Here is a 127,255-nt window from a genome sequence, read left to right as displayed (position 1 = left end):
TCTTTCTTTCTTTCTTTCTTTCTTTCTTTCTTTCTTTCTTTCTTTCTTTCTTTCTTTCTTTCTTTCTCTCTCTCTCTTTCTCTCTTTCCTTCTTTCCTTCTTTCCTTCTTTCTTTCTTTCTTTTTGAGACAAAGTCTTGCTCTGTCACCCAGGTTGGAGTGCAGTGTCGCGATCTCAGCTCACCGAAACCTCCGCCCCCTGGGTTCAAGCAATTCTCCTGCCTCAGCCTCCCGAGCTGGGACTACAGGTGCCTGCCACCATGCCCAACAACTTTTTTTTTTTTTTTTTTTGTATTTTTAGTAGATACGGGGTTTCACCATGTTGGCCAGGCTGGTCTCGAACTCCTGACCTCAAGTGATCCACCCACCTTAGCCTCCCAAAGTGCTGGGATTACAGGCATGAGCCACTGTGCCCGACCACAACATTTTCATTGTTTAAAATTGCCTAAGAGCCAACTGGTAAGAAAAAACCAGTCAACATTTCCTACAATTAATTCACATATTGATAACATCTGTTCACTTTTACAGATTTCCATTTTTTTTTTTCTTGCTCTGCCACCCAGGCTGGAGTGCAGTGGCACAATCACAGCTCACTTCAGCCTCAGCCTCCTGTGCTCAAGATCTTCCCACCTCAGCATCCTGATAGCTGGGACTACAGGCGTGTGCCACCATGTCTGGCTATTTTTTTTTTCTTTTTTTTTGTAGATAGGGGATCTCACTATGTTGCCCAGGCTGGTCTTGAACTCCTGTGCTCAAGTGATTCTCCTGCCTCGGCCTCCCAAAGCTCTGGGATTACAGGCATGAGCCAACACACCCAACATACGAGTCAAAACAAAAAAAATTTTTTTTAAAGCAGCCACTTTCTTCTCTAAGTTACTTAATATTCTTTTCAGTCAGAGATGCTACTTTGTCTATCAATACTTCCATTTTCTTTCTCTCTCTCTTTCTTCTTTTGTTTTTCCCTTCCTTTTTTTTTTTCTTTTTCTTTTCTTGAGACGGGAGTCTCGCTCTGTCACCCAGGCTGGAGTGCAATGGTGCCATCTCGGCTCACTGCAACCCCTGCCATCAGGGTTCAAATGATTTTCCTGCCTCAGCCTCCTGAGTAGCTGGGATTATGGGCATGTGCCACCATGCCTGGCTAATTATTGTATTTTTAGTAGAGATGGGGTTTCACCATGTTGGCCAGGCTGGTCTTGAATTCCTGGCCTCAAGTAATCTGCCGGCCTCAGCCTCACAAAGTGCTGGGATTACAGAGTCACTGTGCCCTGCCACTTCCGTTTTCTATTGAGCATTTTTCTCATGTTTAGAGAGCTTTAATAGATTTCCTTCAAAAAGAAAAACCCAAAACCTTCAGTTGAATGATCAATTTTTATGGCTTATTCCTGAAAAGACCAAAAGCTTATTGTTGTCGTGCTTTTGTTTTTTTGTGTTTGGAGATGGCATGTCGCTCTGTTGCCCAAGCTGGAGTGCAGTGGCGTGATCTCGACTCACTGAAACCTCTGTCTCCCGGGTTCAAGGGATCCTCCTGCCTCAGCCTTCAAGTAGCTGGGATTACAGGCGCCTGCCACTACACCTGGCTAATTTTTGTATTTTTAGTAGAGATGGGGTTTTGTCATGTTGAGCAGGCTGGTCTCAAATTCTTGACCTCAAGTGATCCACCCACCTTGGCCTCCCAAAGTGGTGGGATTACAGGCGTGAGCCACTGCAGATGGCCTGAGACGAGGTTTTGCTATGTTGCTCAGGTTGATCTTGAACTCCTGCGCTCAAGTGATTCTACCATCTCTGCCTCCAAAATTGCTGGGATTATAGGTGTGAGCCACCACGTCTGGCAGGGCCATAATCTTTCAACCTTTCTCTTTTTTTAATCTTTTTTTAAAGGGAGAGAGAGAAGTACAATATATGGAAAACAACAACAACAACACATATCCAAATAGCTCCAGTTAACAGTGTCATTTTATCGTCACTTTTTTGTTGCTTTTATGACTATTTATTTATGTGTTTTTTGCTTGTTTGTTTGTTTGTTTGAGATGGAGTCTTGCTCTGTCGCCCAGGCTGGAGTGCAGTGGCGTGATCTCGGCTCACTGCAACCTCTGCCTCTGGGTTCAAGAGATTCTCCCACCTCAACCTCCCGAGTAGCTGGGCTTATAGGCACCCACCACCACGCCTAGCCAATTCTTGTATTTTTGGTAGAGACGGGTTTCACTGTGTTGGCCAGGCTGGTCAACACTTATGTATTCATTGTCTCTTAATGTCAAATGACTATATATATATTTTCTACTCAATATAATTCATAAATTCACACAACATGACTATATTCTAAGTCTCAGAGCATGGCATTATTTTTTGGATGTACACACAAAATTTATGCCTCCAGCAATCAATCCCAATCCCAGTTTTTCAACAGTTTATGATTTTCTGTGCATCTCACAGGTTGCTACAGTATTCTCACTTTAAATTCCTAGTATTTTGTTTCTGAAAATTCACACATTTGGCATTGAGGAGCAAGGAAGAGAATGTGAAGAGAATATCACAACATGAAAAGAGGAATGGTGCGCCATGATTCCAGATTAATGCAAAGAGCAGTCAACCAGCAAAGTCCGCAGGAACAAGCCTTTGGGGTCCACTTCTGCCCTCGGACGAGTTCATCTGACTTTTGTTGTGCTCACTGAGACAGAACTCAGCTCTCTCTTTATTACCCTCCACTGTGTTCACTTCTACCCAAATCTGACATATATTGTACTTCATGGTAATACAACCTCTCTATACAGAGCTTTTATCCATTTGGAGTCTATGGCACAGGCTGGAGGCAGGAGGACAGATAATGAACAGAAAGAATCTCTCCACCTGGGCCCCCTGAGTCCAAAGGTTTCAGGCTTATTTTTGTAAACTGAATCCAGTCTTATACAGAGCAGATTTATATTTCCACATTCTGATAAGAAAGACAAAAAGAAACAGAATTAACTTTCTGATCTCCATCAGGAGACACATGGTAATTAATTCATTAATCTCAGCATTCTCCTTCCCTGGTTTATATAGTCAGAGAGGAATGATTTGTAAGACTACACTTTGGCTCTAAACTCACAACAAGTATGGGTTATGATCAGCTGAGAAATTGTTCTTCTCCCTCTACAATGATGACAAATGAGTCATTTAGAATTTTAAAGGCGAGGACATTTTCTAGAGGATTTTTGGGTCTGGGTTTTTGCTTGCTCTATATTAAAAGAGCCTTATGGCGACTCCCAGGAAGTAGTATCAACAAGAGATACTCTGTATGATATGTTACCCCAAACTTTCCTCTTTAGTTCCAAGAACCATAATGAAGATTAATCATTGTCATCATGGGTATGCAACCATGCAGTCATACAGGGCCCAGCACAGGCTTTTTGGAACATGAAACCCTGTCTCTACTAAAAATACAAAATTAGCTGGGGGTGGTGGCAGGTGCCTGTAATCCTAGTTACTCGGGAGGCTGAGGCAGGAGAATTGCTTGAGCCCGGGAGACAGAGGTTGCAGTGAGCCGAGATGGTGCCACTGCACTCCAGCCTGCACGACAGAGCAAGACTCTGTCTCAAAAATAAATAAATAATATAAATAAATAAATAAAATAAAATAGCTCCGCTCCCCCACATTTTTTCTCATTCCATCTGCCACAAACCAAAGTGATCACTGATCTAGTTTTTGTTACTCTAAATTAGTACACATTTCCTAGAATTGTAGATATATGAAATGAAACAGCATATTCTGTTTTGGGGGGTGGAAGGGTCTGACTTCTGTTACTGAGCATAATTATTTGAGATTATCCATGCAATATTCCATTGCATGAATTTACAATAGCTTGCTTATCTCTTCATCTATTAACAGATATTTGGGTTGTTTTCATTTATGGGTTAACAAATAAACATCCATGTGAAATATATGAACATTCATGTAAAAATCTTTGCACAGAATTATGCATTCAATTATCTTGAGTAAATACCTAGGAATAGAATAGCTGTATCCTATGATGGGTGTATATTTAACTTTTTAAGGAACTGGTAAATTGTTTTCCAAAATGATTGTACGTACCATTTTACATTCCCACCAACCTTGTATGAGAGTTTCAGTTCCTTTACATCCTTGTCAACACTTGGTTTATCTTTTACATTTTAGACATTTTAGGGAGTGTGTAGTAATATTGCATTATGGTTTAAATTTGCATTTTTCTAATGACTAATGATGTTGAGTACTTCTTATTGTGCTTATTTGTCATCTATGTATCTTCTTTGGTGAATTTTTTGTTGAAAATTTTGCTCATTTAAAAATTGTGTTATTTTCTAAATTATTGAGTTTTAAGAGTACTTTATATATTCTGGATACAGACATATGCTCTGAAACTATTTTCTGCCAGTCTGTAGCTTTTTTTTTTTTTCTTAATAGTGTCTTTCAATGAGCAGAAGTTTATTTAATTTTGATGAAATACAATTGAACAATCTATTTTATGAATTGTGCTTTTGACATCACCTCTAAGAAATCTTGCAAAGCCAAGGTCACAAAAACTTTCCCCTGTTTCCTTCTAAGAGTTTTATAGTTTGGTTTCTACATTTAGGTCTATGATCTGAATTATTATTATTGCTTAGAGATGGGATCTTACTATGTTGCCTAGGCTGGAGTGCAGTGCCTATTCACAGGCATGATCATAATGCAAGATAGCTTCAAACTCCTGAGCTCAAGCCATCCTCCTGCCTCAGACTCCCAAGTAGCTGGGAATATAGGCACCTGTCACCATGCCTGGCCTTGAGTTAGTTTACATATGTTGCAAAATTTGGATTGAAGTTCATTTTTTTTACATATGGATATCCAGTTGTTCCAGATGAAAAGACTGTCATTTCTCCACTAAATTGTTTTGGCAGTTTATTTGAAAATTAGTTGCTCATAGGAGTGTGTATCTGTTTCTGGACTCTTTTTTTTTTTTAGACAGTGTCTTGATCAGTTGTCCAGGCTGGAGTGCAGTGGCATGATTTAAGCTCACTGCAACCTCCGCTCACTGCCTCCTCCTCCCAGGCTCAAGCAATCCTACTTTCTCAGTTTCATGAGTAGCTGGGACTGAAGGCATGTGCCACCATGTCTGGCTAATTCTTGTAGCTTTTGGTAGAGACATGGTTTTGCCATATTGCCCAGGCTGATCTCGAACTTCTGGGCTCAAGTGATTCACCTGCCTTGGCCTCCCATAGTACTGGTATTACAGGCATGAGCCACCGCGCCTGGCCTAGACTGTTGGTTCTGTTCTATTAATTTATCTACTGTTATTCCAATACCCTCGGTATATTGATTACTTGAGTTTTTAATAATAATTCTTGAAATCTGATAGTGTTAGTCCTCCAATGTTGTTTTCTTTTTCAAAGTTGTTTTGAATACTCTAGGACTTTTGAATTTCCATATCAATTTTGGAATCAGCTTGTTGATTTCTACAACAATGCAAGCTAGGATTTTGATTGGATTGCGTTGAATCTAGAGATCATTTTGAGAGAATTGATATCTTAACAGTATTGAATTTCTGATTTATGAGCAAGGTGTCTCTCTCCATTTACTTAGGTCTTTAATTTCTCTCACTGTTTTGTAGGTTTCAGTGTATAAGGTTTTCCTATCTTTTGTTAGGTTTGTTCCTAATAATTTCATGTTTTTTAGGCCATTGCAAATAATATTGTTTTTTATGTTCAATTTCTGATTATTTATTGCTAGTCTATAGACATACAGTTAATACTTGTACGTTTATCTTGTGTCCCACAAACTCAGTAAACTCATTGGTTCTAGTAAGGTTTTTATAGGTTTCATCAGATTTTCTACATGAGTTGTTATTAGTTTTTTACTACCTTATTTTATTGAATTGATAAGGTATACTAGAGCATACCATTAAAAAACCCTACAACTAACTCATATTTACTTAGGTCTTTTAAAATTTCTCTCCTGTCATTAGAAAAAAAGATAGCTTTATTCCTTCTTTTCCTGTTACGAATATTTTTTCCCCTTGCACTGCCTAGAATCTTCATCACTGAAAGTGAGCATCTTTGTCTTGTTCCTGATTTTAGGAACAAAAATTTCAAATTTTCACAAATAAGTGTGATGGTACCTGTAGGATTTCATGAATGGACTACTGGGAAAGAGCTCATATGAGTTATTTTAGTTTTTTTATGGATGCTCCAGTGTACACTATCAATTCAGTAAAATAAATCAGTGAACAACAAATAATCTGTGGTTGGTTTAATCTGTGGTTGGTTGAATCCCCAGTTGCAGAACTCATAGATACAGAGGACCAACTGGATCTCCATCGTCAAGGACATGGAGGGCAGAGGTGAGGTCAGCTGGACTTCCTGGGGCCACTGGGGACTTGGGGAACTTTCCTATCTTACAAGAGGCTTGTAAAACATACCAATCAGGAACTTTCCAGTCTTACAAGAGGTTTGTAAAATGCACCAATCAGCACTCCGTAAAATGCACCAATCAGTGCTCTACAAAATGCACCAGTCAGTGCTCTGTAAAACGCATCCATCAGTGCTCTGTAAAATGCACCAGTCAGCAGGATTCTAAAAGTAGCCAATCATGGGGATGATTGAAAAAGGGGCATTCTGATAGGACAGAAACAGAACATGGGAGGGGACAAATAAGGGAATAAAAGCAGGCCACTTCAGCCAGCAGCTGCAACCTGCTGGGGTTGCTTTCCACGCTGTGGAAAGTTTGTTCTTTTGCTCTTCACAATAAACCTTGCTACCGCTCACGTGTTGGGTCCGCGCCATCTTTTAAGAGCTGTAACGCTCACCTTTAAGAGCTGTGACACTCATCGCGAAGGTCCCCGGCTTCATTCTTGAAGTCAGCGAGACCATGAACCCACCGGCAGGAACCAACTGCGGACACACAGCTACCTCCTTCATTGCATGTCGTACAGTGTCACCTTATAGGGGATATCATATACATCTCTTAAAACTCAGCCTCAAAAAGTCCCTAGTAGAAAACAGTGGGCACAGAACATTAATAGGCACTTGAGAGAAGAAACACAATTGATCAAGAAACACAAATACAGGCTCAACCTTACTAAAAGCAAAAATAAAGTACCATTTTTTTTTTATCAGAGTATGACAACGAAAAAGGTTGGTAATATCCGACATATGGGAGCATATTAATTACAATATTTCCGCACTACTGTAACAGAGAACAAATAAGAAAGTGGCTTAAAAACAATGCTCATTTCTCTTCTTTTTAATACTGCCATTGTGACTAGTCCAGATCAATTTGGACAGTTTTGCAAGCGGGTAACTTGCCCTGGGCCCCATGACTGAGTGCCCCTTCCTTTACAGGCTTTGTGCTCTGTATCAGGCAGTCCTCCAGGGGTGACCTGGCTGCCTCCTTCTAGGGCTTTGGAGACTTTTGCTACACAATGCCAACGGGCTCTATCAATTGATGGTCCTATCTTACCTCTGATCGTGTGGCCACATCGTGTCCTCCCAGGCCGGCCTCAAGTCGTGCCAAGAAGGGACAGACATTTCTTGTGTGAACGGGGCTGCCACTCTGACTTTGCCCATGGGCCCCTGGTTTATCCTTCTTTCTCCTGGCAGTATGTGTAAGGTAGCGGGGTGGTCAACAGTGATTATGGCTTAAAGAGCTCAAGAGAAGGCGCTGTTGGAAAATGTGTTGTTCCACCTTTATGTGATAAAATTTCAAATGGCAAATTTAACATGACTAGAAAATGAATTAGGGTTCATATCTTCCTGCATACTCTGGTTAAGACTTGCATTTGTCTTTATCATCAATGAAGCACGGTAACAATCTTTGCCAGTGTCATTGGAAGTCACTGTATGATGCACAGTCAGGAGTAATAAGGTAACCAGCATTAAATAATTAGCACTAGGGAACTGCATAGCCAAGATAACCTGTATTGTTTCAACACAAACAAATTCCCAAGAGCTATGGCATTTAAAGTAGTAACAGTGTTGCTTCTTTTTTCTCAGGGTGGGATATTAGCCAGAAAGGATGCATTGAGAATTCATGGACCTGAGCAGGAAAATATGGTGCACTTATTGAACAATAAGCAAATATGTAAGTACTTCTCTACTTATTATTCTAAAGCTTCATCAATAAATCACTATACTTTACAGGGGCCAATGAATGCTGTACTATATTTTAAAATTAAATTGTTTACTTTGAAATAAAAAAATGAGGATTTTTAAAAGACCAGGAAGAATTATACCCAAGTTAAATTGTGTCTGAGTGTTTGTTTCATATGAGAGTTTGTTTCTTTTCATATGTTCTATAATGTGGTCACATTAAATTAGAAAATAACTTGGCCATGGTCAATTAGCCGGGTGTGGTGGCACATGCCTGTAATCTCAGCTACTTGGGAGGCTGAGGCAGGAGAATCCCTTGAACTCGGGAGGCAGAGGTTGCAGTGAGCTGAGATCACGCCATTGCACTCCAGCCTGGGCAAAAAGAGCAAAACACCGTCTCAATAATAATAATAATAATAAATTCTCTTTGAATGCAAATCTCATACTCTTTTATTAAAAAAAAGGTAATATAAGGTACATCTTTCAAAAGATACAAAAAGGCATATATGGTGAAAAATAAATCTTCCTCTTAGCCTGTTCTTCAGTCACCTAGTTCCTTTTCCCAGAGGCAATCACTGTTAGTTTCTTTGAATCTTTGAAGAGATGGAAAATCTATCTCTGTGTGTGTTTGTGTGTGTGTGTAAATTTTCTTTTTAAAGGAAAACGATTTAAAAAATACATACACACACAGTTCTGTACTTTGCTAATTTGATTAATATGGTTTGGATCTGATCCTATCAGTCCATAAAGAACATACTCTTTAATAATTGTATTTTATTAAATGGGTATATGCAATATAATTTATTAACTAGCTCTCAACCTATTGTTATTTCAACAATGTTGAAATTAATATTCTCACACATAGGTCTGGAAATATCTGTGAGTTAAAATAGGAAATATGTAAGTGGATTTGCTAGATCAAAGGGGATAGTCACTTAAAATACATTGCAAAACTGCTCACTAGAGACGTTGTAGCAATTTTACACCAACAGTGCATGTGTATCTCTCACTACAAGTTAGCCAACTTCTGGAATCTTGCCATTCCCTATGCTCTTTTCAGTGTAGAACACTGCCTGCCTCTGAGTCTCAGTTCCAGCATCATATGCTAGGTTTGTGACTTTGGACAAGTCAATTTAATCTCTCTGAACCATCTTCCTTAATGGAAAGGAATATCCATTTTCTTTTCTTTTCTTTTCTTTTTCTTTCTTTCTTTCTTTCTTTTTTTTTTTTTGAGACGGAGTTTCACTCTTATTGCCCAGGCTGGAGTGCAGCGGTGTGATCTTGGCTCACCACAAACTCCACCTCCTGGGTTGAAGTGATTCTCCTGCCTCAGCCTCCCGAGTAGCTGGGATTACAGGCATGCGCCACCATGCCCGGCTAATTTTGTATTTTTAGTAGAGATGAGGTTTCTCCATGTTGGTCAGGCTGGTCTTGAACTCCCGACGTCAGGTGATCCACCCGCCTCGGCCTCCCAAAGTGCTGGGATTACAGGCATGAGTCACCGCGCCCAGCCAGAATATCCATTTTCTAAAGCTCCTATAAAAAATTAAAGGAGATATGCTAAAGGCCAACCATTACACAAATGAGAGGCAGAATCAATTTTTTTTTTTTTTTTTTGAGACGGAGCCTCGCTCTTCGCCCAGGCTGGAGTGCTGTGGCGCGATCTTGGTTCACTGCAAGCTCCGCCTCCCGGGTTCATGCCATTCTCATGCCTCAGCCTCCCGAGTAGCTGGAACTACAGGCGCCCGCCACCACGTCCGGCTAATTTTTTGTATTTTTAGTAGAGACGGGGTTTCACCGTTTTAGCCAGGGTGGTTTCTGTCTCCTGACCTCGTGATCCGCCCGCCTCGGCCTCCGAAAGTGCTGGGATTACAGGAGTGAGCCACAGCACCCAGCCAAATCAATATTTTTATATATTCTACGTATAAATGTTAGGTGTGAAAGTGATCATGGTTTTTGCCATTACTAAAAACCGCAATTGCTTTTGCACCAACGTAACAGCCCTTGTACTTTTCCTCCACTTCTGTTCTTATCAGGGCAACAGTTCTGGCTTTATTATTCATCTACTTGCTTTTTGTTTCTTTCTCACACACTCAGTCCCTCTGCCCCTAAATCCGAAGATCAAATAAATGAATCTTACTGAAGTTTGATTTGTGCTATCTGCCACTTAAAAAACAAAATAAAAACAAAACTTTGCCAGGTGTGGTGGCTCACACCTGTAATCCCAGCACTTTGGGAGGGCGAGCCAGATCACTTGAAGTCAGGAGTTCAAGACCAGCCTAACCAACATGGCAAAACACTGTCTCTACTAAAAATACAGAAATTAGCGGAGCAGGCCAGGAGCAGTGGCTCACACCTGTAATACCAGCACTTTGGGAGGCCGAGGCAGGCGGATCACCTGAGGTCAGACGTTCAAGATCAGCCTGGTCAACATGGTAAAACCCCATCTCTACCAAAAATACAAAAATTAGCCGGGCGTAGTGGCATGCGCCTGTAATCCCAGCTACTCAGGAAGCTGAGGCAGGAGAATTGCTTGAACCCAGGAGGCAGAGGTTGCAGTGAGCTGAGAATGCGCCATTGCACTCCAGCCTGGGTGACAGAAACAGACTTAGTCAAAAAAAAAAAAAAAAAAAAAAAAAAGAAAGAAAGAAATTAGCCAGGCGTGGTGGCAGGCGCCTGTTATCCCAGCTACTTGAGAGGCTGAGGCAGGAGAATCGCTTGAACCCAGGAGGTGGAGGTTGCAGTGAGTCAAGATTTTATCACTGCACTCCAGCCTGGGCAACAGAGCAATTCCTCTCAAAAACAAAAAACAAAACAAAACTCTAAAGCTAAGAGGAAATTCTGTACCTTGTCCTCCATTACCTAGCCCCACCCTAGGGGCTACTTACCTTCCTAAGTATTATTATTATTTTTTTACTACTGCCTTTAGCCATTGTTATAAAACCATTAAAATATTCCAGCATAAGCAGCATGATATTACACACTAGGTTAAATTACTAGTGCAGTCAGTTGCCCTAATTAGTAGTTCATGTAAAGCCCATACTAGAGTGGTAGCTATCATAAGTGCTGCTAATATTGATTAATAGCACACAGCAGGTTTGTTAATTAGCACCATAAATATCAGAAATTGGTTTTTTATTAAATTGATAGTTGTAATAAGCATGAAGAATGTTAAAAATGGGTTCTGAGAAATTAAATGTTTTCAAGATATGTATTAATAGAGTGGTTAAAATGTTCAGACAGTCCCCATTATTTCATGATCTGGGTTTAAGAATCCAGGAAGGCCAATATCCCCCACATCCTTAGGGATGATTTCCAAAGCCTAAACACCCGAGAGTCCTACGATCAGACAATAGGTCTAAGGATTTCTAGTTGTTTCAGGCTCATTTAAAGGAGGCTGAGGTGGGCGGATCACGAGGTCAGGAGAGCGAGACCATCCTGGCAAACATGGTGAAACCCCCTCTCTATTAAAAAATTACAAAAAATTAGCTGGGCATTGTGGCACGCGCCTGTAATCTCAGCAACTCAGGAGGCTGGGGCAGGAGAATCACTTGAACCTGGGAGGCAGAGGTTGCAGTGAGCCAAGATCGTACCATTGCACTCCAGCCTGGGCAACAAGAGCGAAACTCCGTCTAAAAAATAAATAAATAAATAAATAAATAAATAAAAATTAAATTAAATTTAAAAAATAAAATTAAATTTAAAAAATAATAATAATAAAATAAAAAAATGAAGGATAACCAGCCTCAGGAATGTCATCACATTTGGTATAAGTGAACCTTTCATGTGTGATCAAATTACCCCAAATGATAAAGAGCTAGAACTCTACCATGCTTACAAAACAAGTTATAATGAACAGTTTTGTGCTTGCTTGTAATAGATGTTTAACAAATGTCTGTATGCGTCACAGAATTTGACCTAAGACTTACTTTTATTGTAACCTGCTAACATGGTTGTGGAGAAATAGCTAATTCTCATCTGCATTAGACTTGGTTAGTCTTTTACCAACAAAACCCTGAGTTGCCCATGACCAAATTGTCTGATCAGTTGACTGTTTATTTTTTAACCTTTCTACTTCCTATAAAGCACCCTATGACAGCCTGCCTGCATGCTGTTTCCCTCTTTCACTGCGAATACCCACATTCTATAACTTCAGGAAGTCTTCTAGATGCCAGGTAGATCCCAATCCCTCTCAATTCCAGTAGTGTTCAATCTGTTACTTACAGCACTTTGAAATTTGTCTTGTATCTTTGTGATCCACTTTATAGCACTTGCTAGATTTTCTTCAGAGTGGAATAACATGCAGACCATATTTTTCATTCCTCAAACTATGTAGTATAGTGCTTTGCTTACCGTACAGATAAATAAGGATTAAATGAATAATGGAATATGCTCAAATCATTGTCAGTGTTGGGAGAAAGAGCTACATTACTTCATTCTTTCACGCTACAGTTACTGAGTCCTTACTATGTGCTCAGCATTTTTCTAGGCTCTGGGCTGGAAGCAATCAACACAACCAAGTCTCTGCCTTCAGAGAACTTATATTTTAATGGAGAAGACAAAATATATCATGGTAGGTAGTGACAAAGGTTATGAAGAAAAAGAATGCATAATAAGACAGTCGAGTGGGGCAGGCGTGCTACTTCAGATGGGGCAGACAGGGTTAATAAGTAGGAACCTTGAAGGCTGTGATGACTCGATTTTTATGTGTGATGGAAAAGCTACCAGGTCCTTGCTTTGAATACATTCTCAGTAGGCCACAGGGTAACTACTTATTTCTTAGGTCTTGTGGCAGACTCCTGAGTGTCCTCCAATATTCACCCTCCCCGTATTAACAGGGTGGCTGGACTTTATGTATACACACAGCCATACAGCTACAGGTGACATATTCAATTCTCTCTTGCAGCTAGCTCAGGCTATGTAGCTAAGTTCTGGACAAGAGCAAAAGTAATGTGTGCCTCTTGCAGATCATGCTCTTAAAAGAAGTGATCACAGTCTCCCCTCGTCCCTCTTTTTTTTTTTTTTAAGAGACATGGTCTTGTCATCTTGCTCAGGCTGGTCTTGAATTCCTGGCCTCGTGATCCTCCTACCTCAGCCTCCAGAATAGCTGGGATTACAGGCATGAGCTACAGTGCCAGCTCTTTATTCCTTTAGATGGTCTGGATAGAGATATGCTGGCAAGAACTAAAGCAGCCATCTTGGACTATGAGAGGGAACACACAGGTTCCTGAGGAGAGCAGAGCAACCAACAGAAGTTGAGAGAGGAGTCGGCCTATCAGCCCCAGCATGCTTATGCTCTGTTAAGAATAAACTTCTATCTTGTATACATTATATTTTGGTCTCTGTCACAGTAGAAGAAATCTGTACCCTGATTTGGGGGCATATTGGAGAAGCAGTACCTTACCCACAAGGAAGTTAATTACAAAAGTAGGGACTGCTTATGTAATAATTCCAACAACTCAAAAAGCCAAGGTAGTTTGACATTTGATAGCAAGGCATGATGGCATTTTCTAAGACAAAAAAAAAATCCGTTGGACCTGGTTCTTCAGTCTCACCTCTGCCATTTACCAACAGTAAGAACTTGAGGCCGGGTGTGGTGACTCAGGCTTGTAATCTCAGTACTTTGGGAGACTGAGGCAGGAGAATAGCTTGAGGCCAGGAGTTTGAGGCTAGCCTGGGCAACCAAAGCAATAAACAGTCTTAAAGAGAAAGAATAAAAAAAGAACTTGAAAGACTAAACATTGTTAAGTCCCTTTTTCTCCATCAACAGTACAGAGTTGTTATATATGACAATGTAGATTTAAATACTTATAAAGAAAAAAAAAATCTCCTTTAGGGGCCAGGTGTAGTGGCTCACGCCTGTAATCCTGGCACTTTGGGAAGCCGAGGCAGGCAGATCACCTGAGGTCAGGAGTTCAAGACCAGCATGGCAAACATAGTGAAACCTCGTCTCTACTAAAAATACAAAAATTTAGCTGGGCATGGTGGTGTACACCTGTAATCCCAGCTACTTGGGAAGCTGAGGTAGGAGAACTGCTTGAACCCAGGAGGAGGTTGCAGTGAACCGAGATTGCACCATTGCACTCCAGCTTGGGCAACAAGAGCAAGACTCTGTCTCAGACAAACAAAAAACTTTTCAAATAACTTCTTTCCATGATTTCTGACTGAAAAGACGGGGATGGCCTAAATCACTCAGAAGGTCCCTCCTAAATCTAACAACTAATCTCTGATGGCACAGAATTTCACAATGTCAGATATCACTGGGACTAAAATTCTAGGCTGGGTGCAGTGGCTCACACCTGTAATCCCAGCACTTTGGGAGGCTGAGAGAGGATTGCTTGAGGCTGGTTTGAGACAAGCCTCGGCAATATACCAAGACCTCATCTCTTTTTTAGAAGAAATTCTAAATATGAAAGGAATGTAAAATTTACCATTCTATCATAACATTAATTGGGCAGCTTGTCCCAAATCTTTCCTTCACTGGAATTCTTTTAAACCACTTCTTAAATTTGGCAGAAATGGTCAAGTGACCCTCTTGACACCCTGTCACCTCAACCTTCACTCTAAATGGATGGCCCTGAATGCCAAGAGCGTGTAACATTCTCCTCAGACAAAAGGAAATGGAAGTTTACTAACAAAAGCATGGTCAGACAGGTAAGGTACTATTTGTGGAAGGAGAACATCTTTCAGGTGTTTCTGACCTACCTAAAAATAACTAACCTATGTTGCAGCCTCTCTGATAAAGGCAGGGCCAGGGCCAGAGCTGTTTTTAGGGTGCCCTCAGCTTCACCAAGTCCTCCTAGCAGAGCTTAGAATGAAGCTAACCAGAGGAGCCCTGCTCTCTCTCTTTGGGATTATACAAAGCCGGCTTTTTTGAAAATATCTGAATCTTCCAGCCAATCACCAGTTATTTATTTTGCAGCAATAAACAGTTATAATTCAACATTAAAAAATAAATAAAATCCCCCATACCTAAGCTTTTCGGTGAAAATAAAAAGCCCAAATTGTCAACATAGTCAAATCTCCCAAATGTGCAAATTCTATTAATTATAAATTTTCCAAGGCATGTATCAATATAAAATAATGAGATGGAATGTCTTTAAAGAAGCTCATTTGACTAAATTCTATTTGAATTTAACAAGGTAACAAGATCTATAAAAACACAGACTCTTTGAGCACTCTCCAGTGCTCAAAGTCTGTAGGTATCGGCATCCTTTGAACTATTTATCAATAGACTACAAAATAGTTAATCTCTACATTCACTTTATTTAGAATTCTCAGACCTAGGTGTATAAAATTCACAGTACATTTTTCTAGGTTTAAAATATGAGAAGATACATAAACATTAGTTATGTACTCACTATAACACTATGTGCCCCAATAGGCCCCGATCTCATTTGCTCCTCTCAACAACTCTGTGAATTAGGTATGATTCTCATTTCACCAATGATGAGACTAGACTGTCAAGTAACTTGTAAGTGAAAAAGTCTGCCTGACTAAAAAATATATTTCAAAAAGATTACTTTATATAGTAGCTTAATGTAAGGAGTAATAAGTGAAAATTGGCTATTGGGCATGTTAGTAAACTTAGTATTTAAACCTAAAAACAGCTAACCTATGTTGCAGCCTCTCTGATGAATACTTGGCCCTGTAACTTGACTTCTTTACATTGTTTAAACCTTTTTTTCATGAGTGTTTATTGCTTCTATTAGATTGTGATTTCATTGCAGGCAGACAAGGGACTAAAATTTCTACCCTTTTGAACACTAATAGACTGCTGAACACTATTTTGTAAATGTGGGTTACTCAACAGACTTTTTTTAGTAAATCTGAAAACCAAAATGACTCTTAATAAGGTTCAGAGTATAAAAAATAGTTCTCACTTAAAATAACATACACCAAAAGAATATGAAAATATTGATTTATTACCAACAAAGTAGGATTTCCCACAAAGTTTTTTTCAATTACACACACACGCACACACAGCAGCAGAATGAAATTACATTTTTCACATGTAAAGGTTTATACCCCAAAGAAAATAGGCCTGTGTCCAAGAGACAATTAGAAAGCAAGAAGTCTTTTCTTTTACTTTGAATATGGAAAACCTTTTAACAGAGACTCTTCCAAGGCAAACCAATGAAGGTTCAGGCATAGAAAATGGTTGTCACCTTAAGGTTTTTAAATACCAGTGTATTCACCAAATCAAGTTTTTACTAGAAGGTTTTACAATTTTTATGTAATTAAAAATCAACTTTTGGCCAGGTGCAGTGGCTCACGCCTATAATCCCAGCACTTTGGGAGGCCGAAGTGGGTGGATCACGAGGTCAGGAGTTCGAGACCAGCCTGGCCAATATACTGAAACCCCGTCTCTACTAAAAGTATAAAAAATTAGCCGAGTGTGGTGGCACGTGTCTGTTGTCCTAGTTACTCGGGAGGCTGAGGCAGGAGAATCGCTTGAACCCAGGAGGCGGAGGTTGCAGTGAGCTGAGATCACGTCACTGCACTCCAGCCTGGGCAACGGAGCGAGACTCCATCTCAAAACAAACAAACAAACAAACAAAAAACAACTTTTGCAGAAAATAAAGTTTTAAGTGGCTGAGACTATGTGCTAGACTTACTACCGTTTAATATGCTAAAATGATACATAATTTATTCTTCACAGCTCAAAATTCAATGTAAAGCCAAATATTAATTTTGCCCCGTAGAGAAATTAAATGTTTACAAACAAAGTATGGAACAGTTGTTGGTCTATGTAAATTGAAATGTAACTGACCATTTTATTTTCAAGCATGCTTAATCTTGACGCTTCTTTTTCACATTGATACTCATTTTGCAGAAATAAGATGACTGGCACTAATTTAGACAATAAACAAACTACACCAAGCACATTTTAGTAAAGATATTTTGGTGGAAAGCAAAGTAATTAACAATGAAAACATTTGGTAATATCCATTTACTAATATGTTACCAAGTTCTTCAATGTTTACATGGTTGCTCATATTACTAAAAATGTCATTTTAAAATATTTTCATACTTCATGCACTGGAGCTAAAGAAGGGAAGGCTCTTTTAAAATTTTTATAAAAAAGAAAACACCTTTTGAAGAGAAAATGTCTAAGTGAGAGGACATAAACTTATGGTTCACCATTTTTTGACCTAATAAGATTATAAATTTCAATGGCTACTTAAGAATATACAAAACCCAAACTGAAAGCAATTCTTCAATTTATTCAGGCAAACAAGTCAAAAAAAATAATTTTGTCATTACTGGCACAGATCCAATCCACTGTTCAAAGACATGACCGTGGACTGTCTATTTTCTTATAAGATTTATTTTTTAAAAGAAGAGAATTTGTTTGGCTCTACTAATTAGTATAACTTCAACAAACGATTTTCCCATTTAATTCTTTTGCGCTGAAAGAAAACAGTTTAAACTAGATTTTCTATGATAATGGGTACATCAACATTGTAAGAAAGGCCCTATAAGCTTAAGTTCTAAAAACATTATGGTTTTAAAGAAATCAATGCTTTTCTGTCACTCTTTACATAACACTGAGAAATTTCAAATATAAATTGTAGAAACCAGTATATGAAATTTTAAGAAAAATCTTACTAAAAATAATTATAAAAATGCTTTTAGAAATTTAAGATGTAAAATACAATTGACTTTAAATAAAATAAAAAAAAGCAACCCCTGCCCCCACACTTTACAAGGTTATTCTTTAAAAATGCTTGTCACCTAAGTTTATTCTCTGTCAAAATTTTGGTTGTATTTTGCATCATCTAGTGGCCACCTTGTAGCATTTCAAAGCAGTTCTACTACGATTTTTGAACCCCAGTGTTTTTTTTCCCCTTGAAATACCAATAAAATTATAGCATCAAGTTTCATAAAACTTTCTTTTAAAGGCCCATAAAATTCCATTTCCTACTGGAGATAAGGTAATCTTTTTTAATAGGAAGAAAGGAATAGATCTGTCATAAATTATTACTATACATTAGACATTTTCATATCAATTTTTAAAAATTAAATATAACACTGGGAGAAACTAGGACTTACGCTCTAGAGTCATCTTTAGGCTCTAAAAGTAATTAAAGTTACTCTGCAATTAAAGCTCAGGGCTACCATATAAGTAACTTCTTGTGATTAACCCCTCTTCCACTGTACCTTTGATTTGTAATATTAAGTACCTTTTAACATGAGAACTCAATGACTCATGGTCAGAATGCCAAGGACTCAAGTTCAACCAAGACTGAAGAAGACTTAACTTTTACTACCAGATGATATTTTGGAAAGGTCATTAAGGTTTCCATTATCAACCTATTTGTATTTAAAAGCAGGTTTCCAAAAGTAACTGCTTTTCGTTTTAATCAATCTCCTAACTTTTATTCAGTTGAGCCATACTTATAAACAGAATTTAACAAAAAAATTCCCAAGTTCCCTCTCTTTACTTTTATTAAGAAGGTTGAGTGAATGTAATACGGCGCCGCCGCCTTTGGAAAGCCTTTAAATTCCATCTGTTTGGTTCCAGCATATGAGGGCCATTGTAGACAAACAAAACTGTCATCTTTTCAGAATAAGGAAGATTTTGCAGGAGCTGTAAGTATTAAAACAAATTGTCATATAAGCTACATACTGAGAAGTATAGTTTTCCAACCTTACATGTGTACAGTCAAATGTATGATTTTATTTGTAATATTAATAAAACTTTTTTTCCCCACTCTGTTGCCCAGGCCAGAGTACAGAGGTGCAATCTCAGCTCGCTGCAACCTCCACCACCCAGATTCAAGAGATTCTCATGCCTCATAGCCAGCCTCCAGAGTAGCTGGAATTACAGGCACGCACCACCTGGCCCAGCTAGTTTTTTGTATTTTTACTAGAGACGGGGTTTCACCATGTTGGCCAGGCTGGTCTCGAACTCCTGACCTCAGGTGATCCATCCGCCTTGGCCTCCCAAAGTACTGGGATGACAAGTGTGAGCCACTACGCCCAGTCAATAAGAGCCTTAAGAAGCTCTTAAACACCTCAATATAAACCTTGCCAGACTGTAATCCTTACCTAAATTAGCATACCTGTAGCCTGGCCTAAAGAACAATCAAAATAAGGAATAATTGAGCCCTCTAGATTCACAAGATAACTGGGATTATTCAACTTCCTTGGCAGACCTTGGAAAAGAGTATGTCCTCCATAATTTTCCTAGGGTAGATACTTTTACTTTTTATTTATAAACACCTCTCAAGCAACTTCTTTGATAGCCTGGTATCCTGAAAAGTGTGTAAGAGGGACATTTGTAGGCTAAGGTATTTGGCAGGCAGTAGGGTATTAACAGATGTGACTATTCCACAAGACTATCTGTGAAAAAAAGAATACAGATGACACTATTTAATAAAAATCTGAATGTAGGATGGGTAAAAACAATTTTTTTCTTTTTTTTTGGGTAGGGGGGGAACAAGGTCTCATTCTGTCACCCAGGCTGCAGTGCAGTGGTGTGATCTCAGCTCACTGAAACCTCCGCCTCCTAGGCTCAAGTGATCTTCGTGCCTGAGCCTCCCAAGTAGCTGGGGCTACAGGTGCATGCTGCCATGTCCAGCTAATTTTTGCATTTTTTTTTTGGTAGAGATGGGGTTTTGCCATGCTGCCCAGGCTGGTCTTGAACTCCTGGGCTCAAGCGATCCACCTGCCTTGGCCTCAAAAAGTAGTGGGATTACAGGTGTGAGCCACTGCACGTGGCCAAAATTTTTCATGAATACTTACAAAGGAAAAAATCTGATTATATTAATAAACACATCTTTGAATATATATGCTTTTTAATTTACTCACAACACTAGATTTAACAAAAGAAAATTTCCCATTGTAATGGTTCTAGATTATGAAAAATTATCTACAAACATAATTCTGTTTTTATGAGAATTAACCTGTGAGCAGAAGATGTTGGGATACTTAAACTTCCCCTGGGCCAGCATAGTGTTAGTGGCAAATAAAGAGGAAGGGCAGTATATGACAAGAGAGGCTTTTTTGGGAAAATGAAGAACCAGAGTCTTAGCAGTTGTATTCCCCAGTCATCTTTTAGTGCTGAAAGAGTACCTTTTCTAGAAGAGGAATGAGAAAATCTCAATTTTAGAACATAATAATATGTCTCCTACACGTCTTCCTCTGATTAAGCATGACATTGGAACTTGTCCCTTTAATAATGTAGATATTACTGTTAACCTTTTAAATTCCTTTTTTGGGAGTGTTCCTGCTAATATGAACATATTGGGACAAAAACTATATGATTAAGTCACAGGGAATTTCCGAGTATATGACCACTTTTAGGTTACTTTTTACCTACCTTTGGTGTTATGAAAAAGTATTGAGATGTATTTTCTTTACAGGCAGTATTTACAACCATTTCAAACACTCTCCGTTCATTGATTGGGTCCATTCCCTAAACAATGGCAATAATAATGATTATATTTATTTCTATTATAGGATATAAGTAGATCCAAATAACAGAACAATCACCATACCTGATTGATTTCATCAACTACTCTGAATGGACATCTATTTAGCTCCTGGAGTGCCATCAAGTATAACATGGTAGAAACACTTCTTTCACCTCCACTTTGATGATGAGGAGTTAATTCATGTAGTTGAGTACTACTGCGAAATTTGACTCTAATTCGAATTCCGTATTTATCATAATCTTCCTATAAAACATTTAAAAAGTTGATGAAAAATGAGTTTCCTCTGGTAATGTCATTCTATTATTTGAAAATGGATTGAATTAACTAAGAGTAAAGAATTCAATATTTAGTGACACTAGTTTATATAACAATAAATATATATGTATTTTTAAAAATAATATTAAGCAAACAGTTACCATCTAAAAGCTCTAAGGGTTTTCAAGGATCTATTTAGATAAGGAAAATATTCAGATTAAATTAACATTTTCCTCCTCTATACCATTCTATTCAAGTTTACTAGGCTTCCCCAAGAGTTTTTAGAAATTACTGAGTGAGGAACTCTGTCCTGGAAAGGCACTATCTATTCTAGTTCCAAAGTGCTAGGTTCTTAAACTGCAGGTGAAAGCAATTAGAATGTAATGGAGTGCTATGCTCTCTTGTGCTAGAGAAGTGGCTGTGTATGATAACTGCAGAGGGCCAAGAATCCCCCTAACTTCTTCAGTTGGTTAAGAAGGAAAAAACAAGGTAGGAATTACACATATACTTTGAAAACTTAAGTCATACATACACACAATACTCAGCAAAAAGCAAGCCTGGCACATAATAGGTGCTCAATAAATATTTGTTGTAATGAGTACATTAGTGTTTTATAAACGTTGCCAAAACTGAGGATGCTCTAAGTTTTATTTACTATTCTTATTGATGGCATTTCTATGTCAGGTTCAGATTTACCTTAAAAATGAGGTATATAACTTACTAATTAGTCTGGGTGCGGTGGCTCATGCCTGTAATTCCAGCAATTTGGGAGGCCGATGGGGGTGGATCACTTGAGGTCAGGAGTTTGAGACCAGCCTGGCCAACATGAGAAAACCCCGTCTCTACTAAAAATACAAAAATCAGCCGGGCGTGGTGGCGGGCGTCTGTAATCCCAGCTACTTAGGAGTCTGAGGCAGAAGAATAGCTTGAACCCAGGAGGTGGAGGTTGCAGTGAGCCAAGATCGTGCCACTGCACTCCAGTCTGGGTGACACAGCGAGACTTTGTCTCAAAAAAACCAAAACAAAAAACATGAAACTTACTAATTAAAGGTTACCTATTAATTGAATAGAGCTTTAAGGTCTAAGATAGTACTGACCAAGAGAAAGATACAATGCAATCCACATATGTAATTTTCAATTTTCTAGTAGTTACTTTTGTTTTGAGACAGAATCTCTGTCTCACTCTGTTGCCCAGGCTGGTCTCAAATGCCTGAATTCAAGTGATCCTCCTGCCTTGGCCTCCCAAAGTGGGAATAGGCACAAGCCACAGCACCTGGCCTTTGCCTGTCTTAACGAAAAATTAATTTTAGCCCAAATTGCAATGCATAAAGTTATAGCACAAGAAATTAGTAGCAAATTTCCCAGTATTTTCATTCTCATGAATTCTTAAATTCTTTTTTTTTTTGAGACGTCTGGTTTTGTTGCCCAGGCTGGAGTGCAGTGGCACCATTTTGGCTCACTGGAACCTCCACCTTCCAGGCTCAAGCCATCCCTGCACTTCAGCCTCCAAAGTAGCTGGGACCACAGGTGCATACCACCACACCCAGCTAATTTTTGTATTTTTATAGAGATGGGGTTTTGCCATGTTGCCCAGGCTGGTCTCAAACCCTTCAGCTCAAGCTATCTGCCTGCCTCGGCCTCACAAAGTGCTGGGATTACAGGCGTGAGCCACCACACCCAACCATGAATTCTTAAATTATTAAAAAAAGACACTGATATATACTATATTTCAAACTAATCTGTTTATGAGTCTTCTAACTCCAGTTGTGGTAGCTTTATAAAGTAACATATTTATTCAATACAACTGAATAACCATTACTCAGATTGTATAAAAAGAGTTACAAGGTATTAGTTACTAATTCCAAACATCACCCCCCACCAAAAAAAGTGACCCTAATAGAATCCCATAGGTGATTTTCTCCTTTCTTTCAACATTTTGGTAAACAAAACTTTTCACAGATATAACTCTAAAGTAAATAAATAATTTATATGTACTTTAAGCATATAATTAAAATTACTTGCCAGAAATATATTTCAAATGCAATTTTACCTCATTTTCTGTATGGAGATCAACTTCACCAGCACACTGCATGGAACTAAAAAAATTGCTGAATTTTTCATTAATTTTTTCTACCAGCTCTTTTAAAGGATTAAGCCACCTTTCTTTTACCTACAAATAAACACAATATAAAAACATAATTTAAAAGCAGTATTACTATATTGTGACACAAAATTTCACGTAAATTTTATATCAGTATCAGTCTGGGCATAACACACTTCTCTTAAGCATGTCATCTCATTTTCCATTATTCTACATTCCCATTTCATTAATAATCACATGATAAAAAGTAAAAATTAAAAACTAAAAAAATTACCTGTGAAATGTTTTCCCTGTATTGATCTAGTTCAACTTTCTTTCCCTTTAGTTCCTCAGTTAACTGCTCTATTTCTTCTTCTCTTTTTGTATACTCCTGAACAATCTGGCAGGGGGAAAAAAAAACTTCTTTAAGATAAATCTACCAAAGTATAAAAGTATATACAATTTTGCATTGATTAAAACATTAACTGAAAATGGCAATTGTGCTGCATTGTTTGTATGCAAATAATTTATGTTCTTATTACATACTGAAAGTGACATTTTTTATCCTTGAAAAACTAGACATTGCAGTATTTCAGGTTAGCCCGACTATTCTTTTTATAAAGAAAAGGCACAGAACATTGTGTTCCTTAGGAAGAATCTATTTAAAATTCTAATAGATTCAGAATCTGGCATTTAAAGTACATTGTTCCTGCTGTCTAGCTTATCATTACCAAGAGCTCTAGTACAGAGTGGGAGGCAAGTACTGGAGGGAACTCTGTGTGTGTATGTGTGTGTATGGGGAGGGTGGTGGTGGTGGTGGCTGGATGCAGAATGGGAGTAGAGAAACAGGCATACTGTAGGATTCAGTCCCGTGAAGCAGGAAGCTCTTGATCTTTCTTCAGTTAATAAAGCATCAATTTCATCCAATGTGTTTGGAAGGTCTTGGAAAACCTAAAGAAAAAAATTGCCCATCATTATAGATACAATGAAAACGGTTCCATTCAAATAGTTAAAAGAAAAATAATCTGCTGAATAAGTTATCTACTATCTGTTCAACAGCATGCTGGTACACAAGGATACAAAGGAATAATAAACAGGGTCATTTGCCTTCGAAAGTTTGTATTTTAAAGAAAATAAAATGTATGTACTGGATAACACCTTAAGGCAACGTATTGATGTTGAGTATTCAAACAAGCAGTACATATCTTATAGGCTAGGGAATTTAGAGAAAAGAAGTATCAGTTCATGCTATAGGAGAGTTAAGAGAATCCAAAGGCCTAGAATTCATCTCTGGGCCTTAAAGCAAATGGCTAGGGAGGAGCAAGGCAGAGGGAAGACAGCAGCTTGGGAAAAAAGAATGAGTACTGCATACCATGGGGAGTGAGGAGTTGTGTCCATTTGGAATGGTGGGTACTTGCTGAATTGGTAGAATGGGTCCAGAATATGTGGGGCATTGAAAGAGAGCAAGAAGTTAGAACTTTATACTGCACTTATGAAGAACTAAAAAAGCATCCTTAGTATCTAATTACTTTGACAGTTGAATTTCACCACGGTACTATCTTCTGAGTCCATGCCATGGGGACAAATTAGAACAGACACTTTTTTTTTTGAGGGGAGGCAAACAATTACATTGTTTGGCTTAGCACGACCTGCAAAGGCTGTATACTACATGGTACAAAATGAATCCTGAAACCCTGAAAAAGATCTTGACATATTAATCTAATATCTTCAGCTTATTATTTTAACCTCTTAGAAAGCAGTTCAACTTCTATAGACCTTCAAATATTCCTTTGTTGAATCTCTGACATACTCACTGAGATTTAAGCTCATGTGTCCAACATTTATTTACTCGATATCCTCACTTGACTCTAACAGGCATCTTAAATTTAAGATGGTGAAACAGAATCTGGATTTCACCCACCTTACCTACCACTTCAAGCAACCCTGTTTCTCCTTCAATCTTCTCCATTCCAGTAAATAGCACCGTAATTTGTTCGGGTGAAAAATTTAGGGGTTCTCTCTCTTATCCTTCATGTCAAATCCATCAGCAAGTCTTGCTGGCTCTGTCACTAAAAGATATCTAAGATCTGTCAACTTCTCCCTCTCTCTCTTCAGTGCTATCACCCTAATTCATGCCATTATATATCTCTTGCGTGGTCCAAAGAAATGACCTTCTAAATGGTTTCATTGCTTCCATTCTTGTATCCCTACTTTATCCTCCATCTAGAAGAACAGAAGTTAGAGTGCTCTTTCATAAAAGTAGTAATGTCACTTTTCTGTTTAAGATCCTCCACTGGAGTCCATCCCAAAAGAATACAACCTTAATTCCTTGTATGGTCTACAAGCCCTACATAATCTTGGCCTCTGCCTTCTTCTCTGCTTGGATAATTTTTAACCCCAATGAGATTCCTTTTATTCTGAAACGTCCCAAACATACTTCTGTTCTGGGCTTTGTCTAAGTTGTTTTCTCTGTCTGGAGTACTTTTCCCTCACATCTTCACTTGACTGATCTGTTCTCTTCATTCAGGACTGTTATAAAATGGTATCTTTTCAAAGGAGGCTTCCCTGACCAAGTTCCCATCCATGTCACTCCATCTCCTCACCCTGTTTTATTTTTCTTAGCATTTCTTGTTATCTGACATTATCTGATTTTTGATTTGTGTTTTCATCTACCTAATCTTCCAGACTAGAATATAAGTTTCAGCTGAGAAGGAAGTATGTCTGTCTTGTTCAATGCTTGCCATATAGGAGGTAATTAATACATTTTAATGATTAATCATCTTCTAATTTTGATTCAAAAACAGTATGACTTATCAAGAACAGTATCATGCTTTTTCTGAAAGAAAAAATTAGTACAGATTGTACTTATATTTATTTTATAACAACACAATGTATTCTGAAGATATTCTACTGTTTTTAGAAACAAGCTTCTCAATTTGTTTTAAAGATATCTACTGAGTTCCTAGTATGTATCCAAATAGTCGAATCCATTCTCTGTGATTCTGTGTCTGATATCATAAAATAAATCAGTTGAGGATTTGAAAATTATAATCCATTAATTTTTTTCCAGTTGTTTATATCTTTAGTAGTCATTTCATTATCTATTGAAATAGATAACATTTGAAATTAAGAATTTTAAAAAGACACACCAATACGAGATATTTTAAAATTTATTTTATAATTTCATTTTGACATTATTCTGAATAGGTATGCAGGCAAAGTATCATCCCCACTTGTACAGAGGTATGTAAATTAACAGTGGGATGTGACTAAAGGGCAGCATCTCCTAATTTTACTGAGTGGTATGTCAGCATAAAACATATAATGGAAGTAAGACCTCTTTTTTCCTTTTCTTATTGGCAGATGTTAGTCCTAAATATTCAGCTCCCATTGAACCCTAATTAAACACCCCAATTTCCGGGGAAACATTTTCATTTTCCCTTTATTTTTAAAATGTCCTATTTGTTATTTCTGATATACCAATTACTGGCACAATGTTTCCATGAAAAACTGTATGTTCCAACTGTACCCATTAAAAGGCATTTGTATTGGAAGAATAAATGTTATAGTACCAATAACATTGATCTGTTAAGCAACATTATTTTATATATCTATTCAGTTTAAAAATGTGGAAAAACTCCCTATTTTTTATGACACATCATATTTTTCATGGCCTGTTACAATGCTTAAGATCCTATAATCTTAAAAATATGTTAAATATGGCAATTGTAGCATTATATACTTTTTATACTTACTGTCTGGTATTCTTGAGGAAGAGTCTGCTCTGCACCCAGGTTACATACTTGCCTAGCTCTCTTCATAAGTTCCTTGCATTTCTGCAATAATCTCTGTCTGTTTTCATCCAACTCAATGAAATGTTGCTATTAAAAAAATTTATTTCGAAAATTTGAATGTTACTGTTAAAGCAGAGGGCTGTTTTATTAAACTACCACATATTAAATACATTGTTGAATTCTGATTATAATGATAATCAAATTATCTGAAACCGTATCTCAAATAATGACTCTTTTTATTATAAAGGTTAAATTTGAACTTTAAAATACATCAGCACATCAATAACCTGGCATTTCTCTAATCCATAAGAGGTGTAAAATTTAAATTTTACTGCCTTTTTCTGAAAGTTTAGCTTAGCTCCAGGTAATTTTATTTATTTATTTATTTACTTACTTATTTTTTTTTGAGACAGTCTTGCTCTGTCACCCAGACTGGAGTGCAGTGACGTGATCTCAGTTCACTGCAACCTCCGCCTCCCAGATTCAAGGGATTATCACGTCCCAGCCTCCCGAGCAGCTGAGATTACAGATGTGCACCACCATGCCTGGCTAATTTTTGTGTTTTTAGTAGAGACAAGGTTTCACCATGTTGGCCAGGCTGGTCTCCAACTCCTGGCCTCAAGTGATCCATCCGCCTTGGCCTCTCAAAAGTGCTGGGATTACAGGAGTGAGCCACACAGGCCTGGTCATGTAATTATATTATAATCAGATTTGAGTTACACAGTACACAGGCTTCATATCAGAAAACTCAGCACTCAAATGTAGTTAGGACCTTTAAATCGTGCTTGATAGTGTTCCAAGTACCTTCCATGTGGTTATTTATTCATGGACCTATTCATTCCTTCACCAAATAATTACCGAGAACCTATTAAATGCCAGTATTATAATCTGCATTGGTCACAGAAAGGTGAATAAGGAGAAAGAGACACAGGATCATTATCATAACAGAAACAGGTACTCTTTACTGAATGCTTATGTGCTAGGCCCTTGGCTAGGTGCTTCGCATACATTATTCCCTTTATTTCTCACAAGCATAGCACAGTAATATTATCCTCATTTAGTGCATTAAAAAAAAAAAGAGAGAGACTGAAAGGAATTAAGTAACTTGCCCAAGCCCACACATTTAGAGACTGTCATGATTCAGATCCCTGTCTGCTTACAGGACACATGCTGTTTTCATTACAGCATGGCACCTCTCAGCAGGAGCAGATTGGACAGAGTATGTATGTAGGGAAGGTCAGAGTGGTCACAGAAGCTATGACAACTTAACAGCCTTAAATGACAAGAAATAAGTAACAGCAGCAGATGACCATTCCAAGGATAGGTGATTATGAATTTTAAGGCATATGAGCCTCAAACACCTGCTTATTTTAAGAAACAAGTAATCTAATGTGGTTGGAGGAGAGGAATTTGTAAGGATGTAAAAGATCAGAGTTGGTAAAATGGACAAGGGCCAGACTGCAAGAATTTCACATGTAATAGGGAAGGTATCTCATCTACTAAATGTCTTCTATAGGTCAAGCACTGTTACAACCACTATCCTGTTAATTGTTCTAATCCCAATTATGATCTTAAAGAAAAGTGTTATCTCTATTTGTAGAGGTGGCTCAGACACATTAAGAAACTTGCCCAAGGTTACAGAACTAGCAGATTTCTGAGAAATAAAACAGGTCTGGTTTGCTCTTTTCACTAACCCTCAAACTCTGGTTGGCACAAAAAACACTTGGGGGTGGGGGATCTGGAATGGCCTAAGCACATTCCAGATCTATTTGATTAATATCTCTGGGGCTGAGGTCTGGACACCTGTATTATTAAGGGGGCCTTCAGGTGACTTTTATGCACACGTGTTTGATAGCAAATAAACTAAACCAAGACAATAGTTATGAAAAGTAAAAGGATATATACTGGACCAAACTGAAAATACAAGCAATCCTTTATACTAACCACTTAGTACTATGGTTTTCTTGAATAAATTCCTCAGTCCCTATAGCTTGAGAGAAATAAAAGAAAATGTTAAAGACTCCCAATCACCCTTACTCTGCTAAGGACCATTGTACTCAGGCAAATGCAAAACAAGAAACAGCTGGATACAAACTAAATACTCCTAATTTCTTCTATTCCTGATTCTTGTTCCTCTGGACTTTGCTAAAAATAAAGTATTAGAACATTATGGAAAAGAAATATCAATGAGTTGATAATTTGAAGCTCTGGACTTAGATAAAACCTCATTTAATAGTTTCTGTTTGGTGGCATATGTGCAATAAAATATTTATATGAGAAAATATTCTTTCTATACATACGTGTTTGTGACACAGATCTTCATATAGCACCTGTTTTGCTTTTTGTTTTTAAAACCACAATTCTTGCTGAGCTTTTTAAGAGTGGAAGTGGGAAGGCATATATAATTATATCAGATAATGCTGTAAAGTCAGACTTGTGAAAAGGCTTTATCTACATTTCTGCTTAGAGTCTAGCCTTTAATAGTTAATAGAGAATAGAAAATACTCCATAGGTTTAAGATATAAGAGAATAAGTGAAATGTACAAAATATCCCCCACTAACATCTCAAAAAAGATTACTTTGTAGTTATATATCCTAGAAAAAATTTGTGTTATCTTTTTTTCTCAAATTCTTTTTGTGAAAGTTCATTTGTCATGGAAATTGTACAGAAATACCTCGACATTAAATAAGAAAAAGCTTTTCGAAGAAGGCCCTCTTGTGGAAGAAGTAAGAATTATTCACAGAATTTCTTATGAAAACTATATATATTAAAACTGTTATTTTAGTAACAGTTCATTACAGTAAGAATCAAATAAAATGAAAACCATTTTCTATATGAGTAAAATTAAGTCACAGGTATCATCAACTTTTACTAAAACATTAGCTGTAAATTAACACACTTCTTCCTTTAATAAAATTTCATTCCAATTTAGTTGATTTCAAATTCAAATGCTAACCATTTGTTTCAGTTACCAGAAAGAATACACATTTAAAAATATAAAAATCATTCATTTTTTTAAAAAGTCAACTTTAAATTTTAATACTTGAAATTTAGAAAATAATAATCTTAACTTTTAATACACAAGACCATAAATTCTACTTACACTAATTTAATCATAAACAATAAAATAATGGGAATACTACTATTTCCTTGTAAAATGTTTTCTTCAAAATTATACACATCTAAGTAAAAAAAAAAAATGTCTCCTCTGAAATTCAGTTCTTTTTTGAGGGAGTGGCAAGCAGGTAGCCTGAAGAGAGGTCATATGAAAAGCACCGAACTCCTAAATTTGGTATTAGTATAAGCAAATAAATGTAACAACTTTCCATTTTTATAACTAACATTAATTCTGATGTAAATCTGTACTTTTAAAGGAAACACTGGCTTCATGCTAAGCACCACACTAGGCAACTTGATGTATATTATTAAACTGAGTATCATAATATCCCTCCAAATTAGATAGGTATCATACTCATGGCTGCAGATAATGATTAAGCTTGGCGTGGTCAGGAAACCTGCCCACGGTAAAAAACAAAATAACAGAAATTTTTACCAATCTCTGTGTGTGGATTTACAGACAGCTTACTAACTTGTCCTAAAAATAGTCCATAAGTTAGTGACATTACCAAAGAGAGGCTTCCAACCATTTGCCTTTCTCAGGGGATGTTTTATAGGTCTGTTGCCCTATTTATCTTCCAAAAATCTGAGAAAGTATCAAACTCCATGGTGGTTAGTTACCTCTAAGTCCCCTCATGAATACAATCTCTACTGAAATTTTGTCAATCTTCTTTTGTGAATTTATTTTCATGACAGAAAAAAGGACAAAACCAAATGGTAGCAATAGTTCCTCAGAGCAACCTGCCATGCGTTCAAAGGGACAAGTAGGAAAAAAAATTTCTCTTTGGTTCAAATGAAGCTGCATAGCAGGAACAGATAAGACAGATAAAATCATGTGCAGATAAACAGCAGCAAACACGTGAAGAAAACAAGAGTAGGTAAAAGAGAAAGTGAACTACCATACACGTATTCTACTACATACTTTTAGTCATCATTCTTGACTCTTTCAAATGTGTGGCAAATGACTAGGATCAGACAGCAACAAACATGTATTAAGTATGCACAACAAGAAATGAAAGAACCTTACAAAAGGGCTGGTAAAGTATTTATAAATGAGAAGCATTTAACAGTTTATTTTTTATTTTTTTAGAGATACGGTCTTACAATGTTGCCCAGGCTGGACTTGAACTCCTGGACTCAAGTGATCCTCCTATCTCAGCCTCTGAAGTAGTCGGGACTATAGGTACACTCAGATCATTTAAGAACTTTCAAATCAACATATGAATAAGAAAAACAGAGTGGTATAAAATATTGCTGAGGAAATGCAAAATAAAGTCAGAGGTAGTGTTAAGTAAGGTTACTTATGTATGTCAAGGAAGAGTTCTGGTTTTAAAAGCAGCAATGGACTCAGAATGACAAAGGTGAACAAACGATACAGGAAAGACACAGAGGTTATGAACAATGGTAGGAACACTGGAACAGCCAACCAAGGTAAAAAAGGCTAGAAGTTGGAAGTAGACATTAGAAGACTACTGTAAAGCTTTGGATCATGTATAACATAAAGCTGTAGATTTCTGCAGCAGAATATAAAAATGAGTACAATTTTTTTTCCCAGTAGTTAAATGAGTACAAAATTAGTAAAAAGTGAGGCCACAGCTATTAGGACTTAATGCCTAGACAGGGCAGTAGCCGTGATAGTTAGAAAGAGGTGAATTAGGAATGTGGTAATGGCTAAATTGGGCAAAGGACAAGGAAAAGGATCAAGAACAAAAAGAATCAAAATGTGCTAAGTTTCTCCAGTTAACTTTAAAATTATGCAAATGGCTGGGTATGGTGGCACATGCCAGTACTTTGGGAGGCTGAGGTGGGAAGATTGCTTGAGGTTAGGAGTTTGAGACCAGCCAGGGCAACATAGTGAGAACTATCTCTACAAATAAAAAATAATTAGCCAGGTGTGTGGAATGCACCTGTAGTCCTAGATACCTGGAAAGGCTGAGGCAGGAGGACTGCTTGAGCCCAGGATTTCCAGGCTGCAGCAAGCTGTTGACCGTGCCACCGCACTTCAGCCTGGGTGAGAGAGTAAGACCCTGTTCTCAAGGAAACAAAACAAAACAGCAAATGTGTTGAGAAATTACACATCATTAAAATATAATCAAAATAATACATAATAAGTTATGTTGGCTATTTGTGCTTTCTGAATACCCAAAATGCATTCAACTACAGGAATTTTAACTTTAACTTTGAAAGTGGCTGTCTTTGTTAAAAAAAAAAAATTAGTAATTCACTGATTAAAAACAAAACCCCCTCCCCAAAAAACTTTCCTACTTTCCAGAAACGCAGCAGTCAGCTCTACTCAAAACAGTATTTCTTGGCCAGGTGTGGTGGCTCACACCTGTAATCCCAGCACTTTGGGAAGCCGAGGTGGGTGGATCATTTGATGTCAGGAGTTTGAGGCCAGGCATGGTGAAACACCATCTCTATTAAAAATGCAAACATTAGCCGATTAGCTGGGTGTGGTGGTGCACGCCTGTAGTCCCAGCTACTTGGGAGGCTGAAGCAGGTGAATCACCTGAACCCAGGGGACCGAGGTTGCAGTGAGCTGAGATTGTGCTACTGCACTCCAGCCTGAGCGACAGAGTGAGATTGTCTCCAAAAAAAAAAAAACCCAAACACAGTATTTATCCTATTTACTAACAAAATGGATCAGAGGAGAACACCATGCCAATCTGTACTAATCTCTATCCATTTATAAGGGCTATTGGAAGAGTATCTCTCACTGTGTCAAGAGTGGGTTAAAGTTTAGGAGCGTACTTACTCCAAAGCCATTGATTTCATACTTCTGTAAATATGACACAAACAAATCATTTTCTTCTCGTTAATACTGATGTAAGAGTAAAACTTCAGGCACCAGAATCAAATATTGTATTGTTGATACGGTTTGGCTGTGTCCCCACCCAAATTTCATCTTGAATTCTCACGTGTTGTGGGAGGGACCTGGTGGGAGGCAACTGAATCATGGGGGCAGGTCCTTCCCATGCTGTTTTCATGACAGTAAGTCTCATGAGATCTGATGGTTCTATAAGGGGGAGCTTCCCTGTACAAGCTCTGTCTTTGCCTGCCACCATCCATGTAAGATGTGACTTGCTCCTCCTTGTCTTCCACCATGATTGTGAAGCCTCCCCAGCCATATGGAACTGTAAGTCCATTAAACCTCCTTCTTTTGTAAACTGCCCAGTCTCAGGTATGTCTTTACCAGCAGCATGAAAACGGACTAATACAACTGTGTTATTGGATTTAAAGCTATACATATTAATAGTATCTGCCTGATGGGTCAACTTCTTCATGAAACCTCTTTTATAACAACATTTCCTATATGGAACCACCACATTCATAAGCTCAATCAATGAAGTAACTTCAGCATGGACTCTACAATTACTTACCAATAGAACAGATGAATAAGCAGCATATGACATTCCCCACATGCCCAGGAAATAAGCCCTGATGAGGCTCTCCTCTGGTAGCTAGTTCATTTTCTTCACTCCCCATTCCCATTTGGGACTTACCTTTGATTGCTTTTTGCTGGACACCGACTACCTATTTAGAATACTACTGCTATTCATTCTGCTATGCTTTCCTTCCTTTGTTCTTGGTGAAGGTGGGGAGTGCGGGAGAGGACTCTCCTGTCTTTCACATCTGTGGCTTTTGCCCAGTCCTAGCATATCAAACCTAATCTTCAGCTTTGTTTGGTTATGTGTGTTTGTGCCTGCATACTCCTAGTTGCTTATCTGCTAGCAAAATTGCTTTTCTTAAGTCAAAGGGTCTGAAGAGGTTGGCTTCAGAATCAAGTTGCTACTTTACTCTGATTTAATCTTTCCATTCACCTGTGCAGTCCTATGTCTACATTTCCTAAAATCTACCCTCTATGGATGCTTTCCACAAAAAGCCACCCCTATATAATTCACATTTATGTAACAAATACATTTATTACATTTAAATTAAGTGTACAGTGAATCACGTACATAACCCTGCCGAAGAGTGCCAGACTCTGGGGAAGTAGAATAGATGGGGAAGGGTAAAAAGAGACTCTGAATACATGAATAGGTTTAAAAATCTACAACAAATATGGCAAGGGTTAACATTTGTTAAAGAGGGGTAGTGGACACATGGATGTTATGTTACTCTTCATATTCTTGTATATGTTTAAAATGACATAATAAAAATACTAATAAAAAGACAAGTGAAATAAATGATAAAACTCTAACTTAATTTTTTTTGTAACTCATTTCAAGTTTTCCTCCCTAACTTTTGGGGTGTAACCAAGGAATCATAAACTGCAATATTTAAAGGAGACAACTTGATGAATTCTGACAAATATATACATCTGTAAAGCTATTACCATCAAGATAATAAACATACCTATCACCCTCAAAAGCTTTGAAATTACATAGTGCAGGCTCTCTTTTGGTCTGGTTTCTTCCACTCAGCTTCACTGAGATTCATTCATGTGTGTATCAGTAATTCATTTCTTTTTGTGGCAGAGTAATATTCCACATACCATAATTTGTTTAATCATTCAGGTGTTGCTGGGCATTAACCTCCATTTTTGTTGTTGTTTCTTTGTTTTGAGATAGGGTCTTGTTCTACTGCCTAGGCTAGATCACAGTTCACTGCAGCCTCAACCTCCCAGGCTCAAGTGATTCTCTAACCTCAGCCTCCCGAGTAGCTGGGACTACAGGCATTCACAATCATGCCAGGCAAATTTTTAATTTTTTGTAGAAACAGAGTCTTGCTATGTTGCCCAGGCTGGTCTCAAACTCCTGGGCATGATTCTCCTGCCTTGGCCTCCTAAAGTGCTGGGATTATAGGTATGAGCCACTGCACCCGGTCTTATTTCCAGTTTTTAGCTATTACAAAGACAGCTGTTATATATTAGAGTACCAGTCTTTCATAGACATATCCTTTCATTTCATATGTCAGGTATATATTTAGCCCTTAAACTCCCAAATGATTTTCCACAGTGATTATATACATTTTAAATTCCCACCAGCAGTGTATGACAGTTCCAGCTGCTCCAAATTCTCAGCAATTTAGTATGATCAGTCTTTAAAAATTTTAGCGATTCTAGTGAGTTTATGGTGTAACTCATGCCTTTAATATAAACTTCCCTACTGACTAATAAGGTTGGGCATACTTTTTCTTTTCTACCTGAGACCAGTAAAGTCAGGCTGGGAATCTTTCACGTGCTTATTTACTATTCATATACTTCCTTTAGTATGGTGAAGTTCTTTGCCCATTTTTTGACTGGGTTGGTCTTCTTTGTATTGATAGTTGAAATTATTTTTATAGCATCCATCAGGGGTCAGCAAACTTTAAATGCCAATAAGGAAATTAGGCTTTGAGAGCCACATGAGGGCCATATAAAGTCTCTTGTCACATTACACACACACACGCTCTTTCTTTCTCTCTCTAGGCTTTGAGAGCCACATGAGGGCCATATAAAGTCTCTGTCACATTACACACACACACGCTCTTTCTTTCTCTCTCTCTCAAACATATGAAAACTATTCTTAGCTCACAGGGACTTTACAAAAACAAGACCTTGGGCTAGATTTGGCCCACAGGCATAGTCCTCTTGGTCTACACACAAGTCCTCTGTGAGGTGTATTGCAAATATATTCTCCCAGTTTGTAGCTTGCCTTTTTGTAACAGCATCTATGGAAAAGCAGAAGTTGTTCATTTTGATGAATGCAATGATTCTTTTTCTCTTATAATTTGTGCTCTTTCTATTTTATCCGAGAAATCCTTGCCAAAACCAAGGTCATTAAGATTTTCTCTTACATTTTCTTCAAGAAATTTTATAATTTTAGCTCTCACATTTAAGTCTGTGACTCATTTGTATATGATACGAGGTAAAGGTATGGTTAATTTTTTACATATGACTATGCAATTGTTCCAGCACTACTTGTTACAAAGATTACTCTTTCCCCATTGAAATCCCTGGGCATCTTTCTCAAAAAGACAAAAAAAAACCAAAAAAACAACTGACCATAAATACGTGGATGTATTTCTAGATTCTCTATTCTGTTCCATTGATCCATATATATCTACTTTAATACAGATACAATGTCTTGATTGTTGTAACGTCATAATAAATTTTAAAATTAGTGGGAGTCCTGCAACTTATTTTTCAAAGTTGTTTTTGCTCTTCTAAGTCTATTGCATTTTAGAATAAGTCAATTTCTATAATCTGGCTGGGAATTTTATTGAATTTATAGATTTGGAAGAGAGATGACATTTTAAGAAATCCTGAATTTTTGATTCACAATGTATTTAGTTTCTCTCAGAAAAGTTTTCTCTCATCAAAGTTTCGTAGTTTTCAGGATGCAAGTCTTGTAAATATATACCTAGTATTTTTTTCCTTTTTGGGACAGCATCTTACTCTGTCACACAGGCTGGAGTGCAGTGACATGATCTTGGCTCACTGCAACCTCTGCCTTCTGGGTTCAAGTGATCCTCCTGTATTAGCCTCCCGAGTCGCTGGGATTACAGGCGTGTGCCACCATGCCCAGCTAATTTTTGTATTTTTAGTAAAGATGGGGTTTCGCCATGTTGGCCAGGCTGGTCTCGAACTCCTGACCTCTGATTATCTGGCCATCTCGGCCTCCCAAAGCCTTTCTTTTTAATGACAGGGTTTCACTCCCTTGTCCAGGCTGAAGTGCAGTGGTGAAATCACAGCTTGTGGCAGCCTTGACCTTCCGAGCTCAAGTCATCCTCCAGTCTCGGCCTCTCAAAGTGCTAGAATTATAGGTTTGAGCCACCATGCCCAGTCAGGTATTTCATTTTTGATGCTATTGTAAATAGTACTGTTTAAAATTGCAATTGCCAATTGTTCATTGTAGGTGGGGCCACAATGAACTTCTATATATTGAACTTATCTCCTACAATCTTCCTAATGTTCACTGATGGTTCTAGCAGCATTTTTGTAGATTCCTTAAGATTTTCCACAGAGATGATCATGTTTGGAGGTTTTTTTTTTTTTTTTAAACATTTAATACATTTAATTTTTCTAGCCTTACTGCACTGACTAGAACTTCCAGTACAATGTGGACTAGAAGTGGTGAGAGTGGGCATTTTCCTCATCCCCAATCGTAAGGGGACAGTTTACAGTTTTCCACTAAGATTGATATGAGCTGTTGGTTTCCAGATATCCTTTATCAGAATGATGAAGTCTCCTTCAATTGCTAGCTGCAAAAAGTTTTTATAACGAAGGGATGCTGAATTTTGACATTTTTTCTGTATATATTGAAATGATCTAGTTTTTCAGTTTCAGTCTGTTAATATGGTGAATTATATTGATGAATATCCCAATATTAAACCAACCTTATATATCTGAGATAAAACTTAATTGGTTACAATGTATTACTTTTTATATATTGTTGGATCTGACCTGCCAATATTTTATTAAGAATTTTCAGGTCTATGTTTATGATAGGTATTAGTCTTTAGTTCTCCTATCTTTAGTATCAGGTAATGCTGGCCTCATATAATGCTTCAAGAAGTATTCCCTCCTCTTCACCTTCTGGAAAATCTTAAGTAGAACTGGTATTAATCTTTTTTTTTTGAGACAGGGTCTTATTCTGTCACCCAGGTTGAAGTACAGCAGTCCAATCATATCTTAGTGCAGCCTTGACCTCCCAGGCTCAAGTGAGCCTCCCACCTCAGCCTCCTGAGTAGCTACTGAGATTACAGGTGCATTCCATCATGCCTGGATAATTTTTGTATTTTTTGTAGAGACAAGGTTTTGCCACATTGCCCAGATTGGTCTTGAATTCTTGACTCAAAGGTTCCACCTGCCTCGGCCTCCCAAAGTGCTGAGATTACAGTGTCAGCCATTACACCCAGCTGGGATTAATTCTTTTACAAATGCTTGGTAGAATTCACCAGTGAAGATTTTGGGACTGAAGTTCTCTTTGCGGTAAAGATTTTAATAAGAAATTCAATTTTTAAAATAAATATAAAGTTAGTGTAGTTACCTATTATCTTCTTGAGTGACCTTTGGTAGTTTTGTGTCTTTTAAGAAATGTGTCCATTTCATCAAAGTTGTCAAATTTATTGGCATAAGGTTTTTAATCATATTCCCTTAATATCCTTTAATGTCTATAGGATCTGTAGTGCTATTCTGTCACGCTCCTTGCATTGTGGTGTGGAAAGTCTTTCCAAGCAGTAAGATGAGGCAATCATAGAGCTCACTTTGCTTTTTACCCCTTCTCTCAAGGATCACTGTCCTGTGCTGCCTGTTGTCCAATGTCTGAAAACCTCTATTTGACATAGTTTGCCACATCTTTTAGTGGTTTCAAGTGAGACAGGAAATATGGTTCCTGTTACTTCATCACCACCAAGAATGGAGGCTTTACTTTTTGTAATGAAAAATTTCAAACACATACAAAAGTAGAGAGAATGGTATAAACCTTCACATACCTATTATCCAGCTTCAACAATTATCAACTCATAACCAATATTGTTTCATGTATACTCCCGTCCTAAATGGCCCTCTCTCTGGAATATTTTGAAGCAATCCCAGACAGCCTATCATTTCCTTCATAAATATTGTGGCAATATATCTTTAAAAGACAAAGACTTTAAAAAAAAAACCCCATAACCATAATACTACTATCAAACCTAAAAATATTATCAATAAATTCTATTATCAAGTACTGAGTCAGTATTAAAATCTCCCTGTTTTTTTCTACCTTTTAAAAGTAGTTGATTTGTTTAAATCAGAATCAAAATAAGGTGTACCCATTATATTTGGTTAATACATTTCTTAAGTCCTTTTAAACTTTTAGGTTTCCCCTTCCATTTTTCCTTGAAATATATTTCAGAAACTGTACTGCCCAATAAAATAGAAACTAGTCACGTGTGGCTATAAAGCACTAAAATGTGGCTAAATCGACTGAGAAACTGAATTTTAAATTTGAATTTAAATTTAAAATTAAAAACTGATACTTGTTCCTAGCTATTGGAAAATGGAACAGCTTGGGTATGTGAACCTAACTTTTTCAACTATCAGTTTTAGAAAATCAAAATATAGATCAAGTATTTTTGATGAAAATTTACTGACTTGAGATGTGTTTTAAGTATAAAGTATTTTGAAGACAATATGAGATACAAAATAGCTTATTAGTAAATTTTCAATATTGCTTATAAGTTGAAATGACAATATTTTGGATATACTGTGTAAAATATATTATTGTAATTCATTTAACCCATTTCTTTTTGCTTTGTAAAATCTGGCTACTACAAAGTTACATGCAGGCTGGGTGCGGTGGCTCATGCCTATAAATCCAGGCTTTGGGAGGCTGAGGTGGGTGGATAACCCGAGGTCAGGAGTTTGAAACCAGCCTGGCCAACATAGTGAAACACCATCTCTACCAAATATACAAAAAATTGGCAGGGCATGGTGGTACGCCTGTAGTCCCAGCTACTTGGGAGGCTGAGGCAGGAAAATCGCCTGAACCCAGAAGGTGGACGTTGCAGTGAGCCGAGACTGCACTCCAGCCTGGGCGACAGAGTGAAGATTCTGTCTCCAAAAAAAAAAAAAAGTTACATGTAGAGTTTACACTGTATTTCTATTGAAGAGTGCTGAAGTAAATATTTGCCCTACAGAGTTCCTTATATTCTAGGTTTTGCTGACTGTATTCCTCAGTGTCATCTAATATATTTCTTGCTCTCCTGTATTTATTGTAACCTGGTAGTTTTAGACCAGTGGTTCTGAACCAGAGGTACTTTTGCTCCCCAGGGGGCAAATGTCTGGAGACATTTTTGATTGTAACAACTGGGGTGAGGGGTGTGTGTGTGTGTGTACTACTGACATCTAACAGGCAGAGGCTAGGGATGCTGCTAAACATTCTAAAAAGCACAAAAAATTTATCCACTCTAAAATGTCAATAATGCTGAGATGAGAAACCCTGTTTTAGCGACTTACACTGCAATTTGATTTTTTTCATAAGACTATTTGATATGGTTTGGCTCTGTGTCCCAATCCAAATCTCATGTCAAACCATAATCCTCAATGTTGGGGGAGGAATCTAGTGGGAGGTGATTAGCTCATGAGGGTGGATTTCCTCCTTGCTGATCTCATGATATTGAGTTCTCACAAGATCTGGTTGTTTAAAAGTGTGCAGCACTTTCCCCATTCACTCTCTCTCACCGTCATGGTAAGACACGCTTGATTCCTCTTCACCTTCCCTATGATTTTAAGTTTCCTGAGGCCTCCCAGCCATGCATCTTGTACAGCCTGAAAAACTGTGATTCAAATAAACCTTTTCTTTATAAATTACCCAGTCTCAGGTAGTTCCTTATAGAAGTGTGAGAATGTACTAATACAGAAAATTGATACAAGAGAAGTGGGGCACTGCTATAAAGATATCTGAAAATGTGGAAACAACTTTGGAACTGGGTAATAAGCAGAGGCTGGAACAGTTTGGAAGTCTCAGAAGACAGGAGGATGAGGGAAAGTTTGGAACCTCAAAACTTGTTGAGTGGTTGTGACCAAAATGCTGACAAGGATATGGACAGTGAAGTCCATGTTGAGGTGGTATAAGATGGAGATGAGGAACTTACTGGAAACTGGAGTAAAGGGCACTCTTGCTATGTTTTTGCAAAGAGACTGGCAGCACTGTGCCCCTGCTCAAGAGATCTGTGGAACTCTGAACTTGAGAGATGATTTAGGGCATCCGGTGGAAGAAATTTCTAAGCAGCAAAGCACTCAAGATGTGGCCTGGCTGCTTCTAACAGCCTATGGTCATTTGCATAAACAAAAACGACCTGAAACTAGAACTTTAAAAGGAAAGCAGAGCATGAAAGTTTGGAAAACTTGCAGCCCAACCATGCAGTAGAAAAGAAAAACCCATTTCCTGGGGAAGGAATTCAAGGCTGCAGAAACTTGCGTTAAGTAAATTAGAGCCAAATGTTAATGGCCAAGACAATGAGGAAAATGCCTCCAGGGCATGTCAGAAGCAGCCCCTCCCATCACAGGCCTGGCGGTCTAGGAAGGAAAACTTGTTTCCTGGGCCAGGTCCAGGGCTCTGCTGCTCTGTACAGCCCTGGGGCGTGCTGCCCTACATCCTAGCCACTCCAGGTGTGGCTAAAAGGGGCCAAGATACAGCTCAGGCCATTACTTCAGGGGGTGCAAGCCCCAAGCCTTGGCAGTTTCCACAAGGTGTTGGTCCTGTGGGTGTGTAGAAGGCAAGAGTTGAGGTTTGGAGGAGACACTACTTAGGTTTCAAAGGATGTATGGAAATGCCTGGATGTCCAGGCAGAAGTCTGCTGCAGGGGCAAAGCCCTCATGGAGAACCTCTACTAGGGCAGTGTGGAAAAGAAATGAGGGGTTAGAGCCCCCACACAGAGTCCCCACTGGGACACTGCCTAGTGGAGCTGTGAGAAGAGGGCCATTGTCCTCCAGACCCCAGAATAGTAGATCCACTGACAGCTTGCACCACATGCCTGGAAAAGTTGCATGCATTCAATGTCAGCCCATGAAAGCAGCTGTGGGGGATGTACCCTGCACAGCCACAGGGGTGGAGCTGCCCAAAGACTTGGGAGTCCATTCCTTGCATCAGTGTGGCCTTGATGTGAGACATGGAGTCAAAGGAGATTTTTTTGGGGCATTAAGACTTACATGTTTGCCCTGCAGGGTTTCAGACATGTGTGGGGCCCGTAGCTCCTTCGTTTTGGCTGATTTCTCCCTTTTTGAAAGTGGGTATTTACCTAATGCCTGTGCCCCCATTATATCTTAGAAGCAACTAGCTTGTTTTTGATTTTACAGGTTCATAGATGGAAGGGGCTTGCCTTGTCTCTGATAAAACTTGTACTTAGACTTTTGAGTTAATGCTAGAATGAGTTAAGACTTTGGGGGACTGCTGGGAGGGCATGACTGTGTTCTGAAATGTGAAAAGGACACGAGATTTGGGAAGGGCAAGGGGCAGAATGATATGGTTGGCTCTGTGTTCCCGGCCAAATCACATGTTGAATTGTAATTCCCAATGTTGAGGGAGGATCTTGGTGGGAGGTGATTGGATAATGGAGGCGGATTTCCCCTGTAGTTCTTGTGATAGTGAGTTCTCACAAGATCCAGTTGTTTAAAAGTGTGTAACATTTCCCCCTCTTCCTCTGCCATGGTAAGATGTGCTTGCTTCCCCTTCACCTTACACCATGATTGTTAAGTGTCCTGAGGCCTCCCAGCCACGCTTCCTATACAGCCTGTGGAACTGAGTCAACTAAACCTCTTCATAAACTACCCAGTCTCAGGTAGTTCTTTTTAGCAGTGTGAGAAGAGATACCCTATTCCATATTGGTGGTGTGTCCTTTCATTAGGATACACATAAATATCTGGTTATCTTTTTGTGATGCTGGAAACTAATGTAATCTGATTCATTAGCAGCTGCAAAGTAGTAACAGCCTAATTCCTTTCTTGTTTATAAATTACTTCTTTAAAGAGAAATTTCTCATCATTTATTTATTTTCAGGATAAATGCAAAATTCTCTAACCATTTTTCAAATTCACGAGTCAGTTCCCAAGTATCCTCCCAAGTGACCAATATTATTTTATTTTAGCATCATTATATAAACTTGTACATTTAGACATTTTTTATAAGTTTCCATCTATTATCTCTTCATGTATGGTGGGTAAAAGATTCTTCATGTAGGCTCCTGGGTCCTGTTGATAACCAAGTCATCTGTGATAATTTCTTTGATTTTTGTTATGACAAGATGATCATGGTTAATCTTATATAAACATTTCTTCTCCTGGACCTGAAATCAGCCATTTTTCCAATGGGCCACTTTAGTGAAAAATAGTATTGAGAGGTCATAATCTAGGTCTTTTTAGTAGACAAAGCTAGGAAATGTTTGTTTTTTTGAGAAAACACATTGAGTTCATTCTGATATTTACATTCAAATTAAAAGCTTTAAGGTTTTATTACTTTTCTTCTTCTATATCTGAATCCCTTTTCTCTTATGCTAAAAACAGTAATTACATTAACGTAACTACTTATTTGTTTTACTCTATATTTTCAGAATAACATTACAAATATTAACATTATGATTACTGAAAACAGTACATGATTTTTTTTTGCAATTTTTTTTTTTTGCCCTTAGAATCATTACAGTGTTTTATAGTCATTTGGAATAACTTTTCTCTGTTAGGCTATGTCGCTAACAAAACAAAGTTAGATGCATTTGTTTCACTGTGCTTTTACTAAGCCTGTCTTTTTGGAAAATTTCATTTAGTTTTGTTGGCAGATGGTTCCAAAGTGGAAAAAATATAAGATCTATTTAGATGAGTGTAGCTTTTAACCTTGTCATTTCCCACCCCCAGTTAAAAAAAAAAAAAAAAAGATTCTGGTTTATCACTGTAGTTTTTAAATAAGCCAACATAAAGGCATAGTAATCACTTTCCCTGATCCTTTCTTTGATAGTAACATACTATAAAGTTTTCTCTCCTTTCTTTTTTAGACCTAAGAATATATATATATCACTCCATAGTGGCATATTGAGATATTTAAGCTTTTTAAAATTTATATTTCCATTTGCCTGGTATACCTTTGCTCCTCCATTTACTTAAGTTTTCATGAGGTATAATTTACATACCATAAAATTCGCTCATTTGAAGTGTACAATTCAATGACTGTTAGTAAATTTACAGAGCTAGGTAAACACCACCACAGTCCAACTTCACATTTCCATCACCCGAAAAGATCCCTTGCACCCATTCATCCTTTTATTTTAAAGCTTTCTCAAACTCTTTTAGATGTAACTCCCACATTCTGCACAATGTTGGAATTTACTTCCAAAAAATATTTTCATAGGTGAATTATATCCATTTGCATTTAATAATATGACTGATGTTTGGCTTAGCTCTGCCACTGTTTTATGTTGTATTTGTTTTTATGTCTCTTACATCTGTAAATAAAATATCTAGTTTTTAGTTATGTGATCTTTTTGCCCTGCCAGTCTCTTGTCTTTGTATATTTTTTTGGTATTTAGGAAGGCTTTTATTTTTATTTCAAAGGTTATTATCATGCAAATATCTTACATAATATCCTTATGTCCTTAATAATTTTGGGGGATACTATCTATTGGCTCCCCACTATAAATAATTTTGAAATTCTCCCTTATCTTCCTCTCCCAAAACATCTAATTTGAAGCAATAACTTTTTATTTCCTGAAAATATCTATAGGACAATCAGTAAATATATTCTATTTTACTTGCATTATTTCCTTTCTTACATTTTCAGAGAAATGTGCTTTAGTTACACTGTCAGACTTATAACCATAGAATAGATATTTTATGATCTCCTTTATCATGTAGCTCTAGTTCTCTTCAGTAAGGAGTTTTGTTCTGCAAAGGAGTTTCAGTTAGTTTGAGAGTTCACAAGGCTAGATCACCCCAGCACTATCCAGCCTTTCTGAAGTCTATAAAGTTGCCTCCCAGTTTTAGTTGCTCTCAAATTGGTCTCTAAGCGTTCTACAACTAATAGGACCTTTAGATATGATCAAGATGCTGGCAATCTGATATTTAGATTCTCTGAGCCCTCCCTTGCTGATACTATGCTAGTCTTGATGCTGCTGCTGATTTATTTTACCCACTTGTATTCTGGAGTTCACAGGTGTTGTATAATAAAGAATTTGACTGGGCTTTGTTGCTGGTTCCTCTAAAGTTCTTGGAATTGAGCAACAGGAAAGTCTGTAATATTCATGAGCCCCTTGGATCACTCCTGAGTTAATGCTAAGAATAAGACTCAGGATGAGGGTAGAAAATGCCACAAAGATCAACTGCATGATTTGAGCAATACACATGTCTTTGAGCCACATGATTTCAGCCCAACTTCCCAAACTCCAGGGAAGAGGGCTGATGATCAAGCTCAATCACATGGCCAATGATTCAATCAACCTTGTCTACCTAATGAAACCCCAATGAGAAAACTGAGTACTGAAGCTTCGTAGAGCCTCCTGGTTGATGAATCAGGAGATGTGTGAGGAGGGTGATGCACCCTAATTGCACAAGAAAAGACTAAAGAAACTTTCGAGTTTAGGAACCTCCAAGATGTTGGTTGCCCTGTGTCTCTTAATTTTGCTAGTCCTGATTGTATCTTTTATAATAAAATTATAATCATTAAGAAGTGTTTTCTTGAATTCTGAGTTGTTTTATCAAATTACTGAATCTGAGTGGGGGTCATAGGAACTCCTGAATTTGTAGCTAGTTGGTCAGAAATACAAATGACCTGGGGACCCCTAAACTTGAAGATGGTGTCTGAAGTAAGGGAACCGTGCCCCTATGGTATACAGTTTGATAGTGACTCAGGATGGTTAGTGTCAGAATAGTACTGCAGTACACCCGTATGGATACCTTGAAACTTAGTTTTGTTATACGTGTTGTCCATAGGTTTGCTGTTACATTATTCTAGTTGCTCTTCTATTTTTGGGAAGGGATTCTGGAGATTCAAAAACTATGCCACTGTCACTACCATCTTATTGCCAGTTCTCCTTTAGGTTTTAAGTTAATGTGGTATATCACATGTTCTCCCTTCCACCCAGTATTTCTGTGTTTATCATTTCACAGTCAGATATTAACAAAAGATTAAATTGCTGAAGTTACTCAACCAGTCTTAAGTATTTTAAGTATTGCTTCCTCATCAACATGATGCATTAAATTTGTAAGTTAAATAGAATAAAACAACAAACTATATATTGCTAGTGATGACACATGATACATATTTTCAAACTAGTCTGAGGTTAGAACCTCAAAATAAAAAGTAAAGGCAAACATTTTACCTCTGTAAGACGGAGTTGTGAAGATGCGGCCATATAATCTGATTCTAATTTGTTTTTCTCAGAGATCACTGTAGTATTTTGGAGAATTAAATCTACTTTTTGTATATGCAAAGAAGTACAAATCTAGGAACAAAAACCCCTAAGAGTTAATTTTTATGTTACCTATGTTTTAGAAATAAAAAATAGTTTTGTAAAACAAAATTATAAACCATGAAAAAATAATTTTCCTATTGTGCCTGACATCTCTCTCAAACAGTTCTTATAACAATTTTTTAGAAAGTATTTTCCTTTGTTTTTAAGGGAGTCATCTGGAATAAACACATTTAGCTTAATGAGTGCTTTTATCCTATTTATTACCTCTAAAGAAAATGTCAAGCAACTAAGCAAGCTGAAACTGATCTCTTGCTTATATAACCAAAATGTCAAAAACCTTAATCAAAACCTTCCCTCCCTCTAAAGGTTTTACTATCTTATCTACCCGCTATTTTCTGTAAAAAAATGACTAAAATTAAAACAATACCTTACCTTTATTAGGTTTGTTAATTCAGTAACAAGTTTTGCTTTTTGAACATTTATTTCTTTGATTTTGGTACTTGCTTTTCGCTCTTCCTCTTCAAGGTTGCAAGTATCCTGTTCCATCAGTTTTAAACTGTATGACACATATAATGATGAAGAAATCAGGGTTAAACACAAGCATTGAGCCCAAATTCTTCGGTCTCCCGCAGTTTTCTGGGATATATTTAGCAATACTTTTCAGATATATGAACTGCTAGTTCCTAGATTAAACAATCATTTTGTGTGATCAGTCAGGATTAAAAAATATCTGTTGAGATATATTATGTGCCCCAGCATAGTCCAGGTAATGCCTGTGTTAATTATTTAGGATCTGGAGTCAGAAAGATGGCTTTGTTGCCTCTTTGCCATTCACTAATGAGCAGTTTAACTCTGGACAAGTTACTCTTCTGAGCCTCAGTTTCCTCATCTATAAATTATAGATAATAACAGTACTTCCTCCATAGGGCTGTGGTGAAGCTTAAAAAGGTACTACATTGTTTCCTTACGTATGGGGGGGGTAACACATATAACACACTAAATATAGTGCCTGGCCCATAACTGATCAATCAATACAGGTTGTTTCTGTTGCTATTAATATTGTTTACAAAACAGTCACTTCCCTTAAGGAGCGTAAGTGGGGAGAGTCAATAGCTAAAAAACAGAAACAAAAAATAAAACACAACACAATAATCCTAAAAGTTAATAGTATGCTCTCAATTTTAAGATGAAGAAACTAAGCCTCAGGTAAGTGAATTGCCTAAAATCAGATATTAAGTGTTAAGATGTGTTTGGTACCAAAGTCCATGTTCTTTCCACTACATCATGTTGCCTCCAAGGGAAAAGAACAAAGGATGGAAGCAATAATAAATAAGTTCAGTGGGTGCTGTAGAGAGTGGCCAGAATGGTACAAGGAAGGGTATGTTGGGGGAGGGGAGGGAGAAAAGTTGGAATGGGTAGAGCGAAACAAGATTTTGAATAATCATAAAAGTTTGCCTAAAGGAGAGTAGTGTTTAATTAAATTTCATGTAGTAACTGTAGAAAGCCATAATAATTTTTTTTTTTTTTTTTGAGATAGGAGTCTTACTCTGTTGCCTAGGCTGGAGTGCAGTGGCACAATCTCAGCTCACTGCAACTTCCACTTCCCAGCTCAAGTAATTCTCCTGCCTCAGCCTTCCAAGTAACTGGGATCACAGGCGCCCACCACCATGCCTGGATAATTTTTATATTTTTAGTAGAGACAGGGTTTTACCATGTTGGCCAGGCTGGTCTCAAACTCCTGACCTCAAGTGATCCACCCGCCTGGGCCTCCCAAAGTGCTGGGATTACAGGCGTGAGCCACAGCACCCGGCCTCATAATGAATATTCTTGAATGTGGTAGGAACATGGAAAGAAAATATATTTTACAACAGTCTTTTGGATGAATTAAATAGAGAAGTGACCAGTCAGGCAGAGTCCACTAACTAGATCACCACTGCAGTAGTCCAAAGTGAATAGAAGTAGGAGATAGTAGGCTAGTAACAGGTATGAAAAGTCATCTCACTGTGAAAAATCAACATTACTTTATGAGGAGAAAGTTTAGTTTTAGACAATGGGTTCAATACAGCAGTTGCACAGTAAAAGTTGAACATTTTGCAGAAGATTGAATAGGAATGAAGGAAAGGGTTAAAAGTTTAAAAAAAAAAGGTTTAAAGTTGAAAAAAATTCTGGGAAGCTAGACTAAATAGATACATCTTGCTTTAAACAACCAAGGCACATTACCAATTTTAAAAATAGAAGTTAATGGGCAATTGTTTGCTTTAAAAAAAAACATAAACAAAGAACAAATCTTCCTAATACATTTCAAATATGATTCAATTTTTAACTGTGTTTAGGAATACAAACTATATTAAGTCAAAGTAAACATACCTTATTCAAGATGAGCTGTTACTTATTATTAAAGATTATGTCACTAATATCTACCTTTAGTCTATAGACAAGAAGTCAGAACAACAACAAAAAGCTGTGGGCTGTGTTATGGTAGGATATGGAAAAAACCTTGAAACTGGAAACCATGTGCCTTTTCCCCAGACTTGATACCCTAATAGCTTTTATCCTACCTTATATATTCTGGTTTCTACAAAAGATCTAAAAGTTACAATCGTTCTGAGAATGGGTGACTGGGCTTTCACAACAAGCCAGTAGTTTTCCATTTAGAAAAGACTTTTGGCTGGATGTGGTGGCTCATGCCTGTAATCCTAGCACTTTGGGAGGCTGAGGTAGGAGGACTGATTGAGGTCTGGTGTTCGAGACCAGCCCCAGCAACATAGCAAGACCCCATCTCTACAAATAAGCTGGGCATAGTGGTGCACACCTGTGGTCCCAGCTACTCAGGAGGCTGAGGCGTGAGGATTGCTTGAGCCCGAGTTCAAAGCTGCAGTGAGCTGTGATCATGCCACTGCACTCCAGCCTGGGTAGCAGAGCAAGACCCTGTCCCCCCAAAAAAAAAGACATTCGACAATACTATATTCATATTCTGCACAGAATTCTGTGACCCATTAAGGCCAAGCAGACATAATTCTAATTGTCACAAGGAAGACTGCAACTAAATGAGATAAACCCTCAGGTGTCAAATCTATTCTGTAAAAATCAATATAACCTCTTTCCCTATTACTCTGTTTCAGAACGAGAGAGAAAATAGCCAATTTGACAATTTTTCTGCCTACACCTTCCCCTCCCCTCTCCTACCATTCAGAACTCAATGGACATAGTGTTTTGGATAATCATGTAGGGCGGTGGTTCTCAAAGTGTGGTCCACAGACTCCTGGGGATACCTGAAACTATTTCAGGAGTCTGTGAGTTAAAAACTGTTTTCATGGTAATAACAGGGCATCATTTGCCTTTCTCACCATGCTGACATTTGCACTGATGGTGTAAAAGCAATGGAGAGTAAAAATGCTAGTGCTTTAGAATAAAGGTAAGTCTACCAAAACTAGTGCACCAAAGTATACTAGTTCTTAGATTCTTCACTGCCATGCACTTGAAATTTTTAAAAATGCCAAATTCCCTTAATATCCTTGATGAAGCAGTAAAATTCATAAATTTTATTAAACCTCAAAATCTCAAGTACATATATTTTTAATATTCAATGTCATGACATAGGACGTACATAATATAGTTATCCCCTAGTATCCATCAGAGATTGGTTTCAGGACTCCATAAGGATTCCAAAATCCACAGATGCTTAAGTTCCTTATATAAAATGATGTAGTATTTGCATATGGCCTATGCACACCCTCCCATATATTTTATATTATCTCTAGATTACTTATAATACCTAATACAACATAAATGCTATGTAAATAGTTGTTATATTGTATTGCTTAAGGAAAAATGACAAGAAAAAAGTCTGTACATGTTCCATACAGACATAACCATCCATTTTTGTCACCCTGAATATTTTTCTTTCTTCCCTCCTCCCTGCCCTGCCTAAAGAGATGAGGTCTTGCCATGTTGCCCAGGCTGGTCTCAAACTCCTGGACTCAAGTGATCCTTCCGCCTTGGCCTCACAAAGTGTTGGGATTGTAAGTACGAGACACTGCACCTGGCCTTCTGAATATTTTTGATCTGTGGTTGGTTGAATCCACGGATGTTGAACCCACGAATATAGAGGGCAGGCTGTACTTATTACACATCTGTAGAATATTCAAAAGTATAAATGTTGTTTCAAGGAAAAGCACTTGTGTGATTAAGTTTGGAGTTATACTAGACACTTTTTTCATGGAATACCATTTTTACTTAAAAAAATGACAAACTATAATTGTTTGGACTTGGCTATTTGGTCATTTTTCTTTTTCCAAAAAGGAATAAAGGGAGCTTGTCATTTCAAGGAAAATAACTGACATTTGTTGCCAATGATAAAGTTCATTTGAAATATCTATGTGACTTGATGAACCAGTATTTTCCAAATGACCAATGCATGCTATAACTAAATCATTCATGAGTAAAAGCGCCATCTAAAGTGCAATGGATTTTAATGTAACAGAGTACGCAAGATCACTGATATGGTTTCAGACTCTACACTGCAATTAAACTTTAATAAACTACACTTTGGCAAGTTTTGATGTAGTATTAAAGAAGAATATCCACAATTATCTGAAGTCTAAAATACTCCTCCCTTTTCCAACTGCATATTTATGGGAAGCCGGATTTCCTTCACATACTTCAACTCAAACATTTCACTACAAACTCAATACAGAATTAAGTAGGGAAAAACCTACTGACTTCAACTAAAGAAATCTGCAAAAATGTTAAACAATGCCACTCTTCTCACTAAATGTATTTTGTCTGGAAAACAGTTATTTTTAATACATTTTTATGTTAACATATAATGGGCTTGTCATTTTTAAAATAAATTACTGTCCCATCTCTACCTAAAAAAATAAATTAATGAATATTTTAAACATTCTCAGTTTTAATTTCTAATATGGTAAATATCAATAAATACAATCCAGGTAAACAAAACCTCTTCAAGGTCCTCATTAATTTTTAAGCATATAAAGGAGTTCAGAGACTGGAATAACAGATCAAAGAACAGAAGAACTTGTAACACTCAACATTCATCTCCTTTTGCCCTATGGACTAAAATTGTATTTTATGTAGTAAGATTAAAGATTAAATTACTACAAAGCGTGCTTGTGGAAATGGTGTTGTTATTACAGTATATAATTAATATTCTCCCATACAGTAATTTGTGCCTCCCCCCGAACAGGCTAAAAGATACCTTCCTAGTTTGGAACTGATTTTCTGTTCCAGTTGTCTTTTCTTGGTTTTTCTCTCAAGAAGCTCCTTCTTCTTTTGTCTAAGTTCATTGTCTTTGTGCTCCAGATGTTTGCTTGTTTCACGTAAGGCAATCAACCTTGAATCCACTGCTTGCAATTTTCTACTAATTTCCTATAAAATATTTAAAAATTGTTAACATATTTAAAAACCCGTTCCAGTGAAAGTATTAGAAATCCAGTTAATATTTTCTAATATTTGGATCAAATTAACCAACCTTTAGCTGTTCTTCTAAGTGTCTTCTTTGCTCTAGGTCCACAGTGACAGTGAGAAACTGGGCTACTTTTAGAGATGTGTTACTAGAAATAATTTTGTTTGAATAAAAAGAAGTTTTCACCACATACTTTTCTTCTGCTGTATAAATTTGTTTTAATCGGGTTTCTTGTATTACCTATAATGTAAAAACAACAATTAGTGCACATCTAATATAAATTATATGTTTTAAAGTACTAAATAATTAGAAATACAGACCAACTGAATTTTGGAGGATCAAAATACAGTAGATATACCTTTTTTTTTTTTTTTGAGACAGGGTCTTGTTCTGTCACCCAGGCTGGAATGCAGTGGCACGATCTCAGCTTACTTCAGCCTCAACCTCCCAGGCTCAAGTGATCCTCCCACCTCAGTCTCCTGAGTAGCTGGGACTAGAGGCATGTGCCACCACGCCCGGTTAATTAAAAAAAATTTTTGTAGAAATGGAGTTTTTCCATGCTTCCTATGGGGGCTGGTCTTGAATTCCTGCCTCTGAGATTCTCCCGCCTTGGTCTTCCAAAGTGCCGGGATTACAGGTGTGAGCCACTGAGTGTAGCAATTTTTTTTTAACCTATCCAACAAAATTTCAAACAAGGTGGCCCATACAACTAGCAAAGTCAGCTATACTTCTACGCCACTATATGACTCTCCCAAGTAGTTTTGGAGCTTTGTTACATCTAAAGAAGAGATACCAGGAGAGAAGGGTGCTCAGTACATTTAACTATGCTATCTTGGGTAAGTCATTTACTCTCCCCTCCTCTCAGTTATACTGTTCGAAGATACATAATCTTATGTTTAGTTCCTGTGTATTTGAGAATAATCATCAAATGAAACATTTTTCATAGATTTCAAAGCCTTTTCTTATTTTAAAAGTTTTTTTAGAACTTTTCTCTCAAGAATTTATACATGGATTTCATAAACTAAAATATATTATAAATACCATAAGCATACCATTAGTTGATCTATTTCTGTATATTTATAGAGTAGGCTGCTGCAATGCAGAGCATTTTTAGAGGTTGTTTCCAATCTCTAAAAACCTTTAGATACTATTGTAATACTACTGTGGCTTGTTTCCTTCCAGAAGTTTATAGTCTAAGTGAAGAGGTAAGACATATTTAAGCACACTAGGTCAACAGGCGTAAATCCTAACTCCCGACTAATCTGAAATAAAGGGATAGACTGGATGACTTTAGCATATCGAAGTCTCCTAAAAATGAGTTTTAAACTGGATTTGAACTGACAGAGTTAGTGAAGGAAGGGCACTTCCCATAAAAGTGACATCTCAAGCTGAATAAGTCAGCAGACAATTTAACCAAAGGGAGAATCTTAGAAATTAATGAGAGAACAATTCCATAAATAGGGTATACTGTTAGAGAACGTAAAATGTTAAGAGTTAATAATAAAGGAAAACATAAAGAATATATTTTTATTATATTCTGAGGAAGAGATACAGCCATTATTGCCATTATCTAGCCATTATTGTCTCAAACAGAAGGACTGCGGATATCAAGGTAGTAAATTTCCTCAATAAAGGTTTTCATCTTCTGAAAGATAGCTAAGATAATCTTTACTAGGTGCTTGAAACACTTTCTAACTTGGTTTTCTTGTACATACACATGTCTGAAAAGTATATCATCATAAATTATATACAACATAGAACTGAGGCATTGGGACAATAAGGTATTTGATGTGTTTGAGAATTTAAAAAATATAGTATATAACACCAAAGTGATTAAGATTAATGAAAACACCTGAAAAAGAAATGGGAAGAAAAGAATTTCACTTTTAATATAAATAATATGAATTCCAAAGCTATTTCTCTAGTACAAACAGCAGTGTCAAAGCTCCGTAGGTGACTTAAAATGTTAAAAGTAAAAGTACACGAAAATAACTCAACTTGAAGCAATGTTCAAAAAGGAAAATAAATTTCCAAAAAAAGTAATTGCTCCTTTCTGCCCCAAAGTGAAGTTTAAAAGTCCTTATCAACCTTTTTATTGTCTCTCTGCGTTAGTAAAAAAGTCCTACTAATCTTACTTTCAGAGAGAGCCCCACCTACCTTTAAAACTTTGACAAAAATTGGTTTGGTCTATGCATATGGTCTTGTCCTCTTTTCTAAACCTCAGTGAATTAATAAAAAAAAGTAGTATACTCACACAGAAACTTCTACTTTTGGTTTTCACAAATGATTACCATAATACGATACAATTCTAACCAAAGGCAGGCAACTTACTGTAAGTGACTTGTTTTTGCGAAATGAGTTGGTAATGAGCTCTCATTTTTCTATCTTCTGTTAATGAAGTATAGACAGCCCCCAAATGAATCATCTTAGGAATATTTATATACTGGTTGTTAGAAATTTAAAACATATTTTTTAATAAATTCAATATTATAAGTAGTAGTCAGGTCTATAATTGGTTATTAGATGCTTATAAGCAGTATTAATACAGCAACTTGGTATTAATATTGGAAAAACCTGTTCCAGGAGAGATTTCCTTTCTGTTTCTGCCTGTGATAAAAGTGCATGGGGTTTGGAGTCACAGAGATTGCTTTAAAGAATAAAATTCCAAACAGTACTAGCAGAATACAGAAACTAGGAGTTTCTGTGGCTGTATGTACTAGTCAAACAAATCCTATGAGTGGTCATTCATACGTGAGATAATCTTAATTATAAGTTTTAAGAAAAGGAAGGTTGACCAAAAACAGTTTTATACCCCAGTCTGCCATTCTAAAGTATAATTTGTCTTAAAAATAATCTCACATATAATAATTTAAAAGACTAAACTACTAATACAATGCTTTAACATAGGTTTACCAAGCAAGGCAGAATCAGGTTAGTGTACCAGGTATCTCTTTTCAGGTTTTAACTTTACTGAATTACCCTAAATGTATTAACTATTTATTCTAGTTAACTCCTCATCACTCCTCTCATAATGTATTAGTTAACAGTCAATGTTTTATGTCATATGGAAAATAATACAAAGATAATTTTTGCATGATTAAAACAACAGACTTACTTAAATTCTGAAACATTTTGCTTGCCTTTAGCTAAGAAGTTTTAACAAAACTACATTTTTGGTACATGATTCACTACTTCCTTACCCGTTCAATTCTTTCTCTGGTCTTTTCAGTTCCTACAGGAACTTCGTGAATATGATACTGACAGCAAAGGTAACTCATTACAGGATCAGGTGCATCAAATAATTCTCTCAAATAAGAGAAAAATCCGTATTGTCTGAAAGGAAAAGTATTGATTAGATTTTTCTTCTTAAAATATCATTAAAAGAACTGAGAGTTGATAAACCACCAAAAAACAATAAGTAAAACACACATTATTTCAACAATGACACAGGAAAAGTCTTTTTTCTTTTTTTTATATTTTAAAAATCACTTATGACTTGTTCACTTACCAGAAAAGCTTAAGCTTTTTATGATTACAAACTACTCTTTTTAAATTTCTTCCATTATGTTTAGAATGCTTATTTATATTCCAAGTTAAGATATTTACTTATAATTATTTTATAATTAAAATTTTTTACATTTAGTCCTTTTGGAAATTATTTCTGCATTATGAAGTGATAATTTATCATTTCAGTTTTCCCAATAACTAACCAACTACTTTAGCATCTTTTATTAAATAGTTTAGTATTGTTCTGCAAATTTGAAACATCATATCGCATCACACTCGCTGTGTGCTAACTATATCATGGTCTTATGCCTAAATTTTTCCTTATATTTGACTTAAGAGATCTTAAAAAGAAATAATACAGCTTGTAATAGCTTATTTATGTAACAATAAATGTTGAATAATTCAATATTTAAATAAATCTTAATATTTTCAAGACTTACTTAAGTTCATTTAAAGATCTTGAAGGTGCTTTGTCTGCATACGAACTCTTGGGAGCAATAACAGCATTTACTCTTAATTTTTTGTTGTCACGAACCTGAATATAGGGAAAAGAAAATATTATTTTAATTACCATATATTCTCTACTGAAACGATTTATAGTTACTATATTCCTACTGACATTTGTAGGATGGATAAGAAACTCAAACATGGCATATTAGATGTTAGTATAAATTTTTTACTGTGATAATACTATAGTTATGTGTTTTTATAAAAAGAGTCCACTTCTTTTAGAGATACATACCAAAATATTTACAGGTGAAATAGAATGTCTGGGACTTACTTCAAAATAATATAGAAGGGAGATAGTTATGCTTACATTATTGGCAGATTATCTTGTATTGGACTAACTTTTCTACAAACAATGATTGTAGACTCTGGCCAAAATCCTAAAAACAATTATTTTAAGGCACTGGAGATGGACAAAAGAAAGAAGTTGGAAAGGAGTTGATATCTGAAAGAACAGCACTAGGTGAGATTTGTGTTTATGTGGCTTGTGGCTTGGGGGCATTCCCCAATCTGGAGCATCAGGAGTGGGGAAAGAATTCCGGTAGAAAGCTGCAGTCTTTCTGGCTGGAGGGATCATAGGATGGAAGGATGGAGTTTGGGGTGACTAGAACGACTGTAAACTGAGAGGGTAAATTCTTGGAAGAAGGGAGCTGCAAAGTGAGAAGCCTCAAAATCTGCCTATAAACGCCCATCGATTTTAAATCTTTGGCTGCCCCATGAACTATGAGTGCAAAAATTCCAGGGGATTGGAGGAAAGCAATAAGTGGAAGGCTAAAACTAAAACAACAACGACAACAACAACAACAACAACAACCACCATCTCCACTGACCGGAGATTTCAGTTGCTGTCCATTGTTTGACAGACAGAGTTTGGAGTTTAAATCCAGCTAAGTTAACTGCCTTCTAGTCTCTTTGGAAGAAGACAATTGAATCCAGTCTCTACAGTGTTATTACCTATGATTCCAGAATATAATAAAAAATTACTGGCTGGGCACAGTAGCTCACACCTGTAACCCCAGCACTTTGGCAGACCGAGGTGGGCAGATCAACTGAGGTCAGGAGTTCAAGATCAGCCTGACCAACACGGTGAAACCCCGTCTCTACTGAAAATATAAAAAAATTAGCTGGGTGTGGTATGGGGCACCTGTAATCTCAGCGACTTGGGAGGGTGAGGCAGGAGAATTGCTTGAACCCAGGAGGCGGCGGTTGCAGTGAGCCGAGATCACGCCATTGCACTCCAGCCTGGGCAACAAGAGCGAAACTCTGTCTCAAAACAAAAACAAAAACAAAAAACCCAACTACTAAGCATAAGAATAAAATGCCACCATAGTCAAGAGAAAAAGCAACTAAGAGGAACTGATTCCACAAAGACCTAGATGTTAGAACTAGCAAAGAAGTTTAACGTAGCTATTTTATATATATATATATACATGTTCAAGAAAACTATGGTTTATTATCATCAACAGGCGGAGAATCTCAGCAGACAGAATAAAGAGAATTAAATGAAAATTCTAGAACTAAAATATGCAGTAGCTGAAATGAAAAATTCACTGATGGGTTTACTGATGAAAGATCCTAAAACATTAAAAAGATAATATCATGAAAAACTAATATCATGAATAACTTAGATGAATTGGAAAAAAATCCTTAAAAACACAATTTGCCAAATTTAAAGCAAGATAAAAAAAAAAAAAGCTGAAATAGCCTTTACATGTATTAGAGAAACTCAATTTGCTATAAAAATTCTAATGTAGAAAAAGTCTATACTAAGATGTTTTCACTGATAAATTTGATAAAACAGTTAAGGAAGCAATAATACCAAGACTCTGCAGAAAACAGAAGGATGAAACACTTCCCAAGTCATTTTATGATACCAACATAACTCTTATGCCAAACTCTTGACAAAAACATTACAAAAAAGTCTATAAACCAATATCCCTCAGGAATACAAAAGCAAAAATCCTTTGTAAAATACTGGTAAACAGAATCCAGCAATGTATGAACAGTATACATGACCAAGTGGAGTTTATGCCAGGAATGCCAGACTGATGTAACAGTCAAAAATCAACCAATCTAATTTATCATACTAACAAAATAAAATGTAAAAGCCATCTGATCATCTTAGCAGATGCAGGAAACCATCTGACAAAACTTGACATCCATTTATGATAAAAATTCTCAGTAAAACAGGTAGACAAGGGAACTTTCTCAATCTAACAAAGAGCATTTGTGGAAAATCTACAGCAAACCTCATACCTAATGATGAAATATTAAATGCTTTCCTCCTAAGTCTGGAAACACGTAAGGGTGTCCAATCTTGTCATTTGATATAGTTTGGCTCTGTGTTCCCATCCAAATCTCATTCCAAAGTACAATCCCACATGCTGAGGGAGGGACCTGGTGGGAGGTGATTGGATCATGGGGGCAGTTTCCCCCACGCTGTTCTCATGATAGTCAGTTCTCACACAATCTGATGGTTTAAAAGTCTGTTGCAGTTCCCTGCCCACACTCTCTCTCCTGCTGCCAGGTAAGATGTGCCTTACTTCTTCGCTTTCCGCCATGATTGTAAGCTTCCTGAGGCCTCCTCAACCATGCAGAACTGTGAGTCAATTAAACCTCTTTTGTTTATAAATTATCCAGTCTCAGGCAGTTATTTTTTTTTTTTATTTTTATTTTTTTTGAGATAGTGTCTTCGCTCTGTCACCCAGGCTGCACTGCAGTAGCACAATCTCAGCTCGCTGCAACCTCTGCCTCCCAGGTTCAAGTGATTCTCCTGTCTCAGCCTCTTGCATAGCTGGGATTACAGGTGTCCGCACCATGCCCGGCTAATACAAGCAGTTCTTTGTAGCAGTGTGAAAATGGACTAATACATCATTTCTCCTCAACACTGTCCTGGAGGTATGAGTAAATGTAATAATGCACAATAAAGAAATAAAAGATTGGGAAAAAAAAGTAAAATGACCTATGTGCAAAAGACAGGACTTTCTACACAGAAAGTCCTATGGACTCTACAAAGCAACCATAGGCATACCTCATTTTATTGTGCTTTGCTTTACTGACCTTCAAAGATATTGCGTTAAAAAACATTTTTTTTTTGGCTGGTCCAATGGTAGTGGGTTATCAGAAGTTATTAACATAGTGTCATTAAAGTTGGTATACAACCCCCCACTACTAAATTTGACTCGTTTAAAAACAACTTTTTTTTAACACATTCAAGGTTTGCAGCAACCCTACGTCAAAAAAAGTCTATAGTGCCATTTTTCCAATAGGATGTGCTCATCTTGTTGTGTCTCTGTGTCATATTCTGGTAATTCTCCCAACTTTTTTATTACTGTTGTATGTGTTATATAGTGATCTATGATCTTTGATACTGTCATTGTAACTGGAATGCCACATACCACACCTAGGTAAGACAGTGAACTTAATCGATAAATGATGTGTATGTTCTGATTGTTCCAATGACCATCTGTTCTCCAGTCCCTCTCCCTCTCCTTGGGTCTCCCTATTCCCTGACACACATTTCCCTGACTGAAATCAGACCAATTAATAACCCTACAATGGCCTCTAAGTGTTCAAGGGAAAAGAAGAGTCACATGTCTCTCACTTTAAATCAAAAGCTAAAAATAAAGCTTACTGAGGAAGGCATGACAAAAGCTGAGCTAGGCTGAAAGCTAGCCAAGATGTGAATGCAAAGGAAGAGTTCTTGAAGGAAATTAGAAGTGCTACTCCAGTGTACACACAAAAAAGAAAGCAAACTTGCCTTATTGCAGATCTGAAGAAAGTTTTAGTGGTCTGAATAGATGATCAAAGCAGTCACAACATCCCTTTAAGCCAAATCCTAATCCAGAGCAAGCCTGAACTCTTTTCAATTATTTGATGGCTGAAAGAGGTGAGAGAAGAAAAGCTTGAAGCTAGCAGAGGTTGGTTCATGACGTTTAAGGGAAGAAGCCATTTCCATAACATAAAAGTGTAAGCTGAAACAGCAAATGCTGATGTAGAAGCTGCAGCAAGTTATCCAGAAGATCTAGCTAAGATCACTGATGAAGGTGGCTACACTAAATGACAGATTTTCAATATAGAACCAACAGCCTTCTATTGGAAGGGAATGCCATCTAGGACTTTTATAACTAGAGAAAAGAAATCAATGACTGGATTCAAAACTTCAAAGGAAAGCTGACTCTTGCGAGGGATGAATACATCTACTGACTTTTAAGTTGAAGCCAATGCTTATTTAACCATTCCAAAAAATCCTAGGGCCCATTAGAATTATGCTAAATCTACTCTCCCTGTGCTCTATAAGTTGAACAACAAAGCCTGGATGACAGCACATCTATTTACAGCATGGTTTACTGAGTATTTTAAGCCCACTGTTGAGACCTACTCCTCAGAAAAAAAAGACGCCTGTCCAAATATTACTGATCACTGACAATGTACCTAGTCACCCAAGAGGTCTGATGGAGATGTACATGTAGATTAATGTTGTTTTCATGTCTGCCAACACAACATCCAATCTGCAGCCCATGGATCAAGGAGTAATTATGACTTTCAAGTCTTATTAAGAAACACATTTCACAAGGCTACTTATGGCTGCCACAGATAATGACTCCTCTGATGGATCTGGGCAAAGTAAACAAAAAGCCTTCTAAAAAAGATTCATTGGCCGGGTGCGGTGGCTCACACCTGTAATCCCAGCACTTTGGGAGGCTGAGGTGGGCAGATCACCTGAAGTCAGGAGTTTGAGACCAGCCTGACCAACATGACAAAACCCCATCTCTACTAAAAAATGCAAAAATCAGCTGGGCGTGGTGGCACATACCTGCAATCCCAGCTACTCAGGAAGCTAAGGCAGAATTGCTTGTACCCAGGAGGTGGAGGTGCAGGTGCAGTGAGCCAAGATTGTGCCACTGCACTCTAGCCTGGGCAACAGAGCAAGACCCTGTCTCCAAAAAAAAAAAAAAAAAAAATCATCATTCTAGATGCCATTAAGAACATGTTTGATTCATGGGAGGAGGTCTCAAGATATCAACATTAACAGAAGTTTGAAAGAAACTGATTCCAGCCTTCAGGGATGACTCTGAGAGGTTCAAGACTTCTTTGGAAGAAGTAACAGCAGATGTGGTGGAAATAGCAAGAGAACTAGAATTAGAAGTGAAGCCCAAAGATGTAACTGAATTGCTGCAATCTCAGGATAAAACTTGAATGGAGAAGGAGTAGCTTCTTATGGATGAGCAAAGAAAATGGTTTTTTGAGATGGAAAGTACTTCTGGTGAAGATGCTGGGAACACTGTTGAAATTACAACAAATGATTTAGAATATGTCATAAATTTAGGTGATAAAGTACAGGCAGGGTTTGAAAGGATCAACTCCAATTTTGAAAGAAATTCTAGGCTGGGCGCGGTGGCTCATGCCTGTAATTCCAGCACTTTGGGAGGTCATTCCACTCTAGTCTGCGTGACAGAGGAAGACCCTGTCTCAAAAAAAAAAAAAAAAAAAAGGAAAAAGAAATTCTGCTATAGGTAAAATTGCTATCGCATGCTACAGAGAGATCTTTTGTGAAAGGAAGAGTTGATCAATGTGGTAAACTTTATTGTTACCTTATTTAAGAAAATGCCACTGCCACTCCAACCTTCAGCAACCACCACCTTAATCAGTCAGCAGCTATCAATATGGAAGCAAAATCCTCCACTACCAACAAGATTAAACTCACTGAAGGCTCAGATGATTGTTAATATTTTTTAGCAAGAAAGTGTTTTTAAAGTATGTACATTTTATAGACATAATGCTATTCACACTTAATAGACATAAATAGTATAAACATAACTTTTATATATACTGGGAAGCCAAAAAGTTTGTTATGACTTGCTTTACAGCAATATTTGCTTTATAAATCTGTTATATCTCTTGTATGTCTGTACTAGAATTTAATGTAAATTCAATAGTGTCACAGGATATAAGGTCAATGTTTAAAAAAATCGATATGTCTACGTACTAGCAATGTACAATTAGAAAATGCATTTTAGAAACCCATTTATGTGTTAAAAAATGTATTTTAAAATTAGACAGTGAAATACACATTTAACAAGAGATGTGTAAAACCTATACAATGAAAAAGAAAAAATGTTGAGAGACATTAATAGAGGCATGGTGGGATGGAGGAATTTCATGGTAGCACAGATTAGCAATTCTTGAACTATTTTCAGAGGATTCTAGGCTTGAACAAATTACTAAATATATTGACGGTACGGGGAGCTATGTTTTTCACTAATACAGAAGAGAATTACAAATATGCAAAGGAGAAAGACTAGAAGGTACTCCAAAGTTGGACTGCAAGCAGTAGCGTGAATTCATGGTGCACATATGGTATCTAGTCTCTAGATAAATATGGAAATAAATATAGACATAAGGGTTTGCATGTTAGGACTTAGAAGCAATGAGATACCAGCAGCAATGAAAACACCTAGTATCCAGAGCTCGGTGTCTAAAAGAAAATAGGATTTTTGGTTAAAGGACTGATTATAAGGCCCAAAAGGATACATTCAAGATGCGCCTGTAACATCTTACTATGGCAAAAAGAAAGAAATGCTCAAAATACAATGGTAACATATCAAAATGACACAGGAGTCAACCTGAAAATGGTCTCACTGGCCAAATATGGGGCAATTTGAGCATTAAAATAGTAATGAATTGGCTGGGTGTGGTGGTTCACATCTGTAATTCCAGCACTTTGGGAGGCCGAGGCAGGCGGATCACTTGAGGTCAGGAGTTCAAGACCAGCCTGGACAACATGGCGAAACCCCGTTTCCACTAAAAATATAAAGAATTAGCTGGGCATGGTGGTGGATACCTGTAATCCCAGCTACTCAAGATGCTGAGGCAGGATAATTGCTTGAACCTGGGAAGCAGAAGTTGGAGTGAGCCAAGAGCATGCCATTGCACTCCAGCCTGGGCAACAAGAGCAAAACTCCGTCTCAAAAAAAAAAAAAGTAATGAATTAAAATATGTAAAACAATTCTATGAATCTATACTGATACAACAAACAAATAAATGGAAGAGAAGAAAAAGTTCTTTCTTATAGGTAGAATGCTAACTAATAAACACAGAAGGAATGACAGCGCTAGAATCACTAATGGCTCTTAAACCTACTAGGTAGGATTTCATGAGGAACAGAATATCTGCAATCTCAAAGTATCTCCACACAAACAATTACAAAGGGAAAAAATAGTGCACACCACCCTACCCGGTTAATTTTTGTATTTGTAACAGAGATGGGATTTCAACACATTGGCCAGGCTGGTCTCGAACTCCTGACCTCAAGTGATCTGTCTGCCTTGGCTTCCTAAAGTGCTGGGATTAGAGGCATAAGCCAACACACCAGGCCTATTATTTATTTTTAACTTTGTAATGATGTATTTCCTTTTAGAAGATTTTGTTTGAGTAACAAACAGTGAGGTGACTGAAAGAAAAACAAGAAATAAAACTATAGATAGTACTCAGATTTGGCAAAATTTACGTTGCACATAATAATATGTAGAAATGGCAAAAATCGTGAAGATGATTTGTAATTTACTGAAGGATGAGAAATGGTACTGTAGTATATACAATTACAGGAGAAGGTCATATAGAATAAATTTCACAATTTAAAATACACACACAAATTATAGGAGAAAGTTCTGATTCTATCTGATAAGCAGCTATGGAAAACTGTTACAATACAAGAAAAAAGAATCCAGGTCAAATGATCAGGAATCTATATTGTATCATCAACATATGGTTTAAATCCTTAGTGCAGAGGCAGAATGAGTTTTTGACACAAGGAGAAGTAACAGGCTAAGCGGGCCATTTGCAAAACAGAGATCATTTAATTACATCTGACTGCATGCACTTTACAATGTATCATGTCTTAAAAGACATGCAACCCAAGCAACTTGACTTCTCCACTGAGCTCTTTCATCAGATTGATAAATCACTGGTTAGGCTTAAACACCTCTAACATACACAAATTTTTAACTTTTTGGAGTCTACTTTATAATTTTATACAGCCAACCTTTTTATCCAGTCACCTTTATGTTCACATACCTTGCCACTCCCAAACCAGAAGTAGGGTAATATGATAAAAGCCAAAGCAAGTCAAGACTCTTTCCAAGCACTTGTGTACCAGAGAAACACAGGACCACTTGAGCTGATTCAGAATCCTCTCCTCACTTAGACCAATTAACAAAATTGTTTAAACAACATATACAAAAAAAATCTAAACTTAACTTTTCTTTATAAGCCTTTTAAAGAAACAAAAGACATGCAAAAGGAGTAGGAAGTCTTACAGACAACATATAGCTAACCATATATATATAAGAATGTCATATATAGCTAACAATATATTATACTACATGTTATGTGGATTATATAACACAATAATAAGAGTTAATAACTACTGCTATAAGTACCTTTACATTTATTAACTGACTTAATCCTTACAACCATCTCTTGAAGTAGATAATGTTACCCTTCATTTTATAGACAAGAAAACTGAGGCATAAAACATTTAGGCAATTTGCCCAATCCCAGAATTAGAAGCAATCCCAGAATTCAAATCCTGGTAGCCCAGCTACGAAGTATACATTCTTAACTACTAAGCCGTAATTACTGTCTTTCAGTGGCTTACATTTTTGGTCAGTGGCCTTTCTCTAGACAGATACAGGGTTCTCATTCTTTTTAAAGAAGTTTTATTTATATTAATAAGCAACATTGTACTGATTTTCCTTTCAAAGTAAAACTAAGTTCATTACAATACATTTTCAAAAAAAGGATATCCAAGACCAAAGGTCCATTATGTTTTGTTTTCTTAAAACATGATAGGGCTGGGCGTGGTGGCTCACGCCTGTAATCCCAGCACTTTGGGAGGCCGAGGCGGGCGGATCACAAGGTCAGGAGATCGAGACCACGGTGAAACCCCGTCTCTACTAAAAATACAAAAAATTAGCCGGGCGCGGTGGCAGGCGCCTGTAGTCCCAGCTACTCAGGAGGCTGAGGCAGGAGAATGGCATGAACCCAGGAGGCGGAGCTTGCAGTGAGCCGAGATCGCGCCACTGCACTCCAGCCTGGGCGACAGAGCGAGACTCCGTCTCAAAAGAAAAAAAAAAAAAAAAAAACATGATAGAATTACTCTTCACATTAATTTCAAATGATAATTTCAAAATGTTACAGATGGAATATTATGGGATGGTTTCCTTTTATAAAGCAAATCAATTGACCCACAATGCCATAAATAGGAAAGAAATTAGCAAAACTGATTTTGCATGAGAGGGAACTGGTGGTAAAATTAGCTATCACATTTTGCTCTAGTGAAGTTAAAACTTCAGTGCTGAAAGATAAGAGTCAAGTGAATCAAAGTGTTATGTTGGTTAGTACTTGCCTCTTTGAGGAAAACCTCCATATCTTCTTGACTTTCAAATACAAAGGCTCTTAAGTCATTTGATGGAATATGATTTTCAATATATTTGGCATTTTTATTATCTTTCATATTGATCTAAACAAACAAACAAAAGGTCAAATTTCATGAAACCCAACTGATTATTAAAACATGTTTATATTAAAATTGGATTTAATTAGATTGTAATACTTGAGAAAAGAGAAGATAAAAAAAAGAAGTTGGAATCAAAGAGTTATTTTAAAACATCTAATCCATTACTCAGAAACAATTAACACAGTACATGGTTAAACAAAGGCCAAGATTTGAACAGTGCATATTGATTTTGATACTATCTAAGAAATAACTTTAGTTCCTTTCTAGTCAACACATTGAAAATATTTCAAACAGTCTTAGATTGTGACTTGAGTGTAAACATTTCTTATCCTTCCCTACACTTTTCATATTTTCTTAATCAAGAGAACTTCATAGATGGAATAACTGATAGGTACAAAAACAAAAAGAACTTTAAACTTTATAAAACTAATGGGGAAAAAAAAAAAACCTTGCTATGATTTATTAGTAACTATTACTGCCCTCAAGAGAAACTTGCAGTTTATATCACCGTAACATAATCTTATTGATCTATTTTACTTTTTCCTTCATTTTTTAATTTTTTTGAGACAGAGTCTCTCTCTGTCACCAAGGCTGGAATGCAATGGCATGATCTCAGCTCACTGAAACCTCTCCCTCCCGGGTTCAAGCAATTCCCGTGCCTTAGCCTCCCGAGTAGCTGGGACTACAGGCATCTGTCACCATGCCCAGCTAATTTTTGTATTTTTAGTAGAGACAGGGTTTAATCATGTTGGCCAGGCTGGTCTCAAACTCCTGACCTCAAGTGATTGGCATGCCTTGGCCTCCCAAAGTGCTGGAATTACAGGCGTGAGCCACCGTGCCCGACCTATTGATCTATTTTAAAAACATCAACTGGGTCAGGCGTGGTAGCACTGATAACCCCAACACTTTGGGAGGCCAAGACAGGAGGATAACTAACACTGGAAGCCAGAGTTTGAGACCAGCCCAGGAAACAAAGTGAGACCCTGTCTCTAAAAAAATTAAAAAAAAAAAAAAAAAAAAAAAAAAAAAAAAATTAGCCAGGTGTGATGGCTCTACCTGAGAGGCTGAGGTGGGAAGATCGCATAAGCCCAGGAGTGTGAGGTATGATGGTGACACTGCACTCCATCCTGGGCGACAGAGGGAAACTGTCTCTAAAAGGTAAAATAAAAGTAAAAATGTGAATTAGACAATTCTGCATGTGAGGCTCAATGCTATGGAAGACACTAAGATAGGTTAGGGAAAAAGCTACTTCTGGAAGTACATAATCTATTATTTATTGCAGATGAATAAGTATGTCAAAAGCAGAGCATGATAAAACTCCCATTAAGAGAAGCATATAAATATAAAAAGTACTATCTATGGAATTTTAGAGATCAATTATTTCCAAAACATGGAAATCAGCTTTCTTGAAAAAATAATAAAAGGGAGGTATTTATGTACTATAATCTATTACAAAGCAAACTAGCTAAGAGTTTGGGCTCTGAGGTCAGACAGATGTCCTTTCAAATCATATGCTTGATCTTGCTCAAGTACTACCTAAATCTCAAAAACTTTCATTACTTTCATCTGTAAGATGGACATAGTAAAACAGTTTACACCTCATAGAACTAAATATGGATTAAGAGATAACATAATTAAAATAATAGTACAGTGCTTGTCACATAAATGTTGGCCAATAGTGCTATTTTAAGTTATACAATATCAATCAGTATAGAAAAATGAGAAAACAGATACACACAAAAGTTAAAACCACATGAAAACCATCATCCAGGCATAAACACTAAAACAACGAGCCTATTGTTTCACAATTTCAGGCGGGGGGCAGGAGGTACTAAATTACTTTATTGGAAGAAATGACACAAATAAAAGAAAATGTATGTGGGTGTTTACGATAACTTATAGAAAGGGTAAAAGTAACCCCAAAATGACCACAGAAAGTAATCTTTAAAAAAAAAAAATAGACAAGCCAGTCTAGGACTTAGCTCTCATGATCACATTCTCCCAGATTATATTGTTTTTTTTCTATTTTATTTTGAGACAGGGTCTCACTCTGTGTTGCCCAGGCTGAGTGCAGTGGTGTGATCACAGCTCATTGCAGCCTCGACCTCCCAGGCTCTAGCAATCCTCTCACCTCAGCCTCCTGAGTTGCTAGGACTATAGGTGCATGCCACCACGCCCAGCTAATTTTTATTTTTGTAGAGACAGGGTCTCACTATGTTGCCTAGGCTGGTATCAAACTCTTGGACTCAAGTGGTCCTCCTGCCTCAGCCTCCCAAAATGCTGGAATTATAGGCATGAGCCAACGCTTCTGGCCCCAAGGTGTATTTATTAGAAATATTCTGCCACATCAGATTCCAAGGCCCCCAGCTTATATAAACTGGTTTACATGGCAATTCAATTCTTTGATGGAATTTACCTGCTAAGGAAGACTCAAGGAAGTCACACAAGTAGGGGTCATTTTGGTCACTGGCCAGTTTGTGTGGTTCCAGTAGTGACTTACTTACACTTTTTTCCAATGTAATACACAGTCTATTGCATTCACAGTTTGGAGGTTTCCCTGATATCCTTAAGGAAGATTTATTTATTTGTTTGTTTATTTATTTTTATAAGATGGAGTCTCACCCTTTCACCCAGGCTGGTGTGCAGTGGCGCGATCTTGGGTAACTGCAACCTCCGCCTCCTGGGTTCAAGCTATTCTCCTGCCTCGGCCTCCCAAGTAGCTGGGACTACAGGCACATGCCACCATGCCCAGCTAATTTTTATATTTTCTTTTTTCTTGAGACGGAGTCTAGCTGTCACCAGCCTGGATTGCAGTGGCGTGATCTCAGCTCACTGCAACCTCCAACTCCTTGGTTCAAGTGATTCTCCTGCCTCAGTCTCCCGAGTAGCTGGGATTACAGGCATGCACCACCATGCCCTACTAATTTTTGGATTTTTAGCAGAGATGGGGTTTCACCATGTTGGCCAGGATGGTCTCGATCTTCTGACCTCGTGATCCGCCCCTTCAGTCTCTCAAAGTGCTGGGATTATAGGCGTGAGCCACCGTGCCCGACCTATTTTTATATTTTCAGTAGAGATGAGGTTTCACCATGTTAGCCAGGCTGGTCTTGAACTCCTGACCTTAGGTGATCCGCTCACCTCGGCCTCCCAAAGTGCTGGATTACAGGCATGAGCCATCGTGCCCGGCCCTTAAGGAAGATTTAGACACCTTGTTGGCTCTGCAGGTTCCAGTTTCTCTGCAGGTTCCAGTTTCTTGGGATGTTCCCTCTCTTCATGAGTTCAGTGAATAAAGTATTTGTCAAAGTTCTCCAAAGAATTTCACAGTCATATCATCACAGCCAAAGTAGCAAGATACAGATAGGTAGATATAGGAGACGCAGCACTCTGTGACGCAGCACTCTGTGATGGTAGTTGATGGCAGCTTTCTGCTTTATGATTTTTTAAACAAAATTTTTCCATACATCCTATTCCATAACCTATTTTATGATCTACTAACATGTCACAAATTTATTTTTATATTAGTAAAAAGAGACCTACAGCAACATTTTAAGGGCTGCATAGTATTCCATTATAAGGATATAAAGTAATTTATTTAATCAGTATCTTCATAAATTTTCTTTTTTTGCTTCATCATTTTGCTATGATAACCACTACTGTGAGGAGTTCATATGGAAATCTTTGTACACTTCTCCAATTCTAGATTGCAATTGTCAAAAATAAATCATAGAAATAGACTGCTAAATAACCATTTATACGACTAAAATTTTAAGTTTGCATATGCTCACTTGTGTATGATGGTAGTGGCATTTCAACTAGACCTAGAAAGGTGAGTAAACTGTATGGAAGATATGAATGTAGGAAGGTGGCAGGAAAGGTGAAAGGTTAGTTTGAAAAGGGTAAAAAGCAGAATATATCTCTTTATCTCAAAGATTCGAACGTAATTTAAAATGGAAATATATGCCAGCTAGTAATCTGACTTGGTGATATATGCTACTATTAGAAAATCAAATGACAAGAAGAGACAAATCTAATACAGTTCTGAAGTATTATTTTGACACTGGCATTTTAGTAAAAATGTTAACAATTACACCTGCATTATAACTTTCATAAGGGTCAAAATATTTTTTCTTACACTTTCTTTCAATCCTCATCAGACTAATCAAATGTCTGCTATTTTATGTCTGCATCTAAAATAGAAATTATCTTCTTGATCTAGCAAAAATATTCTAATATTCTAATAATACGTGAATAAGAGAGTGTTACGAATATTAACTTTGCTAATTTAAGATATGGTAAAAAATTGAAAACTATATAAAATGATTTTTAATAAAGTATAATACAAACATGAGTTACAGAGAATAGAATTTTTCAAGAATCCTGAAAGGATGTATTCTTTTCTAACGAAAAAAAATTATCTAGCAAAAATAATCCTTATGTAATCTTAGGATAAGCTTTAAGTTTGCTCTAACATATCATTATCAAAGAATGTTAGTTTTTTACTATTTCATCTTTTTATGTGTGCAAAACTTACTATTTTAAAGAGTCTGGATGGCAATCATCTTAGTAAATCCATGGTCACACTTCACTAGATGATTTATTAAATAGAGCTTCACCTATTCTTGATGACGCACAATCATCAATAAAAGCTATCAAATAGTTTATGATGTCGATAAAGTACTGGTTTCATTTTTGAAATCCTAAGAACGCCCTTTCTTTGTAGCAGGTGATTTTCTTGCCTATCCTCTTAGATTTCTTCCTTTAATCAACATATTTACAGCAGCTTTCTACCTCTTCAGCAGGTTTTAATCTAATCCCTACTATAATCTAATAACAAGTGCCTAAAGGAACCAGCTAACCATACTAATTTTCTACATGATTCTAGGTCAATAAGTTGCTGGTTTTATACCTCTTTCTAGAAAAAAGCACAGGTTTTATGACAGTTATTACCCTCATTAATCAGGGAACCTTTAAAAAGCTCATGGATGGATTCAGCAGTATGCCAGATGCCACAAGTCAGATCAGGTAAAACCAGGGTAATATTGGGACTAAATATCTTAAAACAAAAATCTATAATGATTACAATAATAAAACAAATACCACCAAGATGAACAAAGTTTCTTACCGTGAGCATTATGGGCTCACAGACTCTTTGTTTAAATTTGTCTCTGTTACTTCTTAGCCATAAAACAGCATCATACGTATCACGGAATCTCTGTCTTAGCTTATCTTCCTTCTGATTCATAAGATTGTCAAAACGTACAATATGATCGTCCACACCTAAAATTGTAAAACAAAATAAAGTCTTGTTTCTCTGAAAATTTTAATTAGTGGAATAATCTAATAATAATACAAAAGAATACCCTAGATCTAAAGGTTACAAACACCATTCAGCAAGTACTTCATATAGTGGAAAAGATGTGACCTGAACAAATCGTTCTATAATGTCCAAAAACCTGAGAAAACACAAAATCCTGAAACTATCAAATATAAAAAACAGGTAACCTACAAAAACAAACAAACCAACCCACAAGGAAAACACTACATTTCCTATCAAAAGACAAATAGCAATAGACCCTCAAAATTCTGGAAGAAAAATTAATATTTTCATTCTAGAACTGTATATACAACACAACTAAAAAAGGGGGGATGATGAAATAAGAGTATTTTAAAGGGTGAAAAGACTCTGAATTCCCAAATATGTCTTCTTAGAAGGTTACCTGAAAATGTACTCCAACAAAATAAGGCCATGATGTAAGAAAATGAGACATGGAATTCAGGAATAGGTTTATAACACAGAAAAGGCATGAGAGAAATTACAAATGATAAGCATGCAGGCCTCAAGATCAACCAGTTTAAATGCAAGGAGAAGGACAGAAGGCTACAGAACTCAAGAGAATGCCTGATAAGACAGCTTTTTTTCCCCTCTTCCATTTAAGAAAATGCTGAAGCAAATTAAAAAAAAAAAAATTAAAAGCTTTTTAAAAGCTATCAATGAAGGGAAATTTAATTATAACACACTACTTGGTTCAACCATGAGCAAGTTTAATAAACAATACTTAGTATTTCTAAACTTCTAGAATTAACCCATAAATAAAGCACATAAAACACTAAATGTTTTCGGCCTTGAAAATATAAAAACCGGAGTATAAATGAGATAATTTGGAACGTGAGAAGGGAGGGAAGTAAGAAGCCAGGATGGGAGGGAGTACGTATAGCTTATGAAGTGTGGATTGAAGCAATACTGACCATTGTTAAATGACCAAAAAAAGATACGTATATTATTTATAATAATAAAAATCATTATTAATAATCCCATTTGAAGAATTGTAATAGAGATGTTTTATAAGGTAAAATCTACATCTAGAGTAAATACAAAAAGATAGTGTCTAAAGTTGATTAATCAAGCAATAGTGAAATAAGAACATGACATATATGGAAGGACTACTAGAAAAAATCTGCTTAAAGAGTTAAAAGTGCTTACTCTTGATTGGCTTTGGAGGTAAAAAAAAAAAAAAAAGGGGCTGTGCCACCCTTCTAATCCTTCTAGTTCTTTTTTTTTTTTGTTGGCCATACACATCTAATACTTTGATAAACATATAAAAATGTTTTTTTTTAAACTGATCTTAGTCATATATATTGAGCAGACAGAATATAAAATCCCTATCCAAATACCACAGATCTATTCACATGGTCTACAAAAAAGAAAACCAAAGATGAAATTGGACAGGTTTCAAGGAACTAAGCTAACAGAAGGTTACGAAGGCTAGAATAAAGAGCTTAAATTTGATATGAGTAATACTGAGTGACTCTGTAAAGAAAATAAAGCTAGGCACTTATAGAGAATTAAATCAACTGCCATAATCTGACAGAAGACAGTGGTCAGCTATCATGGCAAATTACAGTATATGATAGATACAGGTAATTAAGGTATGAAGCTGGAAGAACTGAGTTGAGCTTCCTCAAGAAGGCAACTTGAACATTTTATAGAAAATAATTACCAGCGAAAGAAGAAAGCCCATCAACAGAGATATATCTACATTTTATAAACATTTCATTCTAACTTTATGAAAACTTACTCTTTTTCTCCTTCTCTAGAGTTTCCCTCTCTCTTCGCTTATCAATTATCTCGCTTTCACATAATGCCTTTTCATCCTGAATCCGTCTCAGATCATTTGTAATGGCATCAATCTGGGGCTGAAGATTCTCGCAGTTTTCCGTGGTCTTTAGTTCATTTTGCAAATCCTCTATCATTTTGCGGGTATTACTTATTCTCCTCTGTCGGTCAAGCTCTTCATTTTGCTTTACTGTTAAAGCCTGCTGAATTTCCTCAATCTAATAAAACAAAAGTACGTTAGTACTTGAGACTGTTTTTCTCTTGGTTTATAAGACTTTTGTAGTAATATAGCTTTTAAAATGCAAACAATCTAACATAGGTGTTTTCCTCACTAAAATGTGTCCTGTGAGAATTAGACTAGCACATTACCAGTTCTACCAGACTACCTGTATCTTTGTTTTACACATTCACTAATATATCTCAAATACTTCAAGTGGTGCTCAGTATATAATCAGCACTCATTAAATATTTCCTAAATAAAAAAAATATTTTAAAAGCCCAACGGATTTCTAAGTATTTACAGTAAGTACATACTACCTGCCGTAAGACCAAAATTAAAACAGTCATGTGGCATATGTGATACAGTTTCCATAAATAATAAAAATGATAATAAAGATTACAAGTCACCCCATTACAGGTTGAATATCCCTAATCCAAAAATCCCAAACCCAAAATTCTCCAAAATCTGAAATTTTTTTATGCTGACATGACACCACAAATTACCGAGAACACATTATTTTTTCACTATATTAGTTGTATGTCAGTTTTTACTGTTAAGCATTTATGTGTGAATAAGTATTTAAAAATGATTGTTTATGAGTAGCATATAAATACAGAGGCAGGAATGACGGTGATGCCATCAACCACAGATCATCCACATGGGTGGCTGAAACAGCGATACCTTTATTTCCTGATGGTTCAACATACACAAACTTTGGTTCATACACAAAATTAGTAAAAACATCATTCAAAATTACCTTCAGGCTATGTGTATAAGGTATATGTGAAATATAAATGAATTTTGTGTTTAGACTTGGGTCGTATTCTCATGATACCTCATTATGTATATGCAAACATTCCAAAATCTGAAAAAATCTGAAATCCAAACACTTCTGGTCCCAAGTATTTTGGATAAGAGATACTCAACCTGTAATTTGAAACAGAAATAAACTATTTTCTTCCAATGGAAATATTTTCTACCAATACTTCAGACTAATATTGTGACATTTTAATCATCAACCTATGTGTTTAGATTCCTTCACTTATATTCAGGGTAAATTATATTTTTAAAACCAGCTACGTAAGTTGCCACTTGATGTCAGTGAAATTTTTATCAAAACCATGGTCTACCTAAGACAGAGTAAAGATTTTCTTTAAGATTCACACATATAAACAAATATACACGTATACACCCAATTTACATTTTACAACTAGAATTTTGCATTAAAATAGATAAATTTAACACATTACGTAATCTGTTTTAGCCGGCTTTATTTCCAAGCCAGATTTACTCCCTTTCCTTCCTCATTATAAAAGTTATAATGCATTCACTACTGAAAATACAGAGACTTACAACAAATAAAAATAACTTAAAATCTTAATGTCCTTACACTTTTTTTTGAGACACAGTCTCACTCTATCGCCCAGGCTGGAGTGCAGTGGTGTGATCTCGGTTCACTGCAACCTGGGTTCAAGCGATTCTTGTGCCTCAGCCTCCCGAGTAGCTCGGACCACAGGCATGTGCAGCCACCATGCCCGGTTAATTTTTGTATTTTAATAGAGCCGGGTTTTCTCCATGTTGGCCAGCTGGTGATCCGCCTGCCTCGGTAAACTTTTACATTTTAATGCCTCCTTATATCTGCCTGTAGAATATATATTCTTTTTACTAAATGGCATCACTAAAAATGTATTGAGAGCAATTTTCCATTATCCCTCATGTACTTGCAAAATAAAATTCTAACATCTTGTGCATGATGTGATACGGATATATCACGTTTTATCCCATCTCCTATTGAAATGCGGGTATTGATTTTTCCTTTCTAAAAATTTAGCTTTGGCAGTAACAAAATGCACATATTCCCAAATCCTCTCTCCTATAACCAAACATACAGAAGCAAAAGAAAATATATCTGAAAAAATTAAGATACATTCATGTTTGTCACTGAACATTAACAATGTTCAATGTGCCTAAAAGTAGGTAACAGGAAATTCAAGGGATTCAGGAAAATAAATGGGTATGTCACAGATGACAATATAGAATTAAGAATCACTAAACACTAAAGACGATACAGAATTAAGAATTACTAACAAATAGAACCTCTGCAATCTCAGCAAAACAGGGACCACCAAACTACTGAAAATCACTGGCCTACCATATAAAGTCGTACCAAGAGAAGGTCTTTGTCTGATAATGACCTGAAAAACTGAAAAGCAGCCCAATGATCCCTTACCTTTCAGTTAAGTTTTCTGAACACTACCTCATTTGTCACCTTCATCCAAGAAACTACCATGACTAATCACATTAGTTCGACTCTGACTAATATCCATGTTTAGCTCAGGTACAGTAAGTCTAAACCTCTTAGATCACCTACTTTCACTAGGATACTGTCTCCATACTGCTCTATATCCGCAATTTCTCTGAATGTTCCCTCTTCTTTTTTTTTTTTTTTTTTTTTTTTGAGAGTGTCGCTCTGTTGCCTAGGCTGGAGTGCAGTGGCGCGATCTCAGCTCACTGCAAGCTCCGCCTCCTGGGTTCACACCATTCTTCTGCCTCAGCCTCCCGAGTAGCTGGGACTACAGGCGCCTGCCACCACGCCCGGCTAATTTTTTGTATTTTTTTTTAGTAAAGATGGGGTTTCACTGTGTTGGCCAGGATGGTCTTGATCTTCTGACCTCGTGACCCGCCCACCTCAGCCTTCCAAAGTGCTGGGATTACAGGCGTGAGCCACCATGCCCAGCCTGAATGTTCCCTCTTCTTGTTCTAAAGGAAACTTGGCTATTTCTGGAAAACATCTGTTCTCCCCAGAGCCCCCTCAAGTGGTGACCTTGTCCTGCCATAAACCATTATTTCAGGACACAGAGCTGGGGAAGGGGTCCTCATTAATCCCCACTGTACTCCTTCCTCCTTTAATTGATACCCACGTTGGTTCCTCTGAACACCAGGGGGTCAGACTTGGTCACCCATTACCCCTTTGCTATGTTAACTACCTCCCTGAAAATCCTCCCCAACCTTATCCATTCAGGGGCGACTTTGGTACCTGATTCACTGTCTTCCTCTCTCCATGATTATGCCTGTCATCATGTGACTTAAACATGTATAGAAAATCAATCTAACTCTTTGGACTCTGTGTTCCCTTACTTCTTCAACTTCAATCATCTTTTCCCTAACCTTTCTTCAGCCACCTGTCTACTGAACTAAGGAGGGTTATGTTCTAGATCATAAAGCCCTCCAAATCATACCACTTCTGAAAAATGTATTTCCATAATTCTATTCTTTGGTCACTACTTCCTTTTCTTCCATTTTACTTACTCTGGTATTCCTACTCTATCTTTTGACCCCCACGAGGTTGTGCAATCCATTAACCCCACTACCTTGTTACATTTGTTTTCCTTAATCAGCTGAGGTTCCACAATGCAACACTATAACCACTCCCTTGCAAAGATCCCTTGACCTTTCTTGTCACACTGGCCAGGAAAAAGCCCAGTTCCAATTAAACCTATCTATATTATATACCTTCTAACGATCTATATCTAAGCAACCAAACTAATGAAAGAAACCCTCAAAAACTGGTCTCACTTTAAATCTATGGCCACAAAACTTAAACGGACACTCAAAACTATCAGATAAACTTATTACACTTCTTTAACAAACTTGTGCTCTCTTTCTGAGATGAGTTAATACCTTTTGCTCCTTTAATCCTTTATTGCTGCCTTCCTTCTACTCACTCAGCTAATGACCTTGCCTCATATTCATTCCATTAATAGAAGTTATAATGAGAGTACTCCCTCCTTCTCTTGCTTTTAAATCTATCACTTTACCTACATCCTTACTCATTGTTTTACTTTGTACAATGTAAGGAGACTCCATTTAGCTACCTAAATCTAACCCCTCCAAGGCTATTCCAGAGAAATGTCTGGCTACTCCAGAGAAATGTTTCTCAAATTACACCGTAAGAAGGTGTAATTTTTCATGGAGGACCGTTAAAAACAAAAATTCCAAGCCATCACAAGTCAACTTTTATTAATTACAATTAATTTACAAAAATTCTGGAAAAGTTTGGCAATTCCTTAAAAAACTGAATGCACACCTATGATATTCTACTCCTAGGAAACTATCCAAGAGAAATAAAAGCATATGACCATACAAAAAGTGGTAGAAGAATATCGATGGCAGATCTACCGGTAGTAGCTCCAAACTAGAAATGATCTAAATGTCTAATACCAGGTTACTGAATAAACAAATTGTGTCATCTCAAGAAAAATGAAAAGAAAAAAGAAAAATACAATAAACTGAATGAAAATAAAAATATCACATATCAAAATTTGTGGGGCACAGCTAATGCAGTGATAACAGGAAAATGTATAACACTAAGTGTATACATAAAAGCATCAAATCAATAATCTATGCTTCCACCTCAAGAACCTATAAAAAATGAGCCCATCTACATCAGGCAGAAGGGGAATCATAAAGATAAGAACAGATATCAATGAAACAGAAAACAGAGAAAAATCAATAAAACCAACAGCTGCCTCCTCGAAAAAAATCAATACAATTAGCAAACCTTTGGCAAGATTAACTAAAAAAAGACTTGGGGGGTGGGGGAGGGGGGGGAATTGCCAGTATCAGGAATGACATAGGGTTATCACTACAGATTCTACACATATCAAAGGATAAGAGAATTTATGCATACATAAATTTGACAACTTAGACAAAAGGACTAATTCACCTAATATGAAATAGATTATTTGACTAGTCTAATAGCTATTAAGGAAGTTGAAAACAAAATTTTGAAACTCCCTCCAAGAAGAAATCTCTATGCCCAGAGAATTTCAGTTGAGAATTACACAAAATGTTTAAAGTATATAAACATCAATTCTATACAATCTCTTTCAGAGAGTAGAAAAGGAAAGATCACTTCCCAACTCATTTTATGAAGCTAGTTATTATCCTAATATCAAAGCAGACAGAGAATACAAACACTACAAAACAGTATCACTCATGACTACAGATGCAAAAATCCTTTAACACAGAATTCAGCAATATGTAAAAAGAATTATACGCTTATAAACCACAACCAAGTGGGGTTTATTTGAGGGATGCAATATTGATTTGGTAGTCAAAAATCAATCAATATAATCCATCACTTATTAACCACCTAAAAACTTATACTATCATATCAATAGATGCAGAAAAGCATTTGACAAAATTGAACATGCACTCAACATAAAAATTCCCAGAAACACAGGAATATGTGTAAGAATTTCCTGAATCTGACAGAGCACATATATATATATATTTTAAAACCTGCTATTATTACATACTGAATAATGAAAAACTGAATGCTTTCCTCCTACGATCAAGAATAAGGTGAAGATTTCGGTGCTCACCACTCTTATTTGAGTGCTGAAGTTGTAGCCAATGCAATAAGGCAAGAAAACTAAATGCATACAAAACAGAAAGAAAGAAAGTTGTCCCGATTTGTAGCTGACATGACTGCCTATGTAGAAACTGCCAAAATATCTACCAAAGAAGAAAAAAAAGAAACTAAGTCAGAGGTATGAATCTAACAAAACACACAGAGGACTTGTTGCTAAAACCACATAATGCTAATGAAAGAAATCAAAAATCTAAATAAATAGAAACATACCATGTTCATAGATCAGAAGATTCAACATAGTAAAGATTTCAATTCTTCCCAAACGTTAATGAAATTCCTATTAAAATCCCAGCCACATTTTTCTGTAGATACAGAAAAGATTTGGATATCATCAGGAATGAAGTAAGGAACTCCAGAAATCTTCTCCTCCATAAAAGTGATGAGAACACTGACAAAAATTGTCAAAATTAACTCTTTCAGGACTCTGGAATTTAACCAAACGCTTGTAACAATCTGGGAAGCCTTTATTCAAGAAAAATGGCTGAATCTCAGTTAAAAACAGCAAGCTCTGTAGAATTTTGAACTTGCTTCATTCCTAAATCCCTTGTTCCATTCATGTGGTATCCCTGAAAAGCAACAGCCCACAATCATAGTGAAAACCTGCAGTCTAGTGTTGTGGGAAGTCAGGCACCCCGAATGGAGGGACCAGCTGAAGCCATGGCAGAAGAACACAAATTGTGAAGATTTCATGGACAGTTATTAGCTCCCCAAATTAATACTTTTATAATTTCTTACACCTGTCTTTACTGCAATCTCTGAACATAAATTATGAAGATTTCATGGACATTTATCACTTCCCCAGTCAACACCCTTGTGATTTCCTGTCTTTAATCTCTTAATCCCATCATCTTCGTAAACTGAGGAGGACGTATGTGGCCTCAGGACCCTGTGATGATTGCATTAACTGCACAAATTGTTTGTAGAGCATGTGTGCGTGAACAATATGAAATCTGGGCACCCTGAAAAAGGAACAGGATAACAGCAATGTTCAGGGAACAAGGGAGATAGCCTTGGACTTTGACTGCCGGTGAGCCGGGCGTAACAGAGCCATATTTCTCTTCTTTCAAAAGCAAATAGGAGAAACATCGCTGAATTCTTTTTCTCAGCAAGGAACATCCCTGAGAAAGAGAATGCATCCCTGAGGGTAGGCCTATGAATGGCCCCCGTGGGGGCAGCCATCTTTTACAATTGAAGCCGAAGAGATGAAATAAGCCTCAGTCTCCTGTAGCGCTCCCAGGCTTATTAGGATGAGGAAATTCCCGCCTAATAAATTTTGGTCAGACAGGTTGTCTGCTCTTAAACCCTGTCTCCTGATAAAATGTTATCAATGACTATGTGTGCCCAAAACTTCATTAGCAATTTTAATTTCACCCCCTCCTGTGGTCCTGTGATCTTGCCCTGCCTCCATTTGCTTTGTGATACTTTATTACCTTGTGACGCATGTGATCTCTGTGACCCACACCCTATTTGTGCACTCCCTCCCCTTTTGAAAATCGCTAATAAAAACTTGCTGGTTTTATGGCTCAGGGAGTATCAAGGAACCTGCCGACACGTGATGTCTTCCCTGGACACCCAGCTTTAAAATTTCTCTCTTTTGTACTCTTTCCCTTTATTTCTCAGACCAGCCAATGTTTAGGGAAATAGAAAAGAACCCATGTTGAATATCGGGGGTGGGGTTCCCCGATAGTCTAGCAACCACTGGAGAGATATGAACAGGTCTGGAGCTCCTTTATAAGGCCAAAAAATGCAACTACTTTTGCACCAACCTAATAAATCCTCATTCTCAGAGAAATGTTATTATCTGATCTACCTGGCAGTTTCCTGAGAAAACTTACTTGTATAAGGCTTGTCTGTATCTGACCTGATTCACAGCTCACCATTACAAAACAGCCTTTTCCTTGGATGCATTTGTCAAAAACAATCAGAAGCAACTGTTTAACAACACAGCTGCGTGAAGCAGCTAACAGTTACAGCAAACAATAAGCTAACCAAAAATCTTAAAAGAAGAGGCTGGGGAATGAGTTTCTCCCCAAACCATATGAGGTTTTGGAAGCTCCTGGGATTCTAGAAGGTCATGTCCATTAGCAGGACTGTGTGCATGCCCAGGGCTATATACATGATCCAGAAACGCCTGAGAAGACCCTAAGTTCTCATCTCTGTTTCACTCTGAGGTTGTGTGCAAATAGGAAGCGAAGGTTGAGACAGAGTTAACCAAAGTTTTCAACAATCTTAGGAGCATTTATTCAAGAAAAATGATTGAATCTCAGTAAAGTGCAAATAGTGCCTGGCTGAATGTTGAACGCATGACCCAACATACACACAGAGATCCTCAACAAAGACTGGGAAACATATGGGTTCCAGGCATTTAAGGGAATACAGATTCAGTCATTAGCTAACCACTAAACTAACCTAGTAGTGACTTCAGTAGCCACAAATGACCAAGAATAAGAACTTTAAAGAACTAGCAAAGTCACTAAACAAACAAACACCAACAACATATTCAAAGAAACAGCAACAACATCAAGCCCTGGGTAGGGGAATGGGACTGATTTCCAGAGTTGCTAGAGTATGTGACTTAAACTGTTCAGTTTCAACAAAAACTTGTAACACATTCAAATAAAGGAGAAAAGTATGGCCCATACTCAGGAAAAAAGCAGCCAATAGAAAAAGTCCCTGGGGAAGTACAGAAATGGACTTATAAGACAAAGGGGCTTTAACCCTTTTTTCGCTTGCCCTGAGAATACTTGCCGGCAGTGCTTACTTTCACATTGAAAATTAGTCAGATTTCCTTAGGTCTCAGAGTGTGTTTATGTAAAATTAAATGAATGCTGGCAGTGAGCTGCATGTACTTTTTTTCTAAATAGGAAAAGGATTAAAACAGCTATTTTAAATATGTTCAATGAACTAAAAGAAACCATATCAAAAAAAACTAAAGGAAGAGAACAATATCTCACTGAATATGGAGTATCAATAAAAGCACAGAAATTATAAAAAAGAGTCAACTAGAAAAATGTAGATTTGAAAAATGCAGAAACTGAAATGAAAGATTAACAGAGGGTCTTAACAGCAAATCCAAACAGGCAGAAGAAAGAATAAGTGAATTTGAAGACAGGTTGATTGAGATTATCCAGCTTGAGGGACAGGAAGAAAAAAGAATCAAGAAAAACAAACAGAGGGCCGGGTGTGGTGGCTCAAGCCTGCAATCCCAGCACTTTTGGAGGCCGAGGTGGGTGGATCACCTGAGGTTAGGAGGTTTGAGACCAGCCTGGTCAACATGGTGAAACCCTGTCTCTACTAAAAATACAAAAAATTAGCTGGGTGTGATGGTGGGAGCCTATAATCCCAGCTACTCACGAGGCTGAGGTAGGATAATCGCTTGAATCTGGGAGGCGGAGGCTGCAGTGAGCCAAGGTCGTGCCATTGCACTCCAGCCTGGGCAACAAGAATTAAAGTCCATCTCAGAAAAAAAAAAATTAACAGTCTCTGAGATTTGTGGGATACCATCAAGCATATCAAAATATGTAAGTCTCAAAAAAGAAAAGAGACAGAAAGAATATATGAAGAAATACTGAAAAGTGACTTCTTAACTTTGATGAAAAACATTAATCTGCACATTTAAGAAGCTCAATGAATTCCAAACAGGATAAACTCAAGGAGACTCCCATCTAGAAATAAGATTAGCCATTGAAAAACAAACAAAGAGAAAACTTTAAAAGCAAGAAAAAAGTGACTCATCATGTACCAGGATCCTCAATAAGATTAACAACTGACTTATCAGAAACCATGGAGGCCAGAAGGCAGTGGGACGACATATTCAAAGTGCTGGAAAAAAAAAAAAATCCAAGAATTCTATATCCAGCAAAATTATCCTTCAAAAACAAACAAAAACTTAAGACATCCCTAGATAAACAAAAAAACAATTTGTCACTAGCAGACCTCCCCTACAAGAAATACTAAAAGGCATCTTTAAGGCTGAAATGAAAGGACCCTAGACAGTACTCTGAATCTACACAAAGAAATCAAGAGAACCAGTAAAAGTAATTAAATAGATAAATGTAAAATACAACATAAATGTAGTTTGCTGTTTATAACTTTTTTTTTTCCTTCCTATCCAATATAAAAGAACTGTTGTGGTGTAAATATATATATTTAGTCTTTGTTCCTAGGTTCCTGGCACAGAGTTCTTAAAACCCTTGGAATTTTCTGAGTGACAGGAGTGTCTTTTATTATTCATAACAAGACCCTTTCTGCAATATCTGATTTTATGCTAATGAGGACTAAAAAATCATGGTCCAACTATCTACTGTTTATAGGAGGCACATTTTAGATGCAAAGACACATATAGGCATAAAGTAAAAGGATGGAACTTTAGTCAAAAGAGAACTCTTTATTTCTCCTTTCCTAGCAAGCCAGAGGGAGTATAATACAAAAGCAACACGATCAAATAAACCAACAAAACATATTATTAAATCTAAACACAGGTTGATTATCCTTTATCCAAAATGCTTGGGACCAGACGTGGTTTGGATTTCAAATCTTTTAAGACCTTTGAATATCTGCATTATACTTACAGGTTCAGCTTCCCTAATCCAGAAATCCAAAATGCTTTAAAGCACATTTCCTTTCAGTATCATGTCAACACACTCAAAACAGTTTTGGGTTTTGGAGCATTTTTAGATTTCATATTAGAGATACCCAACATGTAAATACCGGCAATAAAAAAAAATAACATTTTAAATAACCACAAGTCAAATTTCTGATGATACTGACATGGGAGTGCAGAAAGAGAAAATATAAGCTTGCTAATTTTTTTTTCTTAATTAGGTGGGAGAATAAAGATACTGATGAACTCTTTTGTTAGAAATGTGTCACTTAAAATTTTAAGATAATCACTAGAATAGGACTAAATGGAACTTTCCACCTATAGAATAAAAAATAGAATGAGAAAACCTTGGTTAACAAAAACAGAAAATATAAAGAGAAGAGGAATCAAGTAAAAAGTATAAGTAGTAGAAAACAAAACAGTAAATGTGAACTGTTTAAACTTCTTCATCTGTTTAAACTCCTTAATTTCCCATCAAATTGAAAAAAATTTCAACACAAACCCAGTATTATTTACAGCACATAAAGCAAAACATGGTATAGAAATAAAAACAAAATAAGAAAGCTTTAAAATCTAGGAAGCAAAAACTGATATAATTACAGAAAAAACAGACAAATCTATACTCATAGAAGGAGATACTGACGCCTTAAAAATAACTAAATCAGGCGAGGTGCGGTGGCTCACACTTGTCATTCTAGCACTTTGGGAGGCCAAGGCAGGTGGATCACTTGAGGTCAGGTGTTTGAGACCAGCCTGGCCAATATGATGAAACTCTGTCTCTATTAAAAATACAAAAATTAGCCAGGCGTGGTGGTGTATGCCTGTAGTCTCAGCTACTTGGGAGGTTCAGGCAGGAGAATCGCTTGAACCTGGCAGGCGGAAGCTGCAGTGAGCCGAGACTGTGCCACTGCACTCCAGCCTTGGAGACAGAGCAAGACTCCATCTCATAACAATAACAACAGCAACAACAACAAAAACTAAATCAAGGAGGTTAACAAAAAAGTAGAACATATGAGTATACATAATTATAGTAAGCCTATTCTAATGTATGTATGTATGTGGGTGTACACATATCTCCACACCTGAAGACAGAATGCACATTGTTTTCGAAGAATAGGTACAAAAATCAAATATACAATAAAAGCCAAAAAAAGTCTTAAAAAATTCTTTAAAAAAGTTGTAAGGCCACATTTACTGACCATAAAGCAGTATAAGAACTCGACATTTTTTTAAAAGCCTAAAAAATTCCATATCCATGGAAATTAAAACAATAAGAACTGCTAGGTAACCTCAAATGAATGAAAATATTCAAATAAAAACTATAATATCTTAAACTGAAACGAAGAGCCTTCTCATCAATACATGTGAGATGTAGCCAAATGACGCCCAGAAAAAAATTTATATCCTACAATGCCTTTATTAAAAATTAGGAAAGATGAAAAATAAAAGAAACATGCTTTTTACAATTCAAGAACGTTAAAAAATACTCAAAGCAGAAAAAATGAATTAAGAAAGAGGAAATTATTAGTCAACAAAAAATAAAGTTGATTTAAAAAAAAAATTGGTTGAAAAGACTTATCAAAGTGACAAGTCCTGGCAAATATGATAAGGGAAAAAAATGGATACACAAATATCAGTGACAGGAAGAGAAGGAATATAAACGACTGAAACTGATCCAAGGAGTAGTAAATTATATGCCAGGTCTGCACAAGCCTGAAAACAAAACCAATTAAGAATCGAACAAAAAATAAAATTATAGGCCAATCTCACAAAGTTCAAAAAATCCTAAATACAAAATTTCATAGTTGAATACAGCAATATATTAAAACATCAATTAAAATTTATGACAGGAATGCAAGGGAAGTTCAACATGAGGCAATCTACCAACCTTGTATTTGTGTCTGGGGATACAGGATGAGTTTTATGTATTTTTCTGCCTAACTCTAATAAAATAATAGGAATGGAGTAAAAATGGAGTAAAAAGGGATCCATCCCATCAGGACAAAAGAAAGGGAAGAGAGATCAGTAAATGGAAAGTTTAATAAATACTTAGAAGATGAAAAACAAATAACTAATTTAGTAGTATATTATATTATAGGAACCATAGTGTAAAGGGTGAGTGAAAAAGAAAGGGATGTGAAGAACTGATTATTCCTTCTAAAAAATAAAAACAAATAAAAACCCCAGAGATTCTTAGGACTAGGAAATGCCAAGTACAAACAACATCACATAGAATGCAATTATCTATATCCTCCTTCTTATCCCAATACCCTTACCCCAACATACACAACCCTAAGCATATAACACTGACAACCAAGCTGTTTCTGTGAACATCTGCGATTAATTCTTTGGAGAAATTAAGTGAGCCACCTGGGACTTAAAGGGATAGAAAAAGCGGTGAGGCTGAAAACTAGGAGATTAACATAATGCTTCAACTACCAGAAATGCCTGAAGTTACATGTCTATCCCCAAGGCAGGTAATTTCAAAATTTAGTCTCAGAATGGTCCTGAAGAATACAAACACATATATATTTGGGCACCTGTTAGCAAAAGTGCCCACTTTCTTACCTAATATCCTAACATAATTTTGTCATCAGGCCCACCCACGCATAAAAAATTTGTAATCAGCCTTTCAATGCCTTACCCTTAACTATAAAGAGAACCAAAGGCTCCCAGATAAACAAGGAAAGACTCCAGGAAGAAAGCAAGAAACCAAATAAGAAAAGAAACAAAAATCTACCAAGAGAAAACAATATTATAAAGGAAAAAAAACTTTAAAAACTTTTCATTTATATTCTCAGATTGAGAAGCTGCATATATCAAAAACAACAGGATACTACAAATTAAAACAAGATATTTCCTTAGCAATAATTTACCTGCAGTAGGTTAAAGTTTTACGTGTCTTCATTTCTAGAAATTGAAGCTATAAACCAAGATTATATCAAAACAGAATAAAACTCAACAATAAAAATATAATAAAAAGTTCCAGCCAGGGGCAGTGGCTCGTGCCTGTAATCCCAGCACTTTGGGAAGCTGAGGCAGGTGGATAGCTTGAGCTCAGGAGTTCAAGGCCAGCCTGGGCAACACGGCAAAAACTCATCTCTACAAAAATTCAAAAAAGTACCTGGGTGTGGTGGCATGCACCTGTGGTCCCAGCTACTCAGGAGGCTGAGGTGGGGGGATTATTTGAGCCTGGAAGACAGAGGCTGCAGTGAGCCAAGATCACACCACTGTACTCCAACCTGGGTAACAGAGACCCTGTCTCAAAAAACAAAAACAAAAACAAAACAAAACAAAACTAAACTAAAAAAAAGACGAAAAGTTCCACAGTTTAAGTATACTTTGTCTCATTAATTTCAATCATGCATAAAGGTACATATGCATTTTCTACATAAATGTCATCACTGATTTTTCAAAATAAAAGGTCTATTTCTGTGTTTAAAAAAAAAATAATAAATCCCCTTAGAGCTTAATTTTTGCTATTAAAGTAACCAAATCCACCATTATCCTATTAAAAAAGTACAGCCACTCAGCTACAAAGATTGTAAGGCACAGCTACTAGCAGCTTTGAGAAATTATTCACAATTGTCCTCTGAGCAACTACTATACTTCCAAATCTTACTTTCCCTCAGATTAAGAAATAGAGAATGCAGAGGATCTTGGCCATTCCCCAACAAGAATCTGTCCCATCATCCGTATTTGAAAACAAAAGTTAGAACAAATTTTAATGTAATAAAAATTTTAGTAGTATGAAACCTTACATGTTTATCTTTCCTTTCTATAACATCTTGCTTCTGTTTGCATTTTTGAGATGCCTCCTTAATATCTGTTGCCTGTAAAATTAAACCAGAGGAGGAGGGACAGTTAGTTAAAAACTCATGCAAGCAAATTATATGGCCCTGTCCATTCAAATAGAGTTAACCCAGAACAATTTATTTCAAGCAAAATGCATAATTATCAACAAAATACCAACAGTTATTTGCAAGTTTATAAAAGGTTATTCCTAATGATATTAATAAACAGTTGCAGTAATACGCATGCATGTTTTTCTCTTTACATTTACCTTCCTGTCTTATTTCATCTGATCCTAAAAACAACCCTACAGGATAATCAGGACAAATATTACTGACTGGTAGGTATCAAAAGAGGCCAAGTAACCTGTATACATAGCTAAAAAATGGAAACTAATTATAAAAAATCAGGTCTGATTTCAAATATAGAGTTCTATCATACCACATGTTACCTCCTTGATATTTTTCATTAACACATAAAACACATACATGACATATTATAGACACATTATACATCATTAACACATATAATATGTAATTCAAACACAGTAGAGAATAGGGCTATACAGAAAAGAATTAACATTATAGGCTAAGACTACTACTCTTGGAAAGGCTTGTTTGCAAGGTCGGTCCTTTGTTGTTGTCTGGCAACTTGGATTTTGGGAGTGTTTCTACCATTTCCTAACTGATAAGAGTGGCTCACTGTGCACGTTTCTACAAACAATGTGGTCGATGTAGAACATCTGCTTTCCTTCTTGCATTCTGGAAGTTGAGTACGTGCTGCTAGAATGCCTAGTTGCCCAACGCACATAAAAACCTTGGGTGCCGAGTCTGTAATGCACTTCCCCTGTAGACAGGACTTTAAAAGTGTTGCCACAATTTGATGATGGAAGAATTAAGCACATGCTGTGTGAATTCTCTGGGGGAGGACCCCTGGAAGCTTGTGCCTGGTTTCTTCCAGACTTTGTTCTCAGGGCATTTTCCCTTTACTGACTGTTTTGCATCCTTTTGCTGTAATAAATCTTGGCTGTGAGTTCTCCTAGGAAATCCCATCTCTGGTGGATCTCTTATGCCAAGAGACAATAGTTTCTTCCCATAGAGGAACACTAATTTTCTGATGCTAGTAACACTGATGTATGTATGCTTAAATCATACATGCTCATCATGTAAGATAAAGATTACTATTACTGTCCTCACCTGACTGAGGAGAATAAAACTCAGAGAGACTAAACGATTTGCTGAAGGTCAGACAGCTGAGTGAGGATTTAAAATACAGGTCTGTGTGACCCAAAAGGCTATGCCCTGTCCATAACACTTTATCACCTGCCTGGAATTACAAAAAAAAAAAAAAAATTACAAGTGTTGGAAAAAATTTTCTGCTGGAACAGAGCGAGCAAGAAGAAGAATAGCATGCGTATTAAACAAAATTAACCATTGTGTTCCTGTTGCAAGGCTATGGGTGCTAATAACTACTTTTACTAGAGACTGACATAAGGTACCACTTCAGAATCCAGGATCACTTCTTTAGGAAAATAATTCTGAAACATCTTAGGCCATGCAGATTTTCACATAAATAAATTAGGCTCATGGATGTTTGACAATGAGCCTAATATAACAATAGCTGGGCTTCTGTTATAAATAGACCAAAGAAAGGGTTAAATATGTTTCCTTAATTAAGAGATTTGAAATTTATTATGTACATATTTTCCACTACAAAAGGAGTTTTGCAGTAACAGAAAATTCAAGAACCAAAAAAAAAAGCAATTACAAATTCACAACTTAACTACAATCAACCATCATTAACATAACAATGACTGCCAACTATTAGTTTCATATCCTTGAGGAAGTCGTGTTATCACTGGTATTCAGTATCTTTAACAATAAAATGAGGGGACTTGTCTAGATAATATCTACAACTCCTTTTCCCCCTAACATTTAAAATGACCAATAGCAACTCTCTTTCAGAATCAGACCTGATCAAATCAGTCCTAAAACCTTTATCTGATCTTAGTAACTGTTTAATTTTCTGGACTTGAGTGCAATAATTTTAACTCACTTTAACCTGTATTAGAATTAAGATATAGTGGAGCTTTTCTGACATGATAGCAGCAAAGTCAAAACTGTTGATTCATTTCCTCTGTTACAAAGTTTACTTTATATTCCTAGATATGGCCTTTCTCACTCAGTAAGCACTGCTCAACATAGTATCTGGTACAATCTAGCTCAAGAAGTCATTTTTCTGACTTTCAGTAGCCTAAAAAGAGAAAGTACAATCACATCTCGAAATCAAAGAGTTCCACATAACTTCTTTTTTACAAACAAAAGATAAAACTTATATTAGTCAAACCTGTATAAATGGCAATCTTAAATTCAGTAACAAAAAACCTGGAGTAGCATATTCACGTGAGAAGAAAACACAATCTTCAAAAATAGAGAAGATGCCTAAAAAAAAAATACTGCTAAGTTTGTAACACACTCTCTCCTAAATGATCTTTCAATAGCAGAAATCATGTTTCACACAATTTTTTCCCAATAGCACTGCCAGACTAAGATTCACCCTTTATGATCACTGACACCCATGTTCAAGCACAGTGACCAACATCGAGGTATACAGTCCACAAAGATTGTGAATGGTTTTCTGGTTTCATAGAATTAACCTATATATAGCATAAATTCCACTGGTCTAATTACAAATAATTCTACATACTTGAGCCAACTGACAATTGATATCAGAAATTCTTTTTTTTATTTTTAAATTTTTATCATATATATTTTTTGAGATAGGGCCTCGCTCTATCACCCACACTGGAGAGCAGTGACAAGATCTCAGCTCACTGCAACCTCTGCCTCATAGGCACAAGTGATCCTCCTGTTTCAGCCTCACGAGTAGCAGGGACTTATAGGCTTGCACCACCATGCCTGGACTAACTTTTTTGTATTTTTCATAGAGACAGGATTTCACCATGTTGGTCAAGCTGGTCTTGAACTCCTGAGCTCAAATGATCTGCCCACCTCAGCCTCCCAAAATGCTGGGATTAGCATAAGCCACTGTGCCCAGCCACATCAGAACTTCTTAAGCAGGGGTCAATATCTTGACTTCAGTGCATCCATGAATCTCCAAAATCTCACGCACAATTTTGGATCTGCCTATATTGCTTTATTTCAGAAGCAGGAATGTAAACAATTCTCAAATAATCTCTAACTTCAAAATCCACCAAAGGTTTCTAGAAGCCATAGTCATAAAAAATATCTATTCTTTTAAAATACAGGGTATTATTCTATACCTATTCCAAAAACATCAGATTTTCTATATTGCCTTCCTTCAAAAGGGTGTATAATTACAAAGCAGATATATAACATATTCACAAAAAAAGCTCAGTGTTTCCAGGAATACCACTATGAATCCTTTTGTAACTAAAAAAAAAAAAAAAATCTTATTTCACTTTTCTCTCTTTATATGTTGGAAGTCCTATAAAGCAGCAACACTTCAATAGTAATGAATATGTCCTTGAAAGTCCTATGGTGGCAGAATTCCTGGTTAAAAAACTTAAGAAATGAGAGATACAAGAAACCCTTGAAAATATTTTCAAACACCTGCAAAATATTTTTATATTTGCTAAACTAAAATTCAGATAACCCAAAACGGAACCCAAAAAGTACCTTTTCTTTGATTCGAGCCTCCAAATTGTGACGCTCCTTTTCCATTTCTTCAATTCGACGTGTTATAGGAATCTGCCCTTCTTTAAGTTTTCTGACCTCTTCCTTCACTCGGTCACGAACTAGTTTTACTTCTTCATATTCCTGACGAACATTTTCATATTCCTTGCAAATAATTCAACAAACAGAAGTTAATGCCCTAGCTTAAACTAACACATATACTCAAAATCAAGATACAGGCAGAAACCAAATCTAAGAAAAGACTGTTTTGATATCAAAACAGGTTTATTAATGTAAAATTTGTCCTCTGGGACAACTTCAGAAATAGTAAATACCAATGTAATGATTTAATAACAGTGTTGATAATCACTAAGCGTTTATGTCTATCACTAGTTCAGATTCTCAGATGTCCACCCTGTTCTCTGAAACATATCCTAATGGCTATGAAAATGCAACTTACCTCTAATCTGTCAATAAAGAAGAGATACAGGGATGTATAAAGAAGTAAAAGAAACTCAAGTATAAAAGATAAAAATGAAAAAAAAAAAGAAAGAACAAAATGAAAATGGGTCAAAAGAAAAACAAAAAGCAGCATGTAGGTGAAAGTGATGCCTGTCATGTCATAGGAGTATTTGTTAAAAAAAAAATAACTGGCACACTAAGACAACATTATATAAGAGTGAATGGGATGATGGTAAGGAAAGAAAAAATAAACATACGAGTAAATAAAAAAAGAAGAAAAATGAAAAACGCAAATCAATCTTAGAAAAAATAAGGAAAATCAAAAGACAAAGTGAGAGAAGCAGTAATAATGGACACAGGATAAATGAAATTTAGAAAAACCAAAGAAAGTAAAATTTAAGAATCATGAGATGATGGAATAGGGTAGGGAGAAGGGGGAAGACAGAATAAGAATGCCACAAATATAGCCATATATTTTTTCAAGCAAGTAACAATTATTTCCATTCTAACCTTGGAACAAACACCACAAAACTTTCTTACCTATTTTGTTCTACCAATTATAAAGTAATGCAATGAGGGAATTGAATCTTTAACCCGAACTGTAGTCTTAATAAAATACACATTACACAGTGATTAGAAATAACAGATTAGCTTCAGAAAAATTATAAAACATATGAGTAGAAGATTACAGTTAAGACACATCAGCCACATCTGTAACTGAGGCTGATATTAGTGGCAAACCCCAAGTAAATTCTCAGTTACCTGACTGAGGACACCCAAAGATTTAATTTTCTGATCATTAACATCTATAAAAAAACAATCAAAGAACTAGCCCTTGAGGACTAAAATCTGGAGGAATTAAGAGCACTGTGTTAATTATTATTTATTAAACAATAAAAATGAGCACACAGCTAATGTAATAAACTAGTAAAAGAAAGCCTGGCGTGGTAGCTCATGCCTGCAATCCCAGTACTTTGGGAGGTGGAGTGAGGCAGATCACCTGAGGTAAGGAGCTCAAGACCAGCCTGGCCAACATGGTGAGACCCTGTCTCTACCAAAAATACAAAAAAAAAAACTTAGCCAGGTGTGGTGGCACATACCTATAATCCCAACTACTGGGAGGCTGAGGCAGGATAACTGCTTGAACCCAGGAGGTAGAGGGTGCAGCGAGCCGAGATCGCACCACTGTACCCCAGCATGGGAGAAAGAGCAAGACTCTGTCTCAAAAAAAAGACATGGCTGAGCAGTTTCAAGATGGCCGAATAGGAACCACTCCAGGCTACAGCTCTCAGCGTGAGTGACACAGAAGATAGGTGATTTCGACATTTCCAACTGAGGTACCAGGTTCATCTCACTGGGGCGTGTCAGACAGTGGGTGCCAGACAGTGGGTGCAGGTCACTGAGCGAGAGCTGAAGCAGGGCGAGGCATCGCCTCACCCAGGAAGCACAAGGGGTAAGGGAATTCCCTTTCCTAGCCAACGGAAAATGTGACACATAGCACCTGGAAAATCAGGTCACTCCCACCCTAATACTGTGCTTTTCCAAGGGTCTTAGCAAAAGGCACACCAGGAGATTATATCCCGCGCATGGCTCAAAAGGTCCCACACCCACGGGGCCTCCCTCATGGCTAGCACAGTAGTCTGAGATCTAACTGCAAAGCACCAGCGAGGCTGGGGGAGGGGCGCCCGCCATTGCTGAGGCTTGGGTAGGTAAACAAAGCAGCCAGGAAGTTCAAACTGGGTGGAGCCCACCACAGATCAAGGAGGCCTGCATGCCTCTGTAGACTCCACCTCTGGGGACAGGGCATAGCCAAACAAAAGGTAGCAGAAACCTCTGCAGATATAAATCTCCCTGTCTCACAGCTTAGAAGAGTAGTGGTTCTTCCAGCATGGAGTTTGAGATCTGAAAATGGACAGACTGCCTCCTCAAGTGGGTCCCTGACCCCTGAGTAGCCTAACCAGAAGGCACCCCCCAGTAGGGGCAGACACCTCACAAGGCCGGGTACCCCTGTAAGACGAAGCTTCCAGAGGAACGATCAGCAGTAACATTTGCTGTTCAGCAATATTCACTCTTCTGCTGCCTCTGCTGCTGATACCCAGGCAAACATGGTCTGGAGTGGACCTCGAGTAAACTCCAACAGACCTGCAGCTGAGGGTCCTGACTGTTAGACGGAAAACTAACAAACAGAAAGGACATCCACACCAAAACCCCATCTGTACGTCACCATCATCAAAAACCAAAGGTAGATAAAACCACAAAGATGGGGGAAAAACAGAGCAGAAACCTGAAAATTCTAAAAATCAGAGCATCTCTCCCCCTTCAAAGGAACGCAGCTCCTCACCAGAAATGGAACAGAGCTGGATGGAGAATGACTTTGACGAGTTGAGAGAAGAAGGCTTCAGAAGATCAAAGTTATCTGAGTTAAAGGAAGAAGTTCGAACCCATCGCAAAGAAGCTAAAAACCTTGAAAAAAGATTAGACGAATGGCTAACTAGAATAACCAATGTAGAGAAGTCCTTAAAAGACCTGATAGAGCTGAAAACCATGGCACGAGAACTACATGACAAATGCACAAGCTTCAGTAACCGATTCAATCAAGTGGAAGAAAGGGTATCAGGGACTGAAGATCAAATTAATGAAATAAAGCGAGAAGAGAAGTTTAGAGCAAAAAGAGTAAAAAGAAACAAAGTCTCCAAGAAATATGGGACTATGTGAAAAGACCAAATCTACGTCTGATTGGTGTACCTGAAAGTGACGGACAGAATGGAAACAAGTTGGAAAATACTCTGCAGGATATTATCCAGGAGGACTTACCCAACCTAGCAAGGAAGGTCAACATTCAAATTCAGGAAATACAGAGAATGCCACAAAGATACTCCTGGAGAAGAGCAACTTCAAAACACATAATTGTCAGATTTGAAATGAAGTTGAAATGAAGGAAAAAATGTTAAGGTCAGCCAGAGAGAAAGGTCAGGTTACCCACAAAGGGAAGCCCATCAGACTTACAGTGAATCTCTCTGCAGAAACTCGACAAGCCAGAAGAGAGTGGGGGCCAATTTCAACATTCTTAAAGAAAATAATTTCACTCCAGAATTTCATATCCAGCCAAACTAAGCTTCACAAGTGAAGGAGAAATAAAATCCTTTACAGACAAGCAAATGCTGAGAGATTTTGTCATCACCAGGCCTGCTCACAAGAGCTCCTGAAGGAAGCACTAAACATGGAAAGGAACAACCAGTACCAGTCACTGCAAAAACATGCCAAAATGTAAAGACCATCGATGCTAGGAAGAAACTGCTCCAACTAACGAGCAAAATAATCAGCTAACGTCATAATTACAGGATCAAATTCAAACTTAACAATATTAACCTTAAATGTAAATGGGCTAAATGGTCCAATTAAAAGACACAGACTGGCAAATTGGATAAAGAGTCAAGACCCATCAGTTTGCTGTATTCAGGAGACCCATCTCACATGCAGAGACACACATAGGCTCAAAATAAAGGGATAGAGGAAGATCTACCAAGCAAATGAAAAACAAAAAAAGGCAGGGGTTGCAATCCTAGTCTCTGATAAAACAGACTTTAAATCAACAAAAATCAAGAGACAAGTCATTACATAATGGTAAAGGGATCAATTCAACAAGAAGAGCTAACTATCCTAAATATATATGCACCCAATACAGGAGCACCCAGATTCATAAAGCAAGTCCTTAGAGACTTACAAAGAGACTGAGACTCTGCCACAAGAATAACAGGAGATTTTAACACCCCACTGTCAACATTAGATCAACGAGACAGAAAATTAACAAAGATATCCAGGAATTGAACTCAGCTCTGCACCAAGCGCACCTAATAGACATCTACAGAACTCTCCACCCCAAAATCAACAGAATATACATTCTTCTCAGCAACACATCGCACTTATTCCAAAATTGACCACATAGTTGGAAGTAAAGCACTCCTCAGCTGATGTAAAAGAACAGAAATTGTAACAAATTGTCTCTTAGACCACAGTGCAATCAAACTAGAACTCAGGATTAAGAAACTCACTCAAAACCGCACAACTACACGGAAACTAAACAACCTGCTCCTGAATGACTCCTGGGTACATGACGAAATGAAGGCAGAAATAAAGATGTTCTTTGAAACCAATGAGAACAAAGATACAACATACCAGAATCTCTGGGACACATTTAAAGCAGTGTGTAGAGGGGAATTTATAGCACTAAATGCCCACAAGAGAAAGCGGGAAAGATCTAAAATTGACACCCTAACGTCACAATTACAAGAACTAGAGAAGCAAGAGAATACACATTTAAAAGCTAGCAGAAGGCAAGAAATAACTAAGATCAGAGCAGAACTGAAGGAGGTAGAGACACAAAAAACCCTTCAAAAAATCAATGAATCCAGGAGCTGGCTTTTTGAACAGATCAAGAAAACTGACAGACCGCTAGCAAGACTAATAAAGAAGAACAGAGAGAAGAATCAAACAGATGCAATAAAAAATGATAAAGGGAATATCACCACCGACCTCACAGAAATACAAACTACCGTCAGAGAATACTATAAACACCTCTATGCAAATAAACTACAAAACCTAGAAGAGATCTCATTGTTCAGTTCCCACCTATGAGTGAGAACATGCGGTGTTTGGTTTTCTGTTCTTGTGATAGTTTGCTAAGAATGATGGTTTCCAGCTGCATCCATGTCCCTACAAAGGACACAAACTCATCCTTTTCTATGGCTGCGTAGTATTCCATGGTGTATATGTGCCACATTTTCTTAATCCAGTCTGTCACTGATGGACATTTGGGTTGATTCCAAGTCTTTGCTATTGTGAATAGTGCCGCAATAAACATACGTGTGCATGTGTCTTTATAGCAGCATGATTTACAATCCTTTGGGTATATACCCAGCAATGGGATGGCTGGGTCATATGGTACATCTAGTTCTAGATCTTTGAGGAATCGCCATACTGTTTTCCATAATGGTTGAACTAGTTTACAATCCCACCAACAGTGTAAAAGTGTTCCTATTTCTCCACATCCTCTCCAGCACCTGTTGTTTCCTGACTTTTTAATGGTGGGTGCTGACGAGTTGATGGGTGCAGCACACCAACATGGCACAAGTATACATATGTAACAAACCTGCACGTTATGCACATGTACCCTAGAACTTAAAGTATAATAATAATAATAAATTAAAAAAAAAAAAAAAGAAAACCTAGAAGAAATGGATAAATTCCTGGACACATACACTCTCCCAAGAGTAAACCAGGAAGAAATTGAATCCCTGAATAGACCAATAACAGGCTCTGAAATTGAGGCAATAATTTATAGCCTACCAACCAAAAAAAGTTCAGGAGCAGACGGATTCACAGCCAAATTCTACCAGAACTACAAGCAAGATCTGGTACCATTCCTTCTGAAATTATTCCAATCAATAGAAAAAGAGGGAATCCTCCCTAACTCATTTTCTGAGGCCAGCATCATCCTGATACCAAAGCCTGGCAGAGACGCAACAATAAAAGAGCATTTTAGACCAACATCCCTGATGAATGTTGATGCAAAAATCCTCAATAAAATACTGGCAAACCGAATCCAGCAGTACATCAAAAAACTTATCCACCATGATCAAGTGGGCTTCATCCCTGGGATACAAGGCTGGTTCAACACACGCAAATCAATAAACATAATCCAGCATATAAACAGAACCAAAGACAAAAAACCACATGATTATCTCAATAGATGGAGAAAAGGCCTTTGACAAAATTCAACAGTCCTTCATGCTAACAACTCTCAATAAATTCAGTATTGATGGAACGTATCTCAAAATAATAGGAGCTATTTATGACAAACCCACAGCCAGTATCACACTGAATGGGCAAAACCTGGAAGCATTCCCTTTGAAAACTGGCACAATACAGGGATGCCCTTTCTCATCACTCCTATTCAACATAGTATTTGAAGTTCTGGCCAGGGCAATCAGGCAGGAGAAAGAAATAAAGGGTATTCAATTAGGAAAAGAGGAAGTCAAATTGTCCCTGTTTGCAGATGACATGATTGTATATTTAGAAAACCCCATTGTCTCAGCCCAAAATCTCCTTAAGCTGGTAAGGAACTTCAGCAAAGTCTCAGGATACAAAATCAATGTGCAAAAGTCACTAGCATTCTTATACACCACTAACAGACAAACAGAGAGCCAAATCAGGAGTGAACTCCCATTCACAACTGCTTCAAAGAGAATAAAATACTTAGGAATCCAACTTACAAGGGATGTGAAGGACCTCTTCAAGGAGAACTACAAACCACTGCTCAATGAAATAAAAGAGGACACAAATAGAAGAACATTCCATGCTCATGGATAGGAAGAATCAATATCATGAAAATGGCCATATTGCCCAAAGTAATTTATAGATTCAATGCCATTCCCATTAAGTTACCAATGACTTTCCTCAGAGTTGGAAAAAACTACTTTAAAGTTCATATGGAACCAAAATAGAGCCCCGAATTGCCAAGACAATCCTAAGCCAAAAGAACAAAGCTGGAGGCATCACACTACCTGACTTCAAACTATACTACAAAACCCCAGTAACCAAAACAGCATGGTACCGGTACCAAAACAGAGATATAGACCAATGGAACAGAACAGAGGCCTCAGAAATAATACCACACATCTACAACCATCTGATCTTTGACAGACCTGACAAAAAAAAGAAATGGGGAAAGGATTCCCTATTTAATAAATGGTGCTGGGAAAACTGGCTAGCCATATGTAGAAAGCTAAAACTGGATCCCTTCCTTACATCTTATATAAAAATTAATTCAAGATGGATTAGAGACTTAAATGTTAATCCTAAAACCATAAAAGCCCTAGAAGAAAGCCTAGGCAATACCATTCAGGACATAGGCATAGGCAAGGACTTCATGTCTAAAACACCAAAAGCAATGGCAACAAAAGCCAAAATTGACAAATGGGATCTAATTAAACTAAAGAGCTTCTGCACAGCAAAAGAAACTACCATCAGAGTGAACAGGCAATCTACAGAATGGCAGAAAATTTTTGCAATCTACTCATCTGACAAAGGGCTGATATCCAGAACCTACAAAGAAGTCAAACAAATTTACAAGAAAAAAAATACAACTCCATCAAAAAGTGGGCAAAGGATATGAACAGACAATTCTCAAAAGAAGACATTTTTGCAGACAACAGACACATGAAAAAAATGCTCATCCTCCCTCGCCATCAGAGAAATGCAAATCAAAACCACAATGAGATACCATCTCACACCAGTTAGAGTGGCGATCATTAAAAAGTCAGGAAATAACAGATGCTGGAGAGGATGTGGAGAAATAGGAACACTTTTACACTGTTAGTGGGACTGTAAACTAGTTCAACCATCGTGGAAGACAGTGTGGCGATTTCTCAAGGATCTAGAACCAGAAATACCATTTGACCCAGCCATCCCATTACTGGATATATACCCAAAGGATTATAAATTATGCTGCTATAAAGACACATGCACACGTATGTTTATTGTGGCACTATTCACAACAGCAAAGACTTGGAACCAACCCAAATGTCCATCAATGACAGACTGGATTAAGAAAATGTGGCAAATATACACCATTGAATACTATGCAGCCATAAAAAAGGAGTCCTTTGTGGGGACATGGATGCAGCTGGAAACCATCATTCTCAGCAAACTATTGCAAGAACAGAAAACCAAACACCGCATGTTCTCACTCGTGGGTGGGAATTGAACAATGAGAACACCTGGACACAGGAAGGGAGACATCACACACTGGGGTTTGTCATTGGGTCGGGGGAGGGGGAAGGGGGGAGGGATCGCATTAGGAGATATACCTAATGTAAATGAGTTAATGGGTGCAGCACACCAACATGGCACATGTATACATATGTAACAAACCTGCAGGTTGTGCACATGTACCCTAGAACTTAAAGTATAATAAAAAATTAAGAAAAAAAAGGACATGAATTTTATTGCGTATAACATATAAAGCCAAAAATGGAAAAGAAGCACCTAACTTGAATACACAGTAACTAATACTGTCATCATAATTACTCTGCTACTTAAAGAAACACCTATTTTTCCTCCAGAAATTATGACTCACCACCCACGGCCTTTTTGCTTCAAGCATCTCAATTAAATCTAAATGTCGCTTTCGTTCGTAGAACCTCTCCACATCTTGTTTATATCTTTCATTCCTCTGAACCATTTTCTGTAGATATTCAGTTTTCTCTTTGCATGAGGTCTACAATAAATATATGTTGAACAATCAGTTTAACAGAAAAATGACAACAGGTCACATCTTCTAACAATGAAAAATAAACAACGATAGCAAAATTTCACAATAAAGAATTCACAGGAGTTCTTAAGAACTATGTAGACTCCAGGTTGGGCAACAGTGAGATCCCGTCTCAACAAAACCCCTAAAACCTGTGTAAAAGCAACATTCCCACCCAAGTTCTGGTCTAGGGTCTACAATTTATTAGTCCTAACTGTAATGAAGCCCTGCCACATCTGAGCCCGGGCTCTTCTTCTCCAAATATCTGCTGCATCCACTTGAAGGGTAGAAGCAATTCACTTAATATAGATGAAAGCTAAACAAAAGCTGTAAAAGTGATATACAAATGAAGAGTAGTATTACTAGGATTAGTATGTTAAATGAACACTCATGACTGAAAGGTCTTAGAAATGAGATGAAAGAAAGCTAAGAATTAGCCTTTATGTTGTGAATTAATAAATACAAAGATGTACTCAGAACCTAGAATATATGCTTGTATGCTTGTCTTCTTTCAGAGGATAGTCGAGAGTGTAGGTGAGTGTTTCAAGTGAAAGTATTTGATTGTTTGACATAGAGAAAGGTAAAAGAACAGAATATCTGAAGATAAAATAACTATATAAAGCTCATAACAACTCCTTTGATTATTCACTTTGAATAAGTATAATAAAAACATGTTTTTCCTTGTCTGGTGGACAAAGGCAAAAAATAACATTTAATTACAGTAAAATATATATTATTAAGTACAGAAAGTCATACTTTGAGAGAAAGCAATTGGTTACAAGATTTCTATGCTTATTTCCTGGGTGACACAGCTAACCTCTGTGACACAATGTGCCTATATAATGAACCTACACATGTATCCCTGAACCTAAAATTAAAAAAAAAAACAAAAAAACCCCAACAGATTTCCTTTTTCTTTTTTTTGAGACGGAGTTTTGCTCTTGTCGCCCAGGCTGGAGTGTAATGGTGTTCTCAGCTCACTCCAACCTCCGTCTCCCAGGTTCAAATGATTCTCCTGCCTCAGCCTCCCAAGTAGCTGGGATTACAGATTACAGGCTCCCACCAGCACGCCCGGCTAATTTTTGTTTTTTAGTAGAGACAGGGTTTCACCATGTTGGCCAGGCTGGTCTCGAACTCCTGACCTCAGGTGATCTACCTGCCTTGGCCTCCTAAAGTACTAGGATGACAGGTGTGAGCCACCACACCCAGCCAGATTTCCTTTTTTTTGAGACAGGGTCTCGCTCTGTCACCCAGGCTGGAATGCACTGGTGCAATCACAGCTCACTGCAACCTTGACCTCCTTGGCTCAAGCAATCCTCCCACCTTAGCCTCCCAAGTGCTGAAAGTACAGGCATGCGCCACCATGCCTGGCTAACTTTTGTTATTTCTTTTCATGTAGAGACAGGGTCTCCCTGTTGCCCAGGCTGGTCTCGAACTCCTGAACTCAAGCGATTCTCCTGCCTCAGTCTCCCAAAGTACTGGGATTGCAGGTCTGAGCCACCACACCCAGACTAATAATTTCTTATTATGAAAATTTACTGTATTTATTTTAGTTGCTGGGATGTAGAAAAAAGATACATTAAATAAAACACCTTTATGAAGGATATGCTATAAAAGTACATTTTTATGTTTATTAATGGTGAAAATAACCAACAACATTCCAACTAAATGTGTAATTCTCTTCCAAAGTCTACCTTCAGATGACTGAAAAAAATACATGAGAGAACTGGTTCAACAAAAGTGCCATATTAAGGGGCACATGGTATCTCTTCTATTACTGAAAGCCTTACACAGTGTCTGACACATAGTAGGTGTTTAATAGATACTGAATGAATGAAAGAATACTGTAACTTCCTGAGATAATTTTTTTAATAATACTGTTATTGGTTCCTTAAAAATTCAATTAATAATATGTATTTGCTGAAATAGTCAACCTTTTCAAACTTCATATTATCAGATCCATTCTCACTCTGTCACTTGAACTGATATTAGCAGTATAATTCTAAGTGAAAATAAATCAAATACGAATTGACTCAATGAATCAATACTACTACTCTCTCTCCCATGTTTTGAGATACAGAAATCAATAAGAAACAATACAAATGAGCTGCCTATTTTAAAGTACCTCGAGCTGTTTTTCTTTCTCCCTGAAGTTTTTGAGTTCACAGTGATATCTGTGCATTTCTGGGGGACCAATTGACTTTTCAGTGGCTTCGAGGAGTTCAATTTTGCTGAGTTTAGCAAATTCTCCAACTTTGTCCTAGAGCACAAAAATTAAATATTAGCAACTATCATTCATTTACAAATATCTTCAAAATGTATTTCACCCAATGCTTACACTTGTCAAGGTGAAACTCATTAAAAAAAACCTTTGAGATATAAACCTTCTGTGCATTATTCTTTAGAATAATGAAGATAAACTTAGGGTATAAATTGTTATCTTTTTGACCATCTTTAAAAATTTTCTGCACCAATATTTCAAGGTTGAAATGTTTACATATGTATAATAAAAGTTTGGGAATAAAAGAACACATAGTCTGAAGATGAAAATGATCACTGTTTATTACATATCAGTTGAAATGTTAGAGGGTTAGGCCAGGTGCGGTGGCTCAAGCCTGTAATCCCAGCACTTTGGGAGGCCGAGACGGGCGGATCACGAGGTCAGGAGATCGAGACCATCCTGGCTAACACGGTGAAACCCCATCTCTACTAAAAAAATACAAAAAAACTAGCCGGGCGAGGTGGCGGGCGCCTGTAGTCCCAGCTACTCGGGAGGCTGAGGCAGGAGAATGGCGTGAACCTGGGAGGCGGAGCTTGCAGTGAGCTGAGATCTGGCCACTGCACTCCAGCCTGGGTGACAGAGCAAGACTCCGTCTCAAAAAAAAAAAGAAATGTTAGAGGGTTTAAAAAGAAAAAAAAGGCAATTTCAAACATCTACTTCCGGAGATAATCTGACACCAGCTGATAAATGTTAAAATAAATAAAAAACTTTTTAATGTTTAAGTTTTATTTAATTTGCACATTATGAAATCATCATTGTGTTTCTAAAGAAAAATGAAATTAATCAATAAGTACTAGTTAACTAGTTAATGCTGTCACTAGACAGCATTCAAAGTCAAATTTAAGAGGTAATATGACTAACATTTCACATATATTGTCAGCATTTTTTATTTTTAATAAACAAACTATAACATGATTTTAGAAGGTATACTTACAGGAGTTTTATATCAAATATTTTGTAAACTCAAATATATCAAATATTATATATGTATAACGTCTACAAACAAAAACATTGACTAAAAAGTTGTTCATTAACATTTTAAGAGTCTACAAATAGAAGCACATAGTTATCTGAGCTACTCTCTGAACTCAAAAAATAATACTTTATTTCAAAATACTCTAATTTAGACTTTTTTTAACTAATTGAAATTTTCCAAATTACTACAAATTAATAACATTATACTCTAAGTGATGAAATGCTACCTTTACGAAGAACTATAAGAGTGCTATGTTCAATTTAAATAATATCCCTTCTATGGCATAGAAAGGAAACACTATATACAAAATTTTCCCATCTTTACATTTATTTCTGTCATACCTGAGGGAGAAACTGGCAAAGATTCCCCACTTGAATATTTAAGGCTGCAACTTGCTCTTCCACTACTTTCTGGGTTGTAGACTTTTTGTTGATGAACCAAAACGACTGATTTTTTGCCACATCAATCTCACGGGTGATTACAAGATTTCCAGAAGCTCTGAACCTAATTAAAAAATAATTTAAGAATCTTTATATTCAAAATATATACATTAGTTTAGAGATAAAATTTCAGAAATTCTCTTGCACCAAAGGTGCCAGATAGAATTATTATTATGATTTTTATTCCTTTTGATACTTTGGCCACTTCCAAGAAGGAAACTTCGGCATTTTATTAGTCATAATACCATAATTGACCACATCAGTTACTTACTCAACATTCAAAATTATTTAAACTGTTAAAATTAAAGCAAATGTGAACACTAATTCATAAACACCACTAGAGGAGTCACATATGTGGAGCTGTTTATCCTTTAATTATTATGCTATTCTTTAATCACATGTGTTGACTGCAATTCAAAATGTGTTAGTATATTAAAGGGTAGAGCAGTTAAATCTTGAAACTCCCCATGCTCAGAAAACGTATGAATGAAAACTGACTCTTAGGCATTTCCAGAAATAAAAACTACCCATACAGGTAGTCCATGGATTCCTCACCACGCACTCCACTCTGAATTCAGAGAGGATTACCTCACATGGATATAAAGGAACATTACGCAATATAGAATCTGAAAGAAGGCTATTTACTTATTTCTTGCTTTTAGAAGTACTACTGCTCCACACCTCCCATCTATTCATCTTCTTCACTGGGATTCAGCAGCATGTGGTAGAAAGATAAATTATTGGTATCCAATCGCTAAATGACAATAATAACTTATAAATGTTGTATATATAGATTACATTGTAATCAGACCACTTGAAACAGTAAGATTGTAGGACTTTAAAGGAAGTAGTTTTAAACTTTCATTTCCAGCAGAATGACTAATAAAGTACCCTTACTGATCCTCCTGCTGTAAACAACTAAAAATAGTAAAATATTAAAATATCTTCATAAATCAATTTGTCAGTTAGCATGAAAGTAAGGAATTCTGGCTAACATCCTAGTATAGGTGAAAGCTCAGAGTGGAAAAATAAAATTGGCTTTCATCTTGAAGGCATTCGCCCAATCAAGTCATCTTGAGGATTCACTTTCATGATCTGCTGGTAGAGGACAAAAAATAGACAAAGCCCACAGCTATCCAAGGTGGAGAGTCCAATAGAAAGCCATACCTAAGCGATACACCCTTGCTGTAAGGGTAAACTAGAAATACTTCATTGCTACCACCACAAGCTGAAAATTCTGTACACTGTGATTCTGAATTGAAAGTATTCAATGGTCTCTGGCAGAAGTTAATAATTTACTCTGCCGGAATCTATGTTATCTTAAAATAATTAACACAGATAAAGTTCTAAGAGTAGTTCAACTACAAACACACACACAAGAAAACAAAGTATCAAGAACACTAGCAGAAATAACATAATGCAGAATCATAAATGAAAAATTTGAAAGATATTTGGATGACTAAGAAAGCATAATATGTCTAATAAGAATTCTAGGACAGGAGACAGAGAATGGGTCAATGGCAATATTAAAAGAGATAATAAATAAGAACTTTCAAAAACTGATGAAAGACACCAAACCATAGGTTTAAGAGTGTCATTAAAACCAAGAAAAGTAAATAAAAAATAAACCCACACCTAAATATATATGAAACTAAAACACTTAAAAAAAAGAAATGAGTTTACAAGCATCTCAGAAAAAGAGAATGATTACTATCAAATAAACTAAGATCAGATTCACATCAGAAGACAACAATGAGAAAAAGAGAATGATTGCTATCAAATAAACTGAGATTAGTTAGATTCACATCAGAAGACAACAATGGGGCCAGATGTGGTGGCTCACGCCTGTAATCTCAGTATTCTGGAAGGCCAAGGTGGGAGGATCACTTGAGCCTAGGAGTTCAAGAGCTGTCTGAGCAACACAGTGAGTGAGACCCCATTCTCTACAAAAAATAGTAATAAAAAAAGCCGGGCATGGTGGTGAGAGCCTGTAGGCTGAGGCAGGAGGATCACTTGAACCAGGGAGGTGTCAAACATGCAGTTAAGTCATGATCATGACAGGGTGAGACCCTGTCACCAAAACAAAAACAAAAACAAGAAGACAACAATGATATTATACTATACTGTGAATATGAGAAAAGAGACCTGTCAATATAGAATGTTATATCCATGAAACACATCTTTCAAGATTTAGAGCAAAATAGTATCATTTTCAGATTAAAAACTGAGTGTTCCAAAAGAAAACTCTCATAAAAGAAAACTTTACAGAATATCCTTTTGGCAGAAAGTGATCTCAGAAAGAAAATCAGAAATGGAAGAAGGAATGAAAAGCAAAACAAACAAATATCTGAGGTAAATTCTAAATAAACATTGACAGCATAATATATTATATTAATAATAATGTTTTGAGGAGTTTTAAAAAGATAGAAATTTAAAAGCATGTAAGTTCAGAGAAGTTATTAAGAAGAAAGTACTGTAAAATCTTTGTTTAGCAGGAAGACAGATATTAAGTCTGAACTCCAACAAGTATTCCTGCTAAAATTCCAGTAATCACTAAAACAAAAGAACGCATAATTTCCAAGACAAAAGAGAAGGAAAAATGAAACAAATACCCAACAAAAATAAGAAAGAAAAGAAATGCTGAAGAGTGTGAAAAATAAAAAGCAGAGAATAAGACACTAAAAATAAGTTCAAACATATATTTGTAAATTGATTATATGCTTTACTTAAAAGATTCCAGAAAAAATAACACAGCTCTACCAGTTTAAATGAGATAACAAAAGATATTAAAAACATGAAAAGAATGAAAAAAGACAACTAGAAAAATACTGGGGGGAAAAAAAAACTGCCAACTACATTAATGGTAAACTAAATGGACTTTAAGGCAAAAGAAAGATAGAGGTCAGTATCTAACAACAGAAAGTTGAATTCACCAGGAAGATAAACAATTTTAATCTTAGATGCAACTAATAATGTCCTAGAAATACATAAGGCAAAAATTGACAGGACAAGGATAATTAACAAATCTGCATAGAGGAATAGTGTAATACACCTTTGTCAGTAATCAAGGTATCGGACAACTGAAACCAGCAAAAATATAGAAGATGTGACAATATAACTAATAAACTTGCACTAATGGACAAATATAGAACACTGCAGGTATCTGCAAAAGAAAACTTATTCTTTCAGCCAAAGAACAATTACAAAAGTTCACTACAAAAAGAAAGAAATTTCAAAGGATTAGTAACATAAAACCAGTATCTCTATATATTTAACTTCACTACAAAGTGGAAACCAATACTAATAAGAAAATCCCTACATTAGAATTAGAAACAATTTGTAATTATGAACTCATAAAGAAAATATTCAGAACTGAAAAACAGTAAATACTATATACTAAAATTTGAGAGATAGCACGAAAGCAGTAAGTGAGGTATTTTTAACCTTGACTGTTCATATTAAGGTAAACAAAAGACTAAAATTAGTGCAATAAATATCCATTTCAAAAAATGAGAATCAGTAAAGAATAGAAATTAATGAAATAGAAAACCATAATATAAGACAAATGCAAAAGTTGGTTCATCGAAAAAAACCACTAAAATTGACAAATCAATTTTTAGAAGACAAATACTGCTTTATATAAAATAATACACATATAATGAACTCATATAAGAGGATAATATTCACGTCAATAAAATTTAAAACTAAGAAGAATGGGAAAATCCTTTATGAAATATAAATAATCACAGTGATACAAGAATAAACAGAAAAATCTAAGCAACCGATTGCTATAAATAAATGAAATCAGCAGTTAGAAAAAAATTAAATCAGTATAGTTAGAAAAAAAAGCCAGATGATTTTTTTGCAAGACCCCCTACAATTCACATCAGATTATTTTTAACAGTAAGATTAACCAAACATTCAAACCACAAGTATCTTTCACAAACAAAATACAGATGTCAAAATCCTAAATAAAATACTAGAAAACCAATCTAGCAACGCATCAAAAAAACTACGACCAAACTGGGTTATTCTAAGAATGCAAAATTGAGCAAACATCAGGGAATTAATTAATTCTTCAACTTAAATGATATAACCAACTCAATAAATACTGATAATAAACTCTTTGTTCTCAATTTACTTGACCTATCTAGCAGTATCACACACAGGTGATAGACAACGGACTCCTCCTGAAGTTGTTCCAAGTACTGGTTTCCAAGTACTGTATTCTCCTGACTCACCAGCCAATTCTCAGTTTCCTTTCCTAGGTTTCCCTATGTTCAATCTCTAAACGGTGCACTGTAGCAGATACGTTCTTAGAACTCTTATTTGTTTTATCTCTCTCTGCTTCACTGGCGATTTAATCCATCATAATACTAATGATTTCCCAAATGTGTTATCTTCAGCCCAGACTTCTCCAGGAATGATAGGTTTATATATCTAACTGCCCACTAAAAACATTTCTACCTGAATCTCAGACCTTTTTGTATGCGTGTGGAGACGGAGTCTCGCTATGTTGCCCAGGTTGGTCGAATTCCTGAGTTCAAGCAATCCTCCCGCCTCTGCCTCCCTAAGTGCTGGGATTACAGGTATGAGCCACCGTGCCCAGCTCTGCCCGAGTATCTACTAGGCATCTCAAACTTTACCATGTTTGTTTCTGAAAAGTTCTTTTTTTAAAAAAACATTTTAACACATCTGAAATTGGGATGCACATTTCAAACTATCTGTGCTAGTTTAATTTTAATTGGAAGCTACAAGCGGTGGCATCTTAGTTCAATGATGTATGATCTACCGCCAAAACCTTGTGCAGTAGGTCTGTCTACCTCAGTTAATGGAAACTCTACCCTTAATCATGCCAGACACCCTGGAGTCCTCCCTGATGTCTTGCTCCTTCTCCCATACCCTGTATATAATTCATAAGCGAATCATAATATAATTCATAAGCAAATCATACGCTACCATCATCTCTCATAGGATTGTTCTATTAGTCACTTAACTGATATTCTTGCTTTTGCCTTTGCTCTCTTAAAGTTTACTTTCCATACAGCAACCCAATCTGGTTAAACTTTTTACGTTACATCACATCATTCCTCTGCTAAAAGCCAGGTGGCTTCACGGCTTATGCAAAATAAATGCCAAGTCCTTACAATGAATACAGGCTTTACTTCCTGATATTTTCACAGCTTATCTTTTACTATTCTCCTCCTTCAATGTGATCCAGTCACTGTGGGTACCACTTCCGAGCCTTGGCATTTGCAGATCTCCATACCTGAAATACTATTTCCCCATTTATCTCCATGCTCATTACCTTCCCTCCTTCAGGTCTTTGCTTAAATGCTGTCTTCTCAGTGAGATCTTTCCTGATCAGGCTATTCAAAACTGTAAAACTCCACTCTGTCACTTCTATCCTCCTTTTCTGCTTTATTCTATGTAGCACTTATCATCACCTACCATAATATGTATTTTACTTATCTAACTGTCCCTCCTTATGCCCCAACTATAAATTCCATGAGGGAAGAGTATCCCCAGTGTACAGGTACTCAATAAATATCTGGAAAATGACTACATAAATATATGCCACAGATTATTCTACCCACCATTCTACTCAAGGCATACATGGCCAGTTAGTACATTTGTTTAATAGCAATAATTTCAACAACTAATGATGAGCTGTTTTACATTTGGTACTCTCAAGGCCACGTGAACCTTCGTGGCAAAAGTGCTTGACATTTATACACTTAAATTTTATTTATGTGTAGGGTGTTAGGTAAAGCTCTAAATTTATCTTTAAAAAATTAACAGATAATTATCACAGCTCAATTTGAATAATTTACACTATGATACTGTGATATACAGGTTGAGTATCCCTAGTCCAAAAATCTGAAATGCTCCAAAATACAAAGCTTCCTGCGTGCCAACATGACATTCAATGGTAATGGTCACTGGGGTGTTTCATTATTTCAGATTTTCAGATTAGGGATGTTGAACCGATACGTGTAACGCAAATATTCTAAACTCAAAACAAATCCAAAGTCCAAAAACACTTCTGGTCCCAAGCATTGCAGATAAGGGATACTCAACCTGTATAAAGAAATATGTAGGCTGGGTACGGTGGCTCATGCCTGTAATCCCAGCACTTTGGGAGGCCAAGGCGGGCAGATCACTTGAGGTCAGGAGTTCAAGATCAGCCAGGCCAACAGGGCAAAACCCCGTCTCTACTAAAAATACAAAAAGTAGCCAGGCGTGGTGGTGGGTGCCTGTAATCCCAGCTACCTGGAAGGCTGAGGTGGAAGAATCGCTTGAGCCTGGGAATTGCAGTGAGCCGAGATGGTGCCACTGCACTCCAGCCTGGGCGACAGTGACACTCCATCTCAAAAAAAAAGAAAAAAAATGTATTTAGTCTCTGTCCTCAATTCCTGACACATAACTCCTAATCCCTTGGAATTTCCTAGATGACAAGTGTGTCTTTTTCTAACAAGGCAACTCTTGGTGGGCTTCTGGATGTAGGCTGGTCACCAGAAAGATAAAGCCATGAACAGAAGCTTAGAACCTTCAGCCCCACCAACCTACCCCTCATCCTCTGGGAAGGGAAGCAGGACTAGAGATTGAGTTTCTTATACCCATGTGATGAAGTCTCCATAAAATTCCCTGAACCACGGGTTTCAGAGAGCTCCCAGGTTGAGGAACACATCCATATCCTGGGAAAGTCTGGAAAGAAGCTCCTGCACTCTGGACTCTTCCAGACCTCGCCCCGTATTTTGCTAATCATCTGCACCTTCTGTAGAATCCTTTATAATATATGGGTAAACCTAAGTGCTTCCCTGAGTTTCATGAGCCATCCTAGCAAATAACTGAACCAAGAAAGGGGTCCTGAGAACCTCAATTTACAGCTGGTTCGTCAAAAGTACAGGGCACAACCTAAGACTTGCAAATGGCTTATGAAGTGGAGGACAGTCCTGTACGACTGAGCCCCTAACTATGGGTCCTGCACTAACTTTTGGTTAGTGTCAGAATTGAACTGAATTATAGGGTGTGGGGAAAAAACCCACACATCTGGTGCAGAAGTGTTCTGTGCTGTATTGAGTTTGAGAACAGCAAAAACAAGTTTGGTTTTTCCTATCTCTTAAAATATCCCACACTTAATTAAACTGCCACTTTTATAGTAAGTTCTCATGTACATTTAGATCTGTTCCTGGTTTCTACATTCTGCTCCTCTCATCTTCTATACCAGTATCACATTTATTTTAAATCAACAACTTTACAGTATACTTCAACATGTGGTAGACAAAAATCTTATTTACAACTTTGCTTTTTAAAAATCTCCTTGGGTTTTCTGGCACATTTATTCTTCAAGATGAAGTTCAGAATCAACCTATATAAACTTACCTGTTGAGGCTCTCATTGTATCAAATGTATATATTAATTTAGAAAGGATTGACTTTTTTTGTTGTTTTTTTGCAGACAGAGTCTCACTCTGACACTCAGGCTGGAGTGCGGTGGCACAATCATGGCTCACTACATCCTCTACCTCCGCAGGCTCAGGTGATTCTCTCACCTCAGTTTCCTGAGTCTATAGATGCACATCACTAGGCCTGGCTAATTTTTGTATTTTTTGTAGAGATGGGGTTTTGCCATGTTGCTCAGGCTGGTCTCCAACTGCTGGACTCAAGCAATCACTTGCCTTGGCCACCCACAGTGCTGGGATTACATGCATGAGCCACTGCACCTGGTCTGACATGTTAATAATAATATGTTAATAATGTTAACATATTAATAATGTCAATAATGACATTAACTTTATGTTTCTAGGAACATATCACTCGTCTCCATTTCTTCAGGTCTTGATTTTATATTCTTCAGTAAAATTTTATCATATTTTAATAAGTTGGGTATTTTAAAATTTTCTTTTTACTTCCATGTGTATCTTCCCCATCTCTATATAAATAAAAACTTTCTGAGTGAATTTTTATAAAAGATCGTTTCCTCATCTCATATCAAATGGTACGGCTATCAGATAATCTTTGAAGGCTTTTCAGCTCAAAAATGCCACAACTTTCCACTAATATTCCAAAAGCAACAGTCTCTAAAAAATCACCTAAACAATGTGCACATTTATGTGTAAAGGATTAAAATTATATACACCAAGGACGGTCAACTGGTTTCATCATAAACATCACTTTATTCCATCAAAAATAGCTGCCAAGAATGGCCAATTGAGAATATCCAAGCTCAAGGGAAAAGAATACCATGATGAATTACTGGTGTCATAAGGGAGAAAATAAAAAATGGTGGCACAAGTACCAAGTCCTTGTCATACATAAGATTCACCAAACTATTAACAGTAGTTATTTACAGAATTAGGAATAATAGCAAGAAGGCTTTTATTTTCAACATTATACACTTCTACATTGTTTGCATTTTTTAAAAACAAGCAACTATTACTTTCAAGATCAGCAAAAAAAAAAAAAAAAAAAAACCAAAAACCAAAAAACAAAACCCAGATAATTTAAATTTGTGAAAAACATTGCAACTTCATCATGACTACTTAATATAGTTCTATTTCATTACCTGCTATAAACTTATTTTCCTGATAATTTTTTAAAAATAAAACTCTCACAAGTTTTTTTTTTGTTTTTGTTTTTGGGGGGGCGGGGGGCAGAGTCTAGCTCTGTCTCCCAGGCTGGAGTGCAGTGGCGCCATCTCAGCTCACTGTAACCTTTGCCTCCCAGGTTCCAGCAATTCTCCTGCCTCAGACTCCCCAGTAGCTGGGATTACAGGCATGCGCCACCATGCCTAGATAATTTTTCTATTTTTAGGAGAAATGGGGCTTCCTCATGTTGGCCAGGCTGGTCTCCAACTCCTGATCTCAGGTGATCTACCCACCTCAGCCTCCCCAAAGTGCTCAGATTACAGGAGTGAGCCACCACAGATGGCCTACAATTTAAGTTTTAAAAATATATTTTTTAAACCACTTACTTATCTGGATTAAGTATTCTTTAAATATGATTTCCAATATTTATGCCATAATACTATATTAATACTCTTCTCTAATCATCAGAAAAACATGAATATAAACTAAGAATTTTATAGGAAAAAGGAGTTTTAGCACTTTTAACACTTACAATTCAATTTCAACCATGCCTCTGGAACATCCTCTCTTCACAAAAAAACCAACCTAAGACATAAAAAAGAAAGTGAGCTGTGTAATGACATTCCCAGGTTAACAATCCGAGATTTAGCAGTCATTATTATTTGTCAAATTAAGATTTTTTCAGGTACCACTTATATGTGCACTCCTGTCACTTTCTAAGGTATCCCTCCCAGATCTGGGTTCCTCCATTGTTCCCTCCCACAAATAACAACAATAATAATATTAGGTAAAATTTATTGAACTCCTATGCACTCCATAGCCTCTTACAAACTTCGTGACAAAGCCAGTAAGTGCCAGAAAAAGGATTTGAACCCAGGAAATCTGGCTCCACAGCCTGTGTACTTGGACACTATATTAAACGCTCAGAGAGAAGAGAAAATGCCTGTGGGAAAACACGTCCTATAGTATAACCACTGAGCACTCAAACTCCTTATTGCCATTGAAGACTTCCTACAGTCGCGCAGGTGAAATATTAACAACCATGCTAATATTACCTATCCTCTTAATGATGTAATTGCCACCAAGCATCGTTTTAAAAGGAGCAATACAATTGAAATTTACATGATAAAGTAGACATATCTGTGCCAGTTTCTATATGCTTATAGTCTAAGCCCGAAAACAAAGTCTGAGCCTAAAAAAATCAGACTGGATTTTAAATCAGTCTATAAATAAGTGATAAATATTAAAAAAGGTAGAAAATACACCTCGCAAGTAACCTTTTTAATAGTGATGACAGTGATGACAACAGCTGGCATTTATCAAGCATTTACTATATACTGTTGTGCTAAGCACTAAACATGTATTTTCTCATTTAACACTCATAAGCAACCTTGAAGTATACATTCATCTTATATATGATAAAGCTGAGTCCCAGAAAGATGAAGGAAAAAAAAAAAAAAGCCTTATCTTGTAACCACTGGGTATAGCCTAATACTTAAAAGTACAGATTTTAACATCTACTATCTAGGTTCAAATCTCAACTCCATCACATACAAGTTGTTAGACATTGGACAGTTGCTTAACCTGCCTGTTTCCTCACAGGGAAACAAGGACATCTATGTAGGAATGCTATCTGCCTGTTAGCTTGCAAGAATTAAAATACTTGGTACCAATGACGAGGAAAAAAAAAAGTCAGGAGGCAGTTCTTATCATAAAGTATCCATACTGGTAGTGTAGAGTATGTTTTTGTTATATTTTTATATTAGCATTTAAACAAAAATAAATTAAATATTCTTGCTGAGAACTTGGGCATCCCATAAATACATCTGTGCACTCAAAGGGTTGCAACCTGTCATCTAGGAAACACTGCACTCCACAGTCTCCTTAAAAATCCTATCACTCAAGGATGAGAAGAGATGTGTTTTCATGACAAAAATCAACATGAAAAAGTTAGTAAAAATTGTTATAGCCAATTCATTCCTACTGTACAGCCCCTGGAGTACAATCCAACAGACCATTACAAAGAGATAGCGATTAAATGATCTGATAATTTAAAAACTATATATCAATATTCATGAAAATCTCAGTTGGTCCTTGGATGCTATCTGTTCCAACTCTCCCATCTTTGAAATGAAAACTGAAGTTCAGATAATTGCTCAAGGTCACAAGGTTAGTTATTAACAGAGAAAAGTATCTTCTACCTAATAAATGTCTCCCATATAGCACTAAACACACGCATACACATTTTAAATAATTTATAATCTTAAGGGGAATTTGCTTCCATTTTGTAACCGTCCATTAAATTTTAATTTTTTGTTATTATTTCTATCTTAATAGCATTGTGGTCAGTATATGGTCTATGTGGTGTCCATTTCTTGAAATATTTTGATACTTGCTTTATGACTCAGTATACAATTAACTTTTAGAAATGTTAACTTGTGCTTGAAAAGAATGCAGAGTCTCCAATTGTTGAGTGTACTTTTTATAATATAGCCATTAGTTCAAGCTTAACTTTATTGTTCAAATCTTTTGTAGTCTAATTTTTTTATCTGATTGATCTACTATTATTGATAGCTCTCCCAGTACAGTTATGGATATGTCAACTGCTTGTTAGCATTCCGCAGATTTTGCCTATACATTTTGGAGCTAGATTATAAAGTGAGTTGGGAACTGAATTATCTTCTAGTGAATTAAAACTTTCGTCAGTGTTTAGTGACCACTATTGTCTCTAAAAAGACTTTTTGCTCTAAAGTCTGTCTTGCCTAGTATTAATCCAGCTACACCTACTTTCTTTTGTATATTTGCCTGGCATGTATTTTTTTTCATCCTTTCACTCTTAACTTTTCTGTAACACTTTATTTTAGATATGCTTATTAAAAACAAAAGAGAACTAAACATTGTTTCATTTCTCCATTCTAACAAACTTTATAATGAGTTTAGATCATTTATAATTAGTGTGATTATATCTGCACATATTTCTACCATCTCATTTTGTGATTTTTATTTTATTTTTCTTGAGACAGAGTCTCGCTCTTGTTGCCCAGGCTGGAGTGCAACAGCGTGATCTTGGCTCACTATAACCTCCACCTCCTGGGTTCAAGCAATTCTCCCGCCTCAGCCTCCCGAGTAGCTGGGATTACAGGCACCCGCCACCATGCCTGGCTAATTTTTGCAGTTTTAATAGAGACAGGGTTTCACCATGTTGGCCAGATCCTGACCATGGCCTCACAAAGTGCTGGGATTACAGGCGTGAGCTACCACACCCAGTCAACGTTTTGTCATTTTTAATGATCTCATTTTTTGTATCTGTTTCTTATCTCCTCCTCCTTTCTCAAGACTCCCTCCCTGTTCGGGCAGTATTTTTCCGCCACCCACTCTCATGAATATGATTAAGTGCCCTACACAGGTGTACCATTTTTATCTTTTACACTGTATTTTTAGTGTACCTTTTCTATATTTAGAGATGTTTACATAAGTACAATGTAGGCCATTGTGTTACAACTGTCCACAGTATTCAGTACAGTAACATGCTCTACAGGAGTGTGGTCTAGGAGCAATAGGCTACACCATATAGCCTAAGTGGATAGTAGGCTATACCATCTAGGTTTGTGTAAGTACTCTCTATTATGCTCACACAATGACAAAATTGTCTAAAGATGCATTTTCTCAGAATATATCCCCATCATTAAGCAACATATGACTGGATTTTGTTTCTGCCCTTTCTAAATTTACTCTACGGTTCCACAAGCCAAGTGCTGCATTTAAAAAAAAGAGGCATATTACGTAATTTCTAGCATTTTAGGTGTAAGGGATTTGGAGAATCCTCTAGTATTATCGTCCAAAATACTTCTAGAAATGAAAATCTCCTTCCAGTTTCTTTACCTGCCAAATTTATTCCTTACATTCACGCACTATTAAGTTTGCTATACCCAAGGAACTGAGGTGTAGAAATTGATGTTACTAAAAGCAATTAATAGTTCTGAATTTTCTTAAAAAGTAACTATGTTAACTCACCTTATCCGCTCGTCCCATGAAAGCAGGTTTCCCAGCTAAACCAAGGCAAATGGCACACACAATGCTCGACTTCCCTGTTCCATTGGCTCCAATGATCATATTCAAGTGGGGTCCAGGAGATACTTCACAAATATCATATGTTCTGAATTATAAAGAGATGAAATTACTAAGGAGAGATACAAAACCACTTTTTCTTGCTTTACATTATTTATGAGATTCCTCAAATTCCTCTAAAAACTAGCTAACCTTGCAAATTTAATTTTTTAATAGGTTTTTAATAAACAACTTTAGAAAGAAAATCTACCAATAGAAGAAATGAAAAGGCAGTAATGCATAACTAAAGAATATAATTTCATATAGTTTCTTCAAAAGTTTGCTGAAAAAAGTGAAGTTTGATACTTTGTTCTTTTTTAATAATTACAAAACACTGGACACTATATCAAAGATATTACCAATTTTAAAACCAATTTTGTAGGAGAGGCCATGACTTACCTTAAATCTGAATTTTACATTCATATTTCTTTTAAATTATAATGCTTAATGGTTATTCATATTTTAATATTTCAAACAATCTAAGCAAATTTTTAATTACAAAACTGAAGATATATCTCAACCCAAAGGTTCCATTTTATTAACTTTTAAAAATTATTTTCCAAGCCAGGCACCATGGTATGTGCCTATAGTCCCAGCTATGAGGGAGGCTGAGGCCAGAGGACCAGTTGAGCCTAGGAGGTCAAGGCCAGCCTAGGTACTTAACCAAGCGCACATTAATATTTTAAGAAAATAATGATTTTGAAATGTCAGGTGGTAATCAAAATACAGGTGGAAAAGAAGTATTTTCTGGCAGGTTTGCTAATCCCATACCTCTACACAGCATATGCTATATCTTTTTAGCCATTTTGTTCTGCTAGCACCTGGGTCCCAAAAGAGCTCTTTATAATGGTTACAATAAAACCAGGTTGGGAACTTCAGAAATGTAGAAAATTATCTGACATAGAACTTCTTACTCTAACTTCTTACTCTCAACACATGAAGTCCCATTCTTTTAACACTTGGATTTCCTGTTGTGAAATCTCTGTGTGAATGTTATACTAAAACAATGATGTAACTGGTATTTAAGAAAACTGAACAGGAAAAAGCATGAGAATTTCTGGCCTATAAGATATGCATCAATATTATAAATAGGGAGAGTAGCCAAAAACAAAGCTCCTGTATTTCCTTTTTTTTTTTCGGCGGGGTTGGGCGGGGGGATTTTTCTTGCCTTCAACTACCCAAATCAAGCCTCTGCACTGTTTAAAATCATTCTTCTGACTCTATGATGTATTTATGGGGAATTCCCTTATTATGAGCTTCCTTTCCTCTGAGCTCCCTCTGAAAGAGCTATTGGTAAAGACCCACCTTCTTATCATTCCATATACTTCACAAGGTATCTCATGTATTCTCTATGGCCTCAATGATTCCCTCTTTCTACAAGTCTTTGAATACTATCTACATGCTGAAAGTAGTCCAGATGACCTCTATGTGCAATGATCACCTCAATAACGCTATTTGAATGTCCCACAACAGTCAACTTAAACTTAACACATTTAAAACTAAACCCACCATCTTTCCCATCCAAAATCACTCTTGCGGTCTCTTAGTGAATGGTATTATCATTGACACCATTGCCCAAATCAGAAACCTCGGCATTAGTTTTGCATCATCTTTGGTTCTTTTATTGCTTTTGACTCCACCCAAACCACCACTCCATCATCCAATCAATCACTAAGTAATGCTGGTAGAACTGTAAATCTGATGTCACTTGTTAAAAAAGAAAAATTAAAGAAAAAGGAGGACCTATCATAGCCGAGTTTCATCTTTTTCTACTTTTTATCCCCCTTCCCTATTTTCTACTCAGACCTCTAAATTCTACCTATAATGTACTTCTTTCAGTTTTGTGACTGTAATTCCTTATTTCTCTTAAGTCTTTGCGCGTGTTATTCCTTCAGCCTCCAAGTCTCTCCCTCCACTCCCAACTCCATTTGACTTGGTTCACTCCCTACTCTCTTCCAGGCCATTTAAATTATCTGACTACCCCTCTTATTTCCTTGCTAATTCTCCAAGCCCACCTTTCTCTACCTCTTGCCTAAAACTCAAAGGCCCCTCATTAAAATAAACAATAATATCTCACCAACCTCTGCACTTCCAGCTACTTTTTCTTTCTTCTCTTTACATCCAAGTTTTACTTTCTCACCCTCATTCATTCTTCTATGGCCTGCAAAGTTTTCTGCTTCCACTGCTTCATTAAAAGGTCAAAGATTCCTCAATTGCTAAATACAGTGGGCTCTTTTCAACCCCGCTATCTGACTTCAATGTAGCAGGTGATATTTTTGAAACATTCTTTTTCCTTGGCTTCTCTGATAATTGCCTCCCATTGTTTTCATCTTACCTCCCTGAATAGTTCCTTCTGGCTTTGAGTCCTTCCTCGTTTCACCCTTAAAAGCAGGCATTCTCCCAAGACCCTGTACATGGTCTTCTAGTCCTTCAATTTATAATTCCTATTGAGCAATCAAAACCAGTTCTGCAACTTCATCAATCACCTGTATGCATGACTCCCAAATCTCTCATCCGTTCATACTTTCCTCTAAGCTCCAGACTCTTATATTCTGCCTATAGAACATCTCTCTTAGATACTCCAAAGGAAACTTCAAATCACAGGATCTAAGAGGCATTTATTATTCTCCTCAAACTGCTCTCTCTTCTGAATAGCATCTGACCAATTAGCTAAGGCAAACACTTGGGAAAAATGCTGCATTCCTCCCTTTCCCCCATGCCTCAATTAGCTGGATCCTGCCAAATCTCATTCCTTCACACTCTGATCATCTCTTGCCTTCGTATTGTCTTTTTGCTTCCAATCTTGCACCCTTTCTAAATCATCCTCCACAGTGCTTCCACAATAACATAAAACACATGTCATTCCCTGTTGAAAACACACCGTGGCTGCCTACAGGATGATGCTGGAACTTCTTAGCATAGTAAACATACAGGTCTCTCAATGGTTGCTTACCCTCTGTCCAAATACTCACTCACATCCTATACTCTTGCCTTACTAAAACACTTGACACTTTCTAAATATACCAAACTATTTCAGACAGTTCCTTCTGTCTTCAATGCTCTTCACTTCTTTTAAGACTTTCCTATCTTCTTAGGCGGGTGCAGTGGCTCACGCCTGTAATCCCAGCACTTTGGGAGGCCGAGGTGAGTTGCTTGAGCCCAGAAGTTCGAGACTTGCCTGGGCAACATGGTGACACCCCATCTCTACAAAAAATTTTTAAAACATTAGCCAGGTATGGTATGCGCCTATAGTCCCAGCTACCTGAAAGGCTGAGGTAGGAGGATCACTTGAGAAGGGGAGGTACAGGCTTCACTGAGCCCTGATCATGCCACTGAGCTCCAGCGTGGGCAACAGAGCAAGAACAAAGACTTTCATATCTTCTTTACAAAGACCTTTCTCATACTCGTGGACAAAACTAACCACTTCATCCTTTGTGAAGGATCCTGATATATATGTTGTTATGGTATCTAACTCATTTCATTACATTTATCTTTCCTGATCTGGATTCAAATAGCAAAGCAACTACTTAACAGCTGTGTAAAACTGGGCAAAACAACCTACTGAGCTGCTTTCAGCAATGGAAATTATCAAGATAGAGTTGTTATGAAGAAAGAATGAGTGCACTGTGTACCTGGCACACAACAGGTGCTTGAAAACAAAAAAGGTAGTATTGTTAAAATACAATTCTGTTATCCTTATGCCACTATGTGCAAGTTTAAAAAAGACTTCAGGCCGGACACGGTGGCTCACGCCTATAATCCCAGCACCACGGGGGCGTGCAGATCCCCTGAAGTCAAAAGTTCCAGATCAGCCTGGTCAGCATGGTGAAACCCCGTGTCTACTAAAAATACAAAAAAATATATATATATATAGCTGGGCGTGGTGGGGGGTGCCTGTAATCCCAGCTACTCGGTGAGGCAGGAGAATCGCTTGAAACTGGGAGGCGGAGGTTGCAGTGGGCCGAGATTGCGCCACTATCCTCCAGCCCGGACGACAGTATGAGATTCCGTCTCAAAAACAAAAATTAGCCGGGCGTGGTGGCGCGCACCTACAGTTCCAGCTACTCGGGAGGCTGACCCAGGAGCCTCAAACCGAGAGGCAGAAGTTGCAGCGGGCCGAGGTAGCGCCACAGCACTCCATCCACTGTGGGCGACAAGAGCGAAACTCCGTCTCAAAAAAAAAAAAAGACGACTTGGAACAGATTCACTGTGAGGTGCCAGGCAAATACATGATATATTTAAAACTTACTAAATTCTAAAGTGATAACTAGTTGTCTGAAGGAGAGAGGGAAGAACCAGGGAAGAAAGCTGGGTTTAGAGGGGTCAAGGGTCAAGATCCAACAATTGCCAGTAAGGTTTAATTTTTTTGTACTTGTAACCTCCCATCCCAAACAACCTTTACCGTCTTATCTACTTCTCTGTGGCAAATGCCTACCCTAAGAATCTGCCACAGCATCCCTACCACGCCGAATTAACTGTTGCCTCCTCGTAAATTCCCGGGGACAATACTTCTGTGAATTACAGACCAGGGCCGCTATGGATCGCGACTCCCAGCGGGCAGAGACCTACTCCCTCGTACAACTACTACCTGCTACAAGACGCTTTTGGAAAACCTTGGCGGACTAAATTTTAAAACCACATCACGTAAGGCAGACATCTACATCATACACGTCAATCTCCACAGCCTTCGTAGAAAAATCCTCATGGGAACCCCGGCACGAATTCAAGGCCAGACCCACAAGCCAGGTACACACCCACACGCCCACGCCCGCGCGCAGCCGGCGCCCCGGGGCCTGCTGGACCGCACGCCTCCACACCCGCGGCGCGGCCTCCCGGCCACTCACAGGAAGTTCTCCATCGAGATACGGACGATAGAGCCCTCCACGAAAGGCCCGGACGACTGCACCAGCGGCAGCTGCGGGGCCGGATTCTTCCTCTTGCTCGGGACCTCCGACGAAGGGTCTCTCGGGAGAGCTCTCTTGGAAGCCTGAGGGCTTGGAGTTGACGTCTTCTTGCTTGGAGTCGCCATCCTGGCTTTCTCAGCGCCCCACAGCGATTTCCGTTCCCACCGTCCGGCAGCCCAGGCGCCCAAGCGCCCCAGCGCCCGGCTCCCGCGCGAACTGCCGCGAACTGCTCCCGCGCGCTCGCTCCCGCGATCTCGCGCCGCGCCTGCGCAGTTCAGGTCCGGAGCGTCAGCGGGCCCACCCAGCGCCTCCTGCTCTCCGCCTCTCAGAACTAGAGCCCGACTAAGGGCGGAGCAGCAGACGGGACTGAGTGGGGACCTCGGGGGACGTGGCAACGGGAGTTTCTTCTCTGTATATTTCAGCATTCAGATCCTTTTTTGTTTTTTTTCACTCAGGAAAAGATGTCAATTGCATTTAGTATTTTGAAAGCCACTTTATTGCTTCCCGAGCCTCAGTCATGTGTGATGGGAGGCAGCTGTGGGGGGCACCAGGGGCGTCCAGGGCCGCCAAGGCCAGGGGTACGTTAGGCCCTGTTTGCTCCCACCCCTTCCAGGTGCCCGCCTGAGAGCTCCCGGGCACGCCTATCCTTGGCTTTTCGTCCTCTTGGTTTTCTTCCCCGTTGCTTCAAATCAGGTCCCTGTCTCAAAAACCCCGAAAAAGAAATACTCTCAAATGACTCTGCCCGACGCTCCGTGAAGGCATCGTGCTAGGCGTTCTCAAACTCGTGAAACGACTACACTGCACAGGTTATCCTCATTGCTTCTCTGCTCCTTACCTCCTAACTCTCTGGTTAAACTTCCGCCCCCGAGGTTTCTAGAAATCCCTGAGCTAGAATGAGCAGCCTTCATTAACAGGGTGGTTCTGCTTCCGTCTGCTCACATTCATCTAGTAAGCCCTCGCATTAAAGAGGAGGCGGCGCACCGAGGCCTGCCTAGATCTTCTTTCCTTCAACTAATAATGAGTGTCTAACCTACAAGAAACTGGAGCCGTGGCAGTTTAGGAGCCTGCCAAGGTTGCATCCCTGGAAACTTATTTTCTATTGTGGGAGACAGGAAAAGAACAAGTGAATCAACTGAAATTTAAAAATTCCAACTTAAAGCTGTTGGAACTTGAAATTATTCAGAGCCTTGCGAAGAATGTGGCTACGGGGCCTGAGTCCTATGGCGTACAGCTGCAATGTCTGCCTTGTTTTTTCCTGTAAATAATCAGGAAGACCAAACAGAGACAGAGGTAAGACCCCCCTCAGATCACTACCCCTCTTCATAGATTAATATAGTTATCCTCCTTGGAATGGAGATATCTATAACTAATCTAGTCGCTGTGTTTTATGCATTGGTCTTGTATTGAAAATGTACTCCTGCTGAACCTTCTCTGCTTCTGCCTACGTAAATGAAACCTTAACTTCACTTTGGAATATTGACCTTATTTGTTTGGAGTTGGTGTTTCCAGGTGGCTGTCCTCAAGCTTTGCGTTAGAATAAACTCTACTTACTGTTATTTTATAAATTTCACTACTTAAGGTTGACACAACAAATGATTAGGATAATTTCAGACTGTGACAGGTGTTAGGAAGAAAACAAAATGAACCTGATGGGTGGGAGGTACGGAAGGTCTCTTAGAGGTGGTGATGTTTAAGATAAACCCTGAAGGACAAGAGGAAACTGTGGCATCTGAGAAAAGAGCACCCCAGGCAAAAGAATTTTGCTGGAACATTCCAGTAAGGACGAAAGCTCTGAGGTGGGAAGGCCCGTGTGGCTGCGGAGCAGTGAACAAGTTGCATAGCAGAACCTTGTCCATCGTGGAAAAGCCTAAATTTTATTTTTAAAGCAGTGGAAAGCCATTGCATAGTTTTAAGCAGGAGAGGGCCATTATCTGATTAAAGCTTTTAATTTATTTTTTATTTTTTTATTTGTTTTTTTTTTTTTTGAGACAGTCTCACCCAGTTTCCCAGGCTGGAGTGCAGTAGTGCCACCTCAGCTCACTGCAACCACTGCCTCCCTGGTTCAAGCGATTCACCTGCCTCAACCTCCTGAATAGTTGGGATTACAGGCCCCTGCCACCACGTCTGGCTAATTTTTATATTTTTAGTAGAGACGGGCTTTCACCATTTTGACCAGGCTGGTCTGTAACTCCTGACCTCGAGTGATCCGCCCTCCTCAGCGTCCCGAAGTGCTGGCATTACAGGCATGAACCACAGTGCCTGGCCTTAAAATTTTAAAATAATCATTCTGGTTGCTGCGTGGAAAATGGATTAGAGGGGACCAAATGTGGAAGTGGAAGGCCACTTAGAAAGCTGTTACAGTAGAACCCTGATTCCTGACTCCTACAACAAAGCTCCTTTTCCAGGTCCCTGCTTCTTCCTCTCACACAAGGACTCTGCTCTCTCCAAAAGTTATAACAGAAAAAATTAAAGTAAAAAGCATGTGAACTTGTAGTTACTGGAAATTTTCTTAAATGCAAATGAAAATGAGAGAGACGGAAAGGAAAATCATGAAAAAATTCAGACTGCAGAAGCAGCCTGCCTGAAAAGTCACAGCAACAGGCAAAAAATAAAACAACCTTGGGAAAACCTCAGGTTGCACCTGGACAGATAAACAGACAGCTCTAAACACAGATAAACAAGTACAGAAGGAGTGGGGGAGTCTCGACTTCATACTCATACAATGGGCCCCAGTAAAAACTGGGGGCCTTAATAAGTACATTCCTTTCCCTTTAGGCACACTAAGATAGGGAAGCTAGAAATTTATGCAGGGAGGGTAGGGGGGAGGCCTGCAGCTGCAAAAAAATGTCTGGGAACAGACACAGAAGCTTAAGCGACACAAAGCACAGAGCAACACAAACTAAAAGCCTGCTTATGTGATCAAGGAATTGGGTAAAGGCTGATAGAAACTCTGCTCCATGCGAGTAGCACACCTGGTCCCAACTAAATCTTCAGGCCCTAGGAAAATAAGACACCCTCTCCTCAGTAGTCCGTTTATAAAAACCCTGACGTTTTTACTACAACTTGGTAGTCCACTCCGACTGCCCTCTCCAATGTAGAGAGGAGCTTTTCTTTCTTTCACTCTAATAACTTTTGCTGCAACCCCACCTTTGTGTCCATGTTCCTTAATTTTGTTGGACATAAGGACGAAGAACCCAGGGTACTAATTCAGACAATGAGAAACTGCTACATTAAGGTGCATTGGTGAGACTGCAACAAAAATAAAGAATAATTTTTAAACTGTTCAAATGGCGAGCAGTAATGAAAAAACTCAGTGCTCAGGAGAGCACAATACTGTCCTTCACTGCATTGCTAGCATGAATTTTTTGGAAAGTAAAGGTTCTGCTTCAAGAACTAGAAAAGTCAGATTGTTTGATGAAGTACTTACATTTAGGGGAGTCTACCCTGATACATAAGAATTATAGACATTAGTAATGGGAGCTGAGGGCAGGGAGCTATTCATCATTTTTGTACAATGATCAGCCCTTTTTCTTCCTTCCCTTTTTTGGCAATCAATAGCAACATTTATTTCCTAGATCCCACAGGAGAGGGGTAAGGAGCCAAGAAATCCCACATTATAAGATTTGCAGCCTCTGAAGTAGCTGTGTGAATAGCATAATTAAATAATTTCAGGTTTTCTCTGTCTTCTTGAGTCAGTTTTAATAGGTTGTGTTTTTCAAGTAATTTGTCCATTTCATCTAAGTTGTCAAATTTATTACATGAAGTTATGTGTTAATATCCATTAATGTTTGTAGCATCTGTGGTGATGCTTCCTCTTTCACACTGATACTGTTAAGTTGTTCATTTCTTCCTCTCATTTCTTAATTAATCTAGTAGAGGTGACGTATGTTTCATTAATCTTTTTAAAGGAACAACCTGTTGATTTTTGCTATTGTTGGCTTTTGATTTCATAATTTCTACTTATCTTTGTAATTAACTTTCTGTTAAAGTTTAATTCGTTCTTTCCCCTCCAGCTTTTTAAAATTTGTTCTTTCCCCCTCAGCTTTTTAAAAATTATTTTTTGAATATATATGTTTGTACATATTAATGCGGTACATGTGCAATTTTGTTACATGCATAGGTGATGTAATAATTAACTCAGGGTATTTATAATGTCTATGTGATGGGTCCCTTTCAAATCTTCTAGCTATTTTGAAAAATACAATAGATAATTGTTAACTATAGTCAGTCTACTGTGCTATCAAACATTAGAATGTATTCCTTCCATGTGATTAGTCTTTAGTGAACTAATCGAATTGTGTTTCTAAACTTGAAATTTGAGAATGAGTTCCTGAACTTGTGATGACTCCGCAAATGTAGACGCTCTACAAGTTTTAAAGCTACTCAGTCATGCTGTAACGCCATCCTTTTAAAAAGGAAATGTTACTGGTTTTAGCTCTGGTTACCATAGCAACACGTATTAAATGCAGAAAATTTGGGAAAACACACAGAAAAACAAACACATGCAAAGGAAAAACTTATAATTTCTCTACCCGGACTAATCATTGTTAAAATTTTGGTGTGTATTTTGACATTTTTTTTTCTTGTATACTTGTACATATGGTATGCGCCTTTTGTTTTAAAAAAGGATGATACTGGCCGGGCGCAGTGGCTCAAGCCTGTGATCCCAGCACTTTGGGAGGCTGAGACGGGCGGATCACAAGGTCAGGAGATGAAGACCATCCTGGCTAACACGGTGAAACCCCGTCTCTACTAAAAAATACAAAAAACTAGCTGGGCCAGGTGGCGGGAGCCTGTAGTCCCAGCTACTCGGGAGGCTGAGGCAGGAGAATGGCGTAAACCCGGGAGGCGGAGCTTGCAGTGAGCTGAGATCCGGCCAATGCACTCCAGCTTGGGCAACAGAGCGAGACTCCGTCTCAAAAAAAAAAAAAAAAAAGGATGATACTGCACAAATTGTACTATATATACCTCTTTCCCCCACTTAATATATTATGAGTAACTTTCCATGCCATTAACTATTTTTCTGTGATGTAGTTTTAAGTAATCACATAGTATTCCATTAAACAAATGTACCATTCTTGATTTAAATATTTCTCTTTTTTGGATTCTGTATGACTGGAAGTTAGCATGAACCAAAGATGCTCTGGCAAACTATACTAGCTCAGTGCTTTTTTACACTTTGAAAATTTCATGCCCCTGTCAGAGTATACACATTATCTTGCCACATCTCGATTATTTAATTCCACTTTTGCAAACCATCTTGAAAGAGGTGGTTTTAAAAAGGCAGAGAGAGATCTTTGGAAATAAAATATCAATTAACCTGAATTTGATGCTAATTAACCAGTGAGCCACAACAGAGCCAATGCTACTTTTCAGGGCTTAAAGTCAGTCATCAGCTAATAGGCATGGCAAAGCAATTGTATTTAATTTTCTACTGACCAAAGAGTAAGTAAGCAGGGCCATTTTGAGTGACAGCCTTCCAATTCTGCAGGAACTTTAAAAACTGACACAAATAAAAAGTTGACAGAAATCGGCAGGGTCAAGGATTATACATATATTTCACCTCACTGTCACAATACACTGTTTTAATACTTTTGGGTTGGGCTGCTCTAAGAAAATACCATAGACTGTGTAGCTTATAAAAATAGAAATTTATTTCTAGCAGTTCTAGAGCTTGAGAGGTCCAAGATCAAGGAACCAGCAGATTTGGTGTCTGGTGAGGGCTTACATCCTCATAGATAGTGCCTTCTCACTGTGTCCTACCATGGGGGAGAGGAAGAGCTTTCGTCTCTGTAGCCTCTTATAAGGGCACTGATCCTATTTATGGGGGCTCTGCCCTCATGACCTAATCACTTCCCAAAGCTCCCACCTCCTAATACCATCATAATGGGGGTTAAGTTTCAACATATAAATTTTGAAGGGACACAAACATTCAGACCATAACAACTATCTTCTATGGTCTCTTTTTTGGCTTCACTCCAAGCTCTTGATAATGGTGCCACAAGAAATTGGAACAAAGATGCATGTAATAGAACCCTGTGAGACCATCTCTAATTGAGGGCATATTACTTTTGCTTTTGGAAAACTCATAAAGTGAATAAGTGAACCCTCATGGCCTGAAAGGGAGGGAAGAAGGCAGATGCTAAAACTCAAGTCCTTGGTACCCAGGACCAAGTCCCATTCCATCCCCGCCACCTGCACCTCCCAAACACTGAACAAAACCACACACTTTCTAATCAACCTTGTTAAAGAATTGGTGGAACAGATCTAGGCAGGGATTAGGGGTCTGAGGAAAACTAGTGCCCCTCCCGCGGGGGAACTAAAACCCCATACAGCAGACTTCTGCTGGAGATAGGAATAGCTTCTAAAGTTTTTCATTTTTAAACATTTGTTTCACACATCATACAAAAGTTTAAAATGATCAAAATGTCTGCTGCTTCTTACTGTAGTAGTATTAACATTGGAACTGGTTGTAGTAATAGCTAATACAACAGCATTTACCACACACCAGCTATGGTTCTAAGCACCTTTACTGATTTCATTTCTATATGCTGGATCAATGTCTCAACAGACTGGTCTCTTTCTAAAATTTTCTATTTATTGGGTGCAGAAACCGATGGAAAGATTCAAAAAAATCATCAGAATTAATGTAACACTTCAAGTGTTCTTTGTGATGTGTTACAATAGAGAGCCTAAAGATGAATGGACCTTCATCTCTTTCAAGGATAGAAAATGAGAAAACAGTATTAAATTGTTCCAGAAGAACTGACCTTCAGTTTCAGAAAGATCATGAATGAGTTGCTAAAGCACTGTGTAATCTCCTTTCCTGGAGGTCTGTGCTTACTGAACTCACAGCCCTTCTTACCCAGTGAAGGCCAGGAACATAAGCAGAGCCCTAGGAGGACGTCAGGAGTGGGCGAGTGTTTCTTCTCCTACCCTATTACTTCCCAAAGGAAAGAAAATTGGTAGTTGTCAGAACTGGTAAGACTTCAGAAACCAGCTACCTAAATTATAAAACGAGTCTTTTGGAATCAGTCTCCTAGAGTGACACTTTCATCCCAGCATTGTTCTAACAAGCTAGGATGCTGCTGAACTCCCCCAGAAACAGGCTGGTTTTAAGTTCTCATTTCCACTGCTTTCATTAGTAGACATAATTTTTTTTAGAATTAAAATTATGTTCGCTTTTTTGTTATTATTTTAGGGAATTTGAAAATCCAGAAAGCACAGAGCAGAAACCAATCACCACTCATCCACATTCCTACAATCAAAAAAATTAACACATGGCAATTTGACATTTCTTCTAGTTTTTTTTTTTTTTCTTTCCTATTATCTACTTTTTAAAAAATTACATGTGGGGCGGGGCGCAGTGGCTCATGCTTGTAATCCCAGCACTTTCGGAGGCAGGTGGATCACTTGAGGCCAGGAGTTCAAGACCAGCCTGGCCAACATGGCGAAACCCTGTCTCTACTAAAACTACAAAAAAATTAGCTGGGCGTGGTGGCATGTGCCTATGGTCCCAGCTACTCAGGAGGCTGAGGCATGAGAATTGCTAGAACCCAGGAGGTAGAGGTCGCAGTGAGCCGAGATTGTGCCACTGCACTCCAGCCTGGGCAACAGAGCGAGACTCTGCTTCAAAATAAAAAATTACGTGTGAAACATATGACTACGTTCCCTTTTTAAAAGCGAGAATAATACAAATAAAACTAGTGCATTTGATGTTTATCTCTCTCAGTCTTTTTTCTTTATCCTTCATCCTCCAGAGTTAACTA

The 127,255-nt window shown here is 37.4% G+C and overlaps 1 protein-coding gene across 1 annotated transcript; it reads right to left on the bottom strand.

Moving 5' to 3' along the window:
* Positions 1-15,978: 15,978 nt before the first annotated feature.
* SMC5 (structural maintenance of chromosomes 5) lies at positions 15,979-119,714 on the bottom strand. The gene is made up of 25 exons (XM_025360323.1): positions 119,427-119,714; positions 114,490-114,631; positions 111,008-111,060; positions 101,787-101,949; positions 100,314-100,448; positions 98,015-98,155; positions 89,419-89,580; positions 85,729-85,800; positions 71,670-71,925; positions 69,716-69,870; positions 64,483-64,596; positions 55,007-55,101; positions 54,260-54,392; positions 51,126-51,299; positions 50,853-51,022; positions 46,064-46,187; positions 45,539-45,661; positions 26,608-26,733; positions 24,225-24,269; positions 23,708-23,803; positions 23,148-23,252; positions 22,823-22,942; positions 20,581-20,760; positions 20,403-20,498; positions 15,979-18,668 (listed from the first exon to the last, which is right to left on the bottom strand). Exons 1-25 carry the CDS (start codon positions 119,609-119,611, stop codon positions 18,528-18,530), a joined length of 3,306 nt encoding a protein of 1,101 aa, XP_025216108.1. The 5' UTR covers positions 119,612-119,714; the 3' UTR covers positions 15,979-18,527.
* Positions 119,715-127,255: the final 7,541 nt, after the last annotated feature.

This window comes from Theropithecus gelada, chromosome 15 (assembly GCF_003255815.1).
Source record: "Theropithecus gelada isolate Dixy chromosome 15, Tgel_1.0, whole genome shotgun sequence".
NCBI lineage: Eukaryota > Metazoa > Chordata > Mammalia > Primates > Cercopithecidae > Theropithecus > Theropithecus gelada.
Note: the sequence above shows the minus strand (reverse complement) of the source record. Positions and strands in the feature narration are given on the sequence as shown.

Bases quoted from the DNA above. Each gene is read 5' to 3' on its own strand.
- SMC5 (XM_025360323.1), bottom strand. From the start codon at position 119,611: ATGGCGACTCCAAGCAAGAAGACGTCAACTCCAAGCCCTCAGGCTTCC. The intron at 45,662-46,063 runs GTAAGGTATTGT...TTTTGTTCCTAG, and splicing joins AATTAACAAACCTAATAAAG to ATTTGTACTTCTTTGCATAT. The intron at 22,943-23,147 runs GTAATTTTTTTA...GTTTATTTGTAG, and splicing joins ACAGGGAAAACATTTCACAG to GTAAAAGAAAGGTGGCTTAA.